Source organism: Semicossyphus pulcher, unplaced genomic scaffold, assembly GCF_022749685.1.
Source record: "Semicossyphus pulcher isolate SPU_LCO1_2020_fin unplaced genomic scaffold, fSemPul1.0.p SCAF_21, whole genome shotgun sequence".
Classification (NCBI taxonomy): domain Eukaryota; kingdom Metazoa; phylum Chordata; class Actinopteri; order Labriformes; family Labridae; genus Semicossyphus; species Semicossyphus pulcher.
In genome coordinates, this window is record NW_027211695.1 from 20,294,460 (window position 1) to 20,399,687 (window position 105,228).

At 46.1% G+C, this 105,228-nt stretch overlaps 6 protein-coding genes across 6 annotated transcripts; 3 read left to right on the plus strand and 3 right to left on the minus strand.

Moving 5' to 3' along the window:
- Positions 1-631: 631 nt before the first annotated feature.
- On the minus strand, positions 632-16,667 carry neurl4 (neuralized E3 ubiquitin protein ligase 4). Its single transcript, XM_069671962.1, has 29 exons — positions 16,501-16,667; positions 11,363-11,876; positions 11,212-11,277; positions 10,596-11,080; positions 10,411-10,522; positions 10,238-10,326; positions 10,049-10,121; positions 9,567-9,840; positions 9,300-9,481; positions 9,146-9,231; positions 8,894-9,056; positions 8,606-8,816; positions 8,450-8,526; positions 7,727-7,805; positions 7,452-7,621; positions 7,219-7,371; positions 6,917-7,062; positions 6,550-6,768; positions 6,301-6,399; positions 6,058-6,210; positions 5,433-5,600; positions 5,198-5,356; positions 4,911-5,090; positions 4,720-4,813; positions 4,532-4,639; positions 4,305-4,449; positions 4,101-4,213; positions 3,763-3,922; positions 632-3,668 (listed from the first exon to the last, which is right to left on the minus strand). Exons 1-29 carry the CDS (start codon positions 16,663-16,665, stop codon positions 3,464-3,466), a joined length of 4,848 nt encoding a protein of 1,615 aa, XP_069528063.1. The 5' UTR covers positions 16,666-16,667; the 3' UTR covers positions 632-3,463.
- Positions 16,668-17,558: 891 nt separating this feature from the next.
- shbg (sex hormone-binding globulin) lies at positions 17,559-22,764 on the minus strand. Its single transcript, XM_069671861.1, has 8 exons — positions 22,684-22,764; positions 21,905-22,002; positions 21,483-21,675; positions 21,159-21,320; positions 18,692-18,848; positions 18,422-18,549; positions 18,088-18,292; positions 17,559-17,959 (listed from the first exon to the last, which is right to left on the minus strand). Exons 1-8 carry the CDS (start codon positions 22,762-22,764, stop codon positions 17,826-17,828), a joined length of 1,158 nt encoding a protein of 385 aa, XP_069527962.1. The 3' UTR covers positions 17,559-17,825.
- Positions 22,765-25,270: 2,506 nt separating this feature from the next.
- On the minus strand, positions 25,271-39,407 carry zbtb4 (zinc finger and BTB domain containing 4). The gene is made up of 2 exons (XM_069671831.1): positions 39,318-39,407; positions 25,271-33,767 (listed from the first exon to the last, which is right to left on the minus strand). Exon 2 carries the CDS (start codon positions 33,749-33,751, stop codon positions 28,250-28,252), a length of 5,502 nt encoding a protein of 1,833 aa, XP_069527932.1. The 5' UTR covers positions 33,752-33,767; positions 39,318-39,407; the 3' UTR covers positions 25,271-28,249.
- A 14,244-nt stretch (positions 39,408-53,651) lies between these two features.
- Positions 53,652-66,413, plus strand: LOC138600409 (DNA-directed RNA polymerase II subunit RPB1). Its single transcript, XM_069671829.1, has 29 exons — positions 53,652-53,959; positions 54,808-54,940; positions 55,036-55,172; positions 55,305-55,478; positions 55,601-55,882; positions 55,988-56,149; positions 56,317-56,537; positions 56,648-56,780; positions 56,885-57,009; positions 57,216-57,426; positions 57,506-57,715; positions 57,802-57,970; positions 58,076-58,170; positions 58,293-58,496; positions 58,585-58,807; positions 58,916-59,099; positions 59,200-59,371; positions 59,462-59,567; positions 59,942-60,147; positions 60,233-60,496; positions 60,577-60,784; positions 60,871-60,971; positions 61,056-61,160; positions 61,274-61,456; positions 61,539-61,742; positions 61,835-62,021; positions 62,107-62,220; positions 62,309-62,458; positions 62,905-66,413. Exons 1-29 carry the CDS (start codon positions 53,873-53,875, stop codon positions 64,053-64,055), a joined length of 5,901 nt encoding a protein of 1,966 aa, XP_069527930.1. The 5' UTR covers positions 53,652-53,872; the 3' UTR covers positions 64,056-66,413.
- A 1,201-nt stretch (positions 66,414-67,614) lies between these two features.
- On the plus strand, positions 67,615-85,565 carry LOC138600723 (DNA-directed RNA polymerase II subunit RPB1-like). Its single transcript, XM_069672199.1, has 30 exons — positions 67,615-67,670; positions 71,731-71,849; positions 73,755-73,887; positions 73,991-74,127; positions 74,260-74,433; positions 74,556-74,837; positions 74,943-75,104; positions 75,259-75,479; positions 75,557-75,689; positions 75,771-75,895; positions 76,109-76,319; positions 76,399-76,608; positions 76,695-76,863; positions 76,969-77,063; positions 77,171-77,374; positions 77,463-77,685; positions 77,794-77,977; positions 78,078-78,249; positions 78,340-78,445; positions 78,795-79,000; positions 79,086-79,349; positions 79,430-79,637; positions 79,724-79,824; positions 79,909-80,013; positions 80,126-80,308; positions 80,391-80,594; positions 80,687-80,873; positions 80,959-81,063; positions 81,152-81,286; positions 83,596-85,565. Exons 2-30 carry the CDS (start codon positions 71,763-71,765, stop codon positions 84,480-84,482), a joined length of 5,613 nt encoding a protein of 1,870 aa, XP_069528300.1. The 5' UTR covers positions 67,615-67,670; positions 71,731-71,762; the 3' UTR covers positions 84,483-85,565.
- A 4,600-nt stretch (positions 85,566-90,165) lies between these two features.
- Positions 90,166-101,705, plus strand: LOC138600420 (DNA-directed RNA polymerase II subunit RPB1-like). Its single transcript, XM_069671842.1, has 29 exons — positions 90,166-90,252; positions 92,158-92,290; positions 92,394-92,530; positions 92,663-92,836; positions 92,959-93,240; positions 93,346-93,507; positions 93,668-93,882; positions 93,960-94,092; positions 94,174-94,298; positions 94,512-94,722; positions 94,802-95,011; positions 95,098-95,266; positions 95,372-95,466; positions 95,589-95,792; positions 95,881-96,103; positions 96,212-96,395; positions 96,496-96,667; positions 96,758-96,863; positions 97,226-97,431; positions 97,517-97,780; positions 97,861-98,068; positions 98,155-98,255; positions 98,340-98,444; positions 98,558-98,740; positions 98,823-99,026; positions 99,134-99,320; positions 99,411-99,524; positions 99,613-99,762; positions 100,207-101,705. Exons 1-29 carry the CDS (start codon positions 90,166-90,168, stop codon positions 101,133-101,135), a joined length of 5,673 nt encoding a protein of 1,890 aa, XP_069527943.1. The 3' UTR covers positions 101,136-101,705.
- Positions 101,706-105,228: the final 3,523 nt, after the last annotated feature.

A 105,228-nucleotide genomic window follows, 5' to 3' on the forward strand; every position in this document is an offset into this window, starting at 1 on the left:
GCTAGTTGCACAGACGCGTGATGGGTATTTATCTTATAACTCAGGTCTGGGAAAGAAAGCAAATAATCTCTCAAAATGTGCTCAGAAGAGAGCGCACGACCGGATTGGCAGCTCTAAATTAGATAAAATAAAACTCAGGGTCCAATTTTAAAAGTCGAAACTGGTGCGAAATTACTTTTCAGAAGCTGACGACAGATTAGTGAACAAAGCCGACTATGCAACCCAACAGCAGATCTGTCACTTATTGTAATTACTGTATTTTGCTACATGATAGGAGTTTGTGGGACGGCTGAATAGTGAGCTGTCTATATTTAGTCTTTGAATTCCTTCATGTGTGTCTGTACTTCGATGGCAGGACAGCGCTGCCCCGGGAGCAGCCTCCATATCTGTTCAAAAAGCTATGAAAAAAACCCACTATTGGCCTTAATGAGTAATTAGTCTACAGCATTTTGGAAAAGGTGTGATTGAGTAAGTATGCAACACTGCAATAACATGTCAGTGACCAGACTTTTTTTCCTACTCTAAATAAAACTTGAAAAAAAGGAACCAAAAGGCGCCGGTAGATTCTGTCATTTCTTCACGGCATCTTTCTGTTTCATTACCCGCACAAGCACCCCACACCGTGTTCATCTCTCTGTGCATACTGTCTGTCAGTTTATTTTCATTTTTTATAAATCAGGAAGATATGATTTGTTATGTAACAGCCTGTACAACGCACATACAGAAAAACAAAAAGAAAATACAAATTAAATTGTACAAAGCAGCAACGGGCCGTAAACAACCCATATAATAATATTTTTCACATTTTTGATCGGAAGTTTTTCCTTTGCCAAACCCACAGCTGCTCTGAGAAGGTGACTGAGCTTCTTCGATTACATATTGTTTGAGTTTGACTCATCAAAACCGTGCCTTGAAAAACGTTTCATGGGGTTTCTTGTTCTGTAGCAGGCGAAACAAAAATTGGCAACGTGACTGAGAATGGTGTGAGAAAAGAAAGAACCGCTTCACATACAATCAACCATTAGGCGGCTGTTTTGGATCAAATGAAAACCTTTGAATAAACATTTGACGAATGTAAATCAAGTTGAAATGAATGACCTGCAGAGCCCTAATGAGTAACATTCACGATGTAAACACCAGCGTAGGTCGTGGGATGCAGACGACTCGTCACCCTGCAGCTCCTGCAGGCTGCACAGAGTCAGACGTGACAGATGGATGGATCAGAGTGGAGGTGTGCGTGGAGTGAGAGTAAACGTTATGTGGAAGCCAGGCAGCGGGAGTGATGTGGGAAAACACTTAACCATTTTAAAAAGCGTGGGGGAACCCTCGTTGAGAGTTCGCTAGTCGAGAAATGAGCTAACATGAAGCTACAGTCAGGACTGTTAGCTTAGCGTTAGCCTGGATCTGTCCAAAGATAACAACACCCGCCCAACAGCATCTCTGAAAGGCTGAACCAAAAGATGGACGACGTGACAGCTCCCTGAAAGTGAAGCCAAACCCTCTCTGTCGCCCCCTGCTGACTGGCTGCAGTATAGCTCATAAGCCCCGCCTCCTCCATGTTAACAGATGAGTCAAACTGTAAAATCTAAACACACGTCAAACATGGTTTCTGTCATTATAGTTCTTTTCTGTGTTTTCTAACAAGTTTAGTTTTAATTAGTTATGTGATGCTGTCAAAATGATGATTGACAGCTCTGTTGACCAATCCGGCTCCTGCAGCCGATCTGTTCCTGATTAGCAGAGTGGAGGACGACCGGCGAGAGGAGACGTAACTAAGACAAATCACTACAGTCAGTGAAGTTTCTGTGAGCGTTCAGACCAACACAAGAAGCTGATCTGCTGTTAAACGCGCCGCGTGTGCCTTGGTTAGCGGAGGTGGCTACGGCGCAGCTCTGGCTCCAAATGACGTCACCATGGCAAGATGGCAGCGCCCGTCACGGGGGCTATTTTGGCATCACTTTCGTACGAGAGCAGATGGCGAGTCGTCCATCTTTAGAGACGGTCATTGGGCTGTACCGAAATGTTTCATCTTATTTCTTTAACTTGTATAAAACTAAAGTGTAAAAAAAAAAAGGATTTGCTGTTTTACAGAAGCTAATGTAAGCTAGCTATGTGTTTAGATTAGACTGTTTGTTGCCAAGCAACTGACGTTCAGTCTCCGTTTGGTTACCAAGCAACTGATTTTAGTAAAGACCGTCCCGCTCATAACCCAAGTTAAACATCGTTTTTACGCTTCTTTGTTTTCCTAAACACATGACTGGTGAGTTTCAGAGGAGCGTATAGCTTTGGACAGAGCCAGGCCGCCTGCTTCTCCTTGTTTCCAGTCTGTATGCTAAGCTAAGTTAGCTGTCTGCTAGCTGGAGCTTCATAGTTACCATTCAGTCATGACATTGTCATCAAGCTAGCCCATTAGCTGGAAAGCTAATGAGCATATTTCCCAAAATGTAGCACTTTTCCTTTTTCTCCTTTTCATGTATCAAAACCTACCAAGTCTAGAATTAAATATATATTTAAATATTTCATGATGGATCCTCTCAGTTCAAGCTGTAAGGCTGGCATATCGTATGCAATTCATTATCTCCACGCAGTTCTTAGCTCAGAAGGTGCAGGAGGTCATTTCTTCAGCAGTCAGTCCTTCCAGTTTCCTCCACAGTTTGAAGCCTGTGAATGTTTTCCATCAGACGAGACGAGACGAGACGCTGGGCCGGAACACAAACGCGTGAAGGAGCCAGACTGCTCATGTGGAGACACGACGAGGACAGCGACATACAGGGGTACATGTGTAAACATTTGTTCTTCCTCCAGTTTAAAAAGTTCCCCCTCCTACAGACGTCACGATCACAAGACACTCTTGGGTTCATTCTCAGATTCAAGTGTCTTTCTTAAATATTTTTTTGAAAACATTGTCACTCGTTTTTTCTTCTGACCCACATTTAAAGTCTTTTTCGGTGACGGTCCATTCACGTGCAGGTTGGCAGGGGGACAGCTCCTCCTAAATTATAACACTGACCAGAGCAGAGGTGATGAAGCGTCGAAGTAAGCGCCGTGTGAGAGGGCAGAGAGCTCGTGAGGGTGAATAAAAACGCTGGGACGAATGAGAACCGAAACATGGCGAACAAAAGCTAACGGCAGCGAGTAAACTAACGCGGCGTGTCGATGAGGAGTTAGTTTAAAAATCGCCCACGAGTGTCCGAAACATAAAGTGCAGGCAGTGTCTGTTCTTCTTTGAGACCGCCGTAGCCCCCGGCCGTTAAAAGAGTCCAAGAGCAAACAACTGAAAACAACCTAAACAAATCAATGATGCTGAATTGTCAACAATCCACAGTAGGAACAGCTGGATTCCAGAGGAGTCTCTCGCTCAAGGCAGGGGTTGGATTTGGTTGTCAGTGTTTTTTTAAAAGTACCAGGAGCGCCGAAAACGGACCCTCCCCACTTCCACCCGAATGCCACCCTCGTCCTTCGTTCACTCCACCCGGATGAGCAGCCCGTAGAGGAGCGTGCCGCCCTGCTCCTTCGTGATCCACTCGATCTCTGAGTTGCTGAAGCGAGGGTCCAGGGGCTCGCTGTTGCCGAGCGTCTGCGGCCCCACCTTGTAGGAGCCGGGGCGCACGCACACCTGGAATCCCACCTGAGCCTGGTGGCAGCGGTGAGAGCGAGGGTCCTGAAATCTGCAGGAGGGGAAGAAGAAGAAGAAGCGTCAGCGAGTCTCCTCTTATTCCCGGTTAGCTCTAAAATAAACTCGACACAGAGAGGTGGACTTACTGCACTTTGGGGGCAAAGATCTCCATGCCGGAGTAGCGCATAGTGGGGGAAAGCCGCACTCTGGGAACCTCCCTACCGGGGGCGCTGTTCTCCTCTGGCTCGCTGTAGCCGTTCGGTCCCTCCGCCTTCACCGGGGACACTGAGAAGATCGACGACGTCCCTGGGAAAACAAAAAGGATTTTGTCTGATGCTCTTAAAAGCAGTTTTAACCTCTCAGGAAAGTGAAGCCACAGCGCTGCAGAGAGGATCGTCTGTCTTCAGCCGTGAGCACAACGTGTCTGAGAGCAGACGGAGGAAACAACATGCTTTGACCTTGAAGCACAGTGCGAGTTTCCTACCGGGCAGCAGCTGGCTGTGGTCCAGCGTGCGTCGCAGGGCTCCTACACTGGTGCCGTGGTACGCTATGTGCCACTTCTTCAGTGCGTTGGAAACCTCACAGTGGGGCTTGATCCTGCACAGAGGACACATGATGAGAGACACACGTGGTGGAGTTATAGGGCCATATTTTATAAACTCATCTAACTGTGAGGTCGTCCACTCACCTGAGGGCAAAACGACACCACCCAAAGGGCAGGGCGTAGTCCCGGGGCGGCTCTCCTCTCTTGTAATAAGCCTCGTCCCCCCGGAGCTTGTGGCAGGACTCACAGTAGCACAGGTTGTACTTTGCGTCTTCATTAAAATAGCCATCTTACAGACGGAGGAGAGAACATTGTGAGATGAATAAAGATGTGAGGCTTAAAGCAGAGATCGTGGGAGAAGTCAAACTCACCTGGTAGCGTGAGCAGGTCCTTGAAGCGCGAGCACAGCGCCTGGTACTCACAGGTCTTGTTGGGGTTGACCTCTGGAGGCGGCGTCCAGCACACACTCTCTTTGATTCCTGCAGAGAGAAAGCAGATTTAACTTATCGATCAAATTAAAGACTAAAAGAAAAACAAACTGTAATCTTTGTCTGCGTACCGTCAACCATGTCGGCCTTCTCCATGTCGCCCTGACAGCGGCTCTCCCCGCTCTCTCCCCCCACAGCCGGCACGTTGTTTGTGACTATTGTAACCTGCCATGACACGCAAACATCCATTAGCACATCATCATCTTAGGGTTTAGTGACTAGTGATGTGAAACCTCAGTATGTGTGTGTCCGTAGCGCCGACCTGTTCACACTGGCCGTACAGGTCGATGAAGGGGTAGCAGGGTGAGGGGATGTCCTGCGCCGCCACGCCCTGGTCCATGCCGTTGACGTAGAGGTGGAGACAGCTGTTGGCGTCCACCAGCAGACCCAACACCGTCCCCTCCGGACAAGTGTCCAGATTAGGACCGTAGTTCTCACATATCTGAGGAAGACAGACGGACGGAGGGGAGATCAGCCAAGTGAAGAGAAGAGACAGAGAAGAGAGAAGTATCGATAGTTACTTCGACAGCACGTGTGTTTGTGCGTTACCTTTAGGGAGTTGTGGAAGACCGAGTCCCTCTGCAGCAGCCAGGCGGAGCGTTTCAGACAACACGCCGTGGAGGGGAAGTTGAGCCGGTCGGGGGAGTGACCTATCACCCCTAACGACAGCGACGACGTCCACGACGGGTTCAGACGGTCGATCTGAAACTGGTGACCAGAAAGAGCGTTAACTAAATTATCGTCACCTGAAACACAGCCTGAGTATAGTCGCCTAAAATGCTACCTGGAACAGCTGCTGGCGAGCCAGCGGCTGGGCGGTGACCAGCAGACCCTGGTTGTAGCTCGACACTCGGGCTGCTGTCAGGTTCTGGTTGGACAGCTGGATGTTCTTCCCGTGGTTTTCCAGGAACGCCATGACGGTCGGCACCAGCACGCACGGCTCCGCCTCCACCTGGAGAGACAAGACGTTCATTCTCTTTGAACTACTGGCATTGCCTCTATTTAAAGGGGCGGTGTTACGCTAACTTCAAGCTTCATATTTCACTCTGTGCTACATGTAGCTTAGCATAATTTACAGTTAAAAAAACTCCTCATGTTTCTCACACTGGTGCTCTGTGCACGCCCTCATACAGCCTCTGCCTGAAACAACTCGATCAGCTCTGTCCCTTTAAGAAACCCCGCCCCTACAAGCCTGCTTTCTTCTGATTGGCCAGTTTCCGAAGCCTTTGTGACATCACAAAGTGCAGCGTGTAGAAAAAACTGTGTGAAACCTGGCGTTCACAGCAGCCTGCGGATTACTCCGACATACTTCGACCTACAGATTTGAAACTTCACCCACGTTCAGTCTGAACATCCAGCATTGGAATATTATATTTATGTCTTGAACGCCCCCTCTTTAAAGCTCCTACCTCTCTGACAGGAGAGCTGTCCTCCTCCCCTTCGCTGCAGCTGTCTGACGAGAGAGACGGCGCCTTCACGCTCTCCGTGTCCTCCATCAACGACGAGCTCACGATGGACACCGCCGTTATCCGCCCGTACAGGTCCAGAACTGCGTACACGTTCTGCAGGGAGGCAGAGGGAGGTGCTGAGTGGCAGCGCGGGGACAAAGGGCTGTGAAATGTAAATGTAAGTGTGCGTATGTTTGTGTGTACCTTGGCTACTGCGGTCGCTGCAGGTCCCATGTCTTCTCCGTCAATGAAGATGTGCATGGTGTCGTCACTGCACCGCTTTACACCCACACGGTTCCCAACCTGAGAGGAGAGAGTGATCATCAGTCAAGTATTTATGGAGCGTCTTTTCTCTCACATATTGTGAAGCTGAGAGGAATGCCTGAAGTGTTTCTGTCTGGAGCCGAGCCCACAGAGCAGCAGGGAGGGGGCAGCAGGGAGGGGGCAGCTCACCGTCAACCGGTCCAGTGAGCAGCAGTAGTTCTGGCGCTGCAGCACGCCGTTGCGACGGACCTCGGAGCCGCAGAGCAGCCAGGTGACCTTGGTGCGAAGCTGCGGGAGGGAGGGGGAGAGGCCTGACAGCGGGCAGGACGGCAGCTCCGGGGGGGACAGCGTGGTCAGACCGATGTGCAGCGAACCGCACCACTGCTCATCCACCTCATCGATCCTCACCTGCAGAGGAGAGAGAGAGAAGCACCAGCTCGTGAGGGCAAACATGCGCCATGTCATTTTAATCACGCTCAGGTGTCAGCGTTTAAGGTTAATTTACATAATTATTAAAAGATTAACCGGGTGGATAAATAAGCTGGAGCCTTCTTACCTCGAACAGCTCGTCTGCTTTGAGCTCCTTCGCGCTGAACACGATGCCGTGAGCGTAACCTCCGACTCGGACGGCCTGGCAGCCCTCGCCGAGCAGCACCACGTTCTTACCGTGTTTACAGTGGAGCCGATGGGCAACACCTGCAACTACACACACACACACACACACACGCACACACAGACAGACACACACAAAAGAAGAACTTATGTTAGTTTTGTCTTTACGTAACGTTCATAACGACTGAATGAAGCATTTAAATTAATATATAAGAAAGTATTGTAAGGATGGTATTTGTTGCAGACCTGAGCGGGGACCCTGGTGTGTACCTGGTGAGTGGATGGGGAAGCTCTTCTCGGTGACGTTGCTGGTACAGAGGCTGTTGTCCAGCGGGCCTGAGGAGCTGGTGATGGACACCTGAACGCACTGACCGTACAGGTCGATCACAGCGAACACTTCTGAGGGAGAGAGAGAGACAATTAAGCAGATCCGGCTCCAGCAGAGTCGCGCTTCACGTTTCTGTCGACGCCTCCTTTACCTGGTGGCAGGCCGGAGCAGGCGACACCTTGGTCCACGCCGTTGATGTAGTAGTGGAGGTCGCCGCTGGCTGAGCGCATCATGCCGATGCGTGAGCCGGTGGTCAGAGAGTCGAGGTCACAGCCGTAGTTGTTGCGCATCGTGTTGCCGTCCTGCATGATGGCCGTTCCACTGCGGGAGGAGGAGGATTAGAAAACTCACGTGGAGCACGAGCTGTGATCTAAAGGTCATTTTAAAAGGTCGTTAATGCACAGACAATATATACAAGTGTTCTACCTGAGCATCCACGTGTCGTAGTCGATATCAGTCATCGTGTTTGGAAACTCGAGCTCCTCCGGCCTGATAGCCGTCACTCCTGGACATACAGACAAATCAATAAGTGCACATGAAACACATTCACAGGTTGTGTCTACAAAGCAGGAGGAGACTTTAAAGGACCAACATGTAACACTGACAGCTAGTGTCTAAAGAGGGTACTGCAGTCTAAATTCACTGGAGAGCGTTGTCTCCCCACGGTCGAACGTCAGCCTCTCCTGCTTCAGCGTTCCCATCGTGGTCGGAGAGCACAGGGGAGACTTACCGGTCTGCCACAGGGCCGAAGCTGCCGCTAGCTTCGGGTTAACTCCTGTCACTTTAAACACACAGCAGCGAGCAGGAAGCAAGACTCACTTCCTGTCTCTCTCACTCACTTGCTCTCACCACCGAACAGAGCTACGCTTCTAGTCCGACACGAAGCTCGCGCGGGTTGCCAGTTTGTGGACACTGAACCTACTCGAGTGCAAGACGTGCGCTTCGACAGTGACAAGCAACGAGTCCTGAGCGCCAATTTGATTCACGTCTGGCAACACGGGGTGACAAAATAGGCGGTGGGCGGGATCACGCAGCCAAAAGAAGCTAGTGTATTAACTTGGCATGTTTCCTTAATCTCTGATGGCGTATCTTTGTTCCTTTAAATGTTACAGTAAACACAAGCAGCTGGACAAGACAGAAACAGCTCACCTGCTTCGATTGAACCCGACCAGCGGTCCACCATCTTCTGGATAATGATCTCAAACAGTTCTCCGTCTCGAAGGCACCTACAGGAAAGTGACAAGTTCAGACCCTGCTGTCTTAACGCCGCTCAGTCGTCGCTGTGCGCTCAAACATGTTCATCACCTGTTGGAAATGACGATGGCGTCGTTGAACTCGCTGCGACAGTTCTGACGCAGGGCGGTGCGCCCCCCGTTGGTGATGACGGCGTTGGTGCCGTGTAGCTGGTGAAAACGCAGGTCGTTTGTGGTGCTGCCCCCGCCCACCGAGCAGGGGCTCCCCGGGGACATGGCTGTGGGGCCGTCTGAGCTGTCCTCTGGGAGAGGAGGGAGGTCCACTGAGGAACAGAAAGGTCAGAGTTATTTTAGCCTCCTGTTTAAAGAGAGCTCCGTTTTATCGCCCGCCCTCTCTCACCCATGTCGTCCATGATGGTGGCCTGAGCAGCCTGGCCGTAGAGGTCGACCACGGCGTACACGCTGGGAGGGACGTTCCACGCCGCCGGGCCCTGGGCCACGCCGTTCACGAAGAAGTGGAGGCTGCCGTCTTCTTTCCGCACCACGCCCACCGTGTCGCCCGCCTGCAGGAGGAGGAACAGTGTCAGTGAACGGTGCTGCAGAGGAAGTGAAGACGCTTAGAGGAGAGGAAGAATCAATCATCACAAATCACCTTGAGCCGGTCCAGGTTGTGTCCGTACTCATCCAGTATTGTTGTCCCGTTGTGCATGACGCCGTTCCCCGTCATCATCCACGTCCCTGGAAAACAGCCGTCAGTCAACCTTCAGCAGGTGTTTCGCACAATAACTACAAAGTAGATTTGTTACCTGAGCGCAGGTTGGTCATGGTGGAGGGCAGCTGCAGGTACGCCGGGTTGTGCGTTGTGACGCCAATCTCGATGGAGCCCGCCCACTTGTCCACCATCTTGTCGATACGAACCTGGAACACCTCGTTTGAGCGCAGCGGTCGGCTGCTCAGCACCACGCCGTGGTTAAAGTCATCAGTGGCGCTGTGACCGCGAGAGAAGAAGAAACTCGATTACTTTAAAACAACAGCCAACAGTTCAGAGGCTGCGCGGTGGGAGGTGAACTCACTGCGGCCGCAGCGCCGTCCTGCCGTCGCTGATGATGGCGGCCTTCAGACCACAGTTGGGGTGGAAGAGCAGCCGGTCAGGCCCCTCGGGGTCAGGGGTGAGCGAGAGCGCTGGCCTGGGCCGGCCGACGTCGGGGGAAAGAGCCCTCATGATGGCGTTGTTGCGTCTGAGGCGGTCGCTGTGGTTGTGGTTGTGGACGATGGTGACTTTGACGGCCATGCCGTACAGGTCGACCACGCCGTAGACCACGCCGGGGGTCTGTGCTGCAGCGACACCTGTGGTCAGGAGAGGAGACATCTTCAGTCACATCTTTGTATCCCTGCTGTCACTGCTCAGCCACATACAATCAACTGTGAAGCATCGTATCTGTCTGCTGTGACATCACCACTGTGTCACCGCCACCACCCACGTCCAGCCCCCCCCCCCCCAGCAGCGGGCTTCCTGCCTCCTTCCAAAGGTCTCCAAAGTCTCACGGAGGCTCACCTTGGTCGATGCCATTGATGTAGAAATGGAGCGCTCCGCTGGCTTTGCGCATCAGCCCTATGTGATCTCCCTCCTGAACGAGGACGAGAGGAGTTCATAAAGATTATTACCAGACACACTCGCTCAGAATGAGGTGTGTGTGTGTGTGTGTGTGTGTGTGTGTGTGTGTGTGTGTGTGAGCGCACAGACCTGAAGTTCGTCGAGGCTGAATTCACAGTACTCTCTGCGGGTGCCTTTCCCGTTGGTCAGGATCCCACAGCCACTCATCATGATTGTACCTGATGGACGCAGAGTAACACCTGGATGAACACCTCCTGTGTTTTCTAACGTCGTCCATGCCTCTGTGTGTGTGCGTGCGTTACCTGAGCGCAGATTAGTCATAGTTGCAGGATAGTCCAGGTTGTTGGGATTGTGTGTGGTCACGCCGATCTCTATCGAGCCGGACCATTTGTCCACCAGCTTATCGATGCGGATCTGAAAACACACGTTATTTAAGCTGAAGCTTCTTTATGTTTCGTGTGTGAACAAACTGTGCGACTGAACTCACCTCAAACATCTCGTTGTGCCGCAGCGGCCGGTTGGTCATCACCACGCCGTTGTTGAACTCGTCCAGCGGCCTCCTCCGCTCCGCCGTCTTGTTGTTGTTGCTCAGTTTGATCAGCGTGCCGCACTTCTCGTGGAAAAGCAGCGCGTCGTTCGTCGTCATCCCGCCGGTCATGACCCCCTGCACGACCCCTCCGTTACCAGCGGGGCTGTTGTTCGTATTCCCGCTTTCCCCGGTGCCACTTCCTCCTCCGCTTCCTGCCGTCGTCCCCGTCCCGCTGTCGCTGTTGACGGCGCCTCCTCCGCTGCTGTTGCTGCTCCCTCGGTCGTTCCTAGAGGAGGAGTCAGTTCCTGTGTTACCGCCTCCGCTGCCGCCGCCGCCTGATCCTCCTCCGCCTCCACCATCCTCCCCTCCGCCCTCATCTTCAGAGCGGTAAAAAGATACTATTGCGTTGTTGAACACGTCGAAGAGCTGGTGCTCCGTTAGAACTGAGAAGGAGAAAGAAGAGGAGAAAGAAGAGGAGAAAGAGGAGGAGAGGAGGAGAGGAGAAAGATTAGGTGGTCAGTATGATGGTGATGATGCAGGGAGCCGTCGGCTGATCCGAGGAGGGCTTTCTCACCCGTGTCTGGCTCCAGGTTGTTGGGGAACTTGTCTGGTCTGCTGTGACTGCAGCTGAGCTCAGGCACTGACAGGAAGAAGAGCGAGACAGGTGAGAACTACAAATCCCAGAATGCAGTTTAGACTATAAGTTGATAAAACAGGCCTCATACCTTCATCTCCGTTCATCATTCCATTCATTGCTGCCACATTCATCAGTGCCGTGATTCCCACGTCCTCCCGACCCCCGCACACAACCACCTCTTCCTCCTCCTCCTCCTCCTCCTCATCCTCCACCTCCTCCTCCCTCTCTATTGTCTCTTTCTCCGCAGAGGGCGGCGGCGGCTCGCAGCTCACCACCGTCACTTGGGTGCACTTGCCGTACAGGTCCACCACCGCCCAGAGCTTCGTCGGCAGGCCGCTCGCCGCCGCGCCACAGTCCTGGCCGTTCACCCAGAGGTGGAGCTCCCCGCGGGCGCTGCGCTGAATGCCCACGCGGTCGCCCTCGGCGAGCTGATCGAGGTCGCGGCCGTACTCCTCCAGGACGGAGCGGCCGTCCCGTAGCACCGAGCAGCCCGACACGATCCAGGAGCCGCCTTTGAGGCCTGTGGCGCTGCTGGGGAAGTCCAGAGCGGCGGGGTCCAGGGCCGTGACGCCGATCTCGATGGAACCGCTCCACGAGTTCACCTGAGGGGGGACAGAGAATATATTCAGCTATCTTATACTCTTATAACACAACATCATGTTTGATACGTTAATAACAGCCTTCACATGTAAACACAGACGGATCTGAAGCCCAAAACTTGAACTTTAGAGGCAGAAAAAGAGAAAGTAGTAACAGCACGGTTGTCAGCAGCTGTTACTCTGAGCTGTGAGACTCAAAGAGTGAAGCGCCGAGCTAAAAACTGCAGGACGAGATGGAAAACAAAGTGAGCCTTGTTGTGTGATCCGTCTTGTTATTTTTAGGCGTTCTGTCAGCAAAGCACGTAGCTCAGGGAGGGCTCCTTTGAAAACAAAGCAGGACGGTGTGAACGAGCGCTCCGACAGCAGAGCGTAGCGGCGACGACTGCACGTGTAACTATTAATAACCTGCAGTACAGTTTGGAAGAATGAACCCAGGGTCAAACAAATCTATTTCTCATTAACACGACTTAAAGACGAACCCGTGGCGTGCTCCGTCTCAACACAGATGCTGGTGTGGTCCAGCCGTGCAGACAGAGCAGCTTTTAAACATGAAAGAAAGCGTCACCTTCATGATCTCGCCTTCAACGCTGGAGAACACGGAACCAATGTTTGACTGAAGAAGTCCTCGTGTTTTTGCATATCGCATGTCGTGCAGCCGGAGGTATCCATGTCTTCCCAGAAACACCAAAGTACGCTCACGATGATGCTTTATTGATCTCTGGGGGTGAAGTCTGTCTTCTTCATCTGGCTCCTCTGCAGAGCTACGGAGCAGAGTCGGAGTCCTGCTCAGAGACACTTCAGCCCAGCAGATGCTTCTCCGACACGGGGGCACGACTCCACGTCATCCCACTGAGGAGTGATGTCCCGGCTCGCTGCACTCCACCTGCCGCCCCCCGCCCCCCCCTGCCCCGGAGAAAGACATCCGACAGAAAGCAGCGCAGGTTGTTCCTCAACAAACGCAGTCTGAAGTACTCGGGAACTTTAAGCTCAACCTTCAGCCATCTTTTTCCTCCTCCTTCTCCCCCGCTGCTCCACAGGACTCTGCTTTAAGTTGGCAGAAATCCACCCCGATGAAGTGACCTTGAGCGTAACATTGAAGCCCGGCCGGCTCCCGGGATGTTTTTCTGCACCTCACCTCCTCGATGAGGAGAAAACAATAGCAAACATTCCTCCGGGATTGATGCTGTCTTTTTTTAAAAGCTGTCCCGTTCGCCTCCCTGCCTTTGTCTTCCCCCACGGTGTCCTCCTCAGCTGTGAGGCAGGTGCTATGTAAGGCAGTGTGCTACGATAGCCGAGTATCTGGGTTAACAGATTTAGAAGGAACTCAGCCTGACCGGGTCGCCGTGTGGAGGAGACAGACATCTCTTTCCCTCGCTTGTTCACTTACGTAACGCCTGTGGGTGTCTGCCTCGCACTATCTCTCCCCCTCTCTCTCTCCTCTTCTCTTCTCTTTGTGTGTGTGTGTGTGTGTGTGTGTGTGTGTGTGTGTGTGTGTGTGTGTTCAAAGGAGCGATAACTGCAGGGTACAATCATACATGCCAAGTAGGACCATCGGACAGCTTTTGGAAAACAATTAAATATTAATTGCATCAAAAAGAAGCAGGTCATGGGAAGCACAGACACGACTGTTCAGAGGGGTAAGAGACACACACACACACGCACACACACACACACACAGACGCACACACACACAATTTAAAGTACTGACATTTCACAATAAAAGCATCAATACTTATTTAAATGTTTGTGACTGATTTTATGTTTTATTATGACACATGTGATTTAAAGAAAAGTTAGAGGATAAAGACACGTCACTGTTAACATGCTGCTATCATGACAGCTATACAAGTCTATGTATGAGTTTACTGTATATCCTAATAATACCATCTAAACAGTGAGCATTGTGTCGCCTCCACAACCAATGACCAAAATGATAATGACGTTGCATTTTGGAGCTAATGTTAGCTAAAGAGCTCCCCTGCCATGTGTATATATGTGTGTGTGTATATATACATATATATATATAACTAGTTATTCATTCAATACCTCCACAAAATGAGGCCGTAATGACCTCACAATTTTGACCCACGTAGGTCAAAGGTCAGCGTTTAAGAAACACACGTTTCTGGAGACGTAAATATCAATGACTGATATCAATCCAAGCAGCCGGCGCCTTGTGGTTGCTTTTTTACCAAACAGATATTCATCAGGTCGCCCCGCCTGAAAATCAGCACTTCCTAGCAGAGACCAGTAAGTTAAAGGGCCAGTCCGCTGATTTTCAACCTCAGTCCTTTCACGCTGTTATTGGGAGCTAACGCCGTTATGGTAGGAAATAAAAAGCAATATCGCTCTGAGCCTTTGGAGGACGATATCCTCTTCTCCAACGGGCTCTGGAAAACCTCCGCCAGACTATGTAACTACACTTCCTCAATCCAGGACGCCGCCTCCGATGTCACGTCTCGTTCAGAACCGTCAGGTTTGAAATGTTGACTCCACACATGAAGATGTTTTAGACGATTCACCGTTATGTTCTTAAAGCATTTCGCTTTTTTTTCTCGCTGGGCCGTTCCTTTCAGAGGGAGGGCCGCAATGCATGCTGGGTGTTGTAGGAATGTAGCACGGGCGAAACCACCATCTGTTTGTACGACTTTCTCCACAGCTATGGCGCCAATTTCAGATATTATTGATTACAGAGAACTTTGACTGACAGGCTTTTTCCAGGGGTGCGCTGCTCCTTTAAATATGCTTTCGAGCGCCTCGTGAAACTCTGACCAGAAAGGCGTCTGGAGATCCACTCACGGTCTCCAGCCAAATGTGCTTTCTGTTTTAGTGTAATAAAGAAACAATTAAAAACACTTCTTCCAGCCAAACTCCCGCCACATGAGAAAATGTACAAACGTCCGACCGAATAGTTTGCTTTTAAAGATCTATCCAAATGTCTCAGAGCCAAAGGTTACATCCTTAAGATGCTTGTTGTTTCCTGAGCACCGGCACACGACCCACAGATATTTCATTTACTATCACACAAGGTTATAATAAAGGAAGCAAATCCTCACATTGAAAAGCTTAAGATGGAAAATGTTTGACATCTATGCTTAAAAAAACACACACACAACATGCAAACATCCTGCCCTATGTTTTCAACATCCAGCGTAGCTCAGTGGAAGTCAGTAGACAGGATGGGCATTCATGCCCGTCTGGGTGCTCTGTGATGGAAAAGTATTGATTTTCAGACAGGCAGAGCATGTCACGCAGAGCATGAGGCTGTTTATGAGAGCTCTTATCGGGCTGAGAGCGCCATAAGGGATGGATAATAATTTACATACAGTAGGTGCTCTGGAGCTGCCGTGCTGTTGGCGGTAAGGTTGACGGCAGCAGAGTTAAAGGCCATTACGACATGCAAGGTCTCCGACACTGATAACAGCAAAAACAATGTGCACAAACATGGATATGATAAGCAGAGACCTGAGTCACAATGCACAGGCCACAGATAAGCACTAATGGTGTGTACATATAAGCTACAATTTCAAGTAAATGGAGGAAATATGGATGGATGAAATACTGGATCTGCATAGTACAGAGTATATTTACGATCTCCATTTTTATAACAAATAACAGGTCGAGCTTTTAAAGAGAATACAAGGACGAAATGAGGACACTGTGATATCTAGATAAACTAAAGAACAACGTGTGTAGTCGTGTCAGATATGTTCTCTACACTTGGTTGGTTCATCATACTTCTTTTGTAAAACATCTTAAAATGGTTTCTGATAAAAAGTGTAATAAAACACAAATGAAAACAAACAATGAGCGTCTGTGTACAACAACTAGCTGTTAATCAGTTTAACAGTAAAGTGGTCAAACCGCAAGCAGACCAAGCAGGGCAGCTTGATCAGCGCTGAGGTCTGAGTGTGTTTGTAATGAGACTCACGAAAAGGTTAAGCTACAACCTTTAACATGCAGCCCTGGTGTTATTGACAACACTGATAGCAGATTGCTGTGGCTAACTGTATGCATTGTGTCTACTTAGCTTCACACACAGGGTAACTATGATAGCCCAGCCTGGTCTGAGCACTGCAGTATTATTAGCTAGCCAGCGGGAGAGTCTGTCAGGGAGGTTTGACAGGCACCAAACTACAGCTGTCACCGACCAAACAAAACACCAGGGCTCCGTTAACCAGCTTGGTTTGGCTCCTGTATTGCAATAAACACCAACACGTCCTTGTCAACACACGGCAGAGCCCCAATAGCTCCTTTCAGAGAAGCTAGCCCCGGCTAGCCTGACATCACACCGCTGCTGCTGCTAGCGGCTCATTAGCATGGCTAACTGACGCTACCAAGGCAACAAGCAGGTTATCATTAGCCTGGTGATGAGTTAAACATGTCTACATGAAGGTATGTGTTTTTAAAGCCAATATCTCCATGCAAAACCCTTGATAGTCTCTGCAATAAACCCCGTTACAGGCGCTACAACAGTGGTCGCTGTCAAGCAGAACCGGCCTGGGTAAGAGAGCCCCTCACTGCGGACAGAGACGGACCACCGGCCCGTCCACCTAGCGCTGCTCCCGCACTCCCGCTGCTCTCTCCCTCACTAAGAGGCAGCAGCAGCGGGCCTGTTGTTGTTTACCTTCTTGTCAATGCGGACGGTGAAGACATCCCGGTCCCTCAGCGGCTCCTTACTGAGCACCAGACCGTGGTTGAACTCCTGGACTGGCTGGTTGCGCCGGGCGGTCCGGTTCGAGTTGGACAGGCCGATCAGCTTTCCGCTCCGCGGATGCAGCTCCGCCGCCATCTTCAGTGGGCGGCCAGTGTTCACGACAGTCGGTGTTTGCGACAGTGACGTTGTGGCTGACGGCAGATATCTGCAAACTGCACCGCACCCATTTCTATAACGACTCAATTATTAGCTTAACCATTTTGTTTTTATAAATTATGGAATGCTGTAAATATAAATGTAAATGCTTTTAATGTAAATTGAAATTCAACTTTAATTATTAAAGCACTGTGAATTTGAAGCGGTCATAATTCCCCGTATCTGGTTTCTATCGATCTTTTTGTGTTTGTATTTTCAGCTTTAGTCTGAGCTTCAGCTTAGTCTGCTAATGTTACTGAATGTGACGCCCGCTGAAGGCAAATAGTTTTTATTTATTAACATTTGTTCCAAGTAGAAGAGTGTTCTTACTTACTACTACTACTAAATATCCCCAGTGTATTAAATAAAAAAACACCTTAAGTCTTTATTTATTAATTCAAAGTATTAATAACTTGCACCTAAAACTAATTCCTTAATTTATTCAACTGAAATGATGACTTGTACAGGTACATGCAACATATTTCAACTTTATACACTATAATAACACAAAAAATAAACCATAGACTTTCTGGCATTGTGGCCTTTGAGCTTGCTCCTTAACATCTCGTCTATTTTTCTTATATTATGAGCAATAGTTTTAATTTGACACGTATTTTTAGTCAGTTTTTTGTAGTCAGTGTGCATGCAGTGACGGTAACATTATCTTTAATAATCCACTAGAGGGAGCAGTATCCATGTGTTAAATCTTCGATAAGCACGCTGCTCAGTTTCTGTCATTAGTGTTGAATCCCAGTGTTTAAATCTCCTCGAGGCTCTGTGTCGCATCATTGCAGCTGTGAAATTCATATTCATGGATGGCGTTATTAAGGATCATCATATTTTATTTAGAAACATACAAGGTCGAAAAACCACTCACAGCAGATTAATCAGCATTGTCTGTGGAGAGCTATTTACCGCACATATTCATCTTATGTGAACTCTCCACATTTGACGACAGAATGCCTGTTAGTAGCCGACAAATCAAATCTATTGGCTATTTAGCTTTGTACAATGACAATGTGACAACATGTGTTATGTCTTCCTTAAAAGGCACTCACTGAAAACATCTTGTCTAAACATCTATGCATACTTGTGATGGTTTATGCAGGGCAGCTGTGAGAGGATATTGACATGTGTTTGACGGCTAAATCCAGGTCCAAATCCTTCTCTTGGACCTGGATCTTCTCCAGACAGCCGGTCAGGAACTGCGAGCCAACGTCGTCCTCACCCTCACCTGAAGAGTGAGAAAGAAGGAGGGAACACGAGTGACCAAAAACATTTTTTTTTTTCTGTGTGGCTAAACAGCAACTGGATGTTTTCTTGCATTTCCTTATGCTGCACATAATCGCCGTTTCAGCTCACCTAAGAGTCCTCCAAAGGCAAGACGACCTTCTCTCCATGAGGCCAAAGAAGCAGGCCGGCCTTCTGGACTGATACGGAACGCAGTGGTCTTTGATTCGTCTTCATCTTCGATCACGTGTATTAAATCTGTCTGAAAGGTTATCACCAGTTTCTTGAAAGTGTCTTTCATACTGATTTTATCTTCACCAAAAGTGAGAGCCACCTCCTACAGATTCAAGGGAGAGACAGAAGAAAGAGCTTAACTCCTTACCTTACATAGCCACGAGCAGCTTTAAACAGATGCTAGAAACGATTAACATATTCAGTTGGACTCAGGTTTGGTTTTTGTGCATACCTTTGTGTTATTATTGGCCACTAAAGCGAACATGAGCTGTTGCCCAGGAGCCTTAACGCTGAAAATGGTCCCATTCATCTTATTGAAATCGCCCCAAAGTTCAACCGTAACCTCATCTGCCTCGAACACTGTGGAGGAAAAAGGAACAACTCACAAAATCAAGAGAATTTGTCGTCAAAGCAAATTAAAAATCAGATGTCTCGTCTAATGAAGGAATCCTGGACTTTAAGCATACGTTGAATCTTGTACAATCGAGCACAATGTTCCCACCTGAGGCGTTAAAAATGGCAAAGCCAGTGCCGGGGAAGTAGCTGCCAGGCCGGACATTTTGGTAGCAGGGCCAGAGCTCCTCCGCCTCTGCCTCCCAGGGGACGCTGAGGTTCAGCCAGCTGCCGTTCCGCACACAGCCGTCCATCTGCGGCTCGAACTGTAGCAAAGAATGCATTTATCGTAAAGCATTGTAAGTAAAGCATTCAAAACATTCAACCTAAAACTCCCTTACGCTGCTTTTCTGTTTGCACCGTAGTTTTACCTCACTGGCAGTCGACCTTACTATCTGTTTTGTTACTAAAAATAGCTGACCAAATGTTGACACTAAGTCAGGAGAGTCATTTCTGGTCACAGTCCTTCAACATGAACTACAAAAGCATTTTGCTTTCAAACAAACCAAACCAGTCCTAACTCAAGGTCCACCAACTGTCTCTATATTCATCACACACGCTGTGTCCCAGTCCAGGGGCTGCATCCTTCGAAGGACGTATTTCAAGGCAGACTGCGTCACAGCAGCGCGTCGAAGGCTGTCCCATTTCAAAGGCTCCTTCAAATGTGGCCGACAAATGCGTCCTCCTTTTCCCGGGCCGCTAAGGATCCATCGAGTGCATCCATCACGGCCCAACATATCCTGAGATTCATTGCTGGCCAATTCAAACGAGATGGTGGACTCTCACTTTGAATGTAAACGTTTGTGCTTTAACTCAATCAAATAGCTAGCACAACAAACTAACTAACAAAAAACAAAAGGGGCCTTGAAACAAATTATCTTTAAAATTATAGGTTACCTGACATTAGTTATGTAAGCTAGTTAGCCAGCTAGCAACCTGTTGCTTGGCGACAAGAGTAGTGCTTTGTCATGCAAGGGTAAGGTCGTATTACGATACGATATGATATGACATGGTACGCTAAGGTACAATCAATAAGATGCAATGAGATACTGTACAATACAATGCATTTTGAGTACAATACGATGTAATTCTAGAGGGTGAAGTTCTATACAATTCTACAATATAAGATACGATATGATATAATATGATGCGATACAGTACGATACAATACGATACGATACGATACGATACGATACGATACATGACAGGACACGATACGTTACAATACGATACAGGACAGGACAGGACATGATACGATACGATACAGTACGATACGATACGATACGTTACAATACGATACAGGACAGGACAGGACATGATACGATACGATACGATACGATACGATATAATACAACACAGTACGATAGGATAGGATGCGATGCAATGCGATGCAATGCGATGCAATGCGATGCAATGCGATGCGATGCGATGCGATGCGATGCGATACAATAGGATACGATACCGTACGATATGATATGATACAATATGATACAGGACAGGACACGATACGATACAGTACGATACAATACAATACAACACAGTACGATATGATACAATACGATACGATACAATACAACACAGTACGATATGATACGATACGATACAGGACAGGACACGATACGATACAGTACGATACAATACAATACAACACAGTACGATATGATACGATACGATACAGGACAGGACACGATACGACACAGGACACAGGACATGATACGATACGATATAATACAACACAGTAAGATATGATACGATACAGTACGATACAATACAATACAACACAGTACGATATGATACGATACGATACAGGACAGGACACGATACGACACAGGACACAGGACATGATACGATACGATATAATACAACACAGTAAGATATGATACGATACAGTACGATACAATACAATACAACACAGTACGATATGATACGATACGATACAGGACAGGACACGATACAATACGATATAATACAACACAGTACGATATGATACGATACGATACAGGACAGGACACGATACGATACAGTACGATACAATACAATACAACACAGTACGATATGATACGATACGATACAGGACAGGACACGATACGACACAGGACACAGGACATGATACGATACGATATAATACAACACAGTAAGATATGATACGATACAGTACGATACAATACAATACAACACAGTACGATATGATACGATACGATACAGGACAGGACACGATACGATACGATATAATACAACACAGTAAGATATGATACGATACAGTACGATACAACACAATATTGTACGATACAGTAAGATACAGAACGGTACAATGCGATACAATGCAATATAATACAGACCAAAACAAACGATGTATCTTTATTGTCACCATGGGTACATTTGTCTTCTCCTGCTGTACTACTGCTTTATATTTCCCTATCACTCTCTCCATCTGTGCATGTATTGATCATAACAAGTTTATATTCATGCTGTAGATGAATCTAGTTGATGGACTAAATTGTTTCCAAATACCTTGTGAAATTTACTGAACAAAAAACATAATTTAAAGCATCCGTTAGTGGAATGACACACTTTACCTGAACAACCAACAGTTCCTTGTCCATCAGGACCCCGCCCAGGGCCAGCCGGAGTTTAGCTGTAAGGACCTCCTCTGTCTTTGTGGACCGCATGCCCACCACCAGCCCGGGGGCGCCGTCCACCTCTAGAATCACAAACTTCCCTTGGTTGCTCACCTCAAGCTTGGTGGCACCAGGAGGACAAGAAGAATTCATGCATGAATTCAACACAAATGTGTAATACTTTACTCTCTGATCGGTACACTATTATTTGTACTTATATGTTCATTGTTAAAATACATTTTGAATTCGATCCACACAAATCAAACTACACTTGAGACTCACTAAGTGCCATTTTCCGTCATTGAGTTTGGGGCCGCCCGCCACGCTGACGAGCATGTCTTCTCTGCTGATCTGCATCAGAGGCATCCCATCCTTCAGCGACAACACAAACCAGTCCTTCCCGTCTTTAGTGTCTCCATAGAAAATTGCTCCTTCTGGGTCAAACGTCCTGAAGTGAAAGGACGATTTGATGCTGCTGAAAAAGAAACAACAATTAAGTCTTAAATTCTAGGAAATGCTGATCCACAGAGAATAAAGGCGACGGTCCTTGCTGTTTATTTCTACGTTGTGCTTGTGGGCCTACAGATGGAAAAAGACAACATAAAGAAGGGGTTAAATACTAGCAGCAATGGTTAATGTCCACTTGTCAAACATGCATCCTTAGCCTCCGTCTATTTTCAGTGGTGTCACTCCTGCTGACGTACCTGCTGATCTCACTGAGGTTGACTGTTGTGTGTATCAGCGGCCTCCAGATGTCTCTGTCCTGGCCGAGATAGACGGTGGCTCCGCCTGATACTTCTTTCTAAAAGACACAGTGTTCCTACTTTAATCACTCGGCACTAAATCATCACTTCAGTTCACATGCGTCCTCCTGCTTTTGTGTTCTCTCGTCAGATATCTTGAAAGGTTCAAACCGTGTTAAGGTGAATGGTTGGCTTTATTCAAGTCAAAGAAAGGTATTTAATAAGGTTAGTGTGGTAAATTAAGTGCATATGGAAAGCATATCTGTCATGAAACCAAAAGGGGGGAAACTTATTCAGTGGGGTAAAAACGGACGCTGGTGTCGTGGTTGCAGCTTTTATTTGTCCGCCCACAAACAGAGCAAAGTTCTAAGTCTAATCAAAATTTCATCGGATGCTGGAAAACTCCTTTAGGCGCCTGAAACACACAAAGTATGAGCTGATTAATGCTGCTTTTCACTATGTTATATTAAGCTGCACTTTGTCTGTACTCCATCTTTCATAAACCTGCAAAACAAAGAAATATTTGTGTTTGGTCAGAAACTTCAGAACTTTACGCTCAAAAAGTTTTAGACCCCACTTTTAAATTATTTCCTCTCACTTGAAATGTTTCCTTAATTTCACGCCAGTGGATACAAACACTCTTAAGACACTTAAATAGAAACTAACAGGAGCCTGTTAACACGACCCAAATAAAATATTAAATTCTGCTGTTCTAATCGTGGCTTTGCAGGTGAACATACCTTACCCCGTCCGTTCCCCTGCCCCTCAGCTCCACACAACAGCACAGCAAGCAGCAGTACACATGCTGGACACGCAGCCATCCTTCAGTGCATTCAGCCACCCAGGCCTCCCAGTGTGCAGATTCCCGAGCCCTCGGTCGGTCGTCGGCGGTGGGACAAATGAGACTCTGAGTCACTGCGTTGGTGTGTGCTGGCGCGCTGTCCTGGGGTCCAGAGGGCAGATACATCACGGCCAGTGCAGGTTATTGATCCCCAGGAGGAAGTGCTTCAGGTGCGGTGGTGATTGAAGACATGAGAGTGGGCATCAGGAAAACAGGAGATAGAAGAACACACAGATTAAGAGACTGTTGTAACATCAGGGCTGATTCCACATTCAACATGAAGGGTACATTTCCATCATTCCTGCCATTGTGGCGACTCATGTAGAGAGGACACGACTGCAGGCCGGGTGAGTGATCTCAGTGAGACCACTGATGTGTGTTTACCCATTACACAGGAACCTTGTCACCACCGCTCGCTATGACTCAATGTGTGTGTGCGTGTGTGTGTGTTCAGGTCGTGGAGGGAAGGGGAGAAAGAGAGATGCGAGGCGGACAGTGCTTCAAGTTACAAAACACTGTTGGCTGCATTCCTGTGATTTTGGCTTCTTCTCGGACTTCTCTGATGATTGGTGAAATACTGGGAAGAGTACGACCAACACACACACACACACACGCACACGCACACACACACACACACGGAAAGTAAACAACCTGTTTGTCAGTGCATGAGCATTTGAAGCTGATTTGAAATGTCACATCACACCAAGACATCTTACTCATGTGTGCATTTATAGTTCGATATCTTAATGTAACAGCAGGAAAAGCACCGTAAACAGAAACATTATCAATGGCTGCATTCCATTTAGCTATGTTTCAGTGTCCTGGTCAAGCCCCAAGAACTGCACCAAGGTCTGAAGCCACTTTAACACAGGGGTCAAACTGTGTACAATGTCTGGGGCTGCACACAGGCCCCAAAAAGACTTCTTAACCATCTGCTTAGATTTGTTTGTAGTACATCAACATCGTGCTTTGAACATTTACATAGATAGTTGATAAATCATTGTCGTAAAAGTTAGCTTAAAAAGCTAATAGCCAAATGTAGTTATTTTTATAGAGCATAATAAACATGCATCAGAGGCACCGGGGTTAGAGGAAATGCTAAATGCTCTGTGGGATGTTCAATGTCGAAGCTATACAGGGAAGATCAGCGCAACCTAACTTTTTCGCTGCTTTATGAGCCACCTTAGTTTCCTCGTGCATTTATGGTCTCAATCTTAAGTTTCAGGCACGATGAAAATTATCCATCAATGATTGTAAACATTGGTCACATTTAGAGTAAAATAGACCATAAAGTGAGGATGCTTTAGGCCAGGGGTGGCCAACCCTGCTCCTGGAGAGCTGCCTTCCTGCATGTTTTAGGTGTCTCCGCACTCTAACGCACCTGATTTGAATGATCTGCTCGTTATCAACCAGCTGAAGCGTCTCAGGGGATTGGTAACGAGCGAAACATTCGAATCAGGTGTGCAGGAAGGTAGCTCTCCAGGAGCAGGGTTGGCCACCCCGGCTTTAGGCCATGGCGATCTGTGATTGACAAGCTGCCACCATATGGTCACTTCTGGCTCATAAACAATCTATGTGCGCAACTTTAAAGAACCTCTACACTAATAATCGGGTCCTGGGCGACAACACTTTGTCCAGTTCTCCACATACATCCGTGTTCCTGGTGCACGCTGCTCACAGCTTACGGCCACACTGGAAAAGGACAGAGCCAGAGTTAATGTTATTAGTAGCGCCTGTGCTTTTCCTACAAAGACAAAACAAAATGTCGTCTGTTCAAAAGATCTATTGAAGCAAACCAATTCAGTGCTTTACTATGTTGAAACTTCAAATTGATTATTGGCAGGAGAGCGCTGTGGCTTTAAAAAACAACCGTCCCCCGAGGCCTTGAATGTGCCATTTTTTTCATTCCTGACATTTCACGATGAATGATTCTTGAAATCTATTCAACTCCAGAAACTCTTTGGTTCATGTGCGATTTCGTCAGTGAAAATTCATCTCTGACATCACGTCTTTGTAAAGCAAAGCCGGGTGAGTCACCGGGCCGACTGTTTCTGCTTAAACCACTGAGTGTCACTAGTGGGAATCGAAGGACGGCAAGAAATCAGCCTCTGCCAGGAGGAAGCTGCAATCAGACTCTGGTTTACATGTCAGCAACAAACTCTTATGACATCGGCTATTCTTAGAAACACAAAGAAAACATGAATGTGCGCTTTGTTAATATCACATCTTCTAAACATACCAAAAAACATTACCCAGTAAAAACAGTGAGGACACAAAATGTACACAGATTGACGTTAGTTGTATCCGTACAAACAATCGATCATGTGCTTAAAAGAAGTTCAAAGGATTCAATTCATCAACACAAGAAAGATCAAACAATTTGAAAGCAGGCATTTACAACCTCTAAGCACACGGTCCACATTAAATAATCAAGATCTAAAAAGATTAAAAGACATCATCTAAAAAAAACATGAGACCAGACTATAGCTGATTTCATTGGGTCATCAGGTTAATACTTTATTTTGTTTGATTGCAGCAAAGAGAAAGAAAGGGAGACGGAAACAAGGGGAGAGAAAGAACAAGAAGAAAAGGAGACTACAGACTTTGGGAGAGCTGTGGCTACAAGCCTTTGTATCAAATCTAAAGACAAAGTCATCAGGCAACATTAAAACATCTTTTAAAAATAACAGTAACATATTTTGTGGGCTCTATATGGCACAGTATTACCCTAGACATGTACACGATACCAAAACAGTTTAGCCACACCCCTACATCTATGAACAGCTTCATAGCAAATAAAGCCATGAACTCTATCTCCAAATTATACCGTCGTTTCTCACGAGAATGTTCGTTTACCATTCAAATTTCTTATGCCATAACAAGGCACCTTAACAGTTGAAATCTGGCAGATCCACGTCTTACTATAGATAATTATTTAAATATCAAAGCAGAGGCACATTCATTTAAACTAAAACATACAGTAAATAGTTGTATATTACCACCAGATTCCAGTCCAATCACTACAATACGTCAATTTGCATGCTTTTGGTCTGTATGATAACAGTGATGGCAAACTATGGCATAAGAAATGGTCCAAAAACACAAACATGTCCATCTACAGGAATGGCTTGAGATACTGGAGACAGGAAGGCTTTTTTACACTGAAACTAACCCACAGAAAAGTGTCAAAAACAGAAAGTAACAGGTGGCCCATATACTGCCAAGGGATACGCGGCTTAGGCAGATTTACAGTATTTTGGTTTTACTTTTTCACGCGGTCACTTACTCTCCAACACGAAACACGTACGCCTGTGCGTAAAGGCTTGTAACCACGCCCGAGGGGATGCTCGTGCACCCCTGCAGTTGGTCACTCTGCGTTTTTAAAACTCCTGCCTGAACCGAAAGGTCGCCCTCGAACCGTCACACGCTCTCACGCACACTAACTGAAAGATATGTCGTTCAGAGGAGGTGCAGTGTGCGAGTGAGGGAGAATTGAACAGCTCCTCGAGAGACGTAAAATGTGGCAGCTAGTTTTGTGGATTCAATCCAAACTGTGGTTTAAAATAAAAAATACTGAAACAGAGATATTGAAAATGAAGAGGCCAGAAAATATAAAAAGAAACAAAGGCTGTGCGCACGTTGCCAGATTTGCTGAGGATATAAACGGTTAGGAAGCAAGTGTTGCTCATGCTTTGTGGATACAGAACCCAAGTTTACTGACATGTTCCTAGGACTACTGTATATATGCATACCAGACGTTATACGGTTCTTTAACAGGTTATTTGTGTCAAAACAGAAAAAAAGGAACTGAAACCAACTCTATTATTAATGCAGCTGTACTTCATTAACCTCATGACTAAATTTACATTCATATTTTTAAGTTTACTCCCCCCCCTTTTCACTGAAGCCATTTCCATCCGGTAAGAGGGCTAAACAACATAAACAACAACATAGTTTAACAAAACAAACATATAGAGATAACAATACACAGAACAAAAAGGCCCCAAGGAGGGCGACTGGGGAGTTTCGGCCACCACTTTGGCTGCCAAGCTCCGCCTTTTCCTATTTCTTATTAAGTGACACAGGGCAGGAGGGGAAATAGATCAGGCTATTTCCAATCTCGACTCAGTTGGGACAACATCTGTCGCCCCCTTCGTCATTTCTGTGGGACCTTCAACTCAAGAGTTCAACAGTTTTGTGCCCATATATTTCGTTTCCTATTGAGACATAACTCAATACCCTGAATCCTATTTTTATTTTTCCTTCTTTGCTGTTGCTTTCTTCTTCCTGGCTTAGGAAATGGAGCCTTTTCCTCTCCCGATCAAAGAGGAAAGAGGCTACGCAATATGAAGGCTGACTGGTTTTTATTATTTTTTTCTTTTTGTGTGAAGGAAATGAGATGAAAAACGGAAGTGCAATGGTCTACCAGCCTTTAATTCTTACCCAGTGGCCAGCTACATATCCGAAGCAGCTACAAGTGTCCCCTTTATTAAGTGACCACTACTTTTCTATTTTGTGCACATAAGGTATAAACTATGGTGAATGCTATACAGATCCTACAGTGTCATCCGGCCACAACGTCGCCAGGTTAATTGAGACATTACAAGCTCAGAAGATCTCATTGTCATAGACTCACATCCAGCCACAGCATTGACTTCTTAATGATTTGGAATCATTTCTAAATGCACTTCTACACATTGACCTACATCAGCTTTTCCGACTAGAGTAGGAATGCTGTGTGCCTCTCACACGGAATGATCTACCCATTCATTCACACACTCCATCACCCACAAACACAGTCATACATATGCAGTAATACCTGCTTAAGCCCACCTCTGCATGCACGAATCTCTACATACATGTGCATGTACATGCTCACACCTTTCATGGACAGTTTAGCAACAGCCTTCATTTTCATTTGCTCATACAAACATATGCAATGTTTGAGTTGCTTGATTAGCCTTCTCCAACCGCGTAGAGTAAGGACTCTTCTACCGTATCCCTTATCCGTGCCCACACAAGCCTTCCCTGAAGAGCGTTTATCCTCGTTATGCGGCGACTATAAAGGGAAGCAGACTGAACTATTTTTTTTACACAACACACACCCTGTTAGCAGTTCTTATGCTTAAAGATAATATAATGAGTCAGAGAGGAAGATTAATCAAGCTCTAGAACTACGACACACTACAGCAAGACAGGAGAGTTGCGGAGAAAGTTGAGCATGAATAAAGAGAGGGGAGTAATAATATGTCTCTATAATATTGGCCCCTCTCCCTGTTTCATTGCTCTCTCCCCTCCATATCAACCTACTCCCGATTTGAGCCTAGCTCTGATCTCTACTGAATAAAATGGAGGCAGGGGTACTGTGCACTCAGTGACTCAGTGAGCACGCTCCCCTCCCACTCCCATCCTAAACAGGCCAGGCAGTTCCTGTTGAAATATATTCCTTATAGTGCTTCTGTGTCCTACGGTTTGCTGCTACTGTCTCGCTGCTTCTTGCTGTTGCCACTGCTGCTGCTGTAGAGGCTGGGATTTGCCACAAGGGGGTGTGTGGCTGCCCCCATGTAGGGCCCAGCAGTTGCTGCGTAGTTGAAGATGGCAGGGAGGAAAGGCAGAGGCTCCACCTTGTCCCCGCCAGGTGCCATCATGTTCAGAGCCACAGGAAGAGCAGCCAGGTTATAAGGGTAGGCCAGCAGCTGGGGCCCATAGAGAAGCTGGTAAGGGTCCGGATAAAATGGCAGCTTAGCAAGGTCCCCACCATTAGGGACCATCATTTTCCCCAGGGGGCCAAAGGGAAGAGCTCCGGCAGGATAGGTGGACATTAGCAGGTTTTCCTCCTGCTTCTTACCAGAGCGATAGCCATCCGGTACAATAAGGGGTAGGGGATAATTCTGGGCAGGGTAGCCCACTGGGGTGCCGTCCCCCTGCTGGGAATCTCTGGAAGAAACAGTGTCCTGGTGCTCCGGCTCAGGTGGCTGGGGAGCTCGGGGGAGAAGCAGAGCGTGGGCAGAGGGGCGGTCACAGGCACCAGCTGCTCCAGTGGGCAGTATGAGCCTGTCCAGTCCTTGTGAACCAGAGTGAACCTGGCGGTTTGCTTGAGCTAAGAGACCAATAGTTGAGGGGGACCGACAGGGGGACTTGGGAGTGTGCCTGTGTGAGGAGGGGCCATTTATAGTGGTTTGAGAGGGGATATGCTGGGGGGATGGCACAGGGCTCAAGGGCTCCTCTTTTGGGACCAACAGAGAAATCTGGTCCTCTGGGGCGTGTGCAAGTCTACTCATTTGCTGGGCTCTCTCTATCTCTTTTTCTCGCTCTTTCACCATTTCTCTTTCCCTCTCCCTCTCTTTTTGTCTTTCCAGCTCCCTCTCTTTCTCCCGTTGCCTCTCTATCTCCCTCTCTCTGGCTAAAATAGAGGACATGGTCAGGTCTTGTGCTTCAGTGGGAGAGGGACTCCTGGACAGGGACTGAACTCTGAGATCTTGGACCAGAGGTGGTTCCTCATAACCTGCATGCAAAAAACTACCACTCCCACCCTGCCTCTCTCTGTCCATAATGACCCCATCCCGTTTCATGAATCCCCCCTCAGAGCTGAGAGCTGTTGTCATGGAAACAGGAGGAGCAGCAGTGGTTATTCTGGTCTGTGACGTCATGGGCACATTTGGAGAGGTGTTGGTGGATGCCACGATGTGTGCAGGGCTGGGTATTCTTTGCATCTGGCTGTCTAGGCTCTTTTTGCTGGGGGTGCGGTAGTCCAAACATTCAGGCCCATTCATGACTAGCACACTCTGGAGAGTAGAGGGTGTGGCAGGTGTAAATTTGTGTTTGGTGGGTGTAAGGTTAATTGGGCTTTCTAATGGAGGGTCTGCAATTTGTGGGACTGGTTCTGTCTCTGTATCTGGATGAGTGCGCTCTGTCAGTTCAGGTTTGTCACATGTCTCTGACATTTGATGATTATTTGTAGGGTTGCTGAGATGGTCTTCATGCTGCTGTGATTCCAAACAGTCACTGGTGCTAGGTGGATCTGGTGATGAATAGCTGATTACTGAAACAGAGAGAGCACTGGGTACCTGTCCTGTTTCAGTCTCGAGGTCCCTGCTAACAATGTTAACATCTGTCTCTGTTGTTTTTGGCTCTGGGTCCTTTTCTTCCTTCTCTCTCTCTGGGGAACTGCTTAACTCATGGCGTCGGATATGGCGAGTTAGTGCAGAAGATGTCTTGCACACCTTATGACACTGTATACAGGTGTGTCGTGATAATGCTCTTCTGCTTAGGCGACCTGGGCTAGAAGTACTCCCTACTAAGCCTACTTGCCCGCCTTTTTCTTCATCATACTTTCCAATCTCTGGCACAGATTTATCCCCGACCCCGTCAACTTGCTCGCCATGTGTCACTTTAGAGGGTACATAGGATGCCTCAGTAGGCTTGGGATGCTGGACTCTCTGGTGGTCTTCCAACTTATCCCTTGAGGGGAAAGTGGCTCGGCAGAAGAGGCATACAAACTCCAGCAGATGGCTCAGCTCATGCTTGTCTCGCTTCCTAGGGCTTGAGAACCAGCGGCCACATGTACCACACTCTGCTGCATTACCATTAGTCCAAGGCCGCCTCTTTATTCCCGAAGGAGACACTGAGGTAGACACAGGAGGCTTTGGAGAGTTCAGAGGAGGAGTAGCAATCTCCTGGCGAGCCTCCTCAACTTGTTCTTCCGCATCTTTGTTTTTCTCCTTCCTAGGGACAGAAAGATAATCTTTCTTTCCCCCCTCTCTCTTGTCTTTGTCAGCTTTTGACACTTTTTCAATCTTCTCAGTCTTTCCATCCTCTTCCTCATCTTGTGATTTGTCTGTTTCTTTATTCACACGGTTCTTGAGCCTCTCTGCCCTCCTCTTTAGCCTGATTGAACGCTTGAACTTCAGTTTCCTCTGCCAGCTCTTGACCCTCTGTAGGTGTGCTTGGGCCTTTCTCTTAGGCTTGTAGGAGTAGTAAGGCCGCCATAAATTATCCTCTACATCATGGTCACTGTCCTGCTCCCGCACCTCCTGACGAAAATAGTACTCCCTCACTCCATCAGGGGATTTGGAGCTCTTTTCAATGCCCTCCTCCTCACAATTTCCTTCTTCTTTATCACCTTCTGCTTCAAGGCTTGCTGTGCGGTGGAGGCGGTGTTTACGGTGATGATGGTGAGAGTGTGTGTGCCGTGGTTCCTTGGCGTCCTTCGCTGATGATGCTTCAGTCCGTTTGGTCTTTGGGGGAGAAAGGCTCTTATCTCTCCGAAGGTCCGTCTCAGAGATGCTGCGCTTAACTATGGCTTCCTCACCAATTCGCACAGTAATCTGGCACAGTGGCCCTGCCTCTTTGACCTGTGACCCTACTGATGCTGACAGCTGCTTTGAGATGGAGATGTCACTCTTGCTATGGGACTTGCGTGATTTGTGAAATAATCTGCCCGTCTCTGCATCCTGTCTACCTCTCGTCGGCTCCTCTGTGGTATCTGAACTGTCTCTTGACCTCTTTCTATGGCTATCTGCGCTGTCCCTTTGCTTTTTGATTGGCCTGGGACTGCCCTTGTATGAAGTCTGACTGCTGCTGATATCAGGGGATGGGCTATCTGTTGAGCTTTTTTCACTGCCAGAGGTGACCTGATTGCTATGCACAATAACAGAGGATGATACTGCTGTTCCATGAACTATGACAGAGGGTTTTGTATGGCCATATGTTATGACAGAGGGCATGCTTGTTTCTGTGCCTCTGCCGGTCTTGGGAGTTTTGGTTTTGCTGCTACCAGAAATTTTGAAGCTGCCACTGCATCTCCCCTGCTCTAACTCTAGGGCCTCACTGTCATGTTTTCTAACATGGGGCATGTGGGTTTGGGGGAGGGGCGTTAGTGCTGAGAGGTCACTGTGCTCAGCAGCAACAGAAACAGGGAATCCATCAGGGAAGGCATCTGGGTCAGGCTTTACACTCTGATGGTGGGCCCCACTGATGAGGCTTTGTAGGTCCTCAGGACCCAGAGCACAGCCCAGGCCAGGCAGGGAGAGGGAAGGTGTTTCAGTTGGTGGCAGTAGCAGGCCATTATGCAAACTGTCATTGTAGGTTTTGTAGGGTCTCTTCTGGGAGCGCATTGGAAGAAGACGGTAGAGCTTGAGGGCATTAGCTTTCTGCTTATAACCCCCATTAGCTGTTTTTTCGCTGGAGATGAGGCTGGGATTAATCCCATGAATGGTCTTCTGGTGTGTTTTTAGATTGTAGTAGGTGGCGAACGCATCCCAGCAAAAGATGCACTGGTAGCGCCGCTCTCCCGTGTGCCACACCTCATGTTTTGTGCGGTACTCGGCCAGGGCAAAGACCTTGTCACAGTAATGGCAGGGATATCTGCGGCGCCATGAGTGTACGTTAGAGTGACGTTTCAAGCTGGATAAGGTCATGTATGAACGCTCACACACAGAGCAGAAGTAAATGACATTGCCATCTACCACCTTCACAAAATGGTTCTCATCACCCTCTAGTAGCTCTGTGGCTGCTGCATCATCACCTTGGATGCGAGCCAGGAGGCTCCGCGCTTTCTTCCCTGGCCGCGCCTTACTAATGTCTGTTTCTCCCATAATCACCCCCCCCTCCACTCTCACCTCACCCTCCTCAAGCGGCTCCTCCTTTGGCTGCACAGTGAGAGAAGGAGGGCCCAGTCTGTTGGAGGGTAGGCCTGGCACCCTGCAGGATGTCTCATGGGATTGCAGTCTTTTGCTGTGGATGAAGACTTTGCCACAGTACCGGCAACTGAGGGCGCGGCTGCCACGATGCAGCCGCATGTGGACTGTTAGGGAGGAGGCTGAGCTGAAAAGCCGATGGCACACGCCACAAATCAGCTCGGGCTTGAGACTATCGGTAGGGGGATAGGAGGACGAGTGAGGGGGTGCAGTAAGACCCTCGGATGGGGGAGGAGGAGGTGGTGGTAAGGGCGGAGGAAGGTGGAGGGTGGGTGGGTGAAGACTTGGTGCATGAGGGCTGCCCAATTTCCCAGCTGGTCTTCCTGCTATTTTCTCTCTCCTTTCTGCATCCCCACCCCTCTGATAGGCTGATGTGCCCAGACTGAAGAGGATCTGGGCAGTTCGAGAAGGAGAGGCCGTACCATTGGCCAGCCTGTGCCTTTCATCCCATCCATCGCCACCGTAACAGCCCCCTAAAGACCCGGTGGAGGATCTTGGGGGCGACCTGTGAAACTGAGTCTCTGGGTTGAGTTTGGAGCACTTGAGAGGAGGCGGAGATTTTATATCCTTCCTGATAAGTGCATGAACAGTCATGGGAGATGAGGAAGAGGATGGTGAAGAGGACGGAGAGCTGTCACGCCTTGGGGGCTTAAAAGGTCTGTGCTTTACGTCCGTGGTAGCATCCAGTTTCCACAGAGACCCCTCGTCTGAGCTCTTGGAGGATGGCCGCCGTCTGTGGGGGGAAGGGGAGGATGAGGAGGAGCTACGACAGTGTGTTGGAGATGTTAGAGAGGCCGGGAGGGGAGCAGCACTAAGTGGGAAGCTTAGGGTGATTTTTGCATTTTTAGGTCCATCAGCCATGTCCTCCAGTCTGTCCTCCATCATGGCCTCTCCCCGGCCTCCATTCTTTTTGCCCTTCATCTCCAAATGCCCAGCCTCCCCTGTCTGCTCTTCTGCAGAATTGGAGGAAACTCCAAGACAGTGGACTGGTTTGTGTATTCCTTCGATCTTGCTTGAGCTACAGAAATTGGAGCTTGGGTGCAATTGTGAGGAAGCCCAAACAGGGCAACAGGTGTCTTCAACCACCAATGACAGCAGTTGGGAAGACAAAGGTGACAACTGCGGACTCTGGTGCCTCGTGGAGTCCTTAGTTGTAGTTTTTGTGAGCTTGCAAAGGGGAGTTAGCCCTGCAGCCAGGTGTTGATCACTCAAATTTGACTGAATATGGCCCACATGGAGGGGGTCCCACACCTTCTCACCGGACACCATGACCAGCCCCCAAAATCTGAAAGAGAAATCAGACAGAACGTATAAGCATAGAAACATACTAAGGCAAATGTACACATTTAAAGTTTACATTGTTTACATTGACGTGAAACAAGAATTAAGAAGATAAAGAATTAACATTACACCCCAAACTTTTGCAGTGGCAGACATGACGCTTGTGGAACACTTTTGAGAAACGGAAAAGAAAGCTTAATGCCCCAGCAATGCTGAACTCCAACAACTCAGCGAGGAATGGTGAAGGAAAGAAGGGAAAGGGTAGGGGGGGAAGGAATGAATCTGCGGCAGTGCTGGTTTAGATTTCAGCGTGCCACAACCAAGCCTTCAGAAAGGCATTCCAGAGATCCATCTCTCTCTGCTGTGACACAAAATTCCCTATGCCTAATTGGAAGGCTTTCAGATTTAATCAAGATTCCCTGATAATAGAGTGTTGACTTAGATCTATGGCCCCAATGCACGTAAAAATAGTCTAACTCTCTTGCTACTGGAGCAGAAACCTTGTTAGCCATTCCTGGCAGTGGCCTGTATTTGCCGGGCATGACTCTAACCATTTATTTGTGAAGGCAAGGGTGGGAGGGAAGGAAAGAGGGGAAGAGGAGAAGGGAGGGAGATTGCATGCATGTGCACAGAGAAGGGGTGTTTTTCCGCCCTGTGCATCCGGTACAATCTCAGCTAAGCTGTAGGAGATGAGCGACAGGCTAGTCTCATTTACATTCTGATTCGACTGTCATGGTGGCGGATGCAGTCCTCCTGCAACTTCTCCATACATAAGATAGCTGCAGAGTCATGTGTCACAGGCAGTTTGCTGTTAATACTCCAATTGTGTCTATTTGTTTTGGTCTGCAGATTGAGAAGAACAGACACATTATAAGGCCATAATGATGCGACGGGAAGAAAAATCCTCAGTCATGCTTTTCTGCTTGCAGTTTCAAGCAGCAAAGCAGCCAGGAAGGCAGGCCGCTGTAAAATTCCACAGGCAGCCCTGAACAGGCAGAAACTAGGTCAGCACTGTTATTGCAGAGGGAAGAGAAGGGAGAGAGAGAGAGAGGGTGAGGATGAGGGAGAGTGAAAGGGTGATAGAAAAAGGGAGAGAGAAAGAGAGTGAGGGTTAGTGAGCGAGCAAGAGACAGAGAGAAGGAGAGAAGGAGGAGGAGATGGGGGGGGATTGAAACAGGAACAGTCAGACACACTGCACTGTCAGACAGACAGGAGCCCAGGCAAACACCAACACATATAATACCAACCAGCACATAGACAAACATATAATCATGCACGCACACAAACAAACATGTATACAGCGCTGTACATACACGCATACGTGCCCACAGGCTGCACAGACAGGTATAAACAAAGTAGTTTAACAAGCCAGTTTGTAAATTACATTCAAAACCAAAAGGTGAATCTGAGTGCAACTTGGCACCGAGTCGGAGGGTACAGGTGGAATGAAGTATAGTCAACAAAAGGAAAACAGAAGGTCCTCTTGATGACGTACTTAGTGCAAGCAGTGGCACATGCTTTTTGTTGTAACACCAACCAATTCATGGCTTTCCAAGGATGCACAATTCTGTCTCGACAGGCCTAATATATTTTGTTGCTCTGTATTGAATCAGGCCTTCATCGTCACCCACATTTGCTGAGCGATAGATGTTATGCAGGAAATCCCTTATGGCAAGCGGCAGTCTGCTACAAGTGGGCGGACACACTGAGAGACGGCGCTTAGGCTAAAAATTTCACGATCTCATCTGATGCTCCCGCCATGGACAGGAAAATGCGTATGACGCCCCCTCGCTCTTTTTCTTTATCTCCCTGTGACGCACGCAGCCGCTGCACAAGCAGAGCAGGCACGACACGCTGTCTGACTGTGACAGGCAGCTTTTGACACGCTTTGAATGTACTGGATTTACTCATGAACACAGAACTGTATGTACAAACGCATAGAACATGCAGAAAGACACTAGTTTTTATTCGTGCAGATGAGCGAGTACACAGATAAACAACACAACCGTGCCTCTGTACAACTCTCAGGCACTAACAAATGTGACCATGAATGTGGCAAAGACCCTAAAAGCAAAATCAAAATAAACAACTCTGTTCCCACACCTCTTTGCAACAGGATGTTCTGTGCAAACAAACACGTTGGTCGGCCTATGAAGTGTTCATCTATTTATGCCTGTGGCCTCGCATGAACAGGTTCTCAGCTGGCGCAGGATAAATTACAAACGTAACTAACGTAAACATAAAGCACATTAAACCAAACGCACTGGCATTCATAATACGGCAGATGCGATTCCCTGACAGGCAAAGGGGATCAGAGGCATACTTTTAGCCACGCACTGATTCAATTTGTTTTCCATATCAAATGACAAATGTGAGGCAAAAGAAACACTGTTAGCTTTTGTTTCTGGGAATTTCAATCTGTTTCTCTGGAATCAGCACAAACGTGTAGCTTAGTCTCACACTCGCAACTTTTAAAACCAATTCAACTAATCTTTAGAGGAGCTGTTTGGCTCGATAATCCCTACATATTGTCTACTTACATTTTTGGACCGATTCAACTACAACTGAAATAACACTGATGACTTCACGACCTTGAAAACCATACATTTGAATCTGCTCACTATTAAACAGAAAATCAGTCTCTAGGAACATTACTGCTAAAGCGGCCTTGCATAACAAGGCAGGACGGCAGAGGAGTTTGGCTGGTACGCTAGCAGAAGGCCTTGAACCAGCCGTTAGGCAATCTGTTAATCCACACTGAAACTGGTACTCATGCTGACAGACAATTAACTGTTAAGATTCAATGATTGTTTTTGTTTGTTTGGGGTGTTTTCTGTTTTACTACAATATACGCATCGGTTTAGTTATATTGTGTAGTTTAAAGAGAGGCGCATCAAAGGTCATAGCAGACTGTTTTAGTGTACTTTCAGCTAAAACGATCAAGTCATGATCATCTTTTTTCCCCAGTACGCTCATCACTAAACGCTCATTTTCATATTTTAGCAGTCCTCTTACTCGCCGAGATCTAGGAACACAGCAGGGTCACGTAAGACAAAATGGAGCAGGAGAAACAGCATTTAGATGACGGATTGTAAATGAGCCAACAGTTGAGATGCAACTGACAGCACAACTAAATGGAAATAACAGGAATCCTGTGTGTGCACAAAAACATTTTTTATTTGAAGGCGTCTTTCATGACACCCAAGGTCAACAGAGAGTAACCTGGTGGAGTATAGTGTCGCCTTAAGTGCCGCATTTCAAAGTGGAAGCACAAAGTCGGATTACAATTTGGAATTTTCTTCTTCTGCGTTCACAGATCTCAGCGATGAAGTTGTTGGGTTCCATATTACTGATAGCGATGACGGCCATTTTTAGGAAAATCAGGACCAAGTTGTGGTAAAGCAGAATGAATCTTTAACAGTATCTTAAGCAATGACTTCCCGTCATCATTTGTGTGTGTGTTTTAGTGTGTGTGTGTGTGTGTAAGGGGGATAAGGGGAGTGCCTGCGAGGCAGAATGTGGGGGGCCTCGGTGTTCCAGCCGGTGAGCCAGCGGCGAAGAGCATGAGGGAAGAGGAAGGTGCCGGTTGGGCTTTCTCCCCAGTGAGGGGCAGCCAGAGGGGCCCAGCTATTTGAGCAGCAGTTGGTCTATGAAGAAAAGGGTGTATGTGTGCTCATGAGGGTGTGTGTGGGTGGGTGGGTGGGGGAGCATCGTTAGCAAGAACAGCTACTGAACTCTCCACAACCCCCCGGCCAAGAGAGCGTGTTGGAGCCAGCCAGATGGGATGGAGGGAGGGAAGGAAGGAGGGAGGAGGTAAGGCAAAGGGAAGCTGGTATGGGTCGGGGAGTGGTTGATTGGAGTTGGTAGTGGTGGTTGTGGTGGAGGTGGTGGTGGGAGCTGGGGAGGTAAGGGTAACTTCAAACACGTCTCTCCTATGTTCACATTTCATGGTTTCCTTGTCTTTCAGATCCCCCTCAGCATGACTGCCTGGATGCCCCTTCATCTCCCCCCCTCCCAACGTGTAAACTGTCGTATCGTGGTGTTTTCGCATGCCGCTCCACGCACCAGCGAACCTGCCCATGTCTAAAAACGCCACACTCTCCACGCTCTGTTAGCTCTCAGCCCAGCACGTAATTCCCATAATTCTGCTCGCTGCAACAGAATCTTGGGAGGCATTAGAAAACAGTGAGGCCAAGAAAGTAACCCTGGAGAGCAGTAACACTACACCGGTGACCTTTTTGAGGTAATTTCCCCAAAATCATTTTCAATTTCACACAGAGTCCCTCTTGAGGGGGGGGGTGTAAGACCCATTGAAGTTGTCAGTCTCAAACAACCAAGAGACATGAGACACACGAGCGTTAACAAGGCTAAACCAGAGCGTCAACCATAAACTGCAAGTACATGGCAGGTTAGAGAAGATGAAGCGCTGCACCAGTTTCCTGAATGCGTCCACATCCTTTATCTTTGCAGCATTTAAAAAAAAACCTAACCAAGCAAACCAACTTGGTCTTGCAGTCCGCAAGACTTGCCCGTTTGCACTTTCATGCCCAGGGCAAAGAAAGGCCTAAATGCAAATACAGCTTGTTACCCAAACACAAATGACAGAAACAAAAATGCTTACACCACTATGACAACATTATCTGTGTGATACCACAACGAGAAACTGAACTTCCTATTGTCTGACCTATGACCCCTATCCCTGTGGCAGCGTGGATCATATGTTCCATACATTGAGCGCAGGGGGCTTGGCTTGGCATCCATGAAAACCAGGAATGTGAAGTAGTTGGCAGCAGATGCTCTGTTGTTTTGGAAAAAAGAGCAAGGCTTAGGGCAGCAACAACAGGGTTGGTGACATGAATATGCCCTCTGCTGCTCTACGAGAGACAACCTCCAGCAAAACAACAGGCGGGTAAAATGGAGGACAAACTGGGCGGCCCGTAACCGAAATAAGAGACAGAACCGGTCGGTGGAACTGGAGATGTTTACTGTCGCCTACATGCCAGCTTTTCTCTAATACTCGTCCTCTGATGCTGGTGGTAAGTTCATGGGCAGTGGTGGGAGACTGGCCCACCATGTTAAGACCCCAACAACAAAGCTAACATCTGTTCTGACATGTGCTGACCGCCCCCCCGTCTGCGGTGAATCACAGAGATGCGAGAGGCTTCGATGAATTAAAAGTTTCATCACAATCTCAAAACGAGTCATCGCTCTTGAAAAAGAACTGCGTGGTGCGCCAGCAACAGAGGGGAGGATGAGGAAGACGAGGCCTTGTACTGGCACACACATACACATACACAGACAGACCTTGCACAGACACACACATAAATACGCTTCCACAAACACGCTGCATAAATACGCACACCCACCGCTGCTCACGCCCCAACACACGCACAGTAAAATAAAAACCTTTTCCTCCTCTTCACGCGCGGAGCAAGCACCGCCACAGCAGCAGAGTGAAGCAGAAAAACAAGCAGGAAAACAACAGAATTCAGCCTCTCTTCCTCTTATTCTCTCTGGCTGTCTCTCAGGAAGGCAAGCATACAAGAGAACGTACCTCGGAAAACCTCCTGCTGCATCTCTGCTGCGATGTGTTCTCTCCCCTCACACTCCCTCTCTCTCTCTCTCCCCCTTGGTCTGTGTATGCGCACGTCTGAGTGTGTATGAGAGAGAGGGAGAGAGAGAGCGAGCGAGCAGGGAGAGGCGGTGCGCACACACACACACACACACATACAGGCATCAGTGTGTGAAGACAGAGGGCAGGAGCGATTCTCACACTCGAACTTGCTTGCTCTCTCACTCACTCCCCCTTTTCTTGCTCTCTCTCTCCTCTCTCTCTACAGTTTTTGCCTCTGACACACGATTCTTAGTGTTTTTGCTCTTTTTTCTTCCTGCAAGTGAATCCCCCCTCTATCTACCCCCCCAACCAACCCCCCCACTGAATCCAATCTTCTTTTTATTTGGAAGTGTTGTTCCCTCACTCCACACACACACACACACACGCACACACACACACTACTTTATATACACAAAGCCCAGCGATAGGGAGAGGGAGGGAGAGGCAGAGGGAGACAGAGTGGGAGAGCAAGCAAGCAAGAGGACGCCATTTAAGCAGTTTGTTACGAGCACTGCAAGTCCCCAAAATGGCTGAAAACAAACAGGAACCACGCCAACTCAAAAAACCTGGGCACAAGGACGGACGGACAGAAACACAGACATGGAGTGAGAGGAGAGTGGGCCAGAGAGACAGCAGGAAAGTGAGACAGGGAGAGGACAAACTGGCTGTAGTCAAATGGCAGACGGGAGCCCTCTGTGAAACAAGTGAAGTTAAGGGAAAAATGGAGGCATTAAAGGGGTACTCCAACGATTTAGAGCTGCACTTCGATAAAGTTTACGGACTTATGAGGAACAGGTTAAAAAAAGATCGGTCGAAATCCACACAGCAGAGGCCGAGCTACCCTGACAGAACATCTCGAGCCGGGGTCAAACTCGAAAAACACCGGATCCTAACCACTTCAAAGACTTACATTTGATGCTTCCTGCCTGACAAATGCCCGCATTTTTTTATCCACCACATCCTACATTTCCAACCCTGAAGGGCATCAGACCCAAAATAGCACTGCTAAAAAACAAAGGATGCGTTTGCTGGGGCGTGTTGCTGCAAATACCGATGAAATTAATTAAATACGATGCAGGAAGGCTGCACAGCGTAAGGACTCCACGGGCCTGAAGGCCGAAACACTGCACATGATATTATAAAACAGGATTGTACGGATTTAGAAAGTTGTCACCATGTGAATGAATCTACCCTCCATTTCCACAAACTGCCAACTATCAGTAATCTGTCATATTTGCATACATCTGATGGCTCAATGGGCTGCACGGTGGTGCAGTGGTTAGCGCTACCACCTCACAGCTAGAGGGTTCCTAGTACGAATCCCGTTTCGAACGAATCGGGCCTTTCTGTGTGGAGTTTGCATGTTCTCCCCGTGCATGTGTGGGTTCCCTCCGGGTTCTCTGGCTTCTGACATGCTCGTACATTGGTGACTCTAAACTGCCCATAGATTCGAGAGTGAGCATGAAAGGTTGCCTGTCTGTCAGCCCTGTGATTGACTGGCAATCAGTCCAGGGTTTACCGCAAAATGACGGTTGGGATCGGGTCCAGCGCCCCGCAACTGAACAGGATAAGTGGTATAGATAATGGATGATCACCCGATGTGTTCCTATAAGAGGTTGGCTTTTGTTGTCAGAAAAGTTGAGCCCATTTCACAGGAGCCATTTACAAACACTGCTTATACACAGGACTCTGCCGTGCACGGGCAAATTGTATCGTGTTTGAAGTATGTCAAAGTAAACAGGAGGAAATGACGTCATGTTGCAAATCGCCTTTGCCACTGTGCCAACGTGGGGGAACCGAAATGGTGGCAGGAGCACAATCAGAAGCCCTATTTACACAGAGGCTCAGCGCTGAAGCACACACACGAAAGTTACACTGGTGTCCCAGTGTGTGATCTTACACAGCGTACGACATTGTAGAGGCAAGAGAGGCCTGCCGGCTCTGTCATTTGCACAGACATCATTTTCCCTCTGTTACTACGTCTGCCGCAGGCTCATTGGTGGAACGACTTCACCCAACAATTCCGCCTCCACGACTTTTACACGGATGACGAGGCGTAACGGAGGTGTAACAGTCTAAGACTTTAGATATCGCTCCGTACAGAGTGTAGAGTCGTACTCCCCATGACAAGTATACCGATCTTCATGTGAATACCGCTGGAGGGAACAGAAAAGGGGCTCATCACGGGCAGACAAGGAAGAAACTGGGGTAGGGACACTCTTCAATTGTTCGTGCCGTCACATAAAAGGGTTCAAGTGCCATCAGCGGCCATGTCAGTTAACTGCTATTGTGTATATGTGTGTGGAACATGTGGCCAAACTAAAATTAATTGTGACAAGCACAGAAAGACGCCGATATCCTCTCTCCAACTAAACGGCGCCACCGCAACACCACCAAGGCCTAGAGTTGGAAATCCCTACCGATTGAATCATATCCCTGAAAATGGCCTCACAACAACAACTCTCTGCGTTCTCGTTGCTCTCTATAACGTACGTTAGGGTCATTGGAATTTCCACAGATCTCTGGTCGTCGCACATGAGCCACTCGGCGGCCTTAGATCAGGAGGTATTCAATCAGCTGGAACAGGACGGCAGAAAAATAAGAGGAGGGGTGAAGAATGTTCCAGTGCTGTTTTGCTACAACACCATCATACTTCCCACTGTCCTTTGGAGTGGAGCTGCTTCCCCCCTGACTCCCCCCCGCCCCAGTACCCACCAACTGAACCTTGACGCCAACAACCCGCCCTCCTCCTACTCTTCCCCTGCCCTTTCCCTCTCTCCCTCTCTTTCATCACTCTCTCTCACCCTCATTGTACGCTGCCACACTTGTCTCCATGGGAACCGCTCTGGGATTGGGTGTTGTTCCTGTGACCTCTCTGGCTCTTGGAGTTGGATGAACTTTTTTTTTTCCCTTCTTCTCTCCCCTCCCCGTCGCCTCTCATGCACTCCTGCACGTTTTCAAAGCATGCTGGGTGTGTGTGGACGGGAAGCATGACAGCAGTTGTGAGTCGATTCAGGACGGGACAGTAAAATCAAATCTAGAAGTAACATTACGCCTGTGTGAAAAGACGGAGCACAGAAAGAGAGGGTGTGCGTTTTCGCGCAGCAGATTGCCCGTTGGCAAAGACAATGGTGTGTGTGTCTGTGTGTGTGTTCCAGGAGTGTGGCCGCTTGGTCCACACATGTGTGCTGGCATTGTCCCGTGGCTGCAGCCAGACACAAACTCTGTATTCAGAGGCACCCCCGTTGTCCAGCCGTCCCTTTTCATGGATGTTTGGCCAAACGTGATCATAGCTTTTCATGCTGTGCTACGAAGCGACACACGCATCTGAATACACAAAGATGGAGGAAATAAGGAAGCCATCTTGATGGAAAATTTGAACCATCAGCTCTCAGAGACTTTTAATACCTCAGTGAAGAAACAGAAAAACTGTTTAACTGAGTCCCAACATCAGCGTTTATTCCAGTCCAAATGCATTCGTTTTACATTTAAGATGTGGTCCAAAACGTTTTATTTTAACAGCACATTTGACTCTGCTAAGAATGAAACAATAAAAAAGGTTCTCGACATACGAAAAATTAAGTTCCAAAAACTGCAGTTCCTCAATTGGCCACTTGAGGCTGGCTCCAAAAGCGAGTTAATCCCCATAGAGGCCCATATTAAGACGCCCAGAATCTTAACATGCTTATAGCTCTGTACAAAAACAGTTTTGGTCTCTATTGCTTATTACTCATGACAATGGCATGGGTGGACTTTTTATGTAACTTACATGAAGGCTTAAAGTTATATATAACAAGGAGGGTGGACGCTTTGAGAGACAGTCGGGTGACGCTGGCTGTCCTTCTTGTTGTCATGTCAGCTCGTTTAATCACCGAACCTTAAATGGACATTTAAGTTTACAGACCGTCCAAGAAGTCTGTGCTCTAGTTTTTTAGCGTGTGAATGTTGGTATTAATAATTGGGATTACACCGTTTCTCATTAGTGTTGCCAGGTGTATGATAACTATCGTATTTGTGCGATATTTTTGCCATCTGTACGATATATGATCGATAATGCCAAATCGTACCATATTTGTACGATAATTTTGCCCTTTCAAAGAAACCCACAATAACACTCCAGCATTGCACGTGTTGCTCATCGCATCTCTGCTCGAGCGAGGCTTGCAAGCAGCTTCCCTGAGTGTGTGAGGAATCAGTGGAAATGGTGCTTTTGTTTCGAAGGGTAATAACGGAAGGACTGATTGCGTAACGGGCTGTAATTGACTCTGTTGTGTGAAGCATACAATTGCCGTCTTGTTCAAAGTACAGGACCTCCGTGTGATTACATTAATATGGTGCGCAGGGCATCGTTTTGCAAGTAAGTGTGGTATTTTGACCCGGTGTAAAATATGATCATTGTAAAGCTGCAGTATGATATTGCTGTATTTTCAGTCTGGCAACACTGTTTCTGATACTTTGATTTATTCTTGGGGGCCTTGTATGAGAATCAAGATTATTGTGAGCTTTTCCCCAACAGAGACGACCACCGGTCTTAGTTTTGAGGGTCTGGTTCTTAACTTGGTTTGTTTGTTTACTTGCACGCTTTCCACCACAAGCTCTCAGGTTTTTTTGTCTTATACATCCTGCAGTCAGCTTTCACCACAAATAGAACCTTAGTAATGATAGTCCAAAGAGCAACAGGTAACGTCATGTTTTAGTTTACGTAAATCACACACACATTTAAGAAGCTGGTGCAGTTAAAGGGACTGTTTTCTCTCAGACAGCAGCTGTGCGAGCAATGTTTGATAAGCGTGTCCTTGTATTGCATGTGCGTGGGGACACATGCACGTGTGAGGGGCGTAAAGTAAAACACATTTCTGCAAAGGCAGTTGAAAACATGTACAGAGCAGGTACGAGGAGAATTTCTAAGGGTTTGCTGCTAGACTTCATCTTTCACTGGCCAGTAACAGCGCAGTGTGATGGTCATCTAATAACTGAACAGGAAGAGAGTTCACACAGTTCACTATCCCTGTCACTCCCCAAAATGCAGACTCACTCCTGCACTCCTCCTGCGCTGAGCTGACTGTGTAAAATTAAATACAGGCCGTGTTTGCCACGCATGTTAAGTATCAAATCTTCAGTTCGGCTTTCATTTGGTGCATTGTGACATCAAATTAATGACACAATAAAGTTGACAGTTACATGATAAAAGTCTTTGTATAATAATGTTTCATCTTAAATGTGTGTGAGTCATTACTGATACATGTGTGTGAGTATATCCTGAGGCATCCTCGAGGGTTAGTAAACATCCTCCGTGATCTCAGAGAAGGAATGACTAACCTGCTCTCCAGCTGACTTGGAACGGGATCAAAGTGGGAAGTCAAACGACGCTTGAGGAGTTCAAATGACAGTGGTTTTCTTAAAGAGGAAGCAGCGGCTTTACGAGGACGGCGCAGCAACTCTTACTGTGGCCTGAACACAGGAATATGAGCACAGAGAGGTGATGAAAACCGCAGCACACGTTTTTTTGCGAGTACATGTACAGATAAGCATGACAAATGTTTACATTAGTGGTCACACAGACACATGAAAGGGTGCTTAACCCCTCGGTATTGTCTTACAGACAAAGGGGCGGTGCAGTGAGAAACTTGTTGAAACCTCCCTTGAAATAGGGGAAAGATGAGCGTGCTCGAGCATGTCCTTAACTAACACTTCTCTGCTGTTTACAAAAAACAAATGTTAGGGCGCCAATCCAACAATACAGAGCAGAAAGTCTCAACACCAAACAGCTCCCATATGAAGACCTTTCAATGCAGAAGTAACATTTCAAGAACATAGTTTTTCCTCGTGACTGTTGAGAGCTACAGCAAAACAACCCCTCTGGTAGCAATAAACTATAAAAACTGCACATTAAATAAGAAGTTGTAAGTCAATGATAATCAAACTATAGAGGCTGTGTGCACAATTTAATGCCCATTCACAAAAAAAGAGCCTTTAGAGTCTGAGGGAGAGCCCAGGGGTCTCCAACCTCTTTTCATCTGAGAGCTACTTTGAAAAAGTGGCCGAGAGCTGCTTGCATTACATCGCTGTAACTGCTGGTGGCGCTTCATGTTGATTCTTTTGTCGCCTGAAACGTTGGTACCACAGACGAGGCACACACACGTGTCCTAAAAACGTATATAGTATGTTTGTCTGCTTTTTCTTGGCGTGGCCTCCTTCACTGTCCACCATAAATGTGGCTAAACAGGCTAACAGCACCGAACTTTAGCTCAACTAGCGTGCAGCATAAGTGACCCGACCTGTCGATGGAGGTCGCTGTAACATTGCTGTGATTGGTTCGGTTCAGATGCTGACAAACTCACCAGGAGCATCACCGCTTTTTATTGACAGCTGATCGGCCTATCCTATAATTTTGTATTAGAGGGGGCGGGACATCTGTGCGTTTGATTGAATTGAAGCGGGAAGAAGCTTTCAAGGTGCATTTATTGTCGTTGGATTTTTTTGTACAGAGTCTGTGAACCTCTTGACGAGCTACTAAAATCCAGGCCGCCAGCTACCTGTTGGTGACCCCTGCATTTGTCAGTACTTTAGAAATAGCTGGAAAACAGTTGATGGACCTCCTCTGCAGGTTTTCTTTCTTAGATATCTTCATGCAGAGATGTTACATTTCCAATGCAATGTACAATTGCTATTATATAACGGCGTGTCTATCCTTCTTTTATCTGCAATAACAGACAATAGATTTTAATCTATTCCAGATGAGCCATGGGGTAAACACAGATGACATGCAGTATTGTAGTGTATTAGTTTCATTTATTATTCTAAGACAATCAAAGCAACATCACATCTCAAGTGGAAACATGTTTAATCACATGGTCCCGACTGCAGCAGGAAGGAAACGCTCAATCCAAAGGTCAGTGCAACAAAGCCTTTCTGTCATGAAATATTTAGCGCACATCCATCCTTCCCTTTTCTACACCGCTTACCATGTTCAGGGTCTTGGGGGGCTGGAGCCTATGCAAGCTGTCACTGGGTGAGAGGCGGGGTTACACCTTGAACTGATCGCCAGTCAATCACAGGGCTGATACACAGAGACAGACAACACGCTCACGCTCATACCTACGGGGCAATTAAGAGTCACCAATGAAGCTAACGAGCCTTTGGACTGTGGGAGGAAGCTGGAGGACCCGGAGGGAACCCACGCATGCACGGGGAGAACATGCAGACTCCACACAGAGAGGCCCACTACGTCCGAACCAGGAACCTTCTAGCCGTTGCATCACTTATTCATGTTTAATAAAAAAAATAGTGCCATACAAATAAAGTATATCAAACGTAAAACTAAATGTTTGCCGTGTATTCTGTGTAATCACAGATTTACTGCTCTTTGCTTTAATGTCTTTAATTGCTGGACTGTTTTATTTCTCTGATCTTTTTGGTGGGCCTGATCGCTCACAGTAGACTTACGCAACTGGTCACTCTCTGTCACAAAAAGCTGGCATGCATGACCAAATGAAAATGTCCTTCGTGACCTCTTGAATAAACAAAACTGTGTTACAGCTGAAATTATGTTCAGGGAGCTTTTTTAACTTTCAGCACAGGGGTTACCGAGTTCAACACTGCACCACCCCTTGCCTGTGAGACGACACCGAGGGACAAAAAAACACATCATGCAGAGGCTGTCCCGTGCAGATGTCAGGACGCACAAGCTGCAAAGTTCCGAGTATGTCTATATCCAGATGACAGTACGGGAAGGAGTTACATTGACAAGTGATGTTAGACAGTTATATTGCTTTGCTAGAGTCGTCTGATACAACTTAACTGGCGGATCCATAAGAGTATCATATGACAGAAATAGGTTTCATCACACAGAGTCTGACTTGCCCGTTTCAGATCCCTCAGGCAGACACACCGAGCTATAACAAGCATGTTAGTGTGAGCAGGAAAACACTGCTGAGTCACACAAGCCGTCCCCGGGCACACACAAGAGGTAACATAATAAAAAGGAAAGATGTAGATGAGTGCAGGCCACACCAGAGAGTTGGCATGCAATTTATGATCAGTTTGATACGCAATAAAGTGCCGGCAGAATACGGTTGTGTAACAGAAAGACAAAAAAAGCAGGAGAGGAAGAAGAGGAAGAGAGGGTTCAGAGTGTGCACGTTGCCAAAGGAGACTGGAAAGGATAGGTGGAAAATCATCTGGGAGGGGTGCCTGATACGGTGCAGATGAGGGAGGGGGGACGGACGGCTGGTTTTTCCACTGCCAGAGAGAGAGAGGACGGCTAAATCAAATTAATTAGCTCCTTCATCTCCAGGCAGCTACTCAGGCATGCTGTACTGGCGAAGAGAGACAGTCGGAGGGAGAGGGAGGGGGGGGGGGCTGTAAGCAAAAGAGAATAGGAGAAAGCGAGATAGGACATGGTGGAGGGGTGAAAAGCCTGCTGTGTATGTGCACCATTCAGCAGGACGGGCAGCGAAGGGGAGGGCTGCATAATTCTCTGATAAGCGTGAGGGCTGTTTTGCTGGAGCCTCTGTTCAGCCATGAGGAGGAGGAGGAGGAAGCGGCTGCATGTTGGCTGACGCTGTGTGTTGCTGCGCTTCGGGGCGATGGTACTTCCTGTTTCTAGACAGCCTGTATTTTCAGGGCACTGTAAACAACCCTGCTTTTCTGCACGCCTCTTTAAATAGCACACAGACACTTTAATCAGAACCTCCCGGAAAGGCGAGGAGATGAGTTTTAAAAAGGGAGAAAGAAGAAGAAAGATACAAAGGGGGCGATGTAGAGAGCGACGGCAACTTCAGGTAACTCTATCCTGCCATCAAAAATAAAATAATAAATCACTAATAAGCGCAGAACATTGGAAGAAAACAAAAAGGAAAGCAGTAAAAAGGGAAGAGAAAGTGAGGCAGATGGTCAGAGGCAATGGCATCATGCCAAACGAAACAAAACAGCAGCGCAGCAGAGAAACTAATCACAAGAAAAGTAAGGAAAGAGGGAAAGAGGCAGGGCGAGTGGTACGGCCAGGAGAGAGCCGCTGCAGGCAGCATGTGGCCACCTCTGAGGCTTAGTGTGCAAGAGAGAGAGAGCGAGCGAGAGGGATGAAGGGAATGCAGCAAGGAAGGGAAGATGGGACGAGGGAGACAAAGAAAATACAAAGAAGGTTCGGACAATTAAGAAGGCGGTTCTGTAAAGGAATAAAAGCAAGGGTAGGCTGTGTAAAAATTTCAAAATAAGCTTCCCGATTGCTGAAGCGAAAGGGATGATAGTAAAAAAATTGGTTGTGGGGCAAAGCAGAGAGTGGAAGACTGCGCCAGAGGTCAAAACCTTGGTAGAAGAGAGCAGTGGACAGCTCAGTGCAGCGGGATCGCCTGGACGAGACTTGGCTGCACAGTGAGAACCTCAGATTAGCACTAAGCCGATTGCAACGCGAGGTGGGATCAAGAGCAATTAATTTAGCACCCAGATAGTTCCAGAAAGAGGCTGAAAGAACCTTAACAAAGAGTAGAACTGCTGCAAAACTCCTGGTGTATTCTCTGAGTCAAATACTAGCTGACTTAACATTCCTACTTCAGTCTGCTTCCCACAAATGAGCTGCCTACAAAGAACTCTGTGTAGAACAGAGGAGACAAGAATTTGGAAGGTCTGAAAGGGTGTGTGGATGATAAAAGGAAGGATAAAAGAAAGATGAAGACGCTTGGCAGTGGCTGACATCAGCCAAAACAAACACCCAAAGAACAGGACATTCTCTCGCAGACAGAAATGGGCCGGCTTGTTCTAAAGGGCTCTCGGAGAGAGCATGCCTCCAACCCTGCGTCACCCGTTTTTATTACAGAACAACATCCTGGTGCATAACTGAAGGAGAAATGCAGCATAAAACGAATTAATTCTTGTTCATAGAATAACCGGTGGTTCGTTCTTAGTAGTAATACTCGCAGTAAATAGACTAATTTCCTGGTTGTTTTTTCTGTAGGATTGCCCTCTGATAAACGTGCGTCTTACAGGTCAAACATGAGACTCATGTAGGCTGATCTAGGAGCTACAAACATATAAAGAAAGGACAGAATAGTAAAAAGTTGGGGCCCTCTTTTTGCACAAATAATGACACTGTAGACTTTACTTGTTGTTTTTACTTTAACAAGCATAGAGAACTTGCTTAACAAACTTTACTTTGGCAGGGAAGAAGTTTATGAAGACAGTTATCCACGCTCACGAACAGTGACTGTACTGTTTTAAAAGAAGTAATGGTACACTGTTTTCCATTTGGCAGATGGTGATTTAGGTTTAAGGCCTCACTAGCTGAATATCAAATGAGGCACTGATATTTTACAATAACTAGGGGGCGGTTATAGTTTAGGCTTCATAAATGAGATCAAAAGATAAATCCTCAGCTCCTCCCACCATGCTCTGCGTCTGCCTGCCTGTCTCTCCCTCCCTCCTCCTCGTTCGCCTACTTTGTTGTGATACAAAGTCCCCCCTTCCCTAACTCCCCTCCAACGCCTGAAAACACACTCACGGTCAACACCAGACAAGAGCTCCCCCTAGATACACGAATCCTCAACTCTTCTAGGAGTAAAAATTATGAGAATATCATGGAAAAGTAGTCAACATATCATAAGGTACTCCAACGTTGGGTTTCTATCCAATACAATGAACAATTAAATATTTTTAAGACTCCTCAGCTGAATTTAAGATGTCAAAAGCATTCAGGGCCTTATAAGTATAAGTCATTCATTTACCAATTTGAAGGCTTTTCCAGTAATAGCAGTAATTCTAGTTAAAAGAACACAATGTTTTAACGTCAGAGCAGTGGTGGGGAAAAGTCTTAACGTAAAATTTATAACACAAATGTGTTACAATACTTTGTTACAAGGCAAAGTCCTTCGTTTAAATTTTTACATGTGTATTAGCAGGAAAATAAACTTTAAGTATGAACAAATAAAGCACCCAGAGTCTTGTATGATTATAAATTAATAACACTGACTTACTAAGACTTGAGCAGCATTTGTAAAATATAAGTTTGCAAAGGAAGTGGTGTCTTTAAATGTCGGATAAAATTAAAAGTTTTCTTTTAAAATAGAAGGAAAAAAAACTGAAAATACTGGAGGCACATCACATGTAGTATGTACATTTGAAATAAGTCACTTATGAATATTATTGCGTTTCTCTAGGACATCTTACCGTCACTGTTACTGTTCCGGTCATTACTACAAGACATCAGTGACCTGAATAGACACAGTATCTGCAAAAGTTGCAAGCAATTCCCTTGGATGTAAGTTTCTGATATCATACTAATATGTGTGGTGTTCCTATGCAAACAGTTCTCTAGTAATAATATTTAACACCCACATTTTCATTATATTTCTACAACACTTCACTGCCTCTATGCACTAACCTCCTTGCAGCAGTAGAGGGAGCACGTTTGACAGCATTGTAGCACTCACTTCCGCATTGAATGGTTGGTTGTGCAATGTCTTTGCACCGCGGATCATTCTCAACATGAGCCAGAGGAGGGAGCCAGCTGGTCAATAATGAATCCTTTGTATATTCATGGTATGGCATGGCACATGGTGAACAATGATTTACTGTCACATTCTTCTATGCATTTTAAACCTGGCATGCACATATTTTAAAATAATAACTCCATAAGGATACTGCAGATGTGGCATCCATCCTTGCTTCTGGATTGGACTGATGCCTTCCTGTTTGACCTGTTAAAAGAGAGATGAGGGCAAAGAGGCATGTTCATGCAGGAAGCAGCACATCAACACTAGGCTGTCTCAGGGATACAAAGTTATCATGTTAATAACCAAAGAATAAAACAATCCCACAGCCCATCATGTTTTTTTAATGTCTTTATTTAATCAAAAGACAGTTAAAATCGTAACACGATGTGACAATAAGTTTAAAGCACCGATACCCTTTACATGTAATAAACACAACATAGCTTGAGATTATGCATCTTTGCATTTGAATAATGAGGTGGTTTAGCCATTACGTCCACTTATATTAATGTATGAAGACAAAATGCAAGGGTCAACATTTACATATTTCAGCACCCTGTACAAATACCACAACACTGCTTGAATAGGACAATAGAGATTTATGGATCTCAAAGGACCATACGTTAACACAGTGTACTGTTCTGCTTTTGGGTACTTATACAGCCATAAACGGCAGCCAAACGTTCTAATTCCCTTCCCTTGGGTACAACGAACGTTAACGAGTGCTAACCGGATAAATCTATTGTGTAACAAGCTAATGGCATTTCCTAGTCCCTGTAGACGAGATTAATACTTAAACTGCAACACCTGAACTTTAAATAAAGGATTGCGAAACTGACGATGCCACAATTGTACAAATAATTGTACATAACAGCCAGTTTCCTCAACTGAAAGCTTAGCCTTAAAATAAAACAATATGCATGTAGTTAGCGAGCAAAATGGCTTCAACTTCAGCAACGACGAAGAGTCAAGAAGACTATTGAAATACTGGCTAGCAAACTTCTAAGCAATTTCAACACCGTCCATCCTGACACGATTATACGAACAGTCGACACGTTTTTAACTATTATTCCATGCTACTCGACGTCTTTTTTCAAACTGCGAAGCTTTCTGGTCGCTCAACTTAGCCGACAAGAATATTCCAGACTCCATCTTTCTCGTTCACAACAAGAAGCATATCGGCAAACACCGCCATGTTGGACGCCAATGGCGTCCAGCTATGCTAGCTATAATAGCCTTATTTAAGTACTCAAACTAACGGTGTAATAAAATATCCAACCCAAATTCCACTATAAGAAATTCTTATCCACTATAGAATTGACATTAATTTTGTTGGCTCACGAAACCAGAGATTTATACGCTAGAAATGAACTGTTAGCTAGGCAGCTAACAGGTTTTGTCCCGTAACGTTCGGTAGAAAGCTAAAGGTAAGCCGTTAGGCTACCTTACATAAAGCCATTTACCAAGAATTACTCCATTTAAACAAAGTATAAACTAAATTTAAAGTCGCATTAGCTACTCAACGTACATGCGTAGGTAGTGCACTGTACAATAACATAACAGCCGGGAATACCGTCGTTGTCGTGTCTTAACATTAGACATACGTTAAGCTAACCAGATGATAAACTGTAACGTTTTTACGAACAGTCAACATTTCACCGTTGGTATTTAAAAATGTTATCAGTTGACCTGTAAGTGACAAGGTAAAAGATAACCTTAGAAAAATATTAGCAAGTAGTCAATTTAGTAAATAGCAAACAAATGTTTCTTAACCGCCAAAACCACGGCATTTCAGACTGCTTTCGAAACGTGGCCTATTACAAAGTATCACATATATAAGAAAATGCCGAAAAATAAAACAATTCAACTATACAAGTAGATACAAATGACCCACGGAACATATAAATATAAAGTAGGAAACATTTGTTGAACAGCAAACGTTAAAATGACGCTCAAGGCTTCCGCGTGAGTTTCCTATAAAGCTTGCGGAAAATCCAGTCCACTGGCCAGCCATCACTCGTAGGAGAGTCCGAGGCTTACAACAAAGTCCCAGAGATCCAAAAAACCCAATTGATGAAAAACCGACAAGTCGATGTGTTCGTAAAGTACGTCGAAAATAATCCATTTTACAGTATTTCGAGATCAAAATATCGTGTATTTCGACAATTTCCTCTAGTTTAATCATGGGTCTTTACAGGCCTCAGCCCTGAGCCTCTTTTCTTAGAGCCCAGGCTGATCTAGAGCGAGACGAACGGGAGAACAGAGATTTTTTTTATTTTTGCTCTGAGGGAAGAAATTCACATCGGCCAGATTCGGAAAACATCGGAAGCTGGGCGGGTTTTGTTGAAATTATTCTAAGAAGGTTCATTTCTTTGTAGCCATTGGGCTTCTCTTTGATGCTACTTAATATTAATAAGAACAGGAACGAATCCGAGGGATTTAAATTGAATATTTATATTTTGCATGCAAAATATACGTAGCACCTCCTACTCTGTATTAATAAAGCCAATCGGGATGGGTTTAGACTAAATCAGCACCCGCCTTTAGTTTTGATTCGTTAAAAGAAATAAACGTGCTCTCTAATTGGCTGTACGTGTGTTTCAATCAATTATTCATTCAACTGTCCTGAATGGCCAATGAGCGTTTTACTACAGAGTTTCATGTCCCACCTACCGAAGAGTCAGTCCCTGACTTTATGAGTGTGTAACCCCGTAGTAAGCAGTCAGTCTATATAACCAGCCGTTGGGTCGCTTCATACTCAGAAGCGCGCAGAGCGCTCCACAGTGTAGACCAAGAAAGGGAAGGGAACCGTTGGTAGCCATCTTACTTAGGACCAAAACATATATTATTAGGCTATAAAGGCAACCGACAGCAGAGGTCCCTGGGATATCGCCTTCGGAGACTTTCCGGTCACCGTTGGCGGCCTGACCAGAGTCGTGGTGACAATTTAAAGGCTGTTCCTGCTCACAAAGCGGCGTGCCGAGGAAGGACGCGTCTCTTTGAATAGACAGGATGCACGGACCGCCCTCCGGCGACAGCGCATGCCCATTGCGCACGATCAAGAGAGTTCAATTCGGCATCATCAGCCCAGATGAACTTGTAGGTTTTCTTTTCGGGGAAATGGGGTATTTATTATCTCTCGGACAGATTATACATCACTTTTACAGCTTCTTTACTTATCGTGTAGTTTAACATATTTGGCAAAGACATGGTTCTATTTACAACGGAAAGTGCTTGCTGTTAGCCTAGCCTAGCTAGCTGTGTCAGGCTAGTGGAGCTTGTGCTAACTAGCATGTAGCAGGAAGTTTGAAAAACTTTAAGCACAACATTATCAAAAAGGATCCATGCTATCACATGAATTAAACCCCCTTTTTATTCATGCCATGTACCCTGTAGGCCCATCAGTGAGTAGAAATTTGGTTTCTTTATAGCTAATTGTTGTAGACACCGCTTGTTCGGTATTACCACTGATCGCTTTGTACTCATTGGTCTGATTTCGTTCACAATAAATAAATAAAAGGGTTTTTCAATAAAGGCAGACATGCATGTTTTCTTTCACTTATGATTGGGTGTATGTACTTCAAGGATTAATGAATACTAATTTTTGTTTTATATAGCGGAAAAGCATTTCTCATGAAAGTAGATTGCATTGTATTGTGTTAATTACTGTATTTCAGCCAAATGCAATAATTGTTAGACAAATTTGATTTATCTAACACCTTACAGCTGTGAATTGATGGATATTTTTACACGGAATATTGGATGATAGTGTAAATACGTTTTGATTCTTTCACTGATGTGTGTGAATGGTAGTAAAAATGAATTGTCAAAGCTGATAAGAAATATATGCAGCATTACAGATATTTTAACACTGACTGGGATATAAACTGATGAATAATGTTGCATTTAGTAACAACAACTGACATACATGATGTCTTTCTCCCCAGAAACGGATGTCAGTTACAGAAGGGGGAATCAAATACCCCGAAACAACAGAAGGAGGACGTCCTAAACTTGGTGGCCTTATGGACCCAAGACAAGGGGTCATAGAACGATCCGGAAGATGTCAGACATGTGCAGGTATGGTGTATTGTTAGCACTCCATGCTAAAATGTGTTATTGACCACTTAATTGCTGTGATAATAACTTAATGTTGTGCGGCTTTGTTCCCTCAGGCAACATGACAGAATGTCCAGGCCACTTTGGACACATAGAACTGGCAAAGCCAGTTTTCCATGTCGGCTTCGTAACAAAGATAATGAAGGTTCTTCGATGTGTCTGCTTCTTTTGCTCTAAGCTATTAGTGGATTCTGTAAGTATTTCGGCATATTAAAATACATACCATTAAAAATCCACCGATGTTTAATCATGAAGCTATAATTTAAGTCTCGTTTTAAGTTTCCAGTTTTGATTTTTAACTTTCACCCTTTGCTGTTTCCTCCAGAACAATCCAAAGATCAAAGACATCCTGATAAAATCTAAAGGGCAGCCCAGGAAGCGTTTGACTCACGTTTATGAGTTGTGCAAAGGGAAAAACATCTGTGAAGGCGGAGAGGAGATGGACAACAAATTTGGAATGGAACAACAGGAGACAGAGGAGGACATCACCAAGGAGAAGGTATTTGGGTGGAGTCCTTGAGTCATCACTAATAGGCGTTTTGGCTCTCAACACTCACTGCTCTGCTAACTTATTATCTGCTTCTCACTCTTTTCTGACCCCTCACTCTGTGACCTACACAGGGCCACGGTGGCTGCGGGCGCTACCAGCCGAGCATCAGACGCTCTGGCTTGGAGCTCTTCGCTGAGTGGAAGCACGTTAATGAGGATTCGCAGGAGAAGAAAATCCTGCTGAGCCCAGAGCGTGTGCACGAGATCTTCAAGCGCATCTCAGATGAGGAGGACGTCATCTTGGGCATGGACCCCAAGTTCTCCCGACCAGAATGGATGATTGTAACTGTGTTGCCTGTGCCTCCACTGGCTGTGAGGCCCGCTGTAGTCATGCAGGGCTCTGCTCGCAACCAGGTAAAGTTACAGTGTTTTTAAGCTGCATATTTTTAATGAATAATTTAAAGCTGTACAAAAATCATACTGATCACAGTAATTCACCAATTAACTTCTGTCTCAAAGGATGACTTGACCCACAAACTTGCTGACATCGTCAAAATCAACAATCAGCTGAGAAGAAACGAGCAGAGCGGAGCGGCTGCTCACGTCATAGCTGAGGATGTCAAACTGCTTCAGTTCCATGTTGCCACCATGGTGGACAACGAGTTGCCAGGCCTGCCGAGGGTATGTATGCCCTTCCTCAACGCCTTAAACATCCAGTTCGATTTCTCATGCACACGATTCAGTGGAAAACAGTCTTAAAAATACTGTCAGCCCAGTCGTAGCTGTTTAACAGTTTGTAGTATGTTTTTGGAGAGTGCTTAAACTATGATAAATGTTTTCGTTCACAGGCAATGCAAAAGTCCGGCCGCCCTCTGAAATCCATAAAACAGCGTCTAAAGGGGAAGGAGGGGCGAGTCCGAGGTAACCTGATGGGGAAGCGTGTGGACTTCTCGGCCCGAACTGTCATTACCCCGGACCCCAACCTGCAAATCGACCAAGTGGGCGTACCACGATCCATCGCAGCCAACATGACCTTCCCAGAAATCGTCACACCCTTTAACATCGACAGGTACGAAATAAAGAGTATATTATGTGTAAAAAAACAAACAAAAAAAAAACAGTGATTGAATAATTTTTATGAAACGTTAAGTCAATTAATTAATTACGTTACCATCTTAGACTACAAGAGCTGGTGCGAAGAGGGAACAGCCAGTACCCAGGCGCCAAATACATCATCCGCGACAATGGAGACAGAATCGACCTGCGATTCCACCCCAAACCAAGTGACCTTCATCTGCAGATTGGCTACAAGGCAAGCTCATAATAAAGATCAGACTTATCAGACTAAAGTTTTGTTATTTAAAGATGTAAAGTTTATTTTAATATGGACTCAAGCTGACGTTTCTCTGTGTGCAGGTGGAAAGACACATGTGCGATGGCGACATCGTCATCTTCAACCGACAGCCTACACTACATAAAATGTCCATGATGGGGCACAGAGTTCGGATTCTGCCGTGGTCCACATTTCGACTCAACCTCAGGTAACAAGTATAAACAAGACCTTACTATTTTTATGATTCCCCCCCCCCCCCCTTAAAATGGGCACTAACCTTTTATAGAAATAACTTTTAAGCAATTAAGAAGCCATTTTTAAATAGAACTGATGCTGCATTATAGGGATTTCCTCCTGACTGAAAATAGTTATGGTGTAGCAAGTCTAACCTTTTTTCCTCCTATCTATCTCCAGTGTGACAACCCCATACAATGCTGACTTTGACGGGGATGAGATGAACCTCCACCTCCCTCAGTCCCTGGAGACGAGGGCAGAGATCCAGGAACTGGCCATGGTGCCGCGTATGATCGTCACTCCCCAGTCCAACAGGCCTGTCATGGGTATCGTGCAGGACACGCTCACAGCCGTCCGCAAATTCACCAAAAGAGACGTCTTCTTAGAGAGGGTATGGAGATGTGACAAGTTCCATAGCAGCTGCTTTTCTGCCCCGAAAGGCTCCTACATGATGTGTTTCTCCTCCACAGGGTGAAGTGATGAACCTCCTCATGTTCCTGTCCACATGGGACGGGAAAGTGCCTCAGCCGGCCATCCTCAAGCCGCGTCCTCTGTGGACGGGAAAGCAGATCTTCAGCCTCATCATTCCTGGTCACATCAATGTGATCCGCACACACAGCACCCACCCGGACGAAGAAGACAGCGGCCCTTACAAACACATCTCACCCGGGGACACGAAGGTACATTCCCTGATTCATTCTGCACAGATTAAAGAATATAAATTGAGCCCACGATGCATGTGACACCACATTCTGCTTGACCACAGGTCATAGTGGAGAACGGCGAGTTGATCATGGGAATCCTGTGCAAGAAATCTCTGGGAACGTCAGCCGGGTCCCTCGTCCACATCTCCTACCTGGAGATGGGCCACGACATCACCAGACTCTTCTACTCCAACATTCAGACTGTGGTCAACAACTGGCTGCTCATCGAGGGTAAGGAAACAGTAAAGCGCTCGTGTATTTGTTGATATATTTTAGTGTAAGTGAATGGTGTGTTTGTCTTTATATTTACAAGTTTACTCTTGTGTTCTTCTTCAGGTCATTCCATTGGTATTGGGGACTCCATTGCTGATGCCAAGACGTACCTCGACATCCAGAACACCATCAAGAAAGCCAAACAGGATGTGATAGAAGTAAGCACAAAGTGTTTTAATGTCACTAACATCTGCAAAACACAGAAAAACCCTTATTCAGTTGATTTCTTTAGCACAAATGATGTGGAGAGAAGTTACATCATTTGTCTTTTGTGTGCCAGGTCATCGAGAAAGCCCACAACAACGAGCTGGAGCCGACCCCCGGTAACACCCTGAGGCAGACCTTCGAGAACCAGGTGAATCGTATCCTGAACGACGCTCGTGACAAAACGGGATCCTCCGCCCAGAAGTCTCTGTCGGAGTACAACAACTTCAAGTCCATGGTGGTGGCTGGTTCCAAAGGATCAAAGATTAACATCTCACAGGTAAAATAATCCACCAAAGTATCATGAGCAGATGGAAACAGGGGTTTTATATGTTTGATATTTGACGTTCTCCTTCCCCTGTATTCAGGTTATTGCCGTGGTGGGGCAGCAGAACGTTGAGGGTAAACGAATCCCCTTCGGCTTCAAACACCGCACGCTGCCTCACTTCATCAAGGATGACTACGGTCCTGAGAGCAGAGGCTTTGTGGAGAACTCCTACCTGGCCGGTTTGACGCCAACGGAGTTCTTCTTCCACGCCATGGGAGGCAGAGAGGGTCTTATCGACACGGCTGTCAAGACTGCTGAGACTGGTAAGAACAGGAAGCTACGTGACAGGGAGAGAGAACTACACACACAGGTCTAAAAGGCATTTAAATGGATTGGCTTTGGTTTTTCATGTTGTAAATCTGTTTTACCAGGTTACATCCAGCGTCGTCTGATCAAATCTATGGAGTCGGTGATGGTGAAGTACGACGGCACGGTGCGTAACTCCATCAACCAGGTGGTTCAGCTGCGTTACGGAGAGGACGGCCTGGCAGGAGAGAACGTCGAGTTCCAAAACGTGGCGACGCTCAAACCCTCACACAAGGCGTTTGAAAAGAAGTAAGACACACAGACCTATTTGGCTCAGTTTCCAAATATATGTACGTTATCAAGCTCAGAAATCAGTGGCTTAGCTCGTGTTATTTTCTTTAATTTGCAGGTTCAAGTTTGATTGCACCAACGAGCGAGCGCTGAGGCGGATGCTCCAGGAAGACGTCGTGAAAGACGTCCTGACAAATGCCCACGTGCAGAGTGCCTTGGAGAGGGAGTTTGACAAAATGAAGGAGGACAGGGAGGTCCTGCGAGCCATTTTCCCCACTGGGGACAGTAAGGTACGTGTGTGGTCACATTTGGAGATACACTTCTGCTCTTTGGTACATTCTTTATACTCACATCCTGCAATTTCCTCTCCTCGCCTGCAGGTGGTGCTGCCATGCAACTTGGCCAGAATGATTTGGAACGCTCAGAAGATTTTCCGCATCAACATTCGGACCCCAACAGACCTCAATCCTCTACGGGTGGTCGACGGTAAACTCTCTTTACCAAATACTAACACACCATCAGTGAGACTTTTCTCTTCAGCATATCTGTAGTTAGAGGATCTTGTGAACCATGTGGAAAAAGAATGGATGTAGAATTAGGGCTCAGAGGTCATAGCCTCAGGTCCTCCTTAAAGCCACATAAATCCATCTGGTAAATCTCCGGCAGTTTACAAAACAAGTTGAACAGTTCATGTCCTTCTCCTCATAGAGAGAAAATCATCACTTATGGCGTACATAACAGCATTCACATCACATATTTATATATTTATGCTAATATACAAAATTGCCCAAGTGGAAAAGTTTCACAGAACATTTACAAAAGTCTTTCCTCAATCTTTGGCTCTTTTCGTGGATCCTCAGGTGTTCATGAGCTGAGTAAGAAGCTGGTGATCGTGAACGGCGAAGACCCGCTGAGCAGACAGGCACAGCAGAACGCCACCCTGCTCTTCAACATCCACCTGCGCTCCACGCTCTGCTCCAAACGCATGACCGAGGAGTTCCGCCTGACCACGGAGGCGTTCGACTGGCTGCTGGGAGAGATCGAGACCAAATTTAACCAGTCCATCGTGAGTTTACGATCTAGTTTGAGTTGTCCAAGATATCTGAGGTAGACTTTTACACTTTAATCACACGTTTTCTTCCCGTTCACAGGCCCACCCAGGTGAGATGGTTGGCGCTCTGGCTGCTCAGTCGCTGGGAGAGCCTGCCACCCAGATGACCCTCAACACTTTCCACTACGCCGGTGTGTCAGCCAAGAACGTAACGCTGGGTGTGCCTCGTCTGAAGGAGTTGATCAACATCTCTAAGAGGCCCAAGACACCCTCGCTGACTGTGTTCCTGCTGGGTCAGGCTGCACGCGACGCTGAGAGGGCAAAGGACATCCTGTGTCGACTGGAGCACACCACACTGCGAAAGGTGGGTGATAAAATAGTTGGACAGCTCTTCCTAAAGTGCGCAAATAATGTCAAAGACTAATATAACCTTGTTTTTCATAGGTGACGGCGAATACAGCCATCTACTACGACCCGAACCCTCAGAACACGGTGGTGGCCGAGGACCAGGAGTGGGTGAACGTGTACTATGAGATGCCCGACTTTGATGTGACGCGCATCTCACCGTGGCTGCTGCGCATCGAGCTCGACCGCAAACACATGACTGATCGCAAGCTGACTATGGAGCAGATTGCAGAGAAGATCAACGCAGGTAGGTTGTGTTCAAATATGCTCATTCTTTAAAAGAAACAAGGTGGTTTTTCCTTTAAAAGACACTTTGTTTTGTTTCCCTGCAAGGTTTCGGAGATGATCTGAACTGTATCTTCAATGACGACAACGCTGAGAAGCTCGTCCTGCGAATCAGAATCATGAACAGCGATGAGAACAAGTTCCAAGAGGCGAGCAGCGACTTTATATCCAGAGGAAATTAATGCACATTTGTTACTTTCTATTTATTAAATGTGAACATTTGTTTTGTCTAGGATGAGGAGGTGGTGGACAAAATGGACGACGACGTGTTCCTCAGGTGCATCGAGTCCAACATGCTGACGGACATGACCCTGCAGGGCATCGAGCAGATCAGCAAGGTAACAGACTGAACGCAAACACAAACATACCCGTAATAAGATTTACACTGCAGGGATGACTGCTGATCTTGTAAGAACGTGTCATCAGTCACATACTTACCTGTGGCCTCCAGGTGTACATGCACTTGCCCCAGACTGACAATAAGAAGAAGATCATCATCACAGAGGACGGAGAGTTCAAGGCCCTGCAGGAGTGGATCCTCGAGACAGACGGAGTGAGCCTCATGAGGGTCCTCAGCGAGAAGGACGTAGATCCTGTCAGAACCACCTCCAACGACATCGTGGAGATCTTCACGGTACTGAAGCAGTGAAATGGTTTTATCTTACCTGTGCAATTACAGCTGATTTTTAAGATATTAATTATTATCTGTTATGAAGGTGTTGGGTATTGAAGCCGTGCGAAAGGCCCTGGAGAGGGAGTTGTACCACGTCATCTCCTTTGACGGCTCCTACGTCAACTACCGTCACTTGGCTCTGCTCTGCGACACCATGACATGCCGCGGTCACTTGATGGCCATCACGCGTCACGGCATCAACCGGCAAGACACAGGACCGCTCATGAAGTGTTCCTTTGAGGAGACGGTGAGAATCAATGAAGTCACCATTAGAAACTCTATGGTCATTTTTAGATGCAGAAAAAAGGCTAATTTAAATAACTGAATTTCCTCCTCCAGGTGGATGTGTTGATGGAGGCGTCATCCCACGGTGAGAGTGACCCCATGAAGGGTGTATCGGAGAACATCATGCTCGGCCAGCTCGCCCCTGCCGGTACAGGATGCTTCGACCTGCTGTTGGATGCTGAGAAGTGTAAACATGGCATGGAGATTCCTACAAACATACCTGGCATCAGCGTTGCAGGACGTAAGTGGAGAGACGTTTCTGAATTGTTTAGCAGATATAGTGTGAGAGGTATGACATTAATGTTCTCTGTCTGTTCTATTTGCAGCCACTGGAATGTTCTTCGGCACCGTGCCGAGTCCCATGAGTGGTATGTCACCTGCCATGACCCCCTGGAACACGGGAGCAACACCTGCATACGGTGCCTGGTCCCCCAGTGTTGGTGAGTGTACATGAGTGTAGAAAATGCTTCTCTGTCCCTTTTCTTTGTGAGCCTGATTTACTGAGTTGGTTTTTTTTTTCTTCTCCAGGAAGCGGCATGACACCTGGAGCAGCTGGTTTCTCTCCCAGTGCGGCATCAGATGCAAGTGGCTTCTCTCCAGGCTACTCCCCAGCCTGGTCTCCCACTCCTGGGTCTCCAGGGTCTCCAGGGCCTGCAAGCCCATACATCCCATCTCCAGGTTAGACACTGCAGAAATCTTTAGGATACAGTTTGTTTAAAAAAAAAAAGTAGTTCAGACATCTGTTTGTCAAGAAAAGAACTTACTCACCTGTTAAAACAGATTTAGTTACATTCTTTTTCTGACACTACAGTTGAGTTATCTCCAACTTAGAGTTAGAGACACTTTGTAGCCGATGTTAAAGGTATTTCATCATTCTTTTGTGAGTCCTTTTGCCACTACATGAGCAAAATGAGGAAATACATCAGTTCTTGCGTCTATTTAGCAAGAAAGCCAATAAAAATCTACATTTAAAAACATTGAGCCATAAAAAACAAGGATTAAATCAAACAAGGTAGAAAAACACTTACATAAACAGGAAAAAGTAGTTGTCCAAGAATGGATCCCTGAGGAACTCCTAAAAAGCCTTTTCCCAACTTTAATAGTTATTCTGTCTTCTTTTTCAGGTGGAGCCATGTCACCCAACTACTCCCCCACCTCCCCAGCCTACGAGCCTCGCTCTCCCGGTGGCTACACCCCACAAAGCCCCGGCTACTCCCCAACGTCTCCCTCCTACTCCCCCACTTCTCCTTCTTACTCCCCCACCAGCCCCAACTACAGCCCGACATCCCCTTCCTACTCGCCCACCTCACCCAGTTACTCCCCAACCTCGCCTTCCTATTCTCCTACGTCTCCATCTTATTCACCAACGTCTCCCTCCTACTCCCCTACCTCCCCATCCTACTCCCCTACATCTCCCTCCTACTCTCCCACCTCGCCGAGTTACAGCCCGACGTCGCCAAGCTACAGCCCGACGTCACCGAGCTACTCTCCCACCTCGCCTTCCTATTCACCCACTTCCCCCTCTTACTCTCCAACGTCTCCATCTTACTCCCCCACTTCCCCGTCTTACTCCCCCACCTCTCCTTCCTACTCGCCTACCAGCCCGAGCTACAGCCCCACATCACCAAACTACACACCCACCTCGCCCAGTTACTCCCCCACTTCTCCCTCCTACTCCCCAACATCACCGTCTTACTCCCCAACCTCTCCAAACTACACCCCGACCAGCCCCAACTACTCCCCCACCTCTCCCTCTTATTCCCCTACCTCCCCATCCTACTCGCCCTCCAGTCCACGCTACACCCCTCAGTCACCCACTTACACACCCAGCTCTCCTTCATACAGCCCCAGCTCCCCCTCCTACTCCCCCACCTCCCCCAAATACACCCCAACTTCACCCTCATACAGCCCCAGCTCCCCGGAGTATACTCCCACCTCTCCAAAATACTCCCCCACCTCGCCGAAGTACTCCCCGACATCTCCGAAGTACTCGCCCACCTCTCCCACTTACTCCCCAACAACTCCAAAATACAGCCCCACCTCTCCTACCTACTCCCCCACCTCCCCTACCTACACCCCTACCAGCCCCAAATACTCCCCAACCTCTCCTACTTACTCCCCAACTTCACCCAAGTACTCTCCCACGTCTCCTACATACTCACCAACTAGTCCTAAAGGCTCCACGTACAGCCCAACTTCGCCCGGATACAGCCCCACTTCCCCGACCTACAGCCCGGCCATCAGCCCCGATGACAGCGACGAGGAGAACAACTGATGAGCTTCGGAGGAGAAGAGGAGGAAGATGAGGAAATCCTGTCACCTCACCTGAAGGACAGCTTCTTTTAACCAGCTGGAGGTGGCGGTGCTTCAAGCTATGGGGGTCCCAGTTGGGATTGTTTTTCTTATTCCTAGTGGACCTCTACAGCTCCAGTCTCGACCATCTGAGCCCCCCACCACCTGTACCACAAGAAATTAAAGCTATTAAGTGAAAGAACTTGAACTGCTTCACCTGAAGGGAAAAAAGGCTGCCTTTTGAAATAGTTTTTTTTAATTTTCACGGGGTGTCGGAGCAAAAAACTGCAAAATCCCAAAAGGGGGAATTTAAAGGAGAGGAAGATGTGGTGAACACAAAACGGGGAGAAAACGTCCCTTTTTAACTTTATAGTGTACTGCATCCAGTCTCTCTCTCATTCTCTAAATGTTGGGTGTATAGTCGTGGAAAAGCGTACATATTGCCAAAAGCCTTTTGAGAAGTGGATTGTATTCATCACTAAAGAGAAGTTAAGGTTTAGACTTTGTTTACTGCATATTTCACCAAGGTGTTTCTTGTTAGACCTTTTGCTGCTTTTGTAAAACTACAGTTGCTGCCAGTTTCGGGGGCGTTTTGCGGATCAAAGGCGGGGCTTTAGGTGTCAGAAGGATGTTGGAAAAGCAGAAGTACATGCATGATAGGAGAGAGAAACTGGCCTGCAGGAATAAAAGTCACTCTTGAACACCATTTGACTACATAGGTGTGTGTACCCATCGCCTTCCCCTCTCACGCCCCAAAGACAAATACCTGAAAGATGTCATGAAAACACCCACCAGCATCCCTTGTCCTCTACCATTTTTTGGAGACTTGTGCATCAAAAAGAAAACAAAAAACACCCAAAAAAAACACTTTTCCAGATAAAAATCTTCCCTTTACTCTGGGAATCAAAAGATTTATATGAAAAAAAGTAATAATCAGAAGGATTATTCTGTCTTTGATTTTGATTCTAGGAGGAAATGAGACACGCGTGGACGATGCATACTAGTTGCGTTGCTGCTTTTGTCATTGTTTGCATGAGTAGCACATGTTGATACATTTTAATCGAGCTTTAGGTTGAATTTCTTTCAAATCCCTCCCACTTGTTGCTAATCTTCGTCCCATTTCTGATAGCTGACGTGTACACAGGTTTATTTGGACTATTCAATTTATTTAAGAAAGAAAGTTAACTGCTATTCTGTGTGAATATGAATAGAGGAAAATTAAGGTTCTTAATTTTTTTTTTGTTGCTTTTCTCTCGTTTGCTTTTGGTGACTTTGTAAACCTGTTTGCAGGAGGCTCATGTTCTGTGGATGGAGGGGGCAGAGGACGGAGGGGAGTGCTTTTATTTTTGCCCCTGTTTTCCCTCGAGCAGTCAGCGTTAATGCGAAGCCGGCGTAAACAGTTTTACAAATCTTTTCATGCTGTTAACATTTATGACGTTGCCACAGTTAAAGGTAGAAGGGAAAAACGTTCAGTCCTCAGTTCAGTCTCTTCGGGACGCCTCTCGTTGGCCTTCTTCTTCACAGCGGCATGGAACAGTTGCTTTTCTTTTGAATAGAGATTCTCCAAAAACAAACACTTTGGGCTTCTCTATTAAAAAATAACCTTACCCACTACATTAGTGTGACCTTTTTTTGAATATAGGTGCTTTCTCACACGGCTCGAGCTAGTTTGACTGTGTAAGGGAACTGTCTGAACGCCTGAAGATGTTGGAAACATTTTTTCTTTTCCCTCCTCGTTCCATTCGACGCCAAGCTGGATCCCCTCCTCCTCCTCCCTCTTCGTCCACAGGTGATCCTCATTTCAAGTCAGTGTTTCTTTTTTTCTACCAGTGTATGTATCTGTGATGAGGGGAATCAAGGGGAGGGGGGTCTGTTTGATCTGACTGGGAGTCCTGAGGAGATTAACGTTCAAATGACTTTGTGAAACATTGCTTCCAAGATGGTCTGGAATTGAAACGACTGCATCCTCTGGCCTTTAAGATAAAGCAGGTTTTTGATAATTGCACTTAGTAAATATTGTGGTGGACCGAAGCCCCAGACATTGTGATATTTTGTCCACTCTGCTTGCATCGAATCCTGTCGTCTTAATCGTGCTGTCCAGTCAATTCAGAAAACACCAGGACTCCCGGGGTCGTGTGAATGTGCGAGTGAGCGTGTGCAGGAAGTGTGCGTCCGAGGGCGAGACAGGGTTTCAAACTGAGGAAAGACTTCACGTGTCTGGGCAAAGGAAGGTTCAACTTGAAATTGCCATTGTATAGAAATCGATTCATTATCTCATTCTCTGTATCTTTGTTCTGTTTGTTTTTTGACTTGGAAAAAAATGAATAAAAATTTTACTACACGTCTGTTTCTGTCTTTTTTTATCTGTCACTCAACTTTAGCTTTAAATATACAAACTGAACATGCTAATGAGGCCAGTTCTGTTACACAACAGATGCTACATTTCCATTTCATATAGTAATTTTGGGGGGGGAGAGAATTAACATTTATTTGACTGAAAGCCACTTGTCTTAAGATGTACTTTATTGATCGCTGAGGGGAAATTCAATGTTTACAAACATGCTACACACGAGCCCGAAATACTGACATGCACAAACAGGACTTTGTGGACATGCATTGATGGAGAGATGTCAGGGTGAGGGGGCTGCACATGAATATGCGCCCCGAGCAGTGGGGGGCACCCTGACCAAGCCCTGGAAAGGAAGGGGCACCTCTCCAGCTACCAGCCCCAATTCCCGGTTAGTCTGTAGCGGAACTTGAATCAGCCACCCTCCGGTTCCAAAGCCAAGTCCGTACTGACTGAGCTACTGTTTTGTGTAAAAACATAAAATTAATGTAGAACATATGATGCATTTATGCAGAAAAATGGCTATAGTATCATTTTAGTGTACACCACTGTAGACCATGTACTGGACCTACAGAGTTGTGTGCAGGCTGCTGGGATGTTTGGCTTGTTATTCACTTACTTTAAGTCATTTTACTCTCAAAAAAGTGTGTGTCTTAATAATCATAGAGAGCGGTTTCATTGTTGGAGCTCATTCTCCATTACCTGTGTCTTTTCCCATCTCCTGCTGCTGGTAGGTAAAAAGCAATAAGTAAAAAATAAGTGAAAATCCAAAGAAAAAGAAACAAATCTGAAGCTCAGATGAAGGCGAACAGTCTGAAAAAGAAAGAGACCGTGAGCGAGGAAAATCAAGAGTTACAACTGTAACAAAAGGAGCCAGCTGTAGACGTCTGGTTAAGCTAACGTTTGCTTGTTTGATTACAGTAACTTGCTAACCTTAGCCTAGGCAGATAATGCAATGATATTTTTCAGTTCCTCTGCCATCCCTTCACACACTGGCAATACACAGTGCCCCTTTAAATGTAAGTGTTCTAAACCAAAGAACAGCTGACGCCACATGTAGACATAGTCTTCCTGCCCTCCTCTTACAGTCAGGGGGCAGGGCTAAATCTGCTAGAGGCAGATAGGAAATATCTTGAGCGTGAGTGTGTCAAAGAGGGGTAGATTTTTTGTGTTTATGGACGTGTTTCTCCTTGAATGCTCGTCTCTCTCGGCTCAGACGTGTTGTGCCCCACCACTTACTCACTCTTCAAGGTAAGTTTGACACTTTTTTTTCTGCACTCAGAATCAGATTTGTTGTCATCTTTCCTCCCAAACATTTCTCTCCCTGCTCACCCAACACTCCATCTGCGGTGTTTTTTATTCGGTGTTTCACTTGTCTTTTATCAGCCGAGGGAAAGCCACGTCTGTAAGTTCCCTTCCCAGTCTGTCCATATCTGACTTCCTCACTATCATCCTGTTCCTATGAGTTTCGTTTCTATAAAGTTTGGGTGGGGCATTAAAGCGAAAACCACCTCAGATCTTGCGACTAAGAAAGGTTGGCTTGGTACTGAAACGTATTTCTCAGAACTTCATTGTGTGTCATTTAACATTCATGTTATACTTTATTTCCTTTTTTATTCATTGTCTGGTCTCTACTTCTCAATGCACTCACACACACACACACACACACACTGTATACACTTCACACCAGTCGACAGATCTCTCCACGCCTCCTGCATATTGTCTGCACTCATATTTCTGTCTGATGGAGTCAGTTACTTGCGTAGCATGTTATCGTGAGTATCCACCTGACCCCTCCGTCCACTCCGTCTCTGTCTCCTCCGTCTAACCGGACGCCACTGGTCGCTCTAGCAGCCGAGGCAGTTTTTATCTTCTAATATTGAATGAACCTCATTTTTTTTCTTTTATTGTTTCACTGCAGTAAATTACTCAACATGATTAGAGCATTAATGAAATTAATTAAAAGTTAGTGTAAATAAATGCCTCCAGCTGATACAGCAAACAACTCGCTCACCTGCAAATATAATAACAGAGGGGATAGAGCATAAAAACATTCATAAATAAAATGTTACCTATGTTTGATTAACTCCAAAATCGTTGGCGTGTAGTAGATGGATCGGGGAAGCACAGCTGGTTTGAACTACAATTTGAACATAAAACTAAGTGTTGTATTAACGCAAATAGTAGGGAACATATAAGAAGTAATATTTCTGAGGCAGTTATTTGTTACCTTATTGCCCTGAGAGACATTAATTTTAAACTTTAACAGAGATGAAGGCAGAGAGAGCAGAGCTGAGAGGGGGAGGGAGGGAACCAGAGGAGGCATAGCCGATAGCAGCTAGGACAATGGAGGGAAAACTGGCGAACTAGCGCGCTAACTATCTTACTATCCAGTTCGCTAACTAGCATGCTAGGCTAACGAGCGCGCTAAGCTAACGAGCGCGCTAGGCTAACCAGCATGCTAAAGTTAGCTGATATTAATGTTCAGTGAGACAGTAAAGTCAGTTGAAGAATAAAGCCAGGAGACTGCACTTTAAAGTGACAATTTTAATAATGAGTGCAGATAGGCTTTATTGAGGTTATCAGCTAACATTAAATCAACTGTAAACTAGCATGGAGTAAAGAGCTTCATCTAGGTAGCTAGTTAATAAATGTCACAGAATAAAAACCCCTCAATGATACTTTATCATATTTGTACAGTGAAATGAGTTAAAGATCATGCTGTTTACCACAAGTTATTAAAATAAAGATAAAATATTAATATTAACCTACCATTTCATCCTGTTCAGCCTGCATTTCAGCCTCTGTGAGAGAAGGATCCAGATCGATCCGGTTGAAGCAGGAAAATTAACAAGCCAGCAGTTGGGTCAAAGTGACCCAACCAGCTAATTGGCGGGAATGAACCCCAAATATTCCCTATGACCCAGTCTGAACCACCTAACAATGTGTTTAAAGTCATTAAACAACCCAGAATTATGAGCCAACACAGTTAACCCAACAATGTCATTACAGAAACAACCCAGGTGGTTTATAAAGTACCTGAAAGCCATACTTGAGTAAAAGTACAGATATCAAACCAGAAAATGACTTTGGTAGAAGTAAAAGTCAGCTTTTCTAATATAACTTGAGTAAAAGTCTTAAATTATCTGATTTTTTATACTTAAGCATCAAAAGTATTTTTCTCATATTAATTGTACTTAAGTATTGGAAGCTAAAGCACACGTGAATGATGTTAATAAAAAAGAAAGTGGTCCGAATTTCGAGAGTTATTAACTTTATTCTTCACTGTAAACTTTCAAAAATGGATTCACTTGAAGAGAAACAAGGTCTTCACAACTTAAGATCCAATCTTTAGGATAATCAACCTCTATTTTGATGTTATTTATGCACTCTGCGCCCCTTATTTACATTCAGAACACGTGTCAATCATGTAAAATAATTTGAGGTGTGTACCTCAAATTTGATGCACAGCTGCTATTATTAAACATTTAATGATTAGAGTTGGAGAATAAGTTAAATGCATTTATGGTACAAAAGGTTAATTGTAATATTACAAAGGTTTTTACGCCCTCAACACTGCACGCTCCGTTTACTACTCTGGCCTCATCCGTTCCGCTAACCCCAAGGTCCTTTTCTCCAATATAAACAAACTGTTAAAACCTTCTCACTCCTTCACTGCCGACAAATGCAACTCCTTTCTATCATTCTATCAAACTAAAATCGAAACAATCTACAACCAACTGCCCACTCCCAGCTTCACCCTCCCTGAATCTCCCACTCCCCACCTAACTGACCGGTCACTCTCCCAATTCTCCCTGATCTCCCCTGCCGACCTCCTCAAATCACTGTCTGGCATGAAGACCTCCACCTGCGTCCTGGACCCCATCCCCTCCTCATTAGCCAAAGCCTGTTTTCCTGCTCTCCTCCCCCTTATCCTCACTGTAATCAACACCTCCCTGTCTACTGGCTCTGATCCCCCTGCCCTCAAACTCGCCTCTGTAACACCCATTCTCAAAAAGCCCGGCCTCGATCCTGACATCCCCAACAACTATCGTCCCATCTCCAATCTCCCCTTTCTGTCAAAAATACTGGAACGCACTGTTGCCTCTAAACTCAGAACCCACCTGGACTCCAACCAACTCTACGAACCATTTCAATCCGGCTTCAGATCCCACCACAACACAGAAACTGCCTTAATCAAAGTCACCAACGACCTTCTCCTCGCTTCTGACACTCACTCCCTCAATATCCTCATCCTACTCGACCTCAGTGCTGCCCTTGACCATCAATCACTCCATCCTCCTCAACCGCCTAGAGTCATCCCTCAGCATCACTGGCACCGCCCTCTCCTGGCTCAAATCCTACCTCTCCAACCGCCACCAGTTTATAAGTATCAATAATTCATATTCAAACACAGCCCCTCTCTTTCAAGGTGTCCCTCAAGGTTCGGTGCTTGGCCCCCTCCTCTTTATCCTCTACATGCTTCCCCTTGGTCACATCATCCGACGTCACAGCCTTCACATCCACTGCTATGCCGACGACACCCAGCTGTATATCTCCACCAAACCTCCGTCTGTAACCTTGGTGTCATCTTCGATCAATCCCTCTCATTTCAATGTCACGTCAACCACATCTCAAAAACTGCCTTTTTCCATCTCAGAAACATTGCCCGTCTTCGCCCCTCCCTCTCGTTCTCAGCAGCCGAAACACTCATTCACGTATTCATCACCTCACGACTGGACTACTGCAACAGCATCCTCTACGGCACCTCCTCCAAAATCCTCAATAAACTACAATACACTCCCACTTGCAACCTCAGATCCGCCAACAGCAACCTCCTCACTCCTCTCACCCGATCCAAGCACCTGACCTGGGGGGACAGAGCCTTCTCTATTGCTGCCCCCTCCCTCTGGAACTCCCTTCCCCATCACCTCAGACACTCTCCCTCACTCCCCTCTTTCAAAACTGGACTCAAAACCCACCTTTTCAAATCTGCTTTTAATCTGTGACCATGTGTTTAATTGCACCTTGATTGTTTTATACTGTATATTGCTTTTAATGTCTTTATGTTGTTTTTACATGTAAAGTGTCTTTGAGTACCTTTTAAAGTGCTATATAAATAAAATGTATTTTTATTATTATTATTTGCTGAATCCACACTCATTTAGTCCAATTTTAGACGAAAACTCAAACTGATCGTTTTTACGTGTTTGCTTCAGGTAAAATGAACACTTTAATTTCAGCAGATCTTTCATATAATAAAAGAACAATGAGGAAAAAGCATCTAAAGATTACTTTGGTTTCTCCACAGGCTACTCACCATACTGGTCTCCCACTCCCAGGATGCACGGACCGCCCTCTGGCGACAGTGTATGCCCATTGCGCACGATTAAGAGAGTTCAATTCGGCATCATCAGCCCAGATGAACTTGTAGGTATTATATCATATCTCTTGGACAGATTATACATCACTCTTACAGCTTCTTTACTTATCTTGTTGTTTAACATATTTGGCAAAGACATGGTTCTGTTTACAATGGAAAGTGCTGGCTGTTAGCCTAGCCTAGCTAGCTGTGTCAGGCTGGTGGAGCTTGTGCTAATGGTGCGGTCCATTTGTAACTCGGAAATTCCAACTTCCGAGTTCCCAGTCGGAAATTTCAACTGGAACGCCCCCTGAGGTCGGATTTCCGACTCGGAAAATTGGAGGAACCTCACCAACCCCGACCTCACATCCCCGTGCATCAACAGTAAAAGAAAGCTGTAGTATTAACTGTTTATTATCACTTCTGTCTTATTGTTGTACTGGAACCATAGACTGTACTGGAACCCAGTTCCGAATTCTGACTTCCGAGGTAAATGGAACGCACCATGACTAGCATGTAGCAGGAAGTTTGAAACACTTTAAGCACAACATTATCAAAAAGGATCCATGCTATCACATGAATCAAACCCCCTTTATTACCCATCATCATCTTCCGCTTATCCGCGGCCGGGTCGTGGTGGCAGCAGGCTCAGCAAAGTGACCCAGACATGCCTCTCCCCAGCAATGTTTTCCAGTTCCCCCTGGGGGAAGAAAGCAGAGATGAAATTCTCGGGTCCCGAAACTGAAAAACACAAACAGAATCAGTGACAAAGGACAACCTTGGCGGAGGCCAACACGCATTGGGAACGTGTCTGAGTTTGTGCCGAGGATGCGGACACAGCTCTCATTTTCGTTATACCAATGTACCAATGGCCAAATTACTCATACTCCTGCCATACCCCCCGCAGGACCCTCGGGGGGCACGATCTCAGGCCTTCTCCAAGTCCACAAAACACATGTAGACTTAATGAGCAAATTCCCATGCCCCCCCAAGCAGCCCTGCTAGGGTAAAGAGTTGGTCCACTGTTCCGAAGCCAGTTCGGAATCTGCATTGCTCCTGTATCAGTATCTGAGGTTCGACGATCGGCTGGAGCCTCCTTTCCAACACCCTGGAATAAACTTTACCCGGGAGGCTGAGAAGTGTTATACCCCGTTAATTGGGACAAACCCTGCAGTCCCCCTTTTTAAAAAAAAAAAAAAGAAGGGAACCACCACCCCGGCCTGCCATTCCACAGGATATGTCCCACACCTCCATGTGACATTGAAGAGAAGTGTCAGCCAAGACGGCCCCACAATGTCCAGAGCCTTAAGCATCTCAGGGCAAATCTCATCTACAGCAGGCACCTTGCCACTGAGGAGCTTCTTGACTACCTCAGCAGCCTCTGCCACGGATATAGATAAGGCTTCCTCTGGATCTTCAGGCTCTGCCTCCTCATCAGAGGACGTGTTGGTGTGGTTCAGGAGTTCCTCAAAGTGTTCCTTCCACTGTAAGCCTCCCCCGCCATCTGATCCAATTCACCACTAGGTGGAAATCAGTTGACAGCTCTGCTCCACTCTTCACACGAGAGTCCAAAACATACTGCCGCAGATCTGATGATACGACCACAAAGTCGTTCTATGATCTAGGGCCTAGTCTGTTCTGTTACCAGGTACACTTATGAACAACCCTATGTTCAAGCAAGGTGTTTGTTATGGCCAATCCAGTATCCAGTATCCGATCCAGTAGTTTTATTCTCTAAGTCCTTACAGCTGTGAATTGATGGATATTTTTACGCTGAATATTGGGTGATAGTGTGAATACATTTTGACTCTGTCACAGATGTCGGTGAATGGTAGTAAAAATTAACTGTCAGCTGATAAAAAATGCATGCACCATTACAGATATTTTTATTCATACACTGACCGGGAAATAAACTGATGAATAATGTTGCATTTAGTATCAACAACTGACATACATGATGTCTTTCTCCCCAGAAACGGATGTCAGTTACAGAAGGGGGAATCAAATACCCCGAAACAACAGAAGGAGGACGTCCTAAACTTGGTGGCCTTATGGACCCAAGACAAGGGGTCATAGAACGATCCGGAAGATGTCAGACATGTGCAGGTATGGGGTTTTGTTAGCACTCCATGCTAAAATGTGTAATTGACCACTTTATTGCTATCCCTATGTGAAAAGAACTTAATGATGTGAAGCTTTGTTCCCTCAGGCAACATGACAGAATGTCCAGGCCACTTTGGACACATAGAACTGGCAAAGCCAGTTTTCCATGTCGGCTTCGTAACAAAGATAATGAAGGTTCTTCGATGTGTCTGCTTCTTTTGCTCTAAGCTATTAGTGGATTCTGTAAGTATTTCGGCATATTAAAATACATACCATTAAAAATCCACCGATGTTTAATCATGAAGCTATAATTTAAGTCTTGTTTTAAGTTTCCAGTTTTGATTTTTAACTTTCACCCTTTGCTGTTTCCCCCAGAACAATCCAAAGATCAAAGACATCCTGATAAAATCTAAAGGGCAGCCCAGGAAGCGTTTGACTCACGTTTATGAGTTGTGCAAAGGGAAAAACATCTGTGAAGGCGGAGAGGAGATGGACAACAAATTTGGAATGGAACAACAGGAGACAGAGGAGGACATCACCAAGGAGAAGGTATTTGGGTGGAGTCCTTGAGTCATCGCTAATAGGCGTTTTGGCTCTCAACACTCACTGCTCTGCTAACTTATTATCTGCTTCTCACTCTTTTCTCACCCCTCACTCTGTGACCTACACAGGGCCACGGTGGCTGCGGGCGCTACCAGCCAAGAATCAGACGCTCTGGCTTGGAGCTCTTCGCTGAGTGGAAGCACGTTAATGAGGATTCGCAGGAGAAGAAAATCCTGCTGAGCGCAGAGCGTGTGCACGAGATCTTCAAGCGCATCTCAGATGAGGAGGACGTCATCTTGGGCATGGACCCCAAGTTCTCCCGACCAGAATGGATGATTGTAACTGTGTTGCCTGTGCCTCCACTGGCTGTGAGGCCCGCTGTAGTCATGCAGGGCTCTGCTCGCAACCAGGTAAAGTTACAGTGTTTTTAAGCTGCATATTTTTAATGAATAATTTAATGCTGTACAAAAATCATACTGATCACAGTAATTCACCAATTAACTTCTGTCTCAAAGGATGACTTGACCCACAAACTTGCTGACATCGTCAAAATCAACAATCAGCTGAGAAGAAACGAGCAGAGCAGAGCGGCTGCTCACGTCATAGCTGAGGATGTTAAACTGCTTCAGTTCCATGTTGCCACCATGGTGGACAACGAGTTGCCAGGCCTGCCGAGGGTATGTATGCCCTTCCTCAACACCTTAAACATCCAGTTCGATTTCTCATGCACACGATTCAGTGGAGTCTCAGCCCAGTCGTAGCTGCTTTAAAAGTTTGCTGGAGTATATTTCTTGTTTTACTAAGTGCTTACACTATGATTTCCTTTCACAGGCAAAGCAAAAGTCCGGCCGCCCTCTGAAATCCATAAAACAGCGTCTAAAGGGGAAGGAGGGGCGAGTCCGAGGTGACCTGATGGGGAAGCGTGTGAACTTCTCGGCCCGAACTGTCATCACCCCGGACCCCAACCTGCAAATCGACCAAGTGGGCGTACCACAATCCATCGCAGCCAACATGACCTTCCCAGAAATCGTCACACCCTTTAACATCGACAGGTACTAAATTAACTTTATGTACAAAAAACAGTTTTATGAAACGTTATGTCAATTAATTCATTACGTTACCATCTTAGACTACAAGAGCTGGTGCGAAGAGGGAACAGCAAGTACCCAGGCGCCAAATACATCTTCCGCGACAATGGAGAAAGAATTGACCTGCAATCCAACCCCAAACCAAGTGACCTTCATCTGCAGACTGGCTACAAGGCAAGCTCATAATAAAGATCAGACTTATAACACTTAAGTTTATTTTAATATGGACTCAAGCTGACGTTTCTCTGTGTGCAGGTGGAAAGACACATGTGCGATGGCGACATCGTCGTCTTCAACCGACAGCCTTCACTACATAAAATGTCCATGATGGGGCACAGAGTTCGGATTCTGCCGTGGTCCACATTTCGACTCAACCTCAGGTAACAAGTATAAACAAGACCTTACTATTTTTATGATTTCCCCCCCCCCCTTAAAATGGGCACTAACCTTTTATAGAAATAACTTTTGATGATTTTAAGCAATTAAGAAGCCATTTTTAAATAGAACTGATGCTGCATTATAGGGATTTCCTCCTGACTTAAAATAGTTATGGTGTAGCAAGTCTAACCTTTTTTCCTCTAATCTACCTCCAGTGTGACAACCCCATACAATGCTAACTTTAACGGGGATGAGATGAACCTCCACCTCCCTCAGTCCCTGGAGACGAGGGCAGAGATCCAGGAACTGGCCATGGTGCCGCGTATGATCGTCACTCCCCAGTCCAACAGGCCTGTCATGGGTATCGTGCAGGACACGCTCACAGCCGTCCGCAAATTCACCAAAAGAGACGTCTTCTTAGAGAGGGTATGGAGATGTGACAAGTTCCATAGCAGCTGCTTTTCTGCCCCGAAAGGCTCCTACATGACGTGTTTCTCCTCCACAGGGTGAAGTGATGAACCTCCTCATGTTCCTGTCCACATGGGACGGGAAAGTGCCTCAGCCGGCCATCCTCAAGCCGCGTCCTCTGTGGACGGGAAAGCAGATCTTCAGCCTCATCATTCCTGGTCACATCAATGTGATCCGCACACACAGCACCCACCCGGACGAAGAAGACAGCGGCCCTTACAAACACATCTCACCCGGGGACACGAAGGTACATTCCCTGATTCATTCTGCACAGATTAAAGAATATAAATTGAGCCCACGATGCATGTGACACCACATTCTGCTTGACCACAGGTCATAGTGGAGAACGGCGAGTTGATCATGGGAATCCTGTGCAAGAAATCTCTGGGAACGTCAGCCGGGTCCCTCATCCACATCTCCTACCTGGAGATGGGCCACGACATCACCAGACTCTTCTACTCCAACATTCAGACTGTGGTCAACAACTGGCTGCTCATCGAGGGTAAGGAAACAGTAAAGCGCTCGTGTATTTGTTGATATATTTTAGTGTAAGTGAATGGTGTGTTTGTCTTTATATTTATAAGTTTACTCTTGTGTTCTTCTTCAGGTCATTCCATTGGTATTGGGGACTCCATTGCTGATGCCAAGACGTACCTCGACATCCAGAACACCATCAAGAAAGCCAAACAGGATGTGATAGAAGTAAGCACAAAGCGTTTTAATGTCACTAACATCTCTAAAACACAGAAAAACCCTTATTCAGTTGATTATGTAGAGAGAAGTTACGTCATTTGTCTTTTGTGTGCCAGGTCATCGAGAAAGCCCACAACAACGAGCTGGAGCCGACCCCCGGTAACACCCTGAGGCAGACCTTCGAGAACCAGGTGAATCGTATCCTGAACGACGTTCGTGACAAAACGGGATCCTCCGCCCAGAAGTCTCTGTCGGAGTACAACAACTTCAAGTCCATGGTGGTGGCTGGTTCCAAAGGATCAAAGATTAACATCTCACAGGTAAAATAATCCACCAAAGTATCATGAGCAGATGGAAACAGGGGTTTTATATGTTTGATATTTGACGTTCTCCTTCCCCTGTATTCAGGTTATTGCCGTGGTGGGGCAGCAGAACGTTGAGGGTAAACGAATCCCCTTCGGCTTCAAACACCGCACGCTGCCTCACTTCATCAAGGATGACTACGGTCCTGAAGGCAGAGGTTTTGTGGAGAACTCCTACCTGGCCGGTTTGACGCCGACAGAGTTCTTCTTCCACGCCATGGGAGGCAGAGAGGGTCTGATCGACAGGGCTGTCAAGACTGCTGAGACTGGTAAGAACAGGAAGCTACGTGACAGGGAGAGAGAACTACACACACAGGTCTAAAAGGCATTTAAATGGATTGTCTTTGGTTTTTCATGTTGTAAATCTGTTTTACCAGGTTACATCCAGCGTCGTCTGATCAAATCTATGGAGTCGGTGATGGTGAAGTACGACGGCACGGTGCGTAACTCCATCAACCAGGTGGTTCAACTGCGTTACGGTGAGGACGGCCTGGCAGGAGAGAACGTCGAGTTCCAAAACGTGGCGACGCTCAAACCCTCAAACAAGGCCTTTGAAAAGAAGTAAGACACACAGTCCTATTTGGCTCAGTTTCCAAATATATGTACATTATCAAGCTCAGAAATCAGTGGCTTAGCTCGTGTTATTTTCTTTAATTTGCAGGTTCAAGTTTGATTGCACCAACGAGCGAGCGCTGAGGCGGATGCTCCAGGAAGACGTCGTGAAAGACGTCCTGACAAATGCCCACGTGCAGAGTGCCTTGGAGAGGGAGTTTGACAAAATGAAGGAGGACAGGGAGGTCCTGCGAGCCATTTTCCCCACTGGCGACAGTAAGGTACGTGTGTGCTCACATTTGGAGACACACTTGTGCTCTTTGGTACATTCTTTATACTCACATCCTGCAATTTCCTCTCCTCGCCGGCAGGTGGTGCTGCCATGCAACTTGGCCAGAATGATTTGGAACGCTCAGAAGATTTTCCGCATCAACACTCGGACCCCAACAGACCTCAATCCTCTACGGGTGGTCGACGGTAAACTCTCTTTACCAAATACTAACACACCATCAGTGAGACTTTTCTCTTGGGTATATGCTTACTTGAAGGGTTTTGTGAACCATGTGGAAAAAGAATGGATGTAGAATTAGGGCTCGGAGGTCATAGCTTCAGGTCCTCCTTAAAGCCACATAAATCCATATGGATTTACAAAACAAGTTGAACAGTTAAAGTTCAAGTCCTATCCATAGCACTATTTACAAACAAAATTTTGTTCTGTATTTACAGTAAAATACAAAACTGTTGAAGAGGAAAAGGTGTAATGTTTTGGATTTCTGTGTCAGCACAACAAAACTCCCAAATGTAAAGACTTTTCGTGGATCCTCAGGTGTTCATGAGCTGAGTAAGAAGCTGGTGATCGTGAACGGCGAAGACCCGCTGAGCAGACAGGCGCAGCAGAGCGCCACCCTGCTCTTCAACATCCACCTGCGCTCCACGCTCTGCTCCAAACGCATGACCGAGGAGTTCCGCCTGTCCACGGAGGCGTTCGACTGGCTGCTGGGAGAGATCGAGACCAAATTTAACCAGTCCATCGTGAGTTTACAATCTAGTTTGAGTTGTCCAAGATATCTCAGGTAGACTTTTACACTTTAATCACACATTTTCTTCCCGTTCACAGGTCCACCCAGGTGAGATGGTCGGCGCTCTGGCTGCTCAGTCGCTGGGAGAGCCTACCACCCAGATGACCCTCAACACTATCCACTACGCCGGTATCTCAGCCAAGGACGTAACGCTGGGTGTGCCTCGTCTTAAGGAGTTGATCAACATCTCCAAGAGGCCCAAGACACCCTCGCTGACTGTGTTCCTGCTGGGTCAGGCTGCACGCGACGCTGAGAGGGCAAAGGACATCCTGTGTCGACTGGAGCACACCACACTGCGAAAGGTGGGTGATAAAATAGTTGGACAGCTCTTCCTAAAGTTCGCAAATAATGTCAAAGACTAATATAACCTTGTTTTTCATAGGTGACGGTGAACACAGCCATCTACTACGACCCGAACCCTCAGAACACGGTGGTGGCCGAGGACCAGGAGTGGGTGAACGTGTACTATGAGATGCCCGACTTTGATGTGACGCGCATCTCACCGTGGCTGCTGCGCATCGAGCTCGACCGCAAACACATGACTGATCGCAAGCTGACTATGGAGCAGATTGCAGAGAAGATCAACGCAGGTAGGTTGTGTTCAAATATGCTCATTCTTTAAAAGAAACAAGGTGGTTTTTCCTTTAAAAGACACTTTGTTTTGTTTCCCTGCAAGGTTTCGGAGATGATCTGAACTGTATCTTCAATGACGACAACGCTGAGAAGCTCGTCCTGCGAATCAGAGTCACGAACAGCGATGAGAACACGTTCCAAGAGGCGAGCAGCGACTTTATATCCAGAGGAAATTAATGCACATTTGTTACTTTCTATTTATTAAATGTGAACATTTGTTTTGTCTAGGATGAGGAGGTGGTGGACAAAATGGACGACGACGTGTTCCTCAGGTGCATCGAGTCCAACATGCTGACGGACATGACCCTGCAGGGCATCGAGCAGATCAGCAAGGTAACAGACTGACGCAAACACAAACATACCCGTAATAAGATTTACACCGCAGGGATGACTGCTGATCTTGTAAGAACGTGTCATCAGTCACATACTTACCTGTGGCCTCCAGGTGTACATGCACTTGCCCCAGACTGACAATAAGAAGAAGATCATCATCACAGAGGACGGAGAGTTCAAGGCCCTGCAGGAGTGGATCCTCGAGACGGACGGAGTGAGCCTCATGAGGGTCCTCAGCGAGAAGGACGTAGATCCTGTCAGAACCACCTCCAACGACATCGTGGAGATCTTCACGGTACTGAAGCAGTGAAATGGTTTTATCTTACCTGTGCAATTACAGCTGATTTTTAAGATATTAATTATTATCTGTTATGAAGGTGTTGGGTATTGAAGCCGTGCGAAAGGCCCTGGAGAGGGAGTTGTACCACGTCATCTCCTTTGACGGCTCCTACGTCAACTACCGTCACTTGGCTCTGCTCTGCGACACCATGACGTGCCGCGGTCACTTGATGGCCATCACACGTCACGGCATCAACCGGCAAGACACAGGACCGCTCATGAAGTGTTCCTTTGAGGAGACGGTGAGAATCAATGAAGTCACCATTAGAAACTCTATGGTCATTTTTAGATGCAGAAAAAGGGCTTATTTAAATAACTGAATTTCCTCCTCCAGGTGAATGTGTTGATGGAGGCGTCATCCCACGGTGAGAGTGACCCCATGAAGGGTGTATCGGAGAACATCATGCTCGGCCAGCTCGCCCCCGCCGGTACAGGATGCTTCGACCTGCTGTTGGATGCTGAGAAGTGTAAACATGGCATGGAGATTCCTGCAAACATACCTGGCATCAGCGTCGCAGGACGTAAGTGGAGAGACGTTTCTGAATTGTTTAGCAGATATAGTGTGAGAGGTATGACATTAATGTTCTCTGTCCGTTCTATTTGCAGCCACTGGAATGTTCCTCGGTGCCGTGCCGAGTCCCATGTCACCTGCCATGGACCCCTGGAACACAGAAGCAACACCTGCATATGGTGCCTGGTCCCCCAGTGTTGGTGAGTGTACATGAGTGTAGAAAATGCTTCTCTGTCCCTTTTCTTTGTGAGCCTGATTTACTGAGTTGTTGTTTTTTTTCTTCTCCAGGAAGCGGCATGACACCTGGAGCAGCTGGTTTCTCTCCCAGTGCGGCATCAGATGCAAGTGGCTTCTCTCCAGGCTACTCCCCAGCCTGGTCTCCAGGGTCTCCAGGACCTGCAAGCCCATACATCCCATCTCCAGGTTAGACACTGCAGAAATCTTTAGGATACTGTTTGTTTAAAAAATTGTTAAAGTAATATAGACATCCATTACAACTTACATACGCACCTATAAAAACAGATTTTTGATACTCTCAATGAGTTATCTCCAGCTCAAGTTAGCTAAAGGGATTTGGTAGCCGATGTTGACTCATTTGCTTATTTTGCTCATGCAGTGGCAAACAGTAATACTCTTTCAAATGTAAAACATTGAGGACTCACTATAGTATCATGAAATACCTTTGTTGCATCTATTAAGCAAGAAACCCAAACATTCAATGGTTTCTGCATCGTAAATAATTGATGAATGAACTGGCAAATCAAATACATTGAGCTGGGTTATCTGCAAGTTACAGAATCAATATTCTGGACACACTTTCGCAAGAAAAGAAAGTAGAGCCCAACCGATTTTATCAGTTAACATCTTATCGGCTGATTTTTGCACTTCACATATATATCGGTAATGGCACATTTATCCTCTGATATGCTTCGATCCAAATTATTTAGTTTTTTTGCAGTGCTGTGAGATAAAGCCATTACACCTCCTGAAAACCGAGACCATCATTTCAATTTTGACATCATGAGAGCCAGATTCTAGCTTTCACTTCTAATCTCTAGCTGTACGCAGGAAATGAAACAGCCACCTCACTCATGGTTAAAACTATAAACCAGCACAAAAATGACAATTACCAACATATGCAGAACATATGTTCTAACCAGACACATTTAGAACACGAACAAAATATTTTTTTGCATTTTGGAACATAAATAGCAAACTTAACAACTTAAACTGCTCATTCAGCACTGGGCGGCAAGCATGATGGGAAATGAGGACGTCCCTATCGCTGCCAGAGTGTGCGTCCCAGCTGAGCAGAGCAGCACACACAGCAGGGGAAGCATTTGGAAGTATTATCTTTCCCATACAGAACGAAACATTGTGAACAAGAAACGTTAAAATCACAGTAATCAGCCAAAGAAACCTTGCTTTCAGAGCACCGCTGTTTCTACCCTCTGCGCATCTAAACTGCGCAGACGAGATCCCGTGTGCACAGTCCGGCTCTCAATTAGTTTTAATTTCGATAATAACGAAGGCACGGGAGCTTTAAGCTTTATTGTCTGCTAGTTTCTCAGCGGTTATGCTCTGAACGACAAGCTTACACGTCTACACCTCCGTACAACCCCGCAGGGTTTTGTTTTAATAAGTAATCGTCGCGCTGCTGCCAGGTGTGTGCGTCTGTCTCCTCCTGGTCTCCTCCGCCCTCCGTCACAACTGCAGCTCTTTGCAGCAGCGAGACACACGCGCGCGGACTGTTCTCATTCACAGAACGGCAAATATGACGTTTTGTGAAGTCCCTTTCACGTCTCATAAAGATGTTAAAGTTACGATGTTACGGTGCTACAGACAGACAGAGAGCAGAGCAGAGAGACAGCCATGTCACCGTGATGCTACGTGTTGATTGAGTCCCGACCTGCGGACTGTTGGCTGAGCTCCAGACCTCTGCCCCGCGATAGACAGTCCATAGATCGTCCAAAATGTCCCAAACAGAGCAGAATAATAAGAATAGAAACACAGAAAAAGGGCAGATCCTCTGCAGATACAGACACACTTACACTTCTCCTGGATTATGATGTGAATTTATCTGGAATATTTAATATGGAAAATCGTGAAGCCTTTTATTACTTTTATTAACAGTATCAGTATGTCAAATGAGCTGGTCTGTGTTTGTGACTTTTATCTTCAGCAGCACCGTGTGAAGGTGGGAAAAACAAGACAATCATTTTTGTTCCTACTTTGTGTTTTTGTGTTTTGTGTTTAATTTGATATTTTATTTTGGTGCTATTTAAGTTGCTACAGAAACACTATTTTATTTGAATTTTGTATGTCATGCAAATGTGACAATAACTTTTCAGATTTGGAATTTTAATATTTTAATTTCAGATACATTTTGAACATATGTGAATATATCGGCCGATATATCGATATCGGAATTTTTTTACTCCCGAATATCGGAATCGGCATCGGCCCCAAAAATCCAATATCGGTTGTGCTCTAAAAGAAAGCTATATACATCACATTTCATACATACATACATTCATACATGTAAGGTGCCTTACAGAGGAAGTTAAAGCATTAAAATTTACATTTAAAAACGAGTCACAAAAAACAGGATTAAATCAAATAAGGTCCAAATCACTTGAATCAACAGGAAAAAGTAGTTGTCCCAGTATGGATCCCTGAGGAACTCCTAAAGCCTTTTTTAACCTTAATAGTTATTCTGTGTTCATTTTCAGGTGACAACTACTCCCCCACCTACCCAGCCTATGAGCCTTGCTTTCCCGGAGGCTACAACCCACAGAGCCCCGGCTGCTCACCAACGTCTCACTCTGTCTCCTGCACCTCCCCCAAATACACCCCGACTTCACCCTCATACAGCCCCAGCTCCCCGGAGTATACTCCCACCTCTCCCAAATACTCCCCCACCTCGTCGAAGTACTCCCCGACATCTCCAAAGTACTCGCCCACTTCTCCCACCTACTCCCCAACAACTCCAAAATACAGCCCCACCTCTCCCAAATACTCCCCTACCTCCCCCAATTACACCCCAACTTCACCCTCATACAGCCCCAGCTCCCCGGAGTATACTCCCACCTCTCCCAAATACTCCCCCACCTCGCCGAAGTACTCCCCAACATCTCCAAAGTACTCGCCCACTAGTCCCACCTACAACCCACCAACTCCAAAATACAGCTCCACCTCTCCTACCTACTCCCCCACCTCCCCTACCTACCCCCTAACTTCACCCTCATACAGCCCCAGCTCCCCGGAGTATACTCCCACCTCTCCAAAATACTCCCCCACCTCGCCAAAGTACTCCCCGACATCTCCAAAGTACTCGCCCACTTCTCCCACTTATTCCCCAACAACTCCAAAATACAGCCCCACCTCTCCTACCTACTCCCCCACCTCCCCTACCTACACCCCTACCAGCCCCAAATACTCCCCAACCTCTCCTACTTACTCCCCAACTTCACCCAAGTACTCTCCCACGTCTCCTACGTACTCACCAACTAGTCCTAAAGGCTCCACGTACAGCCCAAATTCTCCAGGATACAGCCCCACCTCCCCGACCTACAGCCCGGCAATCAGCCCCGATGACAGCGACGAGGAGAACAACTGATGAGCTGCGGAGGAGAAGAGGAGGAAGATGAGGAAACCCCGTCACCTCACCTGAAGGACAGCTTCTTTTAACCAGCTGGAGGTGGCGGTGCTTCAAGCTATGGGGTTCCCATTGGGATTGTTTTTCTTATTCCTATTGGACCTCTACAGCTCCAGTCTCGACCATCTGAGCCCCCCACCACCTGTACCACAAGAAATTAAAGCTATTAAGTGAAAGAACTGCTTCAAATTAAGGGGGTGCGGTGCAGATGTGGTGAACACAAAACGGGGAGAAAACGTCCCTTTTTAACTTTATAGTGTACTGCATCCAGTCTCTCTCTCATTCTCTAAATGTTGGGTGTATAGTCGTGGAAAAGCGTACATATTGCCAAAAGCCTTTTGAGAAGTGGATTGTATTCATCACTAAAGAGAAGTTAAGGTTTAGACTTTGTTTACTGCATATTTCACCAAGGTGTTTCTTGTTAGACCTTTTGCTGCTTTTGTAAAACTACAGTTGCTGCCAGTTTCGGGGGCGTTTTGCGGATCAAAGACGGGGCTTTAGGTGTCAGAAGGATGTTGGAAAAGCAGAAGTACATGCATGATAGGAGAGAGAAACTGGCCTGCAGGAATAAAAGTCACTCTTGAACACCATTTGACTACATAGGTGTGTGTACCCATCGCCTTCCCCTCTCACGCCCCAAAGACAAATACCTGAAAGATGTCATGACACCCACCAGCATCCCTTGTCCTCTACCATTTTTTGGAGACTTGTGCATCAAAAAGAAAAACACCGAAGCCCCAGACATTGTGATATTCTGTCCACTCTGCTTGCATCGAATCCTGTCGTCTTAATCGTGCTGTCCAGTCAATTCAGAAAACACCAGGACTCCTGGGGTCGTGTGAACGTGCGAGTGAGCGTGTGCAGGAAGTGTGCGTCCGAGGGCGAGACAGGGTTTCAAACTGAGGAAAGACTTCACGTGTCTGGGCAAAGGAAGGTTCAACTTGAAATTGCCATTGTATAGAAATCGATTCATTATCTCATTCTCTGTATCTTTGTTCTGTTTGTTTTTTGACTTGGAAAAAAATGAATAAAAGTTTTACTACACGTCTGTTTCTGTCTTTTTTTATATGTCACTCAACTTTAGCTTTAAATATACAAACTGAACATGCTAATGAGGCCAGTTTTGTTACACAACAGATGCTACATTTCCATTTCATATAGTAATTTTGGGGGGGGGGGGGGGGGGGGAATTAACGTTTATTTGACTGAAAGCCACTTAAGATGTACTTTATTGATCGCTGAGGGGAAATTCAATGTTTACAAACATGCTACACACATGAGCCCGAAATACTGACATGCACAAACAGGACTTTGTGGACATGCATTGATGGAGAGACGTCAGAGTGAGGGGGCTGCATATGAATATGCCCCTTTAAATGTAAGTAGAACAGGTAGAACAGCTGACGCCACATGTAGGCATAGTTCTCCTGCCCTCCTCTTACAATCAGGGGGCAGGGCTAAATCTGCGAGAGGCAGGTAGGAAATATCCTGAGCGTGAGTGTGTCAAAGAGGTGTGTTTATGGACGTGTTTCTCCTTGAATGCTCATCTCTCTCGGCTCAGACGTGTTGTGCCCCACCGCTTACTCACTCTTCAAGGTAAGTTTGACACTTTTTTTTCTGCACTCAGAATCAGATTTGTTGTCATCTTTCCTCCCAAACATTTCTCTCCCTGCTCACCCAACACTCCATCTGCGGTGTTTTTTATTTGGTGTTTCACTTGTCTTTTATCAGCCGAGGGAAAGCCACATCTGTAAGTTCCTTTCCCAGTCTGTCCATATCTGACTTCCTCACTATCATCCTGTTCCTATGAGTTTCGTTTCTATAAAGTTTGGGTGGGGCATTAAAGCGAAAACCACCTCAGATCTTGCGACTAAGAAAGGTTGGCTTGGTACTGAAACGTATTTCTCAGAACTTCATTGTGTGTCATTTAACATTCATGTTATACTTTATTTCCTTTTTTATTCATTGTCTGGTCTCTACTTCTCAATGCACTCACACACACACACTGTATACAGTTCACACCAGTCGACAGATCTCTCCACGCCTCCTGCATATGGTCTGCACTCATATTTCTGTCTGACGGAGTCAGTTACTTGCGTAGCATGTGATCTTGAGTATCCACCTGACCCCTCCGTCCACTCCGTCTCTGTCTCCTCCGTCTAACCGGACGCCACTGGTCGCTCTAGCAGCCGAGGCAGTTTTTATCTTCTAATATTGAATGAACCTCATTTTTTTTCTTTTATTGTTTCACTGCAGTAAATTACTCAACATGATTAGAGCATTAATGAAATTAATTAAAAGTTAGTGTAAATAAATGCCTCCAGCTGATACAGCAAACAACTCGCTCACCTGCAAATATAATAACAGAGGGGATAGAGCATAAAAACATTCATAAATAAAATGTTACCTATGTTTGATTAACTCCAAAATCGTTGGCGTGTAGTAGATGGATCGGGGAAGCACAGCTGGTTTGAACTACAATTTGAACATAAAACTAAGTGTTGTATTAACGCAAATAGTAGGGAACATATAAGAAGTAATATTTCTGAGGCAGTTTTTTGTTACCTTATTGCCCTGAGAGACATTAATTTTAAACTTTAACAGAGATGAAGGCAGAGAGAGCAGAGCTGAGAGGGGGAGGGAGGGAACCAGAGGAGGCATAGCCGATAGCAGCTAGGACAATGGAGGGAAAACTGGCGAACTAGCGCGCTAACTATCTTACTATCCAGTTCGCTAACTAGCATGCTAGGCTAACGAGCGCGCTAGGCTAACCAGCATGCTAAAGTTAGCTGATATTAATGTTCAGTGAGACAGTAAAGTCAGTTGAAGAATAAAGCCAGGAGACTGCACTTTAAAGTGACAATTTTAATAATGAGTGCAGATAGGCTTTATTGAGGTTATCAGCTAACATTAAATCAACTGTAAACTAGCATGGAGTAAAGAGCTTCATCTAGGTAGCTAGTTAATAAATGTCACAGAATAAAAACCCCTCAATGATACCTTATCATATTTGTACAGTGAAATGAGTTAAAGATCATGCTGTTTACCACAAGTTATTAAAATAAAGATAAAATATTAATATTAACCTACCATTTCATCCTGTTCAGCCTGCATTTCAGCCTCTGTGAGAGAAGGATCCAGATCGATCCGGTTGAAGCAGGAAAATTAACAAGCCAGCAGTTGGGTCAAAGTGACCCAACCAGCTAATTGGCGGGAATGAACCCCAAATATTCCCTATGACCCAGTCTGAACCACCTAACAATGTGTTTAAAGTCATTAAACAACCCAGAATTATGAGCCAACACAGTTAACCCAACAATGTCATTACAGAAACAACCCAGGTGGTTTATAAAGTACCTGAAAGCCATACTTGAGTAAAAGTACAGATATCAAACCAGAAAATGACTTTGGTAGAAGTAAAAGTCAGCTTTTCTAATATAACTTGAGTAAAAGTCTTAAAGTATCTGATTTTTTACACTTAAGCATCAAAAGTATTTTTCTCATATTAATTGTACTTAAGTATTGGAAGCTAAAGCACACGTGAATGATGTTAATAAAAAAGAAAGTGGTCCGAATTTCGAGAGTTATTAACTTTATTCTTCACTGTAAACTTTCAAAAATGGATTCACTTGAAGAGAAACAAGGTCTTCACAACTTAAGATCCAATCTTTAGGATAATCAACCTCTATTTTGATGTTATTTATGCACTCTGCGCCCCTTATTTACATTCAGAACACGTGTCAATCATGTAAAATAATTTGAGGTGTGTACCTCAAATTTGATGCACAGCTGCTATTATTAAACATTTAATGATTAGAGTTGGAGAATAAGTTAAATGCATTTATGGTACAAAAGGTTAATTGTAATATTACAAAGGTTTTTACGCCCTCAACACTGCACGCTCCGTTTACTACTCTGGCCTCATCCACTCCGGTTCCGCTAACCCCAAGGTCCTTTTCTCCAATATAAACAAACTGTTAAACCTTCTCACTCCTCCACACATTCTATCAAACTAAAATCGAAACAATCTACAACCAACTGCCCACTCCCAGCTTCACCCTCCCTGAATCTCCCACTCCCCACCTAACTGACCGGTCACTCTCCCAATTCTCCCTGATCTCCCCTGCCGACCTCCTCAAATCACTGTCTGGCATGAAGACCTCCACCTGCGTCCTGGACCCCATCCCCTCCTCATTAGCCAAAGCCTGTTTTCCTGCTCTCCTCCCCCTTATCCTCACTGTAATCAACACCTCCCTGTCTACTGGCTCTGATCCCCCTGCCCTCAAACTCGCCTCTGTAACACCCATTCTCAAAAAGCCCGGCCTCGATCCTGACATCCCCAACAACTATCGTCCCATCTCCAATCTCCCCTTTCTGTCAAAAATACTGGAACGCACTGTTGCTTCTAAACTCAGAACCCACCTGGACTCCAACCAACTCTACGAACCATTTCAATCCGGCTTCAGATCCCACCACAACACAGAAACTGCCTTAATCAAAGTCACCAACGACCTTCTCCTCGCTTCTGACACTCACTCCCTCAATATCCTCATCCTACTCGACCTCAGTGCTGCCCTTGACCATCAATCACTCCATCCTCCTCAACCGCCTAGAGTCATCCCTCAGCATCACTGGCACCGCCCTCTCCTGGCTCAAATCCTACCTCTCCAACCGCCACCAGTTTATAAGTATCAATAATTCATATTCGAACACAGCCCCTCTCTTTCAAGGTGTCCCTCAAGGTTCGGTGCTTGGCCCCCTCCTCTTTATCCTCTACATGCTTCCCCTTGGTCACATCATCCGACGTCACAGCCTTCACTTCCACTGCTATGCCGACGACACCCAGCTGTATATCTCCACCAAACCTCCGTCTGTAACCTTGGTGTCATCTTCGATCAATCCCTCTCATTTCAATGTCACGTCAACCACATCTCAAAAACTGCCTTTTTCCATCTCAGAAACATTGCCCGTCTTCGCCCCTCCCTCTCGTTCTCAGCAGCCGAAACACTCATTCACGTATTCATCACCTCACGACTGGACTACTGCAACAGCATCCTCTACGGCACCTCCTCCAAAATCCTCAATAAACTACAATACACTGCCACTTGCAACCTCAGATCCGCCAACAGCAACCTCCTCACTCCTCTCACCCGATCCAAGCACCTGACCTGGGGGGACAGAGCCTTCTCTATTGCTGCCCCCTCCCTCTGGAACTCCCTTCCCCATCACCTCAGACACTCTCCCTCACTCCCCTCTTTCAAAACTGGACTCAAAACCCACCTTTTCAAATCTGCTTTTAATCTGTGACCGTGTGTTTAATTGCACCTTGATTGTTTTATACTGTATATTGCTTTTAATGTCTTTGTTATGTTGTTTTTACATGTAAAGTGTCTTTAAGTACCTTTTAAAGTGCTATATAAATAAAATGTATTATTATTATTATTATTTGCTGAATCCACACTCATTTAGTCCAGTTTTAGACGAAAACTCAAACTGATCGTTTTTACGTGTTTGCTTCAGGTAAAATGAACACTTTAATTTCAGCAGATCTTTCATATAATAAAAGAACAATGAGGAAAAAACATATGAAGATTACTTTGGTTTCTCCACAGGCTACTCACCATACTGGTCTCCCACTCCCAGGATGCACGGACCGCCCTCTGGCGACAGTGCATGCCCATTGCGCACGATTAAGAGAGTTCAATTCGGCATCATCAGCCCAGATGAACTTGTAGGTATTATATTATATCTCTTGGACAGATTATACATCACTCTTACAGCTTCTTTACTTATCTTGTTGTTTAACATATTTGGCAAAGACATGGTTGTGTTTACAATGGAAAGTGCTGGCTGTTAGCCTAGCCTAGCTAGCTGTGTCAGGCTGGTGGAGCTTGTGCTAATGGTGCGGTCCATTTGTAACTCGGAAATTCCAACTTCCGAGTTCCCAGTCGGAAATTTCAATTGGAACGCCCCCTGAGGTCGGATTTCCGACTCGGAAAATTGGAGGAACCTCACCAACCCCGACCTCACATCCCCGTGCATCAACAGTAAAAGAAAGCTGTAGTATTAACTGTTTATTATCACTTCTGTCTTATTGTTGTACTGGAACCATAGACTGTACTGGAACCCAGTTCCGAATTCTGACTTCCGAGGTAAATGGAACGCACCATGACTAGCATGTAGCAGGAAGTTTGAAACACTTTAAGCACAACATTATCAAAAAGGATCCATGCTATCACATGAATCAAACCCCCTTTATTACCCATCATCATCTTCCGCTTATCCGGGGCCGGGTCGTGGTGACAGCAGGCTCAGCAAAGTGACCCAGACATGCCTCTCCCCAGCAATGTTTTCCAGTTCCCCCTGGGGGAAGAAAGCAGAGATGAAATTCTCGGGTCCCGAAACTGAAAAACACAAACAGAATCGGTGACAAAGGACAACCCTGGCGGAGGCCAACACGCATTGGGAACGTGTCTGAGTTTGTGCCGAGGATGCGGACACAGCTCTCATTTTCGTTATACCAATGTACCAAATGGCCAAATTACTCATACTCCTGCCATACCCCCCGCAGGACCCTCGGGGGGCACAATTTCAGGCCTTCTCCAAGTCCACAAAACACATGTAGACTTAATGAGCAAATTCCCATGCCCCCCCAAGCAGCCCTGCTAGGGTAAAGAGTTGGTCCACTGTTCCGAAGCCAGTTCGGAATCTGCATTGCTCCTGTATCAGTATCTGAGGTTGGACGATCGGCTGGAGCCTCCTTTCCAACACCCTGGAATAAACTTTACCCGGGAGGCTGAGAAGTGTTATACCCCGTAAATTGGGACAAACCCTGCAGTCCCCCTTTTTTAAAAAAAAAAAAGAAGGGAACCACCACCCTGGCCTGCCATTCCACAGGATATGTCCCACACCTCCATGTGACATTGAAGAGAAGTGTCAGCCAAGACGGCCCCACAATGTCCAGAGCCTTAAGCATCTCAGGGCAAATCTCATCTACAGCAGGCACCTTGCCACTGAGGAGCTTCTTGACTACCTCAGCAGCCTCTGCCACGGATATAGATAAGGCTTCCTCTGGATCTTCAGGCTCTGCCTCCTCATCAGAGGACGTGTTGGTTGGGTTCAGGAGTTCCTCAAAGTGTTCCTTCCACTGTAAGCCTCCCCCGCCATCTGATCCAATTCACCACTAGGTGGAAATCAGTTGACAGCTCTGCTCCACTCTTCACACGAGAGTCCAAAACATACTGCCGCAGATCTGATGATACGACCACAAAGTCGTTCTATGATCTACGGCCTAGTCTGTTCTGTTACCAGGTACACTTATGAACAACCATATGTTCAAGCAAGGTGTTTGTTATGGCCAATCCAGTATCCAGTATCCGATCCAGTAGTTTTATTCTCTAAGTCCTTACAGCTGTGAATTGATGGATATTTTTATGCTGAATATAGGGTGATAGTGTGAATACATTTTGACTCTGTCACAGATGTCGGTGAATGGTAGTAAAAATTAACTGTCAGCTGATAAAAAATGCATGCACCATTACAGATATTTTTATTCATACACTGCCCGGGAAATAAACTGATGAATAATGTTGCATTTAGTATCAACAACTGACATGCATGATGTCTTTCTCCCCAGAAACGGATGTCAGTTACAGAAGGGGGAATCAAATACCCCGAAACAACAGAAGGAGGACGTCCTAAACTTGGTGGCCTTATGGACCCAAGACAAGGGGTCATAGAACGATCCGGAAGATGTCAGACATGTGCAGGTATGGGGTTTTGTTAGCACTCCATGCTAAAATGTGTAATTGACCACTTTATTGCTATCCCTATGTGAAAAGAACTTAATGATGTGAAGCTTTGTTCCCTCAGGCAACATGACAGAATGTCCAGGCCACTTTGGACACATAGAACTGGCAAAGCCAGTTTTCCATGTCGGCTTCATAACAAAGATAATGAAGGTTCTTCGATGTGTCTGCTTCTTTTGCTCTAAGCTATTAGTGGATTCTGTAAGTATTTTGACATATTAAAATACATACCATTAAAAATCCACCGATGTTTAATCATGAAGCTATAATTTAAGTCTTGTTTTAAGTTTCCAGTTTTGATTTTTAACTTTCACCCTTTGCTGTTTCCCCCAGAACAATCCAAAGATCAAAGACATCCTGATAAAATCTAAAGGGCAGCCCAGGAAGCGTTTGACTCACGTTTATGAGTTGTGCAAAGGGAAAAACATCTGTGAAGGAGGAGAGGAGATGGACAACAAATTTGGAATGGAACAACAGGAGACAGAGGAGGACATCACCAAGGAGAAGGTATTTGGGTGGAGTCCTTGAGTCATCGCTAATAGGCGTTTTGGCTCTCAACACTCACTGCTCTGCTAACTTATTATCTGCTTCTCACTCTTTTCTCACCCCTCACTCTGTGACCTACACAGGGCCACGGTGGCTGCGGGCGCTACCAGCCGAGCATCAGACGCTCTGGCTTGGAGCTCTTCGCTGAGTGGAAGCACGTTAATGAGGATTCGCAGGAGAAGAAAATCCTGCTGAGCCCAGAGCGTGTGCACGAGATCTTCAAGCGCATCTCAGATGAGGAGGACGTCATCTTGGGCATGGACCCCAAGTTCTCCCGACCAGAATGGATGATTGTAACTGTGTTGCCTGTGCCTCCACTGGCTGTGAGGCCCGCTGTAGTCATGCAGGGCTCTGCTCGCAACCAGGTAAAGTTACAGTGTTTTTAAGCTGCATATTTTTAATGAATAATTTAAAGCTGTACAAAAATCATACTGATCACAGTAATTCACCAATTAACTTCTGTCTCAAAGGATGACTTGACCCACAAACTTGCTGACATCGTCAAAATCAACAACCGGCTGAGAAGAAACGAGCAGAGCAGAGCGGCTGCTCACGTCATAGCTGAGGATGTCAAACTGCTTCAGTTCCATGTTGCCACCATGGTGGACAACGAGTTGCCAGGCCTGCCGAGGGTATGTATGCCCTTCCTCAACGCCTTAAACATCCAGTTCAATTTCTCATGCACACGATTCAGTGGAGTCTCAGCCCAGTCGTAGCTGCTTTAAAAGTTTGCTGTAGTATATTTCTTGTTTTACTAAGTGCTTACACTATGATTTCCTTTCACGGGCAAAGCAAAAGTACGGTCGCCCTCTCAAATCCATAAAACAGCGTCTAAAGGGGAAGGAGGGGCGAGTCCGAGGTGACCTGATGAGGAAGCGTGTGGACTTCTCGGCCCGAACTGTCATCACCCCGGACCCCAATCTGCAAATCGACCAAGTGGGCGTACCACGATCCATCGCAGCCAACATGACCTTCCCAGAAATCGTCACACCCTTTAACATCAACAGGTACTAAATTTACTTTATGTACAAAAAACAGTTTTATGAAACGTTATGTCAATTAATTCATTACGTTACCATCTTAGACTACAAGAGCTGGTGCGAAGAGGGAACAGCAAGTACCCAGGCGCCAAATACATCTTCCGCGACAATGGAGACAGAATTGACCTGCGATCCAACCCCAAACCAAGTGACCTTCATCTGCAGACTGGCTACAAGGCAAGCTCAAAATAAATATCAGACTTATAACACTTAAGTTTATTTTAATATGGACTCAAGCTGACGTTTCTCTGTGTGCAGGTGGAAAGACACATGTGCGATGGCGACATTGTCGTCTTCAACCGACAGCCTACACTACATAAAATGTCCATGATGGGGCACAGAGTTCGGATTCTGCCGTGGTCCACATTTCGACTCAACCTCAGGTAACAAGTATAAACAAGACCTTACTATTTTTATGATTTTTTTCCCCCCCTTAAAATGGGCACTAACCTTTTATAGAAATAACTTTTGATGATTTTAAGCAATTAAGAAGCCATTTTTAAATAGAACTGATGCTGCATTATAGGGATTTCCTCCTGACTTAAAATAGTTATGGTGTAGCAAGTCTAACCTTTTTTCCTCTAATCTACCTCCAGTGTGACAACCCCATACAATGCTAACTTTGACGGGGATGAGATGAACCTCCACCTCCCTCAGTCCCTGGAGACGAGGGCAGAGATCCAGGAACTGGCCATGGTGCCGCGTATGATCGTCACTCCCCAGTCCAACAGGCCTGTCATGGGTATCGTGCAGGACACGCTCACAGCCGTCCGCAAATTCACCAAAAGAGACGTCTTCTTAGAGAGGGTATGGAGATGTGACAAGTTCCATAGCAGCTGCTTTTCTGCCCCGAAAGGCTCCTACATGATGTGTTTCTCCTCCACAGGGTGAAGTGATGAACCTCCTCATGTTCCTGTCCACATGGGACGGGAAAGTGCCTCAGCCGGCCATCCTCAAGCCGCGTCCTCTGTGGACGGGAAAGCAGATCTTCAGCCTCATCATTCCTGGTCACATCAATGTGATCCGCACACACAGCACCCACCCGGACGAAGAAGACAGCGGCCCTTACAAACACATCTCACCCGGGGACACGAAGGTACATTCCCTGATTCATTCTGCACAGATTAAAGAATATAAATTGAGCCCACGATGCATGTGACACCACATTCTGCTTGACCACAGGTCATAGTGGAGAACGGTGAGTTGATCATGGGAATCCTGTGCAAGAAATCTCTGGGAACGTCAGCCGGGTCCCTCGTCCACATCTCCTACCTGGAGATGGGCCACGACATCACCAGACTCTTCTACTCCAACATTCAGACTGTGGTCAACAACTGGCTGCTCATGGAGGGTAAGGAAACAGTAAAGCGCTCATGTATTTGTTGATATATTTTAGTGTAAGTGAATGGTGTGTTTGTCTTTATATTTATAAGTTTACTCTTGTGTTCTTCTTCAGGTCATTCCATTGGTATTGGGGACTCCATTGCTGATGCCAAGACGTACCTCGACATCCAGAACACCATCAAGAAAGCCAAACAGGATGTGATAGAAGTAAGCACAAAGTGTTTTAATGTCACTAACATCTGCAAAACACAGAAAAACCCTTACTCAGTTGATTTCTTTAGCACAAATGATGTAGAGAGAAGTTACATCATTTGTCTTTTGTGTGCCAGGTCATCGAGAAAGCCCACAACAACGAGCTGGAGCCGACCCCCGGTAACACCCTGAGGCAGACCTTTGAGAACCAGGTGAATCGTATCCTGAACGACGTTTGTGACAAAACGGGATCCTCCGCCCAGAAGTCTCTGTCTGAGTACAACAACTTCAAGTCCATGGTGGTGGCTGGTTCCAAAGGATCAAAGATTAACATCGCACAGGTAAAATAATCCACCAAAGTATCATGAGCAGATGGAAACAGGGGTTTTATATGTTTGATATTTGACGTTCTCCTTCCCCTGTATTCAGGTTATTGCCGTGGTGGGGCAGCAGAACGTTGAGGGTAAACGAATCCCCTTCGGCTTCAAACACCGCACGCTGCCTCACTTCATCAAGGATGACTACGGTCCTAAAGGCAGAGGCTTTGTGGAGAACTCCTACCTGGCCGGTTTGACGCCAACAGAGTTCTTCTTCCACGCCATGGGAGGCAGAGAGGGTCTGATCGACACGGCTGTCAAGACTGCTGAGACTGGTAAGAACAGGAAGCTACGTGACAGGGAGAGAGAACTACACACACAGGTCTAAAAGGCATTTAAATGGATTGTCTTTGGTTTTTCATGTTGTAAATCTGTTTTACCAGGTTACATCCAGCGTCGTCTGATCAAATCTATGGAGTCGGTGATGGTGAAGTACGACGGCACGGTGCGTAACTCCATCAACCAGGTGGTTCAACTGCGTTACGGTGAGGACGGCATGGCAGGAGAGAACGTTGAGTTCCAAAATGTGGCGACGCTCAAACCCTCACACAAGGCGTTTGAAAAGAAGTAAGACACACAGTCCTATTTGGCTCAGTTTCCAAATATATGTACATTATCAAGCTCAGAAATCAGTGGCTTAGCTCGTGTTATTTTCTTTAATTTGTAGGTTCAAGTTTGATTGCACCAACGAGCGAGGGCTGAGGTGGATGCTCCAGGAAGACGTGGTGAAAGACGTCCTGACAAATGCCCACGTGCAGAGTGCCTTGGAGAGGGAGTTTGACAAAATGAAGGAGGACAGGGAGGTCCTGCGAGCCATTTTCCCCACTGGCAACAGTAAGGTACATGTGTGCTCACATTTGGAGACACACTTGTGCTCTTTGGTAAATTCCTTACACTCACATCCTGCAATTTCCTCTCCTCGCCGGCAGGTGGTGCTGCCATGCAACTTGGCCAGAATGATTTGGAACGCTCAGAAGATTTTCCGCATCAACACTCGAACCCCAACAGACCTCAATCCTCTACGGGTGGTCGACGGTAAACTCTCTTTACCAAATACTAACGCACCATCAGTGAGACTTTTCTCTTGGGTATATGCTTACTTGAAGGGTTTTGTGAACCATGTGGAAAAAGAATAGATGTAGAATTAGGGCTCGGAGGTCATAGCTTCAGGTCCTCCTTAAAGCCACATAAATCCACCTGGTAAATCTCCGGCAGTTTACAAAACAAGTTGAACAGTTAAAGTTCAAGTCCTATCCATAGCACTATTCAGAAAAAAAAATTTGTTCTGTATTTACAGTAAAATACAAAACTGTTGAAGAGGAAAAGGTGTAATGTTTTGGATTTCTGTGTCAGCACAACAAAACTCCCAAATGTAAAGACTTTTCGTGGATCCTCAGGTGTTCATGAGCTGAGTAAGAAGCTGGTGATCGTGAACGGTGAAGATCCGCTGAGCAGACAGGCGCAGCAGAGCGCCACCCTGCTCTTCAACATCCACCTGCGCTCCACGCTCTGCTCCAAACGCATGACCGAGGAGTTCCGCCTGACCACGGAGGCGTTCGACTGGCTGCTGGGAGAGATCGAGACCAAATTTAACCAGTCCATCGTGAGTTTACGATCTAGTTTGAGTTGTCCAAGATATCTCAGGTAGACTTTTACACTTTAATCACACATTTTCTTCCCGTTCACAGGTCCACCCAGGTGAGATGGTCGGCGCTCTGGCTGCTCAGTCGCTGGGAGAGCCTACCACCCAGATGACCCTCAACACTATCCACTACGCCGGTATCTCAGCCAAGGACGTAACGCTGGGTGTGCCTCGTCTGAAGGAGTTGATCAACATCTCCAAGAGGCCCAAGACACCCTCGCTGACTGTGTTCCTGCTGGGTCAGGCTACACGCGACGCTGAGAGGGCAAAGGACATCCTGTGTCGACTGGAGCACACCACACTGCGAAAGGTGGGTGATAAAATAGTTGGACAGCTCTTCCTAAAGTTCGCAAATAATGTCAAAGACTAATATAACCTTGTTTTTCATAGGTGACGGCGAATACAGCCATCTACTACGACCCGAACCCTCAGAACACGGTGGTGGCCGAGGACCAGGAGTGGGTGAACGTGTACTATGAGATGCCCGACTTTGATGTGACGCGCATCTCACCGTGGCTGCTGCGCATCGAGCTCGACCGCAAACACATGACTGATCGCAAGCTGACTATGGAGCAGATTGCAGAGAAGATCAACGCAGGTAGGTTGTGTTCAAATATGCTTATTCTTTAAAAGAAACAAGGTGGTTTTTCCTTTAAAAGACACTTTGTTTTGTTTCTCTGCAAGGTTTGGGAGATGATCTGAACTGTATTTTCAATGACAACAACGCTGAGAAGCTCGTCCTGCGAATCAGAGTCATGAACAGCGATGAGAACAAGTTCCAAGAGGCGAGCAGCGACTTTATATCCAGAGGAAATAAATGCACATTTGTTACTTTCCATTTATTAAATGTGAACATTTGTTTCGTCTAGGATGAGGAGGTGGTGGACAAAATGGACGACGACGTGTTCCTCAGGTGCATCGAGTCCAACATGCTGACGGACATGACCCTGCAGGGCATCGAGCAGATCAGCAAGGTAACAGACTGAACACAAACACAAACATACCCGTAATAAGATTTACACCGCAGGGATGACTGCTGATCTTGTAAGAACGTGTCATCAGTCACATACTTACCTGTGGCCTCCAGGTGTACATGCACTTGCCCCAGACTGACAATAAGAAGAAGATCATCATCACAGAGGACGGAGAGTTCAAGGCCCTGCAGGAGTGGATCCTGGAGACGGACGGAGTGAGCCTCATGAGGGTCCTCAGCGAGAAGGACGTAGATCCTGTCAGAACCACCTCCAACGACATCGTGGAGATCTTCACGGTACTGAAGCAGTGAAATGGTTTTATCTTACCTGTGCAATTACAGCTGATTTTTATGATATTAATTATTATCTGTTTTGAAGGTGTTGGGTATTGAAGCCGTGCGAAAGGCCCTGGAGAGGGAGTTGTACCACGTCATCTCCTTTGACGGCTCCTACGTCAACTACCGTCACTTGGCTCTGCTCTGCGACACCATGACGTGCCGCGGTCACTTGATGGCCATCACGCGTCACGGCATCAACCGGCAAGACACAGGACCGCTCATGAAGTGTTCCTTTGAGGAGACGGTGAGAATCAATGAAGTCACCATTAGAAACTCTATGGTCATTTTTAGATGCAGAAAAAAGGCTAATTTAAATAACTGAATTTCCTTTGCTTTCCTTTCCTCCTCCAGGTGAATGTGTTGATGGAGGCGTCATGCCACGGTGAGAGTGATCCCTTGAAGGGTGTATCGGAGAACATCATGCTCGGCCAGCTCGCCCCCGCCGGTACAGGATGCTTCGACCTGCTGTTGGATGCTGAGAATTGTAAACATGGCATGGAGATTCCTACAAACAAACCTGACATCAGCGTTGCAGGACGTAAGTGGAGAGACGTTTTAATGCAGAATTGTTTAGCAGATATAGTGTGAGAGGTATGACATTAATGTTCTCTGTCCGTTCTATTTGCAGCCACTGGAATGTTCTTCAGCACCGTGCCGAGTCCCATGAGTGGTATGTCACCTGCCATGACCCCCTGGAACACGGGAGCAACACCTGCATACGGTGCCTGGTCCCCCAGTGTTGGTGAGTATACATGAGTGTAGAAAATGCTTCTCTGTCCCTTTTCTTTGTGAGCCTGATTTACTGAGTTGGTTTTTTTTTTCTTCTCCAGGAAGCGGCATGACACCTGGAGCAGCTGGTTTCTCTCCCAGTGCGGCATCAGATGCAAGTGACTTCTCTCCAGGCTACTCCCCAGCCTGGTCTCCCACTCCTGGGTCTCCAGGGTCTCCAGGGCCTGCAAGCCCATACATCCCATCTCCAGGTTAGACACTGCAGAAATCTTTAGGATACAGTTTGTTTAAAAAAAAAAGTAGTTCAGACATCTGTTTGTCAAGAAAAGAACTTACTCACCTGTTAAAACAGATTTAGTTACATTCTTTTTCTGACACTACAGTTGAGTTATCTCCAACTTAGAGTTAGAGACACTTTGTAGCCGATGTTAAAGGTATTTCATCATTCTTTTGTGAGTCCTTTTGCCACTACATGAGCAAAATGAGGAAATACATCAGTTGTTGCATCTATTTAGCAAGAAAGCCAATTAAAATCTACATTTAAAAACATTGAGCCATAAAAAACAAGGATTAAATCAAACGAGGTAGAAAAACACTTACATAAACAGGAAAAAGTAGTTGTCCAAGAATGGATCCCTGAGGAACTCCTAAAAAGCCTTTTTTAACCTTAATAGTTATTCTGTCTTCATTTTCAGGTGGAGCCATGTCACCCAACTACTCCCCCACCTCCCCAGCCTACGAGCCTCACTCTCCCGGTGGCTGCACCCCACAAAGCCCCGGCTACTCCCCAACGTCTCCCTCCTACTCCCCCACTTCTCCTTCTTACTCCCCCACCAGCCCCAACTACAGCCCGACATCCCCTTCCTACTCGCCCACCTCACCCAGTTACTCCCCAACCTCGCCTTCCTATTCTCCTACGTCTCCATCTTATTCACCAACGTCTCCCTCCTACTCCCCAACATCACCGTCTTACTCCCCAGCCTCTCCAAACTACACCCCGACCAGCCCCAACTACTCCCCCACCTCTCCCTCTTATTCCCCTACCTCCCCATCTTACTCGCCCTCCAGTCCACGCTACACCCCTCAGTCACCCACTTACACACCCAGCTCTCCTTCATACAGCCCCAGCTCCCCCTCCTACTCCCCCACCTCCCCCAAATACACCCCAACTTCACCCTCATACAGCCCCAGCTCCCCGGAGTATACTCCCACCTCTCCCAAATACTCCCCCACCTCGCCGAAGTACTCCCCGACATCTCCGAAGAACTCGCACACCTCTCCCACTTACTCCCCAACAACTCCAAAATACAGCCCCACCTCTCCTACCTACTCCCCCACCTCCCCTACCTACACCCCTACCAGCCCCAAATACTCCCCAACCTCTCCTACTTACTCCCCAACTTCACCCAAGTACTCTCCCACGTCTCCTACATACTCACCAACTAGTCCTAAAGGCTCCACGTACAGCCCAACTTCGCCCGGATACAGCCCCACCTCCCCGACCTACAGCCCGGCCATCAGCCCCGATGACAGCGACGAGGGGGAACAACTGATGAGCTACGGAGGAGAAGAGGAGGAAGCTGAGGAAACCCCGTCACCTCACCGGAAGGACAGCTTCTTTTAACCAGCTGGAGGTGGCGGTGCTTCAAGCTATGGGGTTCCCATTGGGATTGTTTTTCTTATTCCTATTGGACCTCTACAGCTCCAGTCTCGACCATCTGAGCCCCCCATCACCTGTACCACAAGAAATTAAAGCTATTAAGTGAAAGAACTGCTTCAAATTAAGGGGGTGCGGTGCAGATGTGGTGAACACAAAACGGGGAGAAAACGTCCCTTTTTAACTTTATAGTGTACTGCATCCAGTCTCTCTCTCATTCTCTAAATGTTGGGTGTATAGTCGTGGAAAAGCGTACATATTGCCAAAAGCCTTTTGAGAAGTGGATTGTATTCATCACTAAAGAGAAGTTAAGGTTTAGACTTTGTTTACTGCATATTTCACCAAGGTGTTTCTTGTTAGACCTTTTGCTGCTTTTGTAAAACTACAGTTGCTGCCAGTTTCGGGGGCGTTTTGCGGATCAAAGGCGGGGCTTTAGGTGTCAGAAGGATGTTGGAAAAGCAGAAGTACATGCATGATAGGAGAGAGAAACTGGCCTGCAGGAATAAAAGTCACTCTTGAACACCATTTGACTACATAGGTGTGTTTACCCATCGCCTTCCCCTCTCACGCCCAAAAGACAAAAACCTGAAAGATGTCATGAAAACACCCACCAGCATCCCTTGTCCTCTACCATGGAGACTTGTGCATCAAAAAGAAAAACACCGAAGCCCCAGACATTGTGATATTTTGTCCACTCTGCTTGCATCGAATCCTGTCGTCTTAATCGTGCTGTCCAGTCAATTCAGAAAACACCAGGACTCCTGGGGTCGTGTGAACGTGCGAGTGAGCGTGTGCAGGAAGTGTGCGTCCGAGGGCGAGACAGGGTTTCAAACTGAGGAAAGACTTCACGTGTCTGGGCAAAGGAAGGTTCAACTTGAAATTGCCATTGTATAGAAATCGATTCATTATCTCATTCTCTGTATCTTTGTTCTGTTTGTTTTTTGACTTGGAAAAAAATGAATAAAAGTTTTACTACACATCTGTTTGGACGGAAAAAATAAAAGTATATTCCAGCTTTTCTGTAATTATTAAATCTTAATGCAGATTTACTGCAACTGTTTATTTGACTTAAAGCTACTTGACTTGTGTAAAAAAAAAAATTAATGTAAAACAATATGACACATTTATCAACCCCAATAGACCTCAACTAATCAGAAATATGGCATATTATATATATAATATATAGCCGAGTGTAACATGAGGGAAACTTTTACTGTTGATGCTTTAAAGTAAAATGACGCTGGTAGCATCTGTGTACTTCTTGCCTGTAAGTAAGCATGTTTTGCATTGTTGTATTAATATTTTAACTTTGCTATTTTAAGATATGAATAAACTTGTCTTACAATGGAAAATTATATGTGTCATACACACCTGCAATTGCAGCTCAGCAATAGCTCAGGTGTTTATAGTAGCATTAATTATGGCTGTATTCCATTTAGCTGCTTCAATTTCATGGACCAGGTTATGTGCACCTGAATAGAACAGAACCATTGTTAAAGTTATTATTAACACCTGTGCTTTTCCCCCTGTTGGATGTAAAAATGTGCGCCGTGAACTAAGCCCATAGGAACAATTGAGGCAACAGATACTAATTAGCGTTGATACCATAGACTGTATAAATAATGGACGTAGTCTCAGTGACGTCACCCATTGGTTTCTGAGGAAGCGTTTTGAAGCCTGAATTGCGCCGGCGTTTCGGGTCGCCATATTGGAAATACCAGAGCCGGCTAATCCAGAGGCAGGCAAAGAGGCGGAGCGCGACCGAGCTGAAGCCTATGGCTGAGCTCTATGGGCGGGTCGCATGGATCAGCCAGCTACGGCTATGAAGCTAGGCTATATGCTCCTCAGCGTAGCTAGCGGTTATTAGCCATAGACTGTATAAATGATTGATGAACTAGTTTGACTTTGCCAGAAGGAGATTCTGTTTGTGACGGCGACTGACTGCAGGTGTTTAGTTAACAGACTAAAGAGGAGGCGGATTCGCTGCGAGGTGAGAGAGCAGCGAGCCAACATGTAACAGGAAACGTAAAAGAACCGGTCTCTTCATCACTACGGTCCGCTGTAATCTCTCCGGGGAAAAGTTAACAACTCATGACTCCTATTTACTGGCCGACGATTAAATAAATGTCTGATAAACACTGAACAGGCTAACAAGCAGCTAAAGTGAGCACAGTATACCTGCTACTTAGTGCTAAAAATATATCAATACAATAACACTAGCATTTAACTCACCGAAAAGCTGGAGCTCAGACTTCTTGCACGGCCATAAAGTTCCATAAATCCCAGAGAAACAGATTATTTGTCCAAACTTTGAATGAAAAAATCCCCAAAAGGCTCCAACAACACAAACAGGTGAAGGTAAGCTCAGTGTCTGTGTCTGTGTTGACGTCTGGCAGACAGCCAGAAGGATCCACCTGTCAATCAAGTGATCCGGCCCCTATGATTTAAGGCTTTGATATTTTTTCTGGAGCCAGCCTCAAGTGGCCACTCGAGGAACGGCAGTTTTTTGCACTTCCGCATTGGCTTCATTTTTCAACACCGGAGGTTGCCGCTTGGTTGCAGCACGTGACTAAACCAAAAATGAAAGCTAACACAGTCCTGCCACTTGGGCCGCTGTCATCTAACTGTGAACTCACCTGTCTGCTCACAGGAAGTTGAAACATTAGTCTAAATGGCACTGAAATAGTTACAGAAGCTAAAAGGGGGACATTTTGACGATGAGAGGATAATTTGTCTGATTAGCCTTCTTCATGGTGAGTTCATTTTGAAGTCCTCTCACACTGGATTTAATCTCCAGTTAAAATATTGACCGTTTTTGCTTTAATTTGAGATTTAATTTTCCTTTTTACTGGAAATATTGACCTAGCATAACTTTAAAACTCAGCCAAACTACAGCTAGCTACAAGCTAGTAGCTAGTAGCTTATAGCTAGCTCAAGATTAACGTCTGTCAAACAGACCGGTGCTGTAATGTTACTGAGTGTAAACATAGCCTAGCATTTGACGGATACCTTTTGAAAAACTGTGAACAAAAGATGAACATGACAAAGTTGAATTAATTTTTAAGCATTATTTTCCCGTACTTATCACAACAATTTTATAATACGTGTCTATGACAGTCCTTAGGGTTATAATGGACCCTATAGGCCTATGTGAAAGTAAACAATTAGCAAGGAAGATGCATATAATAAAGTGTTTTTAAGTAAAACAATTGAGAAGTTGGTTGTGTTCAGTAAAACTAGAGGATTATGAAACATACCCACTATTATAAACTGGACTTACAGTATGTCTGAAATGTAAAGGCCTTAAAAATAATTATATAGCCTATAAGCAGATTTGTTTGCAGGCCACAGGGATGTTTGGCTCGTTATTCACTTACTTAAAGTCATTTTACTCTCAAAAACGGAACAAGTTTGTGTGTTTGAAAATTCTTAGAGAACTGTTTTAATGTTGGAGCTCATTCTGCATTACCTGTGTCTTTTCCCATCTCCTGCCGGTAGGTAAAAAGCACCTCTGCAGTGCTCTCACTGGCCACCAGAGGGAGAGAGGGGCTCTCTAATGGGAGTCGACCACAGCCACAGAGGGATTAGGGGCTCACCTTGATGAATCTGTTTCCCAAGGAGTGGCATTTAAGAGCCTAACAAAATAGGTAAGGCTGTCAAAACCCCCTTTCTTTATTTGTAATATTTAACAACCTATATTTTCAAATGTATTCCAGTTGATTCAGTGGTGCATGATATGTTCTAATAATCTTAAACTCATCACAACACGATGCAGAACTTGAAGTTCTTAAGACTCAAAATCTGATTACACCTTTATTGTAAAAATGAAAAATATTTTTTTAAGCTCAAACAACATTATTTTACCAAAAATATAAAACCCACTGTAGATATTTAAAGTGTGAAATACGTCAAATGATTTGGTGTTAACCTCTCGTTCAGTCACATCCACGTGCAGATAACGGCGGCCTTCCCTCTTCTTTAAGTGGATCTTTCCGTTTACAGCACTCGTTTTCACCTGTGGAAACGATGAATCATTAGTTTCAGTCTGACTCCTGTTCGG

Coding starts and splice junctions, on each gene's coding strand:
- neurl4 (XM_069671962.1), bottom strand. CDS start 16,665: ATGGCGGCGGAGCTGCATCCGCGGAGCGGAAAGCTGATCGGCCTGTCC. Junction 7,806..8,449: donor GTCGGGTTCAATCGAAGCAG/GTGAGCTGTTTC, acceptor CTGTATGTCCAG/GAGTGACGGCTATCAGGCCG. Junction 5,601..6,057: donor ACAGCTCTCCTGTCAGAGAG/GTAGGAGCTTTA, acceptor TTGTCTCTCCAG/GTGGAGGCGGAGCCGTGCGT.
- shbg (XM_069671861.1), bottom strand. CDS start 22,764: ATGGCTGCGTGTCCAGCATGTGTACTGCTGCTTGCTGTGCTGTTGTGT. Junction 21,676..21,904: donor AACCTCAGTGAGATCAGCAG/GTACGTCAGCAG, acceptor TTTCTTTTTCAG/CAGCATCAAATCGTCCTTTC. Junction 18,293..18,421: donor TGGCCAATAATAACACAAAG/GTATGCACAAAA, acceptor TTGAATCTGTAG/GAGGTGGCTCTCACTTTTGG.
- zbtb4 (XM_069671831.1), bottom strand. CDS start 33,751: ATGGTGTCCGGTGAGAAGGTGTGGGACCCCCTCCATGTGGGCCATATT.
- LOC138600409 (XM_069671829.1), top strand. CDS start 53,873: ATGCACGGACCGCCCTCCGGCGACAGCGCATGCCCATTGCGCACGATC. Junction 57,716..57,801: donor TCTCACCCGGGGACACGAAG/GTACATTCCCTG, acceptor GCTTGACCACAG/GTCATAGTGGAGAACGGCGA. Junction 58,171..58,292: donor CCAAACAGGATGTGATAGAA/GTAAGCACAAAG, acceptor TTTGTGTGCCAG/GTCATCGAGAAAGCCCACAA.
- LOC138600723 (XM_069672199.1), top strand. CDS start 71,763: ATGCACGGACCGCCCTCTGGCGACAGTGTATGCCCATTGCGCACGATT. Junction 71,850..73,754: donor TCATCAGCCCAGATGAACTT/GTAGGTATTATA, acceptor CTTTCTCCCCAG/AAACGGATGTCAGTTACAGA. Junction 80,595..80,686: donor AGTGTTCCTTTGAGGAGACG/GTGAGAATCAAT, acceptor TTCCTCCTCCAG/GTGAATGTGTTGATGGAGGC.
- LOC138600420 (XM_069671842.1), top strand. CDS start 90,166: ATGCACGGACCGCCCTCTGGCGACAGTGCATGCCCATTGCGCACGATT. Junction 95,793..95,880: donor CAAAGATTAACATCGCACAG/GTAAAATAATCC, acceptor CCCTGTATTCAG/GTTATTGCCGTGGTGGGGCA. Junction 96,864..97,225: donor TCCTCTACGGGTGGTCGACG/GTAAACTCTCTT, acceptor GTGGATCCTCAG/GTGTTCATGAGCTGAGTAAG.